This window comes from Clarias gariepinus, chromosome 19 (assembly GCF_024256425.1).
Source record: "Clarias gariepinus isolate MV-2021 ecotype Netherlands chromosome 19, CGAR_prim_01v2, whole genome shotgun sequence".
Taxonomy (NCBI): Eukaryota; Metazoa; Chordata; class Actinopteri; order Siluriformes; family Clariidae; genus Clarias; species Clarias gariepinus.
This window is the reverse complement of record NC_071118.1, coordinates 13,630,019-13,751,914: the sequence shown is the minus strand read 5'-3', so window position 1 is coordinate 13,751,914 and position 121,896 is coordinate 13,630,019. Positions and strand designations below refer to the sequence as shown.

At 37.4% G+C, this 121,896-nt stretch overlaps 5 protein-coding genes across 13 annotated transcripts in view; 3 read left to right on the top strand and 2 right to left on the bottom strand.

Annotated features, from left to right (window-relative positions):
- Nucleotides 1-1,452: 1,452 nt before the first annotated feature.
- On the top strand, nucleotides 1,453-24,332 carry med15 (mediator complex subunit 15). Of its 5 annotated transcripts, XM_053478288.1 has the most exons (19): nucleotides 1,453-1,591; nucleotides 4,118-4,205; nucleotides 4,291-4,342; nucleotides 4,451-4,474; nucleotides 4,612-4,782; nucleotides 4,905-5,053; nucleotides 5,400-5,549; nucleotides 8,919-9,194; nucleotides 10,384-10,503; nucleotides 12,547-12,654; nucleotides 12,999-13,117; nucleotides 14,229-14,362; nucleotides 20,164-20,298; nucleotides 20,389-20,452; nucleotides 20,551-20,617; nucleotides 22,588-22,745; nucleotides 22,919-23,085; nucleotides 23,286-23,384; nucleotides 23,507-24,331. In XM_053478288.1, exons 1-19 carry the CDS (start codon nucleotides 1,524-1,526, stop codon nucleotides 23,641-23,643), a joined length of 2,286 nt encoding a protein of 761 aa, XP_053334263.1. In that variant the 5' UTR covers nucleotides 1,453-1,523; the 3' UTR covers nucleotides 23,644-24,331. The 5 variants fall into 5 exon arrangements, with proteins under 5 accessions (XP_053334263.1, XP_053334258.1, XP_053334262.1 ...); XM_053478283.1 differs by lacking the exons at nucleotides 1,453-1,591; nucleotides 4,118-4,205; nucleotides 4,291-4,342; ... (1 more) ...; nucleotides 4,612-4,782; nucleotides 4,905-5,053 and having other exon boundaries at nucleotides 5,089-5,549; nucleotides 10,387-10,503; nucleotides 23,507-24,332; XM_053478287.1 differs by lacking the exons at nucleotides 1,453-1,591; nucleotides 4,118-4,205; nucleotides 4,291-4,342; ... (2 more) ...; nucleotides 4,905-5,053; nucleotides 10,384-10,503 and having other exon boundaries at nucleotides 5,089-5,549; nucleotides 23,507-24,332.
- A 9,128-nt stretch (nucleotides 24,333-33,460) lies between these two features.
- Nucleotides 33,461-39,885, bottom strand: LOC128507961 (E3 ubiquitin-protein ligase TRIM39-like). Its single transcript, XM_053479144.1, has 7 exons — nucleotides 39,753-39,885; nucleotides 37,672-38,222; nucleotides 36,759-36,854; nucleotides 35,948-36,181; nucleotides 35,685-35,847; nucleotides 35,304-35,339; nucleotides 33,461-34,369 (listed from the first exon to the last, which is right to left on the bottom strand). Exons 1-7 carry the CDS (start codon nucleotides 39,769-39,771, stop codon nucleotides 33,822-33,824), a joined length of 1,647 nt encoding a protein of 548 aa, XP_053335119.1. The 5' UTR covers nucleotides 39,772-39,885; the 3' UTR covers nucleotides 33,461-33,821.
- Nucleotides 39,886-43,390: 3,505 nt separating this feature from the next.
- si:dkey-228b2.6 (uncharacterized protein LOC563918 homolog) lies at nucleotides 43,391-45,092 on the top strand. Its single transcript, XM_053478023.1, has 3 exons — nucleotides 43,391-43,452; nucleotides 43,535-43,706; nucleotides 44,844-45,092. Exons 1-3 carry the CDS (start codon nucleotides 43,397-43,399, stop codon nucleotides 45,090-45,092), a joined length of 477 nt encoding a protein of 158 aa, XP_053333998.1. The 5' UTR covers nucleotides 43,391-43,396.
- Nucleotides 45,093-45,526: 434 nt separating this feature from the next.
- odf2a (outer dense fiber of sperm tails 2a) lies at nucleotides 45,527-60,223 on the bottom strand. The gene is made up of 19 exons (XM_053479223.1): nucleotides 60,124-60,223; nucleotides 58,629-58,748; nucleotides 58,426-58,530; nucleotides 56,523-56,696; nucleotides 55,588-55,775; nucleotides 55,157-55,289; nucleotides 54,921-55,052; nucleotides 54,760-54,834; nucleotides 54,538-54,609; nucleotides 54,327-54,443; nucleotides 52,274-52,459; nucleotides 51,129-51,238; nucleotides 50,898-51,033; nucleotides 49,993-50,103; nucleotides 49,599-49,862; nucleotides 48,981-49,081; nucleotides 48,352-48,514; nucleotides 47,859-47,984; nucleotides 45,527-47,712 (listed from the first exon to the last, which is right to left on the bottom strand). Exons 1-19 carry the CDS (start codon nucleotides 60,124-60,126, stop codon nucleotides 47,539-47,541), a joined length of 2,490 nt encoding a protein of 829 aa, XP_053335198.1. The 5' UTR covers nucleotides 60,127-60,223; the 3' UTR covers nucleotides 45,527-47,538.
- A 12,757-nt stretch (nucleotides 60,224-72,980) lies between these two features.
- rimbp2a (RIMS binding protein 2a) overlaps nucleotides 72,981-121,896 on the top strand; it is a 75,324-nt gene continuing 26,408 nt past the window's right edge. Inside the window, exons 1-6 of one of the 5 annotated variants that reach the window (XM_053479066.1) lie at nucleotides 72,998-73,058; nucleotides 83,104-83,232; nucleotides 102,611-102,694; nucleotides 111,069-111,158; nucleotides 118,829-118,951; nucleotides 121,002-121,106. In XM_053479066.1, coding sequence (XP_053335041.1) covers nucleotides 121,005-121,106 — 102 coding nt within the window. In that variant the 5' untranslated portion in view covers nucleotides 72,998-73,058; nucleotides 83,104-83,232; nucleotides 102,611-102,694; ... (1 more) ...; nucleotides 118,829-118,951; nucleotides 121,002-121,004. Of the gene's footprint in view, nucleotides 73,059-83,103; nucleotides 83,233-96,302; nucleotides 96,380-102,610; nucleotides 102,695-111,068; nucleotides 111,159-118,828; nucleotides 118,952-121,001; nucleotides 121,107-121,896 lie in introns of those variants that run through there. The other 4 variants (XM_053479071.1, XM_053479068.1, XM_053479069.1 and 1 more) reach the window with 4 other exon arrangements.

The following is a 121,896-nucleotide window of genomic DNA, read 5'->3' as shown; positions in this document are numbered from 1 at the left end:
CATATTAAATATGAACATCCTTTAGAAACCCAAGGAATCAGTTCATTACAGTATAACAGTTGATGTTAATATGGAGTCCAGGTAGACACACGGGGCATCCATGTGACGAGATCTTCAACCAGAAATGGGGCACCAGGATGAGTCAGACAGGTCTAGAGGGCAGAGGGTGTCTGGATCAACGGCAGCTCAGGAACGACATGTATAGCGCAACAGAGAGGGGGGAGAGAGAACAGGAGAGGGGAGAGCAGAAGAGGAGAGATGGCAGTTAGGTATGGTCACAGTTAAAAAATTTATAATGTAATTGTATATTTAGTGTAGAGTGCAAGCAGGGACTCCCGCTAACTATAACAACATAACTAAAAGGAAAAGCCAGAAGAAATCACAGACATGAGGGCTCCCTGAGATGTAAAGCAATCAATCACCTCACCGTTAACAAACCTGAGTGATCAATGAGAGTGGGGAAGACAGCATATAAACATACCAGTTCAGACAGAAACTGACAGAGCTACACATGGAGCTGAAAATATTTAACTAAACACAAAGCAAAAAAAAAAAAACCTATTTCCAACTACTTTCTACAATAAGGGAACATGCTTATGTATATGATAATGCTACATAAAACTCTTAAATACGTTTGTTCAGCGTTTGTGCGCCTCTTTTTAGTGGGTCACATTTGATTCATTTTACTGTTAATGTCAGAAGTGAAAAAGCAGATTCCAAGCAAGTGTTTAAGGACTGGGTAATCGATATCACTTACGAAGACAGTAGGGAATAAAGGTTAAACCCGAGTAAAGCATTTCACTGCATATCGTACTGTGTATGACTGTGTACGTGACAAATAAAATTTGAATTTAAATTTGAATTTAATCAATGAGAGTGAGGAAGACAGCATATAAACATACCAGTTCACCATAATACTCTACGTCCTGAGTTTCCCAGAGGTCTGTATGGGTGTTTAGGTCTGTGTGGCGTGGAGTTTGCATGTTCTTGGTATTTTTTTGAGACAATGACCATTGTTAAAAGCGCTATATAAATAAAATTTTATTGAATTGAATTGAAGTGGTAGGGTCTAAAGGGCTCATTGCATTTTCTTGGTGGGTTTCATCCGGGTAATCTGGTTTCCTTCCACAGTTTAAATTTACAGGTAGTGTGTGAATGAGCATGTGTGTGTGCCCTGCTATGGATTGGCACCCTGTCCAGGGTGTAACCCCCGGCTCGTGCCCTAAGTCTCCTGGTATAGGCTCCAGGCCCCCAGCCAACCTGTACACAGGATAAAGCAGTATAGACGATGAGTAAATGAGTGAGTAATATCCAACCATTTTACTTTTATCACCTTGTTTTAACACCTATGGGTTAATACCTTAATTTTAATTTAACTCTATTTAAGTAATATAATTAATTTCTAACCGGTTGTGTCCGTTTCTTATCAAGAAAGAGCCGACTAAAAGAACCGACTCACATGCTGGTCAATTCGCAAACTAATTCAGGCTAGTGTTAAGCGCTGAGAGGGTTACAGTGACGGGATGGATGTTCCAGGACCTGATAATGACTGGAGGAGTCAAGGATTCCGACAAAAAGTAGTCACACAAATGTAAGTTGTGAATAACACGCATTTAAACAGTCCAGGGTGTTAAACTTACTAGAAAATTGTACTAAATCCGTCTGATCTGCGCTGGCTAATCATCATGCTAGTTAGCTTCCGTAGCTTAGCAATAAACCTAATACCTATTGAGCAAAGTTAAACAAAACACGTTTGCTGACAATATTGACAGTAAATTGCAGTGAATTCGCATTAATGTACCAGTGTAAACTGATAAAAGCTAAGTGTTATTTTTCTACCCGAGTTAGCCTTTGTTAGCTTAAAACACAGCCTAGCTGCGGACCAGAAACTGACAGAGATACACATGGAGCTGAAAATATTTAACTAAACACGAAACAATTTTTAAAAAACTATTTCCAACTACTTCAGTCAGGAAACTTGTGTATATGTGCTTATGTATATGATAATGCTACATAACACTCTTAAATACGTTTGTTCAGCGTTTGTGCGCCTCTTTTTAGTGAGTCACATTTGATTCATTTTACTGTTAATGCCAGTCTTCTCAAACGGCTCAGAAGTGAAAAAAAAACAAACAGATTCCAAGCAAATGTTTAAGGAAGGACTGAGGATAAATTCATAAATGTCGCTCGTTTGCTGACTGAGTAATTGACATTATTTACGAAGACAGTAGGGAATAAAGGTGAAACCCGTTTCATTCAAAGTTCACCCTCAAGAGCTGTTTAAAGAGTCGACTCCCTCGCGGGGGATTTCATACATGCGTCAGAAACGATGAATCAGACTCAGGATCAGGTCTTGAGCGGTTCTGCAGTGATCATTTTGAAGTCAAAACTTTGGGTCTGAGGGAGGCACATACTTAAAAAAAAATCGTTTCTTCTTAAAATAATGGGTCCCACGATATTATTTTTGGCAACTGAATGCGATCTAAATTGTGCGTTGTGTTTTTTTTTTTTTTTTCATTTTGTAGAAGATTTAATGAAGACATGGCACCATGGTTCCCAAGAAATTTAGCAAGGACAGTTTCAGTCGATGGTGTATTGAAAGAAAGATTATTTTCTTAACTTTGTTCACTGATTTGTGTCAGGTTTCAATTTCTTTCTGTGCCGCTCAGTACCAAGTCATCCTCAATCCACTGGATGGGGACCATTGATCTAAAGCAGACGGTAAAGCTGTCTCCTTGGCAATCATTGATCTATTATATCTGTCAAGTTCTGACCATAACATTTCATTTATGGAGTGACTGTTTATTTCACCCAAATAATTATTCAAATACTTTACTCATGTTACTGAACTATTCTTCTTGTTCCAGTGACAGATATCACACTCCTTTATGCTTTGCTGACATGCCAATAGCAACAGCTGGGACAGTCCCTTACCATTTATATTGACAGTTTGATGAGTATGACACAGAGTAGCAACTCTATAAATTTAGAAATTAGCCAGATATTACTTGAAAATATTTATGCCAGCACTCCTGTTTTTCATACATTTCTGTACTCTCACTTCCCCATTTATCTTCTTATATCAGTTGCCAAATTTAACATAATTAAACACTGAGTATATCATCACAAAATAGCACTCGTGTGTCTGCACTCAAAATAGATATGTTGCCACTAGAAGCTAATGAAATTAGCATAAGTTTTACACCGATTCTCTGGAACATTGTGACTGTTCCTTACAGTTACTAGGCTAAAGATTTATCCTGCTTTAGCATGCTATACAAGCTCTTGTTAGCAACATTGGACTCACAGCGTGCTTAAATTAAATAAATTGTAATTTGTAACTTAAAAATAACTTTAAAAATAGCAACATTTACAGTTTCAGGATTCACATTTGAATCAAATCACCTTTGAATCAAAAATTCACATTTGACACATATTGCGGTTGAAGACTTATAAGTAACTATCAAATATTTATGTAGACTAAAATAATGGCACTAGAAGTAGTTGCATGGAGGCAACATATATTTATTTTCTTATGTGTTAATCAGTTTCTGAACTCCCTCTTTCTCAACATGGCCATCATGACCTTTGGAGGCATCAAGTCATATTCGGCAGCATTTGTGATTTTCTTGTTGTTCGATATTTTCTTATTCAGCTTGATGCCTGCAAGTGCTTTATATTAGTTATTTATTATTAAGAGTCAAAAAGCCCAGAGTTAGACTTTAGTGATTGCCAAGACTCTAATTTAAAATAAACAATGCACTCATGAAGGGACTTTTGATTGGACAGTTTTAGGATGAGTCTCTGATGAGCGTGGTTTATGTAGAAGTGGTTGAACGAAAAATGCTGTGACTAGCTAAAAAAAAAAATCAGTGATTTGTGTTCTGGCTGATGTAAGCCTTGTTACAAAACATTTCAATTTCGGTTCAGTGATTTATAAAATCCTAAATTCTCTAATGATATCAGAAAAGTTCCACGCCTGACAAGTAATTTCCTGAAAATGAAAAGTTAATTCCCTTTGCCATTACCAGGTATCTTGCACCACTTTTCTAAGGTCTGGTTCATCATGTAAAGAACTTGATCCACACTGTTAAGATACACTCATTATTATTTACAGAGAAGATGCCATGCGGAAAGCTGGAACTGCTCACACCAAATCCAGCACTGACATGGAAAGTCATGTGTTCGCCAAAGCCAAGAGTAGAGTAAGTAATGTCTGTGTGTGTATAAAATAATCAGCGAAATCGATAATACATAGATAATAAGTGAGATCATTTTGATTGTGAACAGGAGGAGTATCTGTCCATGGTTGCCAGGCTGATCATTCATTTTAGAGACATCCGTAAGTCCTTTGTTCATATTGTTTTATAAATTCAACAGTTTCTACTTATAAATACATGTTTTATAACAGGCTTTCTGTTATTTATTTATTTATTTATTTATTTTACAGATAAAAAAGCACAAGGAGGAGCAGGTAATCTGTGTAGATGACGGATAGAAGTAAAATATTATGTTAGAAGTAATATATATATGTTATAGCAGTGCAAAATTTTTGGTTTGTTATATGAACAATATATCTAATTTCTGCTTTTTAATTTTTGCCCATTTTAGATCAGATGAATCCTCTACAGAATCTAACAGGGATAGGTGGTGCTGGAGGCCCTGGCACTATTGGCATGCCCCCCCGTCCTCCTAGTGCCGTCATGGGTACCATGGGAGCCATGAACCAGATGCAGATAGGCCAGCACTCCATGCAGGGAGTTGCAGGAAATCAGCAGGGTGGTACGTTCAGCATTTAGATGCACTGATGCGAAAGGTGTCATTGCTTCTACGCTTTAAATAGCACATCTTTGCAAATGTATTTTCTTTTTGAATCACTGAAGAATTTTCTGTTTGCAACACAGCTGGAGCAGCAGTGCAGTTGCAGATTGCACAACAGCAGCAACAGCAGTCACTCCAGTTTCAGTTCCAGCAGAATGCCATGCAGCAGCAGAATGCCATGCAGCAGCAGAATGCCATGCAGCAGCAAAATGCCATGCAGCAGCAGCAGAATGCCATGCAGCAGCAGCAGCAGCAGCAGCAAATGCCATGCAGCAGCAGAGAATGCCATGCAGCAGCAGCAGAATGCCATGCAGCAGCAGCAGCAGAATGCCATGCAGCAGCAGCAGAATGCCATGCAGCAGCAGCAGCAGAATGCCATGCAGCAGCAGCAGCAGAATGCCATGCAGCAGCAGCAGCAAAATGCCTTGCAGCAGCAGCAGCAGCAAAATGCCTTGCAGCAGCAGCAGCAAAATGCCTTGCAGCAGCAGCAGCAGCAAAATGCCTTGCAGCAGCAGCAAAATGCCATGCAGCAGCAGCAAAATGCTATGCAGCAGCAGCAAAATGCCATGCAGTTCCAGGCACATCAGCAGTTAAAACTGCAACAGCTACAACAACAACAACAGCAGCAGCAGCAGCCACAGCAACAGCAGCAGCATCATCAAAATCAGTCACTGCAACACCAAAACCAGCAACAGCAGGCAGCACAACAACAGCAGCAACAGAACCAGGTCAGTGCAGTAAAAGAAATTTAAATCCGATGGGCAGTTTCCTTTTAAAATCAGAAATAGATGATAAGATTTTTCCTCGTTCCTGTTTTTGATTGGATAGAATTTGTGCATGTACATAAAACAGGGTTTGTCATTTAGACATGAGACCTAAAACTGTGTTTTGCATTATGGTATTAAAATTTTGCAGGAGTTTTGCAGTTCACTCGTGTTGAACTGTGGAAATGGATTTATACGGATCATGGAACAAGTTACATCACTACTTGGAACATGCGTTTTGTTTTAAACAATGACAGTTCGTTCATTGCATTATGGATATGATGAACAGCCTGTTGCTGATGCATCAGTGCTGGGTATTGTTTAAAGTTTTTCGATATTGGTTCCTGAATAATACCTTTTTCTAGACCAAGTTTTACAGAAACAAGAATGCATTGAAGTGTATACCTTTTAGTTGTATTTTTTAGCTCCTTGACATACTTACAGGAAGTTGCATATCATAATAAATATAAATATATATTTTTAAAAAGGATGTTTGTGTGTATATATACAAAATGTGTATGTTATATTTTTCACTTTTTTTGTTTTAACCCTTTAATTGTTCATCTTTAATCTTTCAGCAACTTGGCGTTATACCTTTCACAGCAGTTTTACAACATAAAAAATAAACCCACTTACCACATTTTAGGGTTGTCTTAACATTGTTGTGCAAGTTCTCACTCCATAAGGCCTAGCTTAAAATTCACACATATTAAAATGAACAAGTGGTGGTTTGGTTATATATTCTGTTCACAAACTATTAGCAATATTATAAATGGTATGAATGAAGACTCATGTTTACCACCTTGCCTTTAACCCTAATTACACAAACTTTTTTTTTTTTTTTTTTTTTTTGTTAAAAATGGAACCGTTCAGTTCACTGTTTGCTGGAAAAAAACTGCCTGCAATGAACCGAGCTGTTTTAGAATGTTCAGGCATCAACAGAATCGAAATGTGAATCTTTGTATTACCAGACAGGCTGAACGTGGTGCTGGACATTTTGAAGGAAGTTTTTTAATGCTAACTTGAAGAATGGATAAATGGATAAAAAAAAAAAAGAAAACTCAAACTTGAAGTAAAGGAAGATGGCTTTTTTTTACGCAGTTGAATACAGTGCAACTTTCTGTTCTTAAATTTACTTAACACACATTTATGTGTTTTGTTAATGTCATTGTGCTTTTGATCCGGACAACGATGTTCTTTTTTCGTATACATGGCATCGCGCGCTGATGGTGTGGACTTTATTACACCTATTGTGCGACACTCTTGAAATGGAACATGTTAGCCTCATCTCTGAACACTGTCATCAGCACGCTGCGTGCTTACACGCTTACTGATGTTGACGAGGCATTTTTCTATAATTGATGGTTTCAAAGCAGTTGGGTCAGTGCCAAGGGCAAGTGTCCTATTACATGAATCATCTCTATAGTTTTTTAAATGTATTTTTCAAAATAAGAGTATACATAATAATAATAACAATAATAATGCAATAACGACTCCATACATTCCAATTGCCTTGTAAGTAAATAGTTAAATAACTGAGCAATTGCAAAATATAGATACTTTCCATCAAACAACTATTAAAAAAAAAGACAAAATTTTGTGCTTTCTATAAAAAAATATTCCAATAACCAATAATTGTATTTCTTAGGTTTCTTACTCTATTATGTTGATACTTCTGGTTCAAACTGTGCCCTCTCAGCTAATAAAGTCTTGGAAATATTTTTGCTATTATAATTTGGGTTGAGGGAGAACATGCATTGCAAAAAAAAAAAAAAAATGCTATCTGCTTGCACAAACACTATGTACAGCATCCTGACTTTAACAATCCAGCTGTATTTATATACTCGTATTCAGGTGTCCTCGTTAATTCTGCACAGATCCTCTTCACCCTAATAATATCAGTACCAGAATTCAATCCAAATCTTTAGATCATGCTCTCTTCCCTTCTCCTTTTTCTTGTTTTTTTGCCCCCACTTTGGCATTCTATGCCTAATTACCCAATATTAGAATAAAGGGTACAGAATAACAGCACACCTGCCGATGCCACTAGGGCTATGATACCTTCTGTATCTGAACTGAAAAGGCCTAGAGCAGCCATTCTCAGATTTAACAATGCTGCAGCCCAATTTACATTTTACAATTAGGCGTTAAGCAGACACTTTTATCCAGGACAAGTTACAAAAGTGCTTTGAAGTTTTCATTTTTGGATAGATGCTTACACTGGTTTCTAGGTTACTATGTATGTAGAACTTCAGTCAAACACTGCTGGGAAGGTTTTTTTAAATCTATGAAACACATTGCCAGTGATTCGCCTGTACACAACTCTGATCAACACAATAAACTAAGAAAAATAAAGACTTAATAATGTTGCTTAAATCCTATAGCTTTGTTTTTGTTCTCGTCAGGGTACTGATGTCTCACGGCCCAACTGCAGTACCCTTAAGGGTCTTTAGGGGGCCGAGAACTGTAAACTTGCTGTGCTTACTTACTATGTGTAAAATATCCCTTAAGTAGGTAGCATTATTTTTTTTTCTCTCTTTTGTGCACCCTAGGAACCCCATTCAGCCAAAGTTAATGAAAATGAAAACCCATCCATCTGGTAGCACTGGTGCAGCAAAAAACCCTTTAACTACACAGAATTATGCTGTGTTTGTTAATGAGAGCACTCATGGATTTATATTTTTTAGCATACTTGGCCACCCCATCCTTTACCAAGCAATGTAAAAAAAACTTAATTTATATTAAGAAATAAACAAAAAAAACATCGACATAGAAACCTACAGTCATGGCCAAATGTTTTGAGAATGATGCACATATAAATTTTCACAAAGTCTGCTGCTTCAGATGTCAGATGTTAGGATGGTATTCTGGAGCACTGTATAATTATAAGCATTTCAGAAGTCAAATACTTTTATTGATAATTACATTAAGTTTATGTCAACAGATAATATTGCAGTCTTGACCCTTTTGCAAGACTTACACAATTCCTCCTGGCATACTGTCAGTCAACCTCTGTGCCCATTCTTGCATAATCAATGCTTGTAATTTGTCAGAATTTGTGGGTTTTTGTTTGTCCACCCGCTGTTTCAGGATTGACCACAAGTTCTCAGATCCACCTCATTGTTTTGTCTTATGCCATCAATCAGGATGTGAAACATTCAGTAGTTTGGTTGCTTTGTAGAGTCATTATGTTACATTCCCATTCAGAACGTTTCTCGTGCTGTGCTTAAACAAAACATGAAAAAACAATATATGCATTTAAATTTTTGCAGAATTTATTTGGTTTTGCAAGGGCACTCTATCTGTAATTGATGTGATTGCTTCTCTTTGCAGTTGCATCAGTCTCGACTTCAGCAGCAGCACTTACCAGTACAGTATCAGCAACTCCATCAACAACAAGTTCATGTTCAGGCTCAGTCCATTCAGCATTTGCAACAACAGCAGCCCCAGCAAGGCCAGATGCCCCCACATTCCCAACCTCCCCCGCAGATTCTTGTGCCCCAATCACTGGCTAATCAGATGCCTCCTGGGCAGCACCAGCCCATTAGTAACCTAAGCCAGCAGCAACAGCATCAACTGAAGCTTCAGCAGGCCCAGCATGTTCTCCAGGTAAGGGTTACCAAAAGTCACAACGCAACTTAGAAAGTGTGATTTCATCACTGGTAAGATGTGATTTTATTAGTGTACACTGTACTCATGGCTGTTATTTGGTAACATTTATATAAATATCTGTGAACGCTTACAGTTATCCTGTCACAAGTTATTTAGACAAAAGTCTCTGTGCTGCAAACCATCCAATCACATGTACATCTGTGGTCCCGGGTGTTTTGTCAAAAAAAAAAAAGATTCATTGAAATGTGCCACAAAGCTGTTACGCGAGTGTACAGAATACATTTCTATAAAAAATTAAGAAGCCTAAAGTGTATGTTTTTAAAAAGATTATCACAGGTTTTGAACCTTAGACCCATTTCCTTTCATTGTGCTAGTTTGGTGAAATTTTTTTTAAGTCTGTCGGAAAAAGTGCACACTGAATTAACGGAGCTCTCTGTGGGTCCCTGACGTGGGTGGTTCTGGGTGCCTCCCCAGTCAACACTGGTCACATTTCACATTGTGCCTTGTTAACTGAAGGACCATCTTATAAACATTTCTTATACTAATGGACAAAATCCAGGCCAATTTGTCCCAATAATTATTAATGGGTGAGGCAACGATGTTACATGCTTTGCATTTGTTGGGGCACAGGGAGTTTGAAGCATCATCGATGTCCCATCCGGGGTCCCTTGTAGCACCCTCACAGTCAGGTACTCCAGGTACACATGCAGTGTCGGCTGCTGTACTGTGACCTTTGATTCCTCCAAAAGCTAGACCTTCACAAAGGCTTCGAGATCTGCAAAGAACACCTCTAACCACACATCAACTAACAGCCACACACAGCCTGAATTGGCCTGATATGCCCTGATCTTATGCCAAACTATTTGGGTAGGATTGTATAATGACATTCCCGTGGCAGTGAAAGCACTGCAAAGTATTAAGATTCAGCCAAAGTGATGCCATGTGTTGATCATTTCTCACAGCCATTTTTTAACAAAATAATTATTTGTAATTATTTAGTAGTTAGTAACTTACGCAGTTATTGCAATTTAACAATTATGTAATAACTAAGTATTTGGTGTTACCTCTTTACACAAAAAAATTAAATGTGCAGAATATGTCCTCCAATCCAATAATTTTTTCCTTGTGCATTTCTTGACCTTCCGCTTGCTGGCTTGCGTGTGCTTTTTGTATGTGTGCATCTAAGCAGGCTAGAGTTTTGCAACAGCAACAACAGCAACAGCAGCAGCAACAGCAACACCAGCAGCAGGCAGTTCAACAATCCCAGCAGACAGCAGCAGCTCAGGCCCAGCTTGTTTCTGGCTCGGTAAGAGCTGTGCAAGCTGTACCGGCCACGTGGGAAGTGAATGAATGGGTTGAGCCTGGAGTTGATGCATGCCAACTGAGTGAACATTAATATTAATACTCAATGGATTGTTTTCTTCATTTGTTGACCCACTGAATCCCCACAAAGCCAGCAAAAAATTATTACTGAGCTAAATGTTTAAATTATTGAGATTGATTTACCCTAAAAGGGGCAATAATTCTGTAACACACGTTTGATTGACTCAGAGCAGACTCTGCCCCACTGAGGCATGTGCCATTCATAATTGTATTTTATCTAACTTTTATTCATATTTATTTACCGTTTAGCACAAATTTATTTAAAATAAAATAATATTAACATTTTGGCCACATCTTTTTATATTAAGTGGTTTCAGTTTTGTACACGATGTGGCCTACAGCCATAAAATCATTTACAGTAAAACTGATCATGTTTTAATAAATTGCAATATATTGGGTAACGTTTTCTTGGCACATGTTTATATGCAGTTGCAGGAAGTAAAAAGCTTCCTGAAATTAAAATCAGTTCCTTTAGTAGAAATGCATAGTTAGTTAGTTAATAATTCTTTTGGTGAGGAGGAGGGGGAGCCTTTAGAATATATATATAATAGTAATTCTTTTTATAATATATATAGTAATTCTTCATGTTGACCATATATAGGCCTCCAGTCTGATGCACGCACACACACACCTGATGATGTCAATTATTACACATGAAAAGGTTAAAACATTTCAGTGCTTAGAGCTTGAGAGGGGTCTTTATTTTCTTTTGCCTTGCTATCTGTGGCTAACAGACTGACTGCATGATCTGCTTCTTTTGAGTTACTGCATACTTGTGCTTGTGAGATTACTAACTGTTTGACATAACTCTTATTACAGCTATGCTTATGTCCAAATGTATGTCTTACAAACACTTGGTTTGTTGCTGTTTTAGTAAACCACCCAGTAAATTTTTTTTTCTTTTAACAGCACATCCCAATGTGTTATTCGTGTTATGCCACTTTTTCACAAAAAAAGTGCATTAATGCATTAATGAATGGCATGTTCTATCTTATAATTTGTTTATTGTTACATATGGTGATGTTTAATGCCTGACAAACGAGCACCCGTTATCACCTTATATATGGTACAAAAGCTAACAGTCATTCCTCCATCGGCCCCTTTTTTTCTTTGTCTTAAAGTTAAGTCTGCAGTCTAGTCTGCAGTCTTTTGTCACGTTATTAAGAAACTGCAAATTGGTCCTGAAGACTTTCTCCCTAATTTGAAAAACTTTTTTCCTTTATTTCATCTCGCTATTACATGATTCCCAGAAGCGTGGTTCACCCAAAGCAAAGTAAAATGTGGTTTGGGACACGTATTTTTTTTTACATTTTTTTTTAAACAAATTTCTGAACATAATCTAAATTTCCTGTGAAGCTTACCACTGAAAAAATGTGGTATGCATAACAACATGACAACTTCACTATAGGTTTTGATCCCTCCTGGTTTGAAGCAGGAGTGTATTGGAAAGCTGATGATGATAAAGATCCATGTGAAAAAGTTTATTTAAAAAATAAAATGTTAAGCAGGTGCATGTTACTGTGGTCTTTTATTTATGGTTACAGTTGCATACCTTTTTAGCTTAATCACCTTTTGCCGCTGATTGACTTTGTATAAGGGTGAGGAGGAATCTAGTGTAGCTTTGGGTTGATTTTTAGCGTCAGCTGTTCATGTAGCTTTAGTTTTATTAGACATCGATACATGCACCACATCTCCTTTTATCTTGCATGGTGAAATAGTAGGTAGCATGCTTCCCTTTAGTCCATGAATCGTTATTTCTAACCTGCACGAGAAGGAAGTGACAGATGAGCTTACACTTTATCGGTGATCATACGCATCTCAGAATGTCTCCCCATGTATGTGCCCATAGGCCCTCATCAGACCCGAGTGTGCATGTGTGCATGTGCTTCTTCTCATATCCGCTGATGCACTGCCTTTATTGTTTTTGCTTGTGACATGTCTGTTGTCCCCTCTGTCCTCCTCAAAGATGATGCCCCGTGCTGGGATACAAATGCCACCCCGGTTGCCCCGCGCCATTCCGAACTCAGCCATTCCTCCAAACCCTGCTGCCATGGGAGGACAGCAAATGCCACAGGTATTTACACCAGGGGCAGAGTGCTGGCATTCCAGTAGGTGCCCACGTCAGTGGCTCCCCCTCTACACCCCCCCTCGCAACAGAGAGGCTGTCCAAGAGCAAGCCTTAACATAACAACTGTCCCCCCCCCCCGTCCTCTTTTGTAACCTCATTTAAGCCCAATCCTGAAAAGGGTGGCAGGGTGTTATTGCAAGCTGTACAGGTAGGTGGAACAGTCAACCTCAGAGTGTAATCTGGTGTTTTTATGTGTGTGACAGTGCAGAAGCTTTATTGTCCACTATGTTTGTTCAGTTAGGATAATAACTCTATGCATGTTCCTTTTGGCTCTGTTGTCTTCTTCACAGGGTCAGCAAATGTCCTCACCATCTCCTGTTCAGGTGCAGACACCCCAGCCCCCGATGCCACCACCCCCCCAGCCTCAACCCTCTCCACAGCCGATCTCCTCACAACCCAATTCTGTCAGGTACATTCACTCCTTACAACTCTAAATCCACATTGAATGTTAAAAGACCTTTTTAGTGATTTGTGTAAACTTTAATAGCACCAAAAAAACCTTCTACAAGCTGAGAAATACAGAATAGAGGGAGTTGAATGAGCAGTAACACTGTCTCTGCCACATCATTTATTGCTTTAAAAAAACACTTCATAAAATATTGCTGTTAAATTCTGGCTTTTGATAAATGAGAAGCTGTCAACAAATTTTCTATAGTGAGTAACATCATAACTTTGTGTTTTGCAGATGTTTAAATGGGTTAAAAAGTATAATTTGACATTCTTTAATGAATGGAACATTGTTCTTCTTGTTGATCTGCTGTATTGTAAGATACTAAGCGCAACTCTGCCCGCATGCAGATCCTGAAGCCTGTGTGCTACTATTATTTTAAATGGAGTGTGCAGTCAACTCGCTCTTGTTCCTTGGGCTGCTCTAATGCTTCAGCAGCTTCTACTTCTGGCTGTTGTATGCACCGTCACCATAGAAGCTATAAGCTTGACTCATTTTTGTAACTGTTACATTCTTTTCTTCTTTTTCATGTTTAAGTTACACCAACCTATAAAATGCTTTAACTATGAGCTCGACCTGACGTATTCATTTTTACTAAGGTTACATTGCCTGAATGCCTGTGACGTGCTCAGAATATGACATTAAAGTTGATGTTGCGTACTGTTACGTCACAATATGACACAAAAGTTGATGACACCGACTACTGTTACATTTAGTATGGAGCTCCTGTGACATGCCTGGTCTGAGGTTAACTTTCTCCCGCTCCTCCAGTATTTTAGCAGCCTTTACTTCCTTCTGTAATATTCCGCTGTAGCGACCCCTTGCCAGGAGCAGCTGAAAGACTAACAACAACAACTTCCTTCTGTCATAACCGTGGGTGTAGATGCACCGCAGTTTGATTGAGGTTTCACCATAAACGGCACTGGCTATTGTTATGACACAAGTTCAACATGACACTGTAATGGAATGATACAGTGTAATCAGTGTAATAGAAGCAGCCATAGTGTTAAACTTTAACATATGTTAATGTCAGGACAGCATGTTGATGGAAAGTATTGCTTTGGTTTTCCAGTTCTGGTCCAACTCCATCCCCAGGAGGTTTCCAGCCCAGTCCTTCCCCACAGCCTTCCCAGAGTCCAGCCACAGCACGTACACCACAGAGTTACCCAATGCAAGTGCCGTCTCCTGGACCTCTCAGCACTCCAGGTATGCAGCACACATAACGTTGCAGACCTCATTTTACACATGCCACATTTTGTTTTTTGCAGTGGGTAAACAAAAATTATTCTACAAGCAGTAATATATAGTGATTTCCTAGGCCTGGACAATAATTCACTATCAATATATATATTTTTCAATATCAATATCGATATAATTTATTTCAATAACGGTGATATGATTTTTAAACACATTTCCGATATTTCAATATACATTTGAATATATATACACAGTGGCGGACTGGCTATCTGGAGTACCGGGAGTTTTCTGGTGGACTGGCCAAGTCAGTACGCTAATAAAAAAAAATATATATATAAAAAATTGCGAAAACCATAATATTAATGGATAATCAAATGGATGAGTGTGTCGATCGCACAGACGCCGCAGACAAAGAGCGTGTTGTTGCGGGAGAGAGATGTTATTTTACGACAGCTGTTTACGGGAGTGTAGTCCAGTGTGGAAGATGCATTGTGGGTAATGAGGTCCGGTGTGTGAACGCGAGTGCTAGATGTCAGCTGGGATATAGAGCCTGAGTTTTGTTTTCTTTTCAGTAGTTTTTAGTTGGAAGTGCAGGATCCACCGGACAGTTTGTACTGTAACCTGACAATGCAGCAAATAAAAGAATGGGGGCATCGAGCAGTTTGTCCTTATCATCATTACATAAATTAACGGGCTGTTACGCTGCCGCAAGCAACATTACAAATATAGCGGAGAATCTAACAGTGTGTTTGTTACCGCGCATGCGGATGTTTTGCCCTCCCTCAATATTAGACACCTTCACTTTTAATTTACAGAGGGAGAGATATTGATCTCGACTTTCTCGAATGTGAGAGTGAATTTCTTTGAGCAAATAAATAATAATTTTAATGAATGAAAAGGAGGAAGAAAAAAATGTGGAGCTGAAAGTTTCACGAAAATAAGAAAAAGCTTTAGAGGTAAATGCTGTGAAGTGCTTCAAATGAACAGATTCTGCCTTTGGTGTGAAGGAAAGTTCCAGTTCCGCTTTGATGGCTCTAACATTACAGTCAGGGACAGCGAGGCTGGACCCAGCAGTTCACCACATCCCACATCATAATACACTGGATCATTAAAGTGGAGATTTATTTTTAAAACCGCATACTAGTAAAAAAAAAAAAAAAAAAAAAAACGTAAATAAAAAAGTATCACTGAACATATATTGGTTCATATTTGTAAAACAAAGAAACAAATAAAAGAACAATAAGTTTATCATTTAAAGTTATTCAGATCAGTGTACAGTTAGTATGATTTTGAAAGTGCTACAACTCCACCTGGCACAGTTTCACCCCAGTGGAACAATCTGACTACATGTGCAGTGCCATGGAAAAGTATTTGCCCCTTTCTAGAAACCTCTAGAGCCTGTCATAGGGTCTCATCAACACTCAACTATGTTCCGGCCAGAGCAATGTGTTTTTATTGTTGCTCACTCTTTATTTATTTTATTATTATTTTTTCCTTATCCTGGCTGAAGCAGTTTGTTTGTTGTTTCAATTTATATGAATAATCAGCCTGTTCTAGTTTAAATGGAAATATATTATTATATATATTATATATTTAAAAAAAAAAATATATATAATTTTAATAGGAGGAGCCTGGAGGTATTATGGACTTTGCAAACTCAGTTTGCAGACATCCATTGTGTGTGTCCTCGGCAGTTTTTCCCTGAGGCTGTTTAGTATTGTCCATATCGATATCGAAATTATATCGTATTGACCAAAATTAAGAAATATATCGTGATATAAATTTTTGTCATATTGTCCAGCCCTAGATTCGCCTTTTATAATGTGAATAATGATGTTCTAGCATTACACTCTGCTGTAGGTGAACAGATTTTCCAGGTCTAAATTAAAGTACTGACTTACGGTCATAACTCTGTATGCAGTATACAATGCAATATTCTGTGAAGTATTTTATTAATCATAATGTCAAGGCCACTATATTGTGTGGTGTGAACTCCTATTGAAGGTCTGGAACTGATTTTCTACATAGGAAGCATTATTACTAGCTCTATACTAGTAAATAAATTAATAAAACTTATTTAAGCACCACAGGTAGTTGGTCATACAGGGGAGGAATTAATTATTATTGTTATTATCGATTCTGTAAATATGACGATTTCCATGGCATTCGTTGATAAATCGCAGTGTTTACTTTCAACCATCTGACGTGTGGTAATTCTTTACCAAAACACCTAAGAAATGGTTCTCTGCACACTGTCAAGGTGAAATGACTCACCACAAAACATACACACACACACAACACGAGCATCTCAAATGAAAACACCACGAGTCTCACAGACTTTAAAATAAAGAGACAGAAGCCTCATTATGTATTTAAAGTGAGTTTATTCTGAGTATTCGTAGCCGTCAGGGCCGAGGACTAAAAATTTTCAAGAGCAAATGATAACACCTAGTCTGGCAACACGGCTTTCTAGCACATTGGCGAGGTATAAAAAGTATGTTTATGGTTGTAGATAATAAACTTTTTAAAACTACGTGGTGCAAGTTAAAGTTTGTTAAAGTTTAAAATGATCGCTTCTTATATATTGTTTCTTGTTTAATAAATGAATGTGTGAGCCTTTCTCAAATAAATGCAGTTGATGACATTCAAAGATTTATATAGGAAAATGTCACAAATGTTTTAGTTTTTTTTTGAAGAGGCAAATCTGTATGCAAGTTTTTCATTATTAAGAAAAAAAAAATTTAATATAAAAATGCTGCCACTGTTTGCTCACCTGACGTGGATGCTGGACTTTATTAATTCATGACACTTAATTTTATTTATTTTTTTATGCTTGAATACATGGTTAAAAGATTTAACATCAAAGTTATGGTTATTATTTACTGGCGAGTTAAATAAAAGGATAAATCATCCAACCAGAGAACTATTGCTAGACTATCTGTGAAAAATAATAATTTAAATAATCAATGTAGTAGTAATAATAGTAATAATAATAATAGATTAAGTGAAAAAGGATCATTATGTGCAGCTCTACCAAAATCCCTGATAAAAAAATCTGTGTGTGGTCAGGAGGAGTGGAGTCAGACAATGTTTGCGTGTGTGCACAAACCACTTTGCTAAATGTAGCATGGCTTATGTGGCTATATTTATGCAGCTAGAAGTTTCTTTATCATATTTTGTTTTTGCTTTGTTGGGTTCTCTACCCCTGACTAATAATGCATTGCACCTATTTTGCATATTTCATCTGTGTGCACATTAGTTTATCTGTTCGTGAGAAAGAGAGAGCTTTAAAATGACACCTATAAGCAACACGACTAAAACTTAAATTGGGTAACAGGTTCACAAAAGATAGGCAAACTCAACAAACCTTTAGCTTGAACGACAGGTCAACTGGCTAATTACAGCACAGTTTGAGAATAAGGCCTCGAATAAATGACACATTGCACCCAGTCTGGTGCTGTGTGAGCGAGGACGAGGAAGTTACCGATTCAGTGCCTCAATAACAGGCACATCTTGTTTTGTATAGTTGCTTTTCTTTATAACACAATCACATTCATCTTCTGCTTATGCTGTTCCCTGGGAATATTGTCTAACCACACAATACGAACTTCCTTTTTCCATTCTGTTTTTTACCTTCTGCCCACCAGAAGGATGTAGCGTGTCAACATAATAATTTAATTGCAGACTAACTATTAATCCATATATCTCTGTAACTGGTAAACATTGTAAGAAGACTTTGTTGCTGTATTCATTGCCAACTGAATACAGTGCTGTAAGCTGTGGCTACAGTGCTCAAGCATAAATGAGTACACCCCACTACATTTGTCAGATAACCTTTAGTTTCCTTTCAGAATCAACATTTTCTATGAGATACTATACTACAAAATATTCCCGCAAATGTGGGCCATTGATTGCAAACAAGATTTGTTAATTTGCACACACAAAAAAGTGATTTTCCTAACAAATTCATTCAAAATTCACTCAAAATGAGTACACAATTATAGTCTTAGGAGAAAAGCCACTCTTAAGAATACAAAATTCTAATTAAGAGGCATTTAACCACAGGTGAATCTAATGATTCATTTAAGAGGTGTCCAGCAGACAGGTGACTATAAAAGGGCATTACTTAACAAAGAAAAGCCCTTCCCATTTCATGCTGTCAGCAATGGCTCCACATGGAAGTGAAATGTCACAAAATATGAAAAAGGAAATTAATTTTTTTACACAAAAAAGGTAAGGACTACAAAAAGATCAGCAAAGCTTTACACATCAGTCAAAAAACTGTAGCAAAAGTGATCCAAAAATTTAAGAAGGATGGAAGTGCAACTTACAGAGACGTTCAGGCCGTCCATGAAAGTTAACATCTTGACAGGAGTGTCTTCTGATGAGAAAATCGCCATGCAATTTCATTGCAGTTAGCTAAAGCAGTACAAAGCCAAACTAGGGTGGCCGTTTCCTGTGACACCATACGACGCACACTGCAGAGGAATGGCATGGATGGTTATCGTCCACGAAGGAAGCCTCTCCTAAGCACATGCCTAGAATTTTCTAGGGCCCATGCTGAAAAAGATGAAGACTACTGGGACTCTATACTATGGGGTGATGAGACAAAGATCACGTAAAGGTGAGGATTTCAAAGAAAAATGCATGGTGTCTACAGTGAAACATGGTTGTGGCAGTGTCCTTATGTGGGGTTGCATGAGTGCTGCTGGTGTTGGGGAGCTGCATTTCATTACTGGTATCATGAACTCAACAATGTACTGCTCTATACTGAAGAATAAGATGGTGCCATCACTCTGTGCACTTGGTCGTCGTGCACTTTTCCAACACGACAAGGATCCAAAACATACATCTAAAGCTAATGTTGCATTTCTGAAGAAGAACAGGGTGAAGGTGATTGAATGGCCAAGTATGTCTCCTGATCTGAACCCAATCAGATCGAACACCTGTGTGGAATTCTGAAGCGACAAGTTGAGCATCACTCTCCATCCAGCGTCCAGGCTCTAATAGAGGTTATTCTTGGGAAAAAGATAGATGTTGCAAATATGTCGCCAACTTGTTTATTCCATGCCTAGAAGACTTGTTGCTGTCCTTAAAAATCACGGTGGTCATACAAAATACTAGATGTAGTAGTTTTTGTTGCGGGGTGTATTCATTTTTGTTTCAACCAATTTAAGTAAAACTGAAGATTTTGTGATCTAAGTTATATTATTAACCTTAATTTCATGTTAGGAGATAAAGAATTGTTTAATAAAACTCAGCCTTGTAAAAATTTTGGAAATTGTTCTTTTGTTCATTAAACTACTGATTAAATTTGGATGTTTTAAAGAGGGTGTATTCATTTATGCTGAGCACTGTATAATCATTTATCTAAAGCTTTAGCCAGTGATCCCCAGTGTTAAGAAATTCAAGATTATGAGCATGAGAAAGACAATGGAAAAATTAAAAATTAAAACATACTTATTACGTATTTCATAAGAATATTTTTGAACTATTTTAAACTTTTTTTTAAACTATTAAAAATTTAAAAATTTAAAACTATTTTTAAAAATGTATATAGCTGCAGGTATTAATAGTTTTTAATCTAATGATTCTGATAGTTTTAAGCTATTATTTATGTCAAACTGACACAAGATTGATGTAATTTTTGTTTTACTATAAATTAGTAACACTAATAGTGTGTTCGAGCACCAATAAAAAAAATAAAAAAATAAAAAAAGCTAATAAAAAAAAGAAGAGTAGTTTAAAATCACTACTCTGTGGGTAATCAGTTAGGAAGTGTGGTAAGATTTGCTTGTGCTCGCCTACAGGTAACCCCAGCTCTGTGATGAGTCCAGCGAGTGCATCCCAGTCAGAGGACCAGCTGTACATGGACAAACTCAAACAGCTCTCCAAGTACATTGAACCACTGCGCAGGATGATTAACAAGATTGACAAAAATGAAGGTATTGCTTGTATTTTGTAGCACAGGCCTACTGTTACTGCTTTTTTTTCTGGGTAAATTTATTATTTTTTTTCTCTTTACTCCTTTTCAGAAAGGAAGAAGGATTTGAGCAAGATGAAAAGTCTGCTAAATATTCTCACTGATCCCAACACCAGGTAAACACAAATACACAACCTGCTCATTAAGAGGATGATTAATAGTTTTGGCCTTTTTTTGTTTAGACTCATCAGCTGTCCTTCTCCTCTTATGTTAGATGCCCCCTTAAAACACTACAGAAATGTGAAATAGCCTTGGAGAAGCTCAAGAATGACATGGCAGTGGTAAGTCATACACACCCCCTGCATTACACTCTGCTAAGAAGATTGAGAGTCAATGAAAGCATCATTTTCCTTGATTAGAGGGACAGTCTTTCCTTTGCCCTTGTCAATCACATCCACCATAAAAAAAAGAAAAGTTTAGTAACAAGTTGTACAGGTTTTTTAAAATTTACTCAACATTAAGAGAAATTCTCTGGCAAAACAAAATATTTCAGATTGCTGTTTAGTTGACACATGTACCCAGTTCAAAATCTTAACTTGTCTCTGATACAAATAGTCAAAGTAATTGTAAAAAAGTAGTACTGGTTGTGACCTCAATTAATTATATTTTTCTAGGGTTGATTTTGCCCAACTTTTTATCTTTTCAAAAAGCTAAGTTGTCTTACTTTGTATCCCATTGATGTAGGTTATTCAGAGACCTGACCAAACATCCTAAAACTGCTGCATAGTCTCCCAGGTCCTCAAGGACTACAGTCCCTTCAAACACCACAGCAACTTCAACAACTTGTTCATACTTTTTCTGTTACTCCAAAAGGCCGAACATCACTCCTCTGACAACCCCTTCCCCCAAAAAACCATGAGAATTTTTTAAAGACAAAGATAAATACATTTTAGAATATGATCAAAGCAAAAGATAATGTTATGACTGTATACCAAAAAAGTGAGACCACCAGAGCGTGTCTGTTACTGAAATTCTAATGATGGTCAAACTTGGTATTGTTTTATATTCCATTCAATATCTTGAATGTAATATAAACATTAACGTATTAACGTCTGCATTAAATTAACTGGGTATGTACTTTTTCATACAGATAACTTTTGTTAGTTAAGTGCTCGCATGCCCGTGTGTCCTGGGGTAGAGCAGAATGCTGTTGCTGGGGAAAATTCAGTCCCAGCCTGTGTCTCTCGTGTCCTGCCTTACGTTATATTTCAGACACAGAAATAACCTGCAGATTAACTGTTACCCCAAAAATAAATACATGCTGAATTTTTCTAAAACCAGACAACACTCAGCCAAACTCGGAAAGCCATTTTCAGAATGCACAAACACTCTTCTAATAATAAATACCCCCTGTCCGAGCAGAAAGTTGTATTTTAATTAGTTTCTTGGGTAGTACAGCTTTTATAAAAACAATGCTAATGATAATATTATTTGTGAAGCTTTAGCATCTTTTTGAGGGAAAGAATAGTGACACCTACAGTAAGCTGTAACACAGCACAAGTGGATTCCAGTCAAGGTATAGAAGCATCTTGAGTAGGATGCACCAGAGTGCAATAATCATAACAGAGCATAAATGTAAATCAGATATTTTAGTCTTTTTTTTTTTAAATACTGAAACTACAATTACGATGAATAAAGCACTCATCACTTGTTTTACTATGTCATTGGGGAGTGCTGTGTGTATAGAATAATGATTTGGGGGATTTGAATCCATTTGAAGATGAGTGTGGAATGTTAAACTTAAAAGTCTGAGGTCTGAAAACTTTCCATCAGCACTGTATACAGTTTCCTACATAGTATTTCTATATGCCTGCATACTAGTATGTGCATCTTTTTATTTATTTATTTTTGCGGAATTTTTCAACAGGAGTAATTAATGTTGTTAAGGATGGACTTGTCTTACACAATTGTTCGATCATAAATTATGATGAACAGTCATGATTTTAGCACATTTTCCCCAGAAATTGCAATAGATATACTGTTTGTTCACAGTTTTTTCAGAATGTGTGCCTAAAGTGTGATTGTACATTCATGATCTAATCACTGTCAAGCATGACATCAAGTGTCATGTTATTGTAATGTAGAAATAAAGTCTTAGAGTTGATTCAGAATATCTGCCAGTTATAGCTCAGCACATATCTTGTTCTTATTATGCAATATCTTTTTTAGATATAAAAATATTTGAATCAGCTGCTGCATTCTTGTTCAAATCTCAGGATTATGTTCTAATCCCTTTGCATTCCTTCCTCAGCCCACTCCTCCTCCTCCAACAGTGCCTTCCAAAAAGCAGTACCTGTGCCAGCCACTGCTTGATGCTGTCTTGGCCAACATCCGCTCACCAGTTTTCAACCACTCTCTCTATCGAACGTTTGCACCCGCAATGACGGCCATTCACGGACCGCCCATCACGTGAGTGCCACTTGATGTTAAAGTAATCTCAACAATTGCAGCATTCCAATATTTTAACAATCCTAGACTGTATTTATAGAAAATTATGTATAAGAAACAATAATACATTTATGAAGAATTATGCTTATGAAATACTCTGCTTTATTCCTAAACTTTCTTTACTCGAACTTCAGAGGGCCCATCATTCCAACTCGGAAGAGGAAGTACGAGGACGATGATCGCCAGACTATCCCAAACATCCTGCAGGGGGAGGTTGCACGCCTTGATTCTAAATTCCTTGTCAATTTGGATCCATCTTTTTGCAGCAACAATGGAACTGTGCACCTCATCTGCAAACTGGGTGAGTTTAGATGTAAAAAAAAAAAAAAAAGGCTTGGTCACATGTTTTTTTCTCATACTGTCTGTGTCACACAGAAACATGACCCTGTATGATTTTTTTTTTTAATAGATAAAAAAAAGGCTTTGTTTCAGAAAAACCCTGTTACTAGAAGAAGAGCAGAGCTTGCTTTGTAATTATTTTTTCTCTCTCCATTGTTACAGATGACAAGACTCTTCCAAGTGTTCCTCCTCTCCAACTGAGCATTCCATCAGACTACCCTGAGCAAAGCCCTCAGTGGGACAACGATGATCAACAGTATGGTAAAAAAGCAATCACCTTTTATGGCAAACTAGTGAAATGAGGGGGTGGGGTCAAAATGTTGCATCCTGGGTGGTGAAGGGGGCTTCTAACCTTCTAACCTAGGGCATCTCTTTCTTTGCAGAGGCAAACCCATTCTTGAAGAATGTCCACAGGAACATGACGTCCAAACTGCTGCAGCTTCCCGATAGGCACTCAGTCACAGCTCTGCTCAACACATGGGCACAAAGTGTGAGGCAGGCGTGCCTTTCTGCAGCCTAATCATGGCACCAAGTGTTCCCTTGCAGCATAGAACTCAATATTTCTGTCATATGCGTTTCATAATCAGCTCATATTTGTAAAGGACCGCTTAAACACTGGTGTAGGTAAAGGTGTTTTTAGTAACAGTAATAAATAATGCATTTGCTTCACTGTGTAGTGTACAATAAGGTTTATAAAGCATCTGATATAGTCAAGCTCCCTGCAAACAAAATGTGTTAATCTTGTCCGGACCATACCTTGCTAAAGCCAGTAACCGCGTTCTTTTCTGACTTTCAACGTTGAAGACACAGTCATTTGGAATTGTCTTCATCAGAATCTGTTTAAGAGACAGGACTTGAGCATATTTAAAGGCATTTAATTGGATGCATGAACTTTACTGCAGAAAGAGTCTTATTTATGTGCTGTATTTGACTCTTACACAATTTCAACTGTATTCCTTGCTGAGGCATTATGGGTAATGTTAAACTTAGGAGCAGTAGACAGAGTTTTTTTCTTATCAAATTCATCACTGTTTTTATCATATGCATGTTGTAAGGACACATACATTATGCCAATATCTTATTTTCTAACACCTTGCTGTAAATAAAAAAAGATATTGCTGTGTTCTCATCTGAAACAACAAATATCTTTTTGATTTTTCTTTTTTACAATAAAAAATAAACGTATAGAAATGAATGGAATCAAAAACAGAATCTGGAATCAGTTAATCCATAATGCATAGAAAATGAATACAAATCACAGTTCTCTGTCAATTTTAATGACATTTTGTTAAATCACAGTAAATACAAAAAGGTTTTAACCTTGTTTATTAACCCTCAAGAATCCAAACAACTTGATTAGCATTACAGACATTATATTTATAAATCATTCAAGCCTTTTGTTTTATCTGCATTCATTCTGGTTACACACTTTACTTTTGATTACTTAAAGCACTTAAATATAAATGAAAAAATGTATTTCATAAATGAAATACCTTAAATACTTTAATTCATTGCTTTTTGCTAATAATCATCAGTTTAAGTTATTTTTTTTTCCATAAGCGGCTCCTTTGGACGGCTCGGGTTCTTCTGGTCAGGCTCTGTTTAAGTGAGGGAAGGATCACACACTCTGCAACCTTGCTCTGCCACACCGCTCTGCCACACGGGGAAATGCCCTCAGTGTATTAGTTAAAGTTAGCTTAAAAAGCCAAAAACTAATTTAGTTTAAATTGATCCATCTTTGTATACTCTATGGGATTGACCTTAACTTACTGTGCTTTTGGCAGGACACGAAAAGGAAGCGTTGGAAACATCCCAGGCTCCTCTGCCCTGCTGAAAAGGAAAAAAAATAGACAACTGGCGTTTAAACAAAACATGCATAATATTCCCTTTTTATTCCAAATGCAATCTGAGGTTCAGATTATCAGGCTGCTTTGACACTTGGACAATGTTCAAATTACTATCCTGAAGTCACTCAAATCCAAATTTTTTATGTATCTTTTTTTTACCCTGATACGTGACATATCCTCTATTTTCTAGGGCTGGTTAAATGCATAAATTTGATGTTTTTTTTAGAACAAATCTGAGTCAGTTTTATATGTGGTGCTAGATTAGATACATATCCAGTACATGATTTTGCGACTTAAATGATCATAATTGAGAATATGAGAATTTACTTTGGACTTTCATCCATCTCACTTTCACTGAGGAAGAGGCAACAAATTTAATGAAGGCTACAAATCTTGAATTTTCACACATATTGACTTCTATTTCACACTCATTGTGGTGATGTATGGAGGCAAAGTATCTTTGTTAAAAAATGTATGGACCTGGCTGTGTTTTTATTAAATTACACACTTCACAGTGAGCGGTACCTCTTTACACATGACAAACTTGTATTCTGATTCAATGCTTTGTGCATGAAGGCGTACCTTATTATCGTCCATGTAGAATATTGGAATCTCTAATTGAAATGATTGCAAATGGATTGAGGAAATATTGTCCATATAAACTAAGCTAGAACTGGCTTTGATTTAAGAAAGAAGTTGATAGATATTTAAAAGCTTTCTTGTTGGATTAATTAGAGTTGTAAAGCTCGTTTAAGTCCAAAGTAGGAAACTAAGGATAAGGACCTTTTCTCATCAGCAACATAGGTTTTAGCCATAATGTAGCTCTCTGGCGTGATTTTTCGGTTGAACACGATGTCTCTGAGAACGGCCTTGATGCGCAGAATCTGAGGGAAAACGCATACTGCTCAAACATTTGCATAAAAGAGAGAAAGGATTACTTGGGTCTTGTGAGGATTTGGTGCGCTTACTTCCAAATTCAAAAATTCAAATTCAAATTTTATTTGTCACATACACAAACATACACAGTACGAAATGTAGTGAAATGCATTATACGACTACCATTGACTCTAAAAGAGAGTTAAATTTTACAAATAAGAAATAAATATGAATAAAAGAAATACGATAGAAATTAAATTAAAAAATTAAATTAAACTAGGAAAAATAGAACTAAAAATAAAAATAGAAATGTGCTAGGAAAAAATAGAACTAAAAATAAAAATAGAAATATGATGTACAAAATAGAAATATACTGTGCAAATTGAAATATACTGTACGGTGTGTGCAAATATGCATAGAACAAAGTGTCTTAGTGCAGAGGTTATTAAAGTGTCTTTGTGCACTGGTCCAGGATGTAAACGTAAAACTGTAAAATGTAGTGTAGTTGTGAAGGTAGGTGTGCAAAGTTATTAAAGTGTCTTTGTGCAATGGTCCAGGATGTAACGTACGACATGTAGTGTATATATGAAGGAAGGTGAGCGTGTAATTGTCCATAGTGTTCATGGATGTAAGAAGATTGATAGATTTGACCAATTATGAAAATATTGTGTAGTTCTGCATAGTGGTGTGGTTGTGGTTGAGAGACCTTATCGCCTGCAGGATAAGGTCTAAAGACTGTTGGCATTATACAACTGTCGTATTATGACCTCACACTCCCGCAGAGTTGGGGCTCGAGGTGGTTCAGTCGGGCTGCTGTGAATCCTTAGAGGATTGAGGGAGGTGATGAGACCGCCTGTGGATTCTGGGAGAGACTTGGTCCCGCCTTCTGAAGTATGCGAGGTGTCGTCACTGACTCCTGTCTGTGTGCTGATATGTTGGAACCTCACACTCAAATAAACCTGTACTTTTAGTTGTGCTACAGCGTGTGATAAATGCACTGGGCGTGTTTTTAATTACCACAGATGTGTGTCCTGTGGCAGGCAAGAATCCTCTAACATCTGTTCAAGGTAGAACTCTCTCTCTGATTCAAACGTCTTCACCTCACTCCAAGGCTTCTGTCCCTTGCAACTGCACCCTGAGCAATGATCCGACATGAGCATTAATGCACAGAAACATGTTTTCAATAAGCATGCATCTACATAATGAGTTTTTTTATTGTTACTTTTTAGAGGCCCTCAGAAGTAAATGAATAAAGGCTGTTTCTAAATTATGACAAATAAAAATTAGAAGAAAAAAAATCTATTTAAAAGTTATAGTTGGCCAAAACAAAGTATCAATGCTGATTTAATTTTATTCTTTATTTTATACATGTATACCAAATAAGCTATACTTTTAAAATTCAGGCAACATGGAGGTTCCCTAAAAACTTCAAGTTGCTAACTTCAGTCGTTTTGGAGAGATAATTTTATATGACCCCCAAAATGGCCATTTTCCAGCGTTATACTGTCTCACTTCAAACAATAATAAATTAAAATGCTAATTATTTACATTTTTGGTAAAATCTTAAAAAGCAAAAAATCTGTAGTGTCCGTTACCATTTCAAACTCATGTTGCAATATATTAACAATTTAGCATTTTAGAATAATACGGTTATTTAGAATTATAAGGTTCATCTTAATGATATTTTAATTCAAACAAGTTTCAGACATAAAAAGGCATGAAATTGTATTTAGCAAATGTGTTTTTTGTTTAACCGATAAAAATATAAATGTGTATGCTTATTTACAAAAAACATAAAGCATGGATCAGGGGATAAGAAGCATTAAGTATTATTAAAACAAATTAAATGGTGTTATATGATATTAATTTTTTCACCTACTTGGGGCACTTTTAGCACTAATACCATGTTTTGGTGGAGTACAATGGTTTCTAATCTTGGACTTTATTCGCTGCACTAAGAAGTTTGGGGTTTAAAAACTTGGATCCGTACAAATGAAGCATTCTGTGAAAATATCAGTGCGTGCGTGCGTAAGAGTGCCCTGCTTAGGGTTGACTCTAGTTGGTCTTGTGCTACGGGTTCCTTGAGGCTACAGACCCCCTGTGACATTTCACAGTGGAAGCAGTATGGAAATTAAAATAAATGAATGAACAACAGATGTTATGTTGAGGACACCAGCAAACTGACATCTGAATAAGCAAAAAATCAAGGTGTTGGAATGACCAGGTCAAAATTCAGACTTCAACCTCAATGAGATGCTTTGGCAGGCTCTTAATAGAGCTATGCATGGACAAATGTCCTAAAAAATAAAGAACAGAACTGATATTCTTATCAAAAGAGGGTTAAAGATATAATAACAAAACGAAAGCTCCTAACATAATGTTGCATAAATAAAATAATAAAATTAATACAAGTCTGATGGCTTGAATGGGACTCGAACTTTGGTCACTGCTTTGAGAGCACTGTGTGACCACTAGGAAAAATGCTGATGCTAGTCAATGCACGTTCTTAGTGAGTGCCACAAAAATACCGGACAACAGCAGCTTACTGAAATGATATACTGAAAAAGCAGCCAAAAGTGTAAAAAAACAAAAACATGCTTATCTTCCCAGATGTGTTTTGTGAAACCAGTCTTGATGTGGTTAATCGGATATTAATAAATAAATAAATGCTTAAAATAAAGGTTATAATTTTGTTATTTTAAAAGATATCTTAAAAGATATGCCATGTTGTCAATGTTTTTTTTAAAAACAAAGTACAAATTTACGTATGTTTTAATCACACACAATCTAATAGAGTTGATAGGATAAGGTTGAAAAATGCCAGAGTACAAGTTTATATAACAATATAAACTAATTTGGGAATGAGAAGAAGCGAGGAGTTTTAAGAGTTATACGTGGATGTCTTCACAAATTCATCAAGATTTTTAGAATGTCAAAGAAAACATTCTGCAAGATTCACTAATCTTATAAATGCACACAAAGCACACATGTGAAATGATTAGAAATTCAGATTTGTCAGTTAAAATAACATTTTGATTAAAAAGTCTGATTGTAAGTGATTTTATTTACACATGCTTTACCTTTACGACAGAACCTTGTTGGCTGCATTATGACGTACACCCGGAATTAATAGACTTCAACTGGAGGAGAGAAAAGGTTTATGTAAGGCCCATGGTATTAAGAAGTATGCACCATGACATGTGAGCTTAAGTTCACATTGTTGTTATTTTAGACTTTAATGACTTGATACATAGCACTGTGTGTGTACCAGTGTGATCATGACTTGTCCACACATGGAGATATAAATCTTGACCTTGAACGTATTACAAAATAGCTTTCAGATATTTCAAATTGGGACCTTATAAATAGTACTATGACTTTGTACCTCTAAGGTTGGGGATTTACTTGCCTCTGGTCTATGTGTGGAGTTTGCATGTTCCCCTTATGCTATATGGGTTTCCTCCAGGTACACCAGTTTCCTCCCACAATCCAAAGACATGTAGTTTAGATGTAGGGTAATTGTTTCATTTGGGCATGTGAATCCTGGTGCTTGTGTCCTGCAATTGGTTGGCAACCCATCTTGTGTACCCCTTCTTGTGCCTTAAGTTCCTTAGGTTAGGCTTTAGCCCCCCTGTGACTTTACACAGAATAAGTAGTATAGATAAGGGATGAATGGATATTAAAATGTGTGAGATTTTCTTAAAATTTGTAAGTTAAAAGCAGTGAGTCTAAAAATAGGCTCCAAGAACCCAGACCGTTCCAGTCGATTGGCGTGTTCAACCTATTTTATAAATGGTTTTAGCCTATTTTCTTTATTTGCTGTATTTCTTTGTCTTTGGCCAATCAGGTAAAGCAAAAAGGGAAATGGCCAAAAAGTAAGGACACTACAAAAAGCTGAGAAATGTAATATTTTGGGGAAAAAACAAATCCAAAAAGTACAGATCCAGTTTAATCCCCAAACATATAGCTAACAATATCTTATTGGGGTATATAAACCACAATTTTAATATCCAACCAGTGTCACCATAATATCAGTAACCCCATCTACCCTCCAATGTCTGGGGCTCCAAAAGTGCAAAACTGATTACTTTTAAAGTAACAAGTTAAACTGATTTAAATTATTACTTATTATTAAACTCATTGGACTGAAGGGCAAATAAATAGATAAAAAGATACTGTATATGACACTTTGATTAGTGTGTGAACAAACAAAGAAGATCAACTGGATTTGATTAATAAATCAGATTTGGGCCACTTTCAAGTGCTATGTGAAGGCAGCACAAAACAAAATGTTTTTTTTTTTCTTTAATGCAAATGCTGAGTGTCTGACACCAGGTAACCACAAGTAGTTAGCAAATTTAGCTCAGTTGGTTCCTGAATGGAGTTAACTGCTAATTCTTCCAATGTTCACCTTGCTGTTTATTTAGCATTTTTGATATGCTAATTTCATTTTTCAAAGGAAAGATGTACTGCAATGAGCTGCAAAGTAGTGCTCGATAGACTGAACCATTCACACCTTTCTGAGCAATCGATGTTCCTTACAAATAGGTTCAAATTTCAACCTACCCTATTTATTAGGACACATTACAGTACTTACAGATTTAGGTAAATAGCCTTGTTTAACATTTAAACCACTTCTTTTTATATATTTTTATGTTTATATCCACACCAGTGAAGTGGTGTACATTCCTAACATTGTGCAGTAAAATGATCACACGCTTTGCCCCCAACTGAGGCTACATGACCCTCGCCTCATTCAGATCAGCTGACGAAACAAATCAAATATTAAAGAGCAAAGAAAGATTTACCTCCAGTAGGTTTCCATTAAAATAATTTAATAATTACTTTTAAATATAATTTAGGGATCTATGCACAATTTAAAAACTTTCATAAGTTTAACAATACTTGTTATTACATGGTCAATTACCTACAGTTACTCTGAAATAAACAGCAGATATTAGTAATATACAGTACACACACACACACACACACACACACACACACACACACACACACACATCTACACACATGCACACACCATAAAACAAGATGGTACAGGTCACACTGTTGACAAAATGTTGAAAAGCCCAACCTCTTTTGCTTGCTCTCTCTTAAAGGTTGTCCTTTGATGCTTTTCAGTTCTGCTCACACTGACGCGCTGTACTGTAAACAGGAACACAGATAAGAAACCTGAGAAAACATCACACCAGCTTCCTCACCACACCTACCTGACTCTGCCCCTAATGTAGGGGTGTTTTTTTAGTGACGCTAAATGCTTAATGCAATTATAGGCAATGCAAAAAAATGCAAGTTCTCTCTCAAGATTAAAAATTTAATGGTGCTTTATTGGCATGACAAATATTTACATTACATTTACATTGCTAAAGCTTAGAAATAATCGAATCAAATCGAATCAAAATCTCTGTGCACTGATTTAGGCCTTTTAAGCCTTATTTCCTGATTAGTGATCTGTATCAATGATAAAGAGCTGAAGGAAGGGAAGCAGAAGACAAACCTGGCAGGTTTATACAGTAAGTTTTCCCTTATTTACAATAATCTACACATACACAGATATTATTATTATAATTAGCCCTGGCACCTAAGTGGTGGAATGAACTTCCTCTAGATGTCCGTACAGATGAGTCTCTGGCAATCTTTAAATGACGACTTAAGACATTATTCACTATATAGTTTTTTTTTTTTGAAATTGACATTAATCTTCAGAAACTAAACAGGGTAAAGGGAGGCTACGGTATGTATTAACCCAGGTCACAGATCATAGGTAGCAGGTGAGTGAGGTGACTAGAGGGTCATAGAAGCCTGGATGCTGACATTATTCTACATCATTCTGTAATTCTGCCTGGCTAATAAAAAACAGGTGCCATTTATTAAAGAATCAATAGTAGGAAAAGTATCATCACAAAAGTATATTTCAAAAAAACATTTAATAATAAAATAATTTCCATAAACATTCAATAAAAGCATTTCCACACATATTTAATGAAAGCATTTCCACATATAGTAGTTCAATTTTATTCAATTTTATTTATATAGCGCTTTTAACAATGGTCATTGTCTCAAAGCAGCTTCACAAAAATGAAAAGAAAATTTGAAAAGAAAATTTATTGAAGTGTGTATGTGTGAGAAAAATGTGTCTAGATAATAATGAGATTGTCTCTGATGAGCAAGCCAAGGGTGGCAAAGGCGAGAGTGGCAAGGAAAAACTCCCTGAGATGGCAATAGGAAGAAACCTTGAGAGGAACCAGACTCAACAGTGAACCCATCCTCATCTAGGTGATAACAGATAGAATGTGTGTTATGCAGGTAAAAGTGCAATATAACAGAAGTTCTTTAAATTAACGTGAAGTCCAGTTCAGCACAGGGAGTCAGCAGGTGCAGAGGGCAGATGGGGTCTGGGTCACTGGAAGCACGGGAGCAGCATGCGTAGCTCCAACCTTCATAAAGCAGAATCCAGCTGGAGCTGGTCCTTCTCTGGATGCTTCAGACACCTCGCAGGGTTGGCCTTTGTCTACTGAAGCTGGTACAATCTCTCGATGCTTTGGGATGGGTAGAAAAATACAGAACAGATGGAGAGAATTAGCGTAGTTGCCATTCAGGATAGGTGTACTGGAGTATGAGGTTATGGGATGAGTTACGCGTATGCCAGATTAAAGAGATGCGTCTTGAGTCTACTTTTATTTAAACTGGGAAACCGTGTCTGAGCCCCGAACACTGTCTGGAAGGCTATTCCAAAGATTTGGAGCTAAATATGAAAATGCCCTGCCCCCTTTTGTAGATTTTGATATTCTGGAAACTCCCAGAAGTCCGGAGTTTTGTGATCTTAAGGGACGTGGTGGATTATAGCGTATCAAAAGACTGGTTAGGTACGTGGGAGCTAAACCATTTAAAGCCTTGTATGTAAGTAATACTATTTTGTAATTAATTCTAAACTGAACAGGTAGCCAGTGCAGGGATGATAATATTGGGGTTATGATCATATTTTCTGGATCTAGTGAGAACCCTGACGGCTGCATTTTGGACTAACTGTAGCTTGTTTACTGAGGATGCAGGACAACCACCTAGTAATGCATTACAATAGTCCAGTCTGGAGGTCATGAATGCATGAACTAGCTTTTTTGCATCAGATACGGATAAGATGTTCCTAAGCTTGGCAATATTTCTAAGGTGGAAAAAGGCTAATTTTTGTGATATTGGAGATATGATTTTACTTGTACTGACAAGTTACTGTCTAATATTATGCCCAGGTCTTTTACTGTTGAGCTGGTAGTAACAGTACAGTACAGATGCACATATACATATTTCTCTGATGGCACGGCCATGTTCCAGCACTCAAATTAAAGCATGAAGAATCATTTTCAGGCATGAAATGGCCATTGCATTAATTACATAAACACAATATTAAAAAGTGGGACTCTTTGCGGCCAGGCTGTATATAATTTAGTTATGCGTAGTCTCCTGTACAAGATATCATTGTACTGTTTATTGTACCTGCTGTACATGGTTAAAAGGGCAATAAAAGATACTTAATTAAATATATAAAATAAATTGAATAAATCAGACTTTGTAAATGGAGTAATGTAAATGAAGCCTGCATTGTTATACATGTATTAGTATTTTAATTTATTGGATATGCATAATTACAGTACAGATTTCACATTTCACGTCTGACTATTACAGCAAAAGTTTATGCAATATTATGTAATCACTAAAAAATAACCACCAGAATCATCTGCTGTTAAAAATATTTTTTTTTTAGTTAGGTAGGATTATTTACTGCACATGCATTTAATAAAGAATGATAATCTCTGATACATTGATAATTTTTATATCTCAAATAATATCTCTCAATAGCAGTAAAGCAATAAATGAATACATTTTGTATAGTAGTATTATTATTTGTTTTATTAATGCGTTTTAAAAAACGTGGATATGGGTGGTTTTCATTTCATTTCATTTATTCAGTCCCAGTTACATCAGTAATGATCAGTGGTGCTGAGTTTGTTCCTCCTTCATTGAAGCCAGGACAAAAGAACGGATAAAGTGTCTCTGTGAAAGACTGAGCAGTGAAAGAGTAGATATGTGATCTGGCCTTTACATCATAAAAGGAGACCAGACCCTCCTCATAATCCACAAACACCCCCACTTTCTCCACCTTCTCTTTCAGTGTGAGAAGGACATCAGGATCAGCACAAGCCTTATACTCATTCTCATTCCTTAGCACCAAAGTCCACAGTCCATTCTGAGGAGTCAGTGTAATTGGCCCTTTTCTATTAAAGGACTCTTTGGCCACTCCGATATCCCACTTAGTTTTCCCTCTGACCTCTACCTCATAATAAAATTTCCCTGAGGAGAAACTTTGCTTTCCCAGAACATTGACACATTTATTAAACCTTTCTGGCGTATCTGGGAGATCCTGCCGTTTGTCTCCATCTGTCACTTGCTTTAAATTATGAGACAGGATGAGATAAGGATTTGCTGTATCAGGATCCAGAGTCACAGCGACTAAGAAAAACACACAGTGTATAATGTGAGTATGCAGGTTAAGGGATTAAATTATAACATACCATATTAATCAGCAAAACCAAAGCAATAAATGAATTAATTCAGAGGAAAATAAATGTGTGCCATAATGAGTTATGTACGAAGTGAGTTAAGCAATATTCATGTTGAGCAAGACCTACACATGTGGGTTATGTGAGAAATGACATGTGTCTCAGTTAAGTCTGAAATGAGAGATTATGAACTTCAACTTAAGTGAAACTTAAATTACACTGTATTTCACTGTATTTCACTGTGTTTGATTCAGCTGTTTGCCCCAGCTGAATCTAATGACAGAGCAGAGGTTATAACATTTCTTCATAATTATTTCACCTTTATAGACATACATCTTTATTCACTACACCATGTTGCACAGTTATACTGTACATTACTATATTGCATTACTATATCATGATATATACCCTAACTCTATTACCAAATGCATCTTCGGACTGTAGAACACATTGTTTTGCACACAACACATTTATTGTAATTTGGCCAACTTCTGGTTCGATTCCAACAGCATTTCATTGGCTCTGTACATGTATTCTACACAATGACAATACATTTTAATCTAATCCAATATATAGTGCATTTTCTTGTACAATATCAGCTCAGATGAGGTGCACTATTATATTTAGCAATATTGACAGTTAAGATATCTTTAAAAAATCTGACTTTTTTATAATATCAGTGTAACTGAGCTCATTCTCTTTCATAACCAACAGCCTACATGTACAAATATCCCTCTATTCATTAATATATGTGTTATTTCACTAGGTTCTAAAACCCCAAAATCAATGAGCTTCAACAAGGAAGATAAGAAAAAACTTTAAGCTGGACAATCCTACAAATAAAAATTTTTTAATATTAAAGGAAATCAGAAACCTTGCTGTACCTGCATACTGCTGAATCCTCTTCAGTTCTGTCAAAACTAATTACAACACATCACTGACATTAGATTTTATGTAGTATTCAATTTAGATAAAGCGCTAAGCATGTATTCATGCATACAATGCATCTTAAAAGACGGGACTTTTTAGATTAAAATTAGATTATTGTAAAAAAAGAACATTTAATAACAAAATTTAATTGAAAAAGTGAAACATTCTGATTTATGCACAGGAAGCAATATATTCTACATTCATTACAAGTTAATCAAAATAATTCAAGCTTTTTTTGTTGATTATAGATTACAGGTCACCACAATAAAAAAAAATCTTTATCTCTTTCCATATAATCTTTATCTTTATTCATAGTCAATATAAACATTTCTTACTTGCTTCCTTTGACTTGCCATCAAGTGCATCAGTAAGTTTCTTATTCAGAGTCTGCTGAAGCTGAGACAGAGCTGTCCTCACAGTGTCCCCACTCAAATCAGTGGTAATACTGATCTCAGTCCAGTTCTTGGTTTGTGGAGGGCGGCACACGGAGGAGTAAATCTACAGTTTATCCGGAGAGAGAGGAGAGATCCATCAGCATGATGAGTGTTGATCCGTGATGTGCTGTATTCTCAGTAAGATGAGATAGAAAAGCACTCACCTGTAGGAGGTGGAGATGCTCCTCAGTGTGTGAGAGCTTCTCCAGCTCAGTGTCTCTTGTCTGTAGCACAGTGATTTCCTTCTCCAGCTGATTAATCAGTTCTTCAGCATGCATCTCTTCTGTTTTCTGCTTCTCCTCCATCACCTTGAGCAGCTTAGCCTGACTTCTCTCAATAGATTGAATCAAAGCAGTGAAAAGTTCAGCACTGTCTGCTTTCTCCTTCTCTGTGCTTCTCTAAAGTGGGAAGACATTTTCAATTTCAGCAAATAACACTGAATAGCAGAGGTCGAATTTACTTCATCACTGTACTTAAGTACAAACAATATTTAACATATCTGTACTTTACTAGAATAGTTTTATTAGAGGATACATTTTACTTTTACTCCACCAACATTACATTTCAGCATGGCATTGCACTACATAACCACAGTGGTGAAGTGACTATTATGCATAATTCTGTGATTTGCCTGCCTTTACGAATTTGAAATCAAAAGAGTAAATGGTTACAGAGAGAATGTTTTCTGTAAACATAGATTTTTTTATTTGATACTTAAGTAAAAGTAAAGGTGAGTACTTTTGTACCTTCACTCAAGTAGAAATGTAAATAGAGGGCTTGTACTTTTACAGAAATAATATTTTCCCGGGGTATCTCTACGTTTACTGAAATTTCAGATTTGTGTACTTTGCACACCACTGCTGAATACTGAACTAATAGTTAATGTGAGTTTGTTCATTTCTAACAAACTAGTTTGAGTAGTTAGAGTTAAAAGCTAATTAAAAGCAAAAAACACACAAAATAAAATCCACACACTTTGCCAAGGTCTACTGAGTGTCTGATCTCTTGAATCTTCTTCAGTCGGTCCTGAATCATTCGCTGCACATCTGTCTGTGTTTGCCCCAGCTGAATCTAATGACAGAGCAGAGGTTATAACATTTCTTCATAATTATTTCATTTGATTAGAATTATTTAGTTTCACTTATTCAGTTATTTTAGTTGTTTTAGCAAAGACCCACCCCGAGTGAGAAGAAGCTGTCGGCCATTGTTTTTCGCTGCTGGAGCAAAATGTCGCCTAACCGAGTGCGGTGTACAGTTGTTGGGTGTAATAGTGAACACAGCAGTCATCTGAGCCGCTGAGGACGCAGTGGCTGAATTTTGTTTTTGAAACTAATGTTTCCGCCGATCTACCTAAATGCGTTCATGTTTGCGCTAATCATTTTTCACCAGACTGCTTTATAAACACGGGCTTTATAAATGCAATATAAAGCAGGTTTTGCTACGAAGCTGCTCCTGAAAAATGGATCTGTACTAACTTTATGTTCCTGCTTCATCTTCACCAGGCTTAGTTAACAGCTCGTTAATTCATGCCCATGCAGTGATGAGAAAGACAAATCGAGTCGATGCATGTCCATTCTTTTAATTTCTGCGTTGTCAGGCGATATTAGTTAATAGTAGTGTTTTTTTTAAACAACCATTGAAAATTTTTGATTAAATATATTACAAATTTTTCATTAGGAACCTAAAGATCATATTAACATTTAATGAAAAATGGGTTTGGATGACCCCTTTAATGCCAGTCCGGGACCCTATCCTCCCTCTGCCCCTCCTGAACCATTTCTGTGGACTTCAGTTCCTGAACAGAAAGTCAAGTTAATCTATCTAATTTAATCAATCTGAATTCTTTCCTCTGCCCCTACCAGCCACAGTGTCGATCAGTGTTTCTCACCTTCCTCTCTCCACTCTCCTTCTCTATAGGAACAGTGTTGTGATTCTTGTGGTCTGTCTCAGTGCAGAATAGACACACACATGTCTGATCATCTTTACAGAACACCTCCAAAGGTCTTTTGTGTTTCTGGCATATGTAGTCATTCAGGTTCTCCACAGGATTTATTAGTTTGTGTTTCTTAAACGTTGGAATATTATTGTGAGGCTCTAGATGAGTTTTACACAATGTTGCACAACAATCCAGACAGGATTTCAGTGCCTTTTGCTTCTCTTCGCTGCACGCATCACAAAGAACCGCTGATTTGTCATGACCATTTTTTTTCTTGAAATGATCTGCAACCTCTCTCAGTGTTGTATTAATCTTCAGTTCAGGTCTCTTTGTGAATTTCTCTTTACATATTGGACAGTTATAAGTCTTCTCCCAGCACAGTGTAAGGCAGCTTTTGCAGAAGTTGTGTCCACATGGAGTGGTTACTGGGTCAGTGAACACATCCAGACAGATTGAACAAAGAAGCTGCTCCTCAGACAGTAGATTGCTGGAGTCACGAGAAACTAGATTTTAAAGAAATTAAAATTATATATATAGTAATGTATTAAGAAGCATATCATACAAACATACTGCAGGATAATAGTTGGTTAAAAAAAACAATTGCAGTATTTTTACTTGGTTAATCTACATACAGTAGATTGTAGCTTCATTTAATCAACATTATGTATTTCTTTATCTTTCATTAGCACAAACCATCACAAACACTTGTATTTAACATTCTTTGTAAGAAACTCAACTGTATCAAAAGGTTGAGGTTTGAGCCCCAACACCTCCAAGCACCCCAGCACCCCTGCGCTCTGACCCCAGTTTTCTAATCGATATATATATATATATATATATATATATATATATATATATATATATATATATATATATATATATATATATATATTAGTGCTGTCAATCGATTAAAAAAAATTAACTAATTAATCGCACAATTTTTTCCAATTAATCGCGATTAATCATAATTAAAAGACTGAAACTTTTTGGATATGTAAATGTAAATAATTAATGTAAACTCAAGACAATGAAACTATTTAAATTCAAATATGATTGTTTATTGGAATTTTTGTTTAACTTGTAACACAGATTTTCTCATGTAAACAACATACCTGCAATAAACCATCAATATTCTCCAAATTAACTGTTGGCTTGAAAGCCATATTTATTACAGAAATAAAAACACAGGTATGTGCCATTTGTGTCATTTGAATTTCAAAACAATCAATGCAATTTACATTGGCGAGGCCCTGTAGAGATTGTTTCGGTGGGGTGTTTTGCTTTTAAGTGATATGTCAAAGACGAATTACTTCTGTGGTATTTAAATTCGGCTTTGCAAAATGTACAGATTACTTTTGTTTTATCCACAGAACCATCCGGCAGAGTTTTATACTGAAACTTTCCGTCTAAAAGTCCTTCCTTGGTCTTATCCATACTTCTTTGCACGTTGAACACACGTCGGCCACAACAGGAAATAAAAAAAACTGCAACGCGTTAATTGCGTTAAATTTTTTTAATGCGTTAAATATTTCAAATTAATCGCATGCGTTAACGCACTAATTTTGACAGCACTAATATATATATATATATATATATATATATATATATATATATGGAAATCACAGTCCTTTGGGATTAATAAAGTACTCTATTATTCTGATGATGATGATGATTATAATTATTATTATCCTCAACTAAATTTTCCCTTTTTCCTTTTTTCTATTAGCAATCAGCACAACTGATGGCTAGTCATATGACTTCATGAAAGTGGTCAGTGCTCTAAGGGGAAGAGCACTGATACATTATACATTATGGAATACAATCTGGAAAGACCAGCATTAGCCAACATGCATTTTCTTGAACTCTAGCATAAACCAGAGTAGGAATATACAAGGCCATACACACAGACCTGAGGCGTGATTCAAACCCCCGACCGTGAAGGGTGAGATGATAGTGATCACTAAGCTAATGTGTTTTACTGACTGCCTTTAGATACAATTCAGTGACATTCACACATACATTATATTACTTACAATAATCTGGTCTCTCCATGCTTCTCCTTATGCCTTTGTTTTGGTTGTGGTGTCGAAGATTCTTGCTCCTGATAAACAGTTTAATCAAGAGAAAAATTGTGCACAGACTTACAAGTGTGTCCGCTAGATAAGCTGTCTGACATTTGTTTTCACTTTCACTTTGCAGTGTGACGTTACTACCCTGTTCACTATGTAGTGAAGTAGATCAACATGAGGACCATCCCATATTTTCGCAAAACTGATTTGATTTGATTCAACTTTATTGTCATTGCACATAGTTACAAGGCAACGAAATGCAGTTAGCATCTAACCAGAAATGCAAGTTAGCAGTGCAATATAAACATATTTACAGATCTATAAAACTATATATACATGATTCTAAATTAGTAGCACCTGTTTGAGGTTGTTAGCTGTCATGAAGACACCTGTGCACCCCACAATCAGCCTTAAGTCTGAGTAGATACATGGGGTATTAATGATACTAAGAATGGTGAAGAATCAGCCCAGAAATACACGGGAAGAGCTGGTCAATGCCGTGAAGAGAGATGGGACCATCGTTTCCAAGGCTACTATCAATAATACACGGAGACGTCATGGTCTTTGTTTGAAACAGTAATTCACAAATAAATTGTTAAAAAATCATACAATGTCTCTCACAGTGGAAATGCACCTATGCTGATAATTGTTCCTGATATATATATATATATATATAATCACTGTCCAGGGTATGCTCTAAGCCTCCTGAGGTAGGCTCCAGATCCCTGAATATAGGATAAAGAGGTATAGAAGATGAGTGAGTGAGTGTCCCACAGTTAAATTGCACAAAATTATTTTTTTTCCCTTTTTAAAAAGTTAATTAAAGTTGCTTTGATTATCACTGCTTATAGCTCATACCTGACTCAGTTACACCAGTCAGAAAGAAGGAGCTAAAATTTCAGCATCTTATTGTAAGAAGCTTGTAAAAGGCTACCTAAAACATTTTTTACAATATTACCAAATAATAACTAAGCGTATGTAAACTTCTCACCCACTGGGAATATCATGAGAGAAATAAAAGAATAAATAAATTTATATAAAATATATATTTTAAATATTTATAAATTTATATTTATAAATATATATATCAAATATAAAATGAATATTTCTCTTTACCATTATTCTAACGGTTTTTATTCTTAAAATAAAGTAATGATCCTAACTGACCTAAGACAGGAAATAATTACTAGGATTGAATATGAACAGTGTGTAAATGTATCTGGCTAAGGAGTATTTAAACCTCCAACTTCAACTGTATGTTTATTTATATTAATCAATACTTTCTGTTTTTTTGTTTGATCTCGGGAAATATTCTAATATTTTGAGACAATGGATTTTCATGGGCTGTAAGCCATAATCATCAAAAATAAAATAAAATGCAATGTATATAGACCGCTGTTCAGAACACACACACACACACACACACACACACACACATTGGACAGGCTACCTCCCCCTTCCCACTCTGCAGGCCTTGTTATCATGTACAGTAGATACTTGTACACAAAGCCATTGCAGCAGCCCCTGTTTACAGCAAAATGTCTGAAATCTTTAAACATTTGGTGGCATCCACCTCCAAACTTGTATGCTTTTTTCAAACAGTTTTTCCTACTTTTTCTCCATCAGGGATGAAGATGATAGGAAGGGTGGCATAAAAATAACAGAATTGGTATTTTTCTCCGTGGTTCCTCTATGGCCTCACTATAAAAAAACCTTTTTTTTCGGTTAGTCTATTTATTGTTCTATATTTTCTTAAAAGGCCACACAGGCAACGCAAACACATCATCTATGGTGACATCTGGTGGCTACAAGTGAAATTACACATAGCGGCTGCATCTCACCCCAATATTATTATTACTATATGAGAAGGGGCGTGGATATACTGTATATTGGAATGGTTGCCACCTCACAGCTCCAAAGTTGCTGGTTTCGGTCCTGAGTTTGACTGTTTCTGCTTCAGTTCTCTCTTGTCCTCCTACGTGCAGGTGGGCACATTGTCTAGAAAAATTGCCCCAGAGTGTGTGAATGAATGTGAGAATGTGGCTCGAATTGTTCTGGAGTTATATCCTGGTTGTTATCTCACGCCTCATTTCCAGGACAGTGAAGAGGAATGAATAAGAATGCCCGATTATGAAAATAAATATAAATGAATTAACAATATATTGTTGTAATCCGGCTTCTTATTAATCAAAATCATGCTATATATAAAATCATGTTAAATACGGCCATTTTTTCATGATGCTTAATGCTTATCGCCCAATCTATGATTTGTTTGTTGTAAATATGCATACACATTTATATATTTTTATATTTATATCAGATAAAAAGATTTGCTAAATACAATTTCATGCCCTTTTATGTAGTGTCTGTAACTTTCTTTAATGCAAATAATTTAATACTGTAATTTAGATGAAAGCCAATTTAGATTTCACATGAAAAGACATAATCCTAAAAAAAAAAGTGTATTATTCTAAAATACAAACTTGTTAAGATATTACGACATGAATTTAACACGGTTACAGACACTACAGATTGGGGGGGGGGGATTCATACTTTTGCACTCAATGCTTTCATTTAAGCAAGTTTTACTAGTTATATGCTTCTAGAAGCTTACAACAATTTCAGTATCAACACTTATAAATAAATATGAATACTTTTAATGCTCTCGAAAATAGCTGAAGTTAGCAACGACTCTGTTTCTTCAATACTTCTTCAACCACCTAAAAACACACATATAAATGAATAAAAATAAATAAATAAATGAATGAAAAACCCTACCCAACACAGTTTGACTGATGGTACATAAGTTAGTAACCCAGTGTAAAGATCTATACAATAATGGAAACTTCAGAGCACTTTGAAGTCCTACTGGATAAGAGCGTCTGCTTAAATGTAAATGTGAACTTTAATTTATTTTATTAGTCACTTCCATGTTACGCGAACCTCAGGTCTCAGCTTGTGGGTACACAGTTTTGTATTGCATGTGTAACAAAAAATCAGCACCAATACAGTGTTTTGGCTGATAAAATACAGCCGCATATTAATTCAAGACTTTAAATTTGCTACATATTAACCTAGAGCTCTCTGAACAATACAACTTGTGATGGACTTGTATACAGATTTTCATATTGTGAAAAGTCACCTCATTGTTTTGTGTCTAATCAGAAAAAATGGAAATGTGCAGCATAGGGATAGTTAGGATAAACCTGCTGAACATGATTTAATATTAAAAAGCATATAGTATTGGTATTGTAAAGATGTTGCCAATGATTTTTAACGGAAGTTTGTATTCAGAAAAGTAATGTGATCTATGGTACTTGTAAATGTAAATCTTAAACCTGTAACTATTTCTGTTCTTCAATAAGCGCATTCCTTCTAAAGAGACCCATAAATAAAGAGGGTGGAGTACATTTACATGTAAATCAGCTCAGACGTTTAAACAGCTGCACGGAGGTTAACGGGCCATTAAGGACACTTTCTGCACATTAACACCTGGGGGCCAGTCAGGAGCGAGTGTGTGTGTGTGTGTGTGTGTGAACTTTCCCGCTATAAACCCCTCTGTCTCTGCGCGTCTCGTCATCCCAGTGAGTTTGTAGCGCGGGTGCAGGATGAGTGCATGTGAAGCCTGCGGGAAAACCCAGAGATCCGGTGTGACGCTGCACAGGTAGACCTACACGAGAAACACTATTCACTCATAGTCACATCATTTAGATGTGTGTGCATGACAGCACTGTTCCCTTCTGCAGGCTCCCTCAGGAAGAAGAGAAGCGCCAGCACTGGATCTCCAGCATGCAGAAAGCTGCAGGATGGAGCCCCTCGGAGTCTGCGCAGTTGTGTTCAGATCATTTCACCTCAGACTGCTTCCAGTCTCCAGGACAGCTACACTCCCATGCTGTCCCTTCTGTCTTTCAGCCAACGGTACGAAAATATTTATCCTTTTTTTTTTTTTTTTAATGTTTCAGTTATGAAACATTGCATAAAGAGGGAGCATTTTTATTGCCTTAATTATGTCTATGTGTTGTGATTTTCATTATTTTAACAACACAAACTACTGTCCCCTAATCCCAAATTACAGACCCCTATTTGTAAACCGTTTTTTAAAAACTTTCCTTTGATTAGAACGTAGCAACGAAGTTATGGACAGGAATGAGTTTTTAACAAGAGCACAAACAATATATTCTGAAAAAAAATCTCCCTTGTGGTTGTGTTGGTTTTCTTAATCACAAGCCTTATGTATAATAAAAAATGCACCCCTAATGAAGCATTAAAGCTGTACTCCAATGCACCTTAAATCATTTTTATATGTGCACATTCCACATGAACTGCCCGGCCATTTGGATTTGAATAAACACTTTGATTATATAATTATTTAACCCTAACTGGCGCAGAATAAGATTAGCACTGTTGCCTTGCACCTCCAGGGTCCGGGTTCGATTCCCACATTTGGTCTGTTGGCATGTACTTCATGTGCATGGTGGGTTTTATTCAGGTGCTCCGGTTTCTTTGCACACAACAAAAACATGCAGATTAGACTAATTGGCATTCCCAAATTAGGCTGTAGTGTGTGAATGAGCGTGTGAGTGTGTGGATTAACACTCTGTCTAGGGTGTATTCTGCCTCATGCCCTAAATCTCCTGAGAAAGACAACACCCAACATCCACCCTGTGACCCTGTATATTGGCTAAAGGGGTATACTGTGAGTGAAGATTGTTACTGTTTCAGAAGGGTAAAATTTTTGGCCTGCTGTAAGCAACGAATTAACATGATTTGGGAAAAATATGTAACCTTTATGAGTTCTGTCAGATGCACAGATAAAGGACACCCAAGTTTTCTAAAATATTTTCCTAATATATCTAATGTGTTGTCAGGTTCTGGGTTTCGATTTAAGTGACATTTCTTCCTCAAATTATCTAACTAGCTAAAAATTATTATTATTATTTTTTTTTAATTAACCAGCTATATCAAAACAGCAGCTAACATTCTCACTATATAAATAAATATAAGTAAAAACAACCCAATTTCTTGTGACATTATTCATGTTTTCATTAATTATAGGAAGAAACATCGGATGCATACCCAGACACCTCAGAACACAGGTTTTGTGAGCGCTGTGAAAAACAACTACACCTGATTAAGAAGTCGTACAAACTAAAGCTACTTTCGGCCCAACTAAAGGTGAAGAAATACGAAAAGGAGCTGAGTGAGCAGTCCCGCAAGATGACTAAGCTACAGAGAAAAGTGATCGTTTTACAGACTGCAATGAAAGTCATGAGCATGAGAAAGATGTCATCTACACCAAAATGATCAGGATCTTCATTGACTTGACCCAGCTTGATGCAAATCTGAACACAGAAGTTGTATATGACTGTTGTGACCAAGCTATGATGTGTAGCATCTAACAAGTAACAACTGCATGGTGTCAGGACACATGGTATAATACAGCTCTACATAAGGTAGGGAGGTATGGTTTAAAGTTTGAAGGTTGGGCTGCACGATATATTAGATGCTAAACAATTAAATAATTCTTTACTGACAGTAAACCATTGCTTGGTAAACACACCAGCTAAAACACACTCCTTTTAAAATCAAACTTTGTTCAATTCTATTGAGTAAAAATAATTGTGATCAGAGCAAATCAGACCATGTTTACTATAGACATACAAGTCTAACATTTGTTATGTAAAGCATTACACATTTCAACTGTTTTAAAAAAAAGTTTTACTTTGATATCAGATGAATCAATAAAAATGTAAACATTTCATATGTATGGAAAATACGCATCCATTAATGTAATCTGATATAATGACAGATAAATAATTACTTTTTATAGCAACAAAAGTGCACAAGGAACTCCACACACAGTGTAATATAAAATTGGTAGCACCGATTGATGAGATCTTTTGTCTAAACCCTACAGAACCACTGTAGTTAATTAAAGGCAAACTCTGCTATGAAACACATTGAGTATGTTTATATTAAAATATCTGTAACGTGTTTAGTGAATGGGTTGGATTGGTTTGTTGGTATTTTGGTTGTTGGTAAAATTAAAACAATTTTATTTCCTCCCTAACTTGCTTATTTACCAGTTCTTAATCCCCAGTCAACTCCCCCCTTTTTACATAACAGCTACATACAGTTTATCAACCTGCTGCTCATTCTACATCACAGAGAAACCAGATACATCAACACTACTTGCCATCTTCCATATAAAAGAGTTCACAGACAGGTTAACTAGTGTTTAGTGACAGTGGAAAAAGAAATGCAATCCCTTTTACCAAAAATGTGCCAGGTCAATTTTCCTTTCTTGTCATGGATGGCTGTGCTATTGAACTTAGAATTTCATGATTAAGCTTTTTCTGTTGCGATATCAGCCATCTGCCATGCTTATGGGAAAAGTCCATAAGTGCTTCTTTTCTGGTTAACCATTTTCAAGTCACAATCAGACTAATGAAAAATCCATCATATAAGTAGCAGAGACAGCTACAACACACTGCACCCGTACAACACAGTCATGCAGCTTTATGTCAGAGCCACAGATCAGCTAGTTTGAGATTAACAGTGTGATTTCACTGACAACAGCAACTTTGAAATCTGATCGGTTTGAGCAAAATGTACAGATGAAGTGGAAGAGCTGGATACACTAAAGAACTGCTGCATTAATCACTTTAGGTAGTCATAAAGCAGAGGCTAAACCCCTGTACCATACTATGGTACTGTGGGTAATAGAGATAACTGGTACTTAAAATCAAAATAGACCAACATCTCAATGAATGTTGGAAGTTTAAAAATTTTATTACAAAACAGTTTAGATGTTGGTTTGTTTATATGTAAGTCATTCAGGGTAGACATTACTTCTTAAGCCCTTTCAGACATGGGATAGATATCATCTGTCTATTGAAGGCTTTCTGTCATTTAGACATAGGTCACTTATGTTAAAACTCCTCATGGCTTTATTCAGAGTGTTTAGATTAATTCAGTCAGTTTAGCTAACACTGGGCCATAAACAGTTATTCATGATTAAATCTCAGTGTCAGTGTAATATTAGTTTTACACATACTTTAAAGTTATTTTTAATCATAATCGTTGGTTCTACATCAGGACAGCATGGTTATACTATCATTAAACTTCTTGTGACTTTTGGCAGTTCAAACAATGATCTGTAAATGTTACTAGTTACTAGTAAATGTTACGTGTAAGATTTTTTTGAATGGAAAATTGACTATGATCCTCATACAGACGAGGCCGATGTATACAGATGTTGTCAGATTATTGACAAGGATTGCATGTCAGAAAGGGGTTATAGTTTTGGCAGAGGCTGAAGGTGACCACAAGGCAACAGAATAAAGACTAGTCCGGTCAGCTTGGGGTTTTAAATAAGGATAGTCAAATTATTGCATATATGAATTTACAGTACAGGATAATAGAACAATAGGTTCACCACCCGACAAATCAGATGTTTTAAATATGCTTAAAACTTAAATCAGTTATGTTTGGGAAATTTATTTCTTAAGCACTGCTGCTACACCCAGTAGTGAACACGGTCACTCATTTAATGCTCTAATATGGAGATCTATAAAAAAATATAATTAGAAATAATTATAAGTATCATAAGAGCCGAGTCTTACTTTGGTTCTTACCCACATCAAAATACGATGATGAACGTAAACTCATCACACTATGCTGTGGAAAATATACACTGGTATATGTGTGTTCCGCATCAACTCAGCCCTGGGGTGAAGTGTACAGGGTGTCAGATGGCTGAGTGCGTTCGGAGTGAAGTGCTGCTTAGAGTCGTGTCCCCGAACACGCTAGCATAGGATGCTTTGAGGAATTGAACATAATTCTGCAGGCTGCGATTGGTGCTGTCCGACTGTTCAAGCCGGTCCTTCATGTCCTGCACACGGCTCTGGTACCTCTTCTCCGCCTGAAAATTCAGTAACAATGCACCCGGAAGAAGTGAGAAAATGCAATAAAAAGGACTGATGAAGGACAGTTTATTTCAGTAACTAAAGTTTGCAGGCTGGCTGAATCACACACGGTCAGCTCTTTTCTTCACATTATAAAACTCACCTCATCTTTCGCTCGTCGCAACTGATTGAGCTCTGAAGTGGTTCGGCTCAGTTGGGTCTCCAGCTCAATCACTTTTGATTGAGAGGCTCGCTCCTTGGATGCAGCTCGCTCTCTCGTATTGGACACCTGTAGATCATACCAAAGGATAGATGAACGAAAACATCAGGAACGTATACCAAAATCAAGTCTTAGAGGTTTCTTATTGATATATTGGTAAGCCATTAAGACAATACTAGCTATTAAACTAGCACAAAAGCAACTGCACCCCATAAAGGCTGAAACATTTGTGTCCATGGTAGCTGGCATGCTGCAATGGTTAAGCTACATTATAGGGAAATATAATGTAATGTAATATAATAGAATTATATTTATTATTATAGGGAATATAATTATAGGGAAATATAATATAATTAATGGTTAAAAATGCATTTTCATAGCTAAACATAGCTAGACTGCAGTTCTGCCATATGCAGTCACTAATAAATGTACAGACCTGCCGTCTGGCGTCCTCGAGTGCCTCTTCTAGCTGCCGGTTCAGAGTGTTGCACTCGCGGGACTTCTCTTCCAAACGAACCTGGTTGTGAAGGATGGTCTCCTCTCGCTTTGCTATCATTTGCAGAAGATCTCCGTTCTGAGAGCTAGCCTCCTCCAACTTCCTGTTTTTATTACCAATATGGATAAAATGGTTTTACGTGTAATGTTTGCATAAAAATATTATTGAAGCTGAATTAAAATTCCTCACTAATATGTACAAACGCACAAAGGAATGTAGCTCAGCCACTATAGCATAAGCATACATTCTTCTTCCTTTCATGAAGACTTGTTTCTTTTGTCCAAAAGAAATATCTACTCTTCTTGGTACTAACTTATTATTTCTTTGTTTTTTTGTTTTTCTTTGTTTTGTTTTAAGTCATTAATATGAAACAATCCAGTTTCATAAAATGTTAATTCAATGTATATAAGTAACTAACTAAACTAAATGTATTTTTCATGAATACCAAATTTCTAATGTAAATTATTTACAGATCATTTCATTTGTATTGAAATGAGAAATGGCTTCATGCTATTTATACACACCATAATTTCACTTGTTGTTAAGCACTGGTTGCCGTAGTGACTGACCTGTCAAGGGACTCCAATTTATGCTTGAGCTGGTTGTTCTCCTCCATAAGCCCGGTGTTCCTCTGCTGCGCTTTCTCCATCTGAACACTCTGCTGTTCCACCTGCTCGAATAGTTTAACACATCACACCCATTAATAAGCAAAACATATTACAAATGAACTGTACAAATAAAATTTGCTAAACAAAAATGGAAATCTCATCTTTATTTCCATCCTTATTACTCTTATCATTCATTCATGTTATATGCGATTTAACTCATGTGAGCTTGGGCTAGATGCTACCATTTTCGCTTATAGCTGTGTGCAGTCCAGTGTTTCTTCAATTCTTTTAACAAATGTTTAGATAGTTTCTAAATTAGGCCAGTTAAACACAAATTAAATAAGACATTAATTCATGTGAAAATGTGTCTTATAAAAGTCATTTCAGTTAAATATATACACATACTTATACACAAATAATGCTTGATAGTGTGAACACAGGGTTAGCCAATACCAATTGGTTAGGACCGGCACAAAAACTTTTCAGCTAGCACTTCTACTGCAAAAAGTTGTTAAAGCAGTCTTATTTTAAATGTTTCTGTAAATGTTTAATTTTCTTACTTTTCTTTATTGCACACACCTTAACACGTAGCTCAGCAAGGCTTGCTGTGAGCTCATTATTCCTCCTCTCTTGCACACGCTCTTTCTCATGTGCTTCCTGCAGTTGGAACTCAGTGCGGCGCAGGGTATCAGGTAGTGGCTCCAGCTCGTTTAGACGGCCCATGAGCTGCTTCCGGGCCTGATCTAGCTCCTGATCCAGCTCCTCCCTTAGAGTCCGCGCCTCCCGCTCTGCCTGCTGCGCATGCAAACTGTACTCATCTGCCTCGGCACGTGTCTTCTGCAGCTAAACACACAACCACACACAGGATGAAGTCATGAAGCAACTTGGGCTTCATAATGAAGCTCTGTGATTCAGCACCAACCCCATTGTGTATGTAAATGTGTGTGAATATGGAGTAATGTGATGTACTGACCTGAATCTTGTAGCTGTCCACTAAGCTTTCATACTGCTTTACTGAGGCTTTGACCTGCTCCACCTCAGATCGGGACAGAGACAGTTTTTCCTCCAGTGCCGACAGAGTTGCCTGCAAAAACACCAGAATAAAGCCAATATGCTGAAAATCACAAACTGATAATACAACCCATATGTCAACATTTTGGGGCCACTATTTAAAAATGAATAAATAATGATATTAATCTGTAAAATTGATACTATGACAAAATGGTACAACGTTTAATTGTAAAAAAGTATAAAATATAGTGTTACAGAATATGCACCAGGGTTCAATTGAGTTCCGGTCATTTAGGAATTATATTAATTCCATTCTCATTGTCTCTTGATAATCCGCATCTGCTCTTTGAATGGTATCTAGGTATAACCAAATTTAAGATTGCCTTAAACTTGAGCATTACCTGCAATTTCTCCGTGCATTTAAGTTCAAATTTTTGTACATAGTTTTAGTTTCAAGTTTTAGTTGACTATACCCATAGATCTTAAGCAACAGAAGGATTCAAACTTTTCCCCATAAGCCAATATTTCTATATACTGTATATGTTTTTCTATATACTGTATAAGTTGTGTAAGGGAAAATAAATAAATAAATATTATATATGGGAAAGCGTGGAAAAGCTGGCATTACAATCATCCTGTGAACAATAATGACATACAAAAGATCATTAAAAAAAAAGACTGTGTGTCTTGGAGAAAGCACCTGTTGGCCTTCATCATTCCAGTTAGAGTAGCTGTGATAGGTCTTGGCAAGATCAAATAATACATTTACCTTAAGGATGGAGGAGTTAATAGAACAATTTGAATCTTTAACATTCTTTAAAAAGTATATGCTTGTAAAATAGCTCACACATCAGGGTGTGGTCTGACCTTTAGGCTCTGGTTTTCCAGTCTAACTGTCGTGCTCTCTGTGGTCATACTGTGCAGTCGATCCAGAAGTCCGTCTCTCTCTGCTCTGGTTTTCTCCTCAAGCACATGCAGCTGTTCTGTCAGATCCGTGACCCGGCTGAAAGGAACCGAATGTATGATTTAATTAGAGGGTCTAAACACATTCCAATCTGAATTTTGTACAAAATGAAACTTTTATAAACACTTAGAAACCTGTTCAACAATGTGATCTCCACCTCCAGCTGGCCTTTCTCCTTCAGCTCTTTTGCGTGCCGACTGCTCCAGTTTTCAGCGGTTGAAATAGCATCTGCCAGCCGGGCTTCCTATGATTCACACATAAGAGAACAATAAAAGCGTGTCAGTCCATTTGTGCATCACTTGTGCATGCAAAATTCCTGATCATTCAGTTTAAGAGATTATTCATATGTTTATTCATCTTCACTTATCCTATACAGTATATACACACAGTAAAGGCAATTTGGGAGTCTTTCAAAAATTGAGTGAGCACAAGTTTGCACAAACAAACAAAATCAGTTTAAAGCGATTTGAAACAACACTGCACGGCTATATATATAAATATGTATTATATATATATAAATATATACAGTGGAACCTCGGATTACGAGTAACGTGGTTTACGAGTGTTTTGCAAGACGAGCAACAATTTTAAATAATTTTTTACTTGAAAAACGAGCATTGTCTTAGTTTACGAGCACCGAGTATCATGTTTCATGCATGCGCTTCTTGTTTTAACAACGAGCGTTATGTCATTACAAGTGAGCCAACGGTTTTTCTCTCTCTTGCAGCAGAATTGTAGGTAATCGTCTCTCCTGCTGGGTGAATACACACACGCACACACATTAACGGAGAGACCGTTTTTAAAACCGTTTAAAAATTAGCAAGGAACATCGCTAGTCACACTCGCGTGAGTGCATACTAACGGGATTACTACTGTAAAGTAAAACAACAACAACAACAAAAATTAAACAGCTCCTCACCTTTGAAAACAGTCGCGACAGAGAGAAGTTTGTGTGTTTATTTGGCAACCTGAGAGAAGGGGAGCTGTAAAGCCGAGACCCATTGTCTCCCCTGCTGGGTCTTAGTGCCTGCAGTGTTTTTGAGTGTGCGTGTTTGTGTCTGTGTAAGGCAGAGAATTTGTGTGTTTGTTTGGCAACCTGAGAGAAAGGGGCCGTAATCGCGAGCGAGCCCCCCTTCAGCCCCCCTCCTCTCAGGTTGCCAAATAAACGCAATAAAATTGCAATTAATTTTGACTTTCATTCAATGGTGTCACACACTGGTTAATATAATAAGTAGGACAAAAGTAGGACATGCCAACCAGGGTCTCTCACTGTTCTTACCAATTCAGTCAGCTGAGCACTGAGCTGTCCTGCAGTGTCCTCACTGCGCTCTGCTCTCTGTTTTAGTGCCCGTGTGGCCTTCTTCAGCGCCTCTTTATCCACCTCAGCTCGCTGCTTCAGCTCACGCATCTGAGCCTGCACATGCTCCAGCTCTCCCTGCTGTTGACCAGCTGCTCGCTCTAGGTTCTGACCCAATCAGAGAATAGGAATACAAAAGGATTGTAAAGAATCTGGCACATTGCCATTTAATATTTTGACATACTAAATAATTATGAGTAATAATTATATTTTGACTTATTTTCATTATTAGTATTTCATATACAGGTATGAACATTTCGTAGATGTGAACAAATCGCGAAAGTAGCTAACTTGTATTGTACAAAAATAGACACTGCAGTGTAGCAGATACCAACATTTACAATTATAAGCACAGACAATATTTTCAGTGTGTAAGTAAATATATAAAATGTGTAAAGTTTATAATATATTGTATATTGTATGTGTGCATGTATGGGTGTGGGGGAGAAATTTCCAAACATAAAAGTTGTAGCACTAATGGTTGCCAAGATATCTGACCAATAAGTAGTGTGGTCACTTATCAGTTTTGGGGGGGGTTTAACATTCTCAGTGTTAGTCAGCAATGCAGCAGATACCGCTGCCAAGACAAATGGGCCAAACCATGCCCTGTTCACTTACACACACTCATACAGAAACCCTACAGCCAACAATGAAGCTATTTTTAGGGTTTTGCACAGGAATATCGATGTATCTTGTAGCCTTTTTCCATCTTCTATTGCCAAACTTAGGAGCATCCTATTCGTATCTGATGCAGAAAAGCTAGTCCATGCATTCATGACCTCCAGACTGGACTATTGTAATGCATTACTAGGTGGTTGTCCTGCATCCTCAATAAACAAGCTTCAGTTAGTCCAAAATGCAGCCGCCAGGGTTCTCACTAGATCCAGAAAATATGATCATATAACCCCAATATTATCATCCCTGCACTGGCTACCTGTTCAGTTTAGAATTAATTACAAAATAGTACTACTTACATACAAGGATTTAAATGGTCTTCTAATACGCTACAATCCACTACGTTCCTTAAGATCACAAAACTCTGGACTTCTGGTAGTTCCCACAATTTTTAAATCTACAAAAGGAGGCAGGGCATTTTCATATTTAGCTCCAAAGCTTTGGAATAGCCTTCCAGACAGTGTTCGGGGCTCAGACACGGTTTCCCAATTCAAAAGTAGACTCAGGACGCATCTCTTTAATCTGGCATACACGTAACTCATCCCATAACCTCATACTCCAGTACACCTATCCTAAATGGCAACTACGCTAATTCTCTCCATCTGTTCTGTATTTTTCTACCCATCCCGAGGCATCGGGAGATTGTGCCAGCTTCAGTGCACAAAGGCCAACCCTGCGAGGTGTCTGAAGCATCCAGAGAAGGACCAGCTCGAGCTGGATTCTGCTTTATGAAGGTTGGAGCTACGCATGCTGCTCCCGTGCTTCCAGTGACCCAGACCCCATCTGCCCTCTGCACCTACTGACTCCCTGTGCTGAACTGGACTTCACGTTTATCTACACAACTTCTGTTATATTGAACTTTCACCTGCACAACACGCATGATGTTATTTCTATCTGTTATCACCCAAATGAGGATGGGTTCCGCTTTGAGTCTGGTTCCTCTCAAGGTTTCTTCCTATTGCCATCTCAGGGAGTTTTTCCTTGCCACCGTTGCCGTCACCCTTGGCTTGCTCATCAGAGACATTTCATTCATCATTCATTCATCTCATTATTATCTAGACACATTTTTCTCACACATACACACTTCCAAATATTTTCTTTTCTAAAAAAAATCTTTCATTTTTGTGAAGCTGCTTTGAGACAATGACCATTGTTAAAAGCGCTATATAAATTAAATTTAATTGAATTGAATATCTGTAACTATGTACCATACTTCATACTTCATTTCTCCAGGACTTGTCTCTAGTTTTAAATATTGTTTAAAGGAACAAGGCATATACTAAAAAATAAAACAACTTACCTTGATCTGAACTGAAAGGCGGTTATTTTCGGCTTCCTTGTTGCGTAGTTGGCCCTGCAGATGAGCTCGGTTTGATTCCAGAGACTTGGACAGCTCGCTTGTGGTCTTCACATGTTCCTGTCACGGTGAGTATGATAATGTTATAAGCTACACAGTAGGCATATTGTAAACATTTATTGTAAATGTTTAGATGTGGATTTGGTTAGAGCACCTTCTCATTTTCTAAAAGGCAGACGAGGTCAGCGACTTCTTTTGCTTTATCCTGCAGCTTCACCTGAAGATGCTACACAGAAGAATCAAGCTTAATGTTAATCTCTAAGCAACAACATGCACTAACTAGATCATGTACATACTGCTGATTATTAATAAGTGAAGGAATAAAGTAATTAATTTTTAATTTTATGGTTATTATCCCATGGAAAAAAAAACAGACCGAGTTTTCTGCCTCAACTTCAGTGAGCTTCTTCAGAAGAGAGTCTTTCTGCTCCAGGACTTGAAGCGAATCCATCTGTCATGAAAAAAACTGAAATTAGCATGAAAGGGCCCCACAGTACCAGCTTATCTCTGCTCCCTCTGCCGAAACAAAGAAAGCACCTCGCGCTCGTGCTGCTCCCTCAGGAGGCGCCGCAGTGTTCGGTTTGTTCTCTCAAAAGTTTCCAACTTCTGCAGGAGGAGATCCTTTTGCCGGGCAAGCAACGAAGAGTCAGAGCCCATCATCCGCTTCTCCTTTGAGACAAAACAATTATATAACAAACTGTGTTTATTTATACTTAGCTATGGATCTGTTGTCTAGGTAACAATCAAAAGTGAGTAACCACTAACACACTCACAGCTCTTGACATGTGGCTCACTGTGTCTCGAAGTGCCAGGACCTGCTTGGCGGCTGCCGTGCTGTCAAATTCTGCTTCAACCAGCTTCCTAAGAAGCACATCCTTTTCCTGTTGCAAGTTCTCCCTCTCTAACCTGAATAAGAGCACACGGAAACAAGCAGGAGAAATACTCGTCACCATACCACTGAACCAGACCAAGAGTTGCTACATGTACTATTGGCTATTTGTTTGAGTCAATGTCCCTGTATTAAATAGGATACATCTAATTATTTCCGGGAATGCCAGGAAACTTACAGGTATTAATTATGACCTTCGTAAATGTTGAACAAATAATAAATATAAAAACTCCTAACATAGCGTTTACTCAGTTTAAGAATGAGTGTTTTACTTTTTGCCATTTTACTTATTACTTTGAACTCTGAGTGTCAGACCTGCCATAGTTGTTTTCCTCCAGTATTTTCTCCATGGACTCCCGGAGGAGCGTGTTCTCTCTCTCTGTAATTTCAAGCTCCTTGGCAACCTCCGCCAGCTCCTCTTCCTGCTCAGCGATGACACGCTGCGAGGCGCTTAGCCTCTCAGACTGACGCTCTAGCTGCTGCTCCTTCTTACACAGCTGCACCTGCAAAACCCACTTTCATCAATCAAACTTTGTTTTCTGTAACCCAGCTAGAACAACTACATACGTACATGCAGATGAGCTCAAACCTGCTGGTTTCTTTTTTTGATCTTAGATGATAAACAGGGTGCACATATTTTAAACAGTGTTTTTAAAATACGTTTTATTTAAAAGACGCATGGTTTCAGTTAACCATTTTCATAAGGCTAAAAAAACAAAAAAACAAAAAACACATCTTAGCTAAAAGAATCCCAGCCTTTATTCCGATTTCATCCACCCAGATTTTAATGGATTGTGATTTATACTAGTTGACTTGTTGTAGTTGTATAGTTGAGATAAACTAGCAAAGTTAAAAACAGTTGGTTTTGGCAAAAGTAGAATCATTAAATAATCATATGTGAGTAGGTAAGCAATGCTCAGTGCTAACATCAAAAAATCCATAATTTATAAGTTGTGACGTCTTGCTTTGAACACCCCTGGGTTCTTTTCCTTCCCAGCCGTTGGAAGCAGTGCCAGTCCCAAGCCTGGATAAAAATGGCAGGATTGTGTCAGGAAGGGCATCCGACGTAAAAACCTGTTTCAAGTTCTGTAAAGACTGGATGGTCCACTATGGGGACCACTTAATGGGAGCAGCCGAAAGACAAACAACATGCTAGGCATGTACTCAAACTGTTTAAGATGTCATGGGGCCAGTTTAATAGGTACAGAAACAAATCAGTGAAGTGCTTTGTGTGGTTCTCTAGCACTCACCTCATTCTTTAATGAGCTGACCTCAGTCATCAGGCTATCTATCTTCCTCTCATATTGGTTGATGCGTCCATGCCGAGCTTCCTCCTCATCTGTGGAGAGGTCTTCCAGACGGAGAGCAGAGCGTGAAGGCTCGGGCTCAGGTAGGGGGTTTATTTCCAAGCAATGGCTTGGACCCTAAACAAAAAATGATAATTTTTTTTTATTTCTTTTCATACAAAAGACAAAAACCTGGTTTGTTGCTAAATGTTTAAATAAACTGTATGTGAGATCCACTACTCAGCCCTTTTTTTTTTTTGCCTTTTTTTTATTTGTTGAATTTTTCTCCCCTTATATAGCTTGTTTTCTTTTCTCTATTCTATCACAAAAAGGATAAGGTTAAAGTGGATCTGGATTATGAATATTAACATAAACACAATCTTTTTTTCAAGTGGTAGCAAACTGCATTGAGGAAACTGTCACTGTCATTTCTTATGGCCAAGTTATTTGTCTTACTAACTTTACAGCACTTTGAGAAGTTTTTAACATTATAAACTTCCATTAAACTCAATGTCAAAAGTGCTGACAAGAGTGCCTTAGCTAACAAGTGTAGGGTTTCCTGTTACTTATTTAAATGCCTGTCATATTAGGGGGCCAATGATAGATTTAATCTATAATACGATTCAACTAATTTCATATGGATACATAATTTTAGTATGAAAAAAATTACAGCTGCAGAAATGTTTTACTTCTAAATGATAAAGAGTGCAATGTGTTTTTTCCTGTTTTTATATTCTTAAATTTATCTAAATTTACTACGAACAGTAGTGAAACAAAATGTACTGCAGGGTGACCTTATCTTAAATATAAATCATAAATAAATATATAAATAAATAAATTATTTAATAAAAAGCACCAAAGTCAACTGAAACACTTTAGTTCCATAACTCCTCTCTCCGTGGATATTAGAAGTGTAGTCTTTGGAATAAAGGTTCTCTGATCGATTGGCCACTGATTGTAATTGGCCGATAATTACTTAATTTTTACGGATTGGTTGTCTCTCAAACAACCAATCACATAAACTGATACTATTGTGATGACGCAAAATACCCAGTTTCCAGCTCTGGCCGAGACAGCCCAGGTTCACCTTACCGCTCCATGCAGACGTGCTGACAATTTCAACACAACACAAAAGCACTGATCGGAGCACCTCTACTTTTAAAAGCCAATAACAGCTGCTAACAATCTTTTTAACAGTTATTACAAAGATGTAATTATAAGTTACATATATAACATATAAACATATTACACATATATAACATGTGTAATATGATGTGAATATAATCTATAATATATATCTGCCTGAACTGATTGTTTGGTAACTCTGCCCTTCCAAAAGTGCAATTGTATTAGATGTATAGTCTGCTGGGATGCATAGGCTGCATTAGATCCTGTTTGGAATCTTTGATTATGAGCATAATTCGTTCCGAAAGTGGGCTCGTATTTCAAAACACTCATATGAAATTTTGGAAATTCACATTATTCGTTCCACAGTAAACAGTACACGCGTGCAAGGATGTTGATTATACCATACCAGTAAGAGACGTGCACTAAGACCCAGCACTGGAGACGATTACCCACAATTCCGCAACGCAAGAGAGAGAAAAACCGTTGGCTCAGTTGTGATCACGTGACGCTCTGCGTCAAGACAAGAAGCGCATGCGTGATACATGATACTCGGTACTCGTAAACCAAGACTTGTTCGTTTCCAAGTCAAAATTTATTAAAAATCACTGTACTGTTGAGACAGACAGACAAAAATAATGTCTGAACATAAACAAGTTCCGACACCATACGTTAGTTGGCTTCTGCAGAGATTAAATGAATTGTCAAACTGTTTCTTTATTAATAAAAACAGCCTTCTAACCTCCCACTTGTACGATGTTTCGCGCGTTGAAGCTTTGCCTGGAGGAATCCATGGGACTCTTGTCTTAACTTTAGCAGTGGGACGTAAGCAGCTTTTTGCCTTAACCTGCAACGAGAGCAAACAGATGTTTGAATGAAACTTTACACTAAATACCAGTATTGGTTTGCATTCAAACAATTTCTACAAACAGAAAAATAACTGACCTGGGCGGGTTTATTAGGGCTGTTCTTCATGGTCTTCTTTACATGCACATGTACAGGCGTACTTTCATTCACATGCACGTGCAGCGGCGGTGAAGAGGAGCTGGTTCTCATCGCGTTTTTCTGCAAGAAACAAAAAAAAAGTACACATAAGTTAGCATTTTTTAAGTACACATAAGTTAGCATTTCTTTCTAGCATTTTTAAATATTTTTTAAGGTGAGCTTGGTTGTGTTGAGAAGGAAAATGCACACACATGAATTGCATATACTTTACAAGGGGTGTTCAAATCAAAACAGGACTTTGGCTTACGCAGAATAACAGAACACAGTCATGAGAGTAAAAACTACTTTTATTTGATTACACTAATGCACTTTTCTTAGCGTTTCACAAGTGCTTGGATACCACCAAGCAAGAAAGTTGTCCCAGTATGCCGGAGCCATGATTGGACAGCCTGCTTTATAAACTGTGGGCTTTCCACAGTTTACCCAGCTCATCTAGGAACCTCTGTGGTCCAATTAGGTATTGTAGAGGCAAATAATGACCAATGCATTTACTCCCATTTTACTCCCTAAAGGCAATTTGAAAACGCAGAGTTAGTCTAATCTGCATGTCTTTGGACTGTGGGAGGAATCTGGAATACCCACTGAGCACTGGGAGAACATGCAAACTTAATGAATTTCCACAGTTATATTTATTTATAATTCAAATTTTACCTGCCAATCTGACAGTCTATTTTAATATCCATTGCTAAATATATTACAATAAATCATGCTTTATCTTCCACCGGATGAGAGTAAAATATGTCCAGATGACACACACGAGCATATAATAAGCATACACGCTCCTATGACAGTACAATATAATTAAGATATTTAAAATGTTAAAGAGTTCATTTAAATTATATACAATTTATTACATGTACTAATCTAATGTGTAATGCAGGTATTATTTGATATAATACTTCATTAATTATTCATTAAAGATTTGAATTTATGTATGTTGTTTAAAATATGAATATTATTGTTATAAAAGCATAACATTATTACATACAGAATATGAAAACGCTGTATATAATAATATATTTATAATAATACAAGAACTATATTGTAGAACATAATTTAAAAATTCTATAAATGTACTAATTTAATTGATTATTTTAACACAATTCCGAATTAGCCAAAAAAAAAACAGTTTTGCACAGTTTTGCCCTCCATACTGCTGCAGTTTTCTTATGAACACAAACATAATAATAATAACGTGCGCGTAATACATGATGTACTGTCTATATGACGGTTTCTAAAGTATAAGTTAAATGAAGACTGCCTGTATTTTAGTCGCTCTAGTCTATACATCACTACAAAATCCTCTAGCGGCTCAGCAGATAGCTGATGTAAACACTCGTACTAGAAAACAGTTCGGAGGTTGGCACACGCACACACAATAGCCTCGTAATGCTGTAACGAACACTATAACCACCACAACAAATAACTTACTTACCATCCGAAAAGAGGAAACATTTATACTTTCCGGTATATCGTACGAGAATAATCTGTGTATTAGCTACCAGGCTAATAATTTCTCTTATCACTAAAAGCTTTCTTTCCTTCCGGTAGACCCGAGCTCTCTTTCGATCGGATTGGTTGATTCAAAGTCTTACTGTGCTCTGATTGGTGCATTGCGTCACGTCCGTTCATACGTTGCCGGTAGTTACTGTAGCCATAGAAACCAAACCTAACACTGGACCCAAGCCGCAGGTTGACAAGGACACTAAAGTGGCGTGTTAGGACTTATCTCCAAAACCATTCGTGTCGCTTTGCCCACACTTAAAACACAAAACAGTACAATCAATTACAAACGGTTGCCATTGTTTCCATTGCCTTTTGTTTATGGACCTTACGTATGAACTATGTGTCTTGTATGGCCAAAACGATATTGGCACATGGCGGTTACATCCATATGGGTCTTCCCCAAATTGTTGACACAAATTTGGTAGTAAACAATTGTCTAGAATATCTCAAGAGACCTACAGCAAACCTGATATTTTCCCAGTGCAAAAAGTGAGATTTAGGCACCCTTTCCTTCTTTTTTTAAGTTTGATATTACCAAAAAAAAAAGATAGAAAAAGAAAATTCCATTATAGATACAATGTTTTCAATAATAGCATTTTTCTGCATTTTTATAGGTCACAATTTCCACCTGTGTGGTATTATAATATGATGAAAAGGTTTCTATGCCCCTAAAACAAAATCCTAATTGCGCATTATGACTGCTTATAGGATAACAATTCCTATAGCCTGTATCCGGACAAATATACATCCAAACAACTTGTGTTCTGCTGGCAACCCTTTTGTTTAACCAGAAAATGCAAATATGTTTTCTATTCTCTATCTGCCTCCAGGTCTCTGTATGACTTACATGTTAATGACTGGTTCTTTTGATGTACTAGATTTATGTGAATTTGCACATACAGTATTAGCATTTGAAATTGTACTTTAAAAAGTCAAGCTAACAAGATGAGCTGGCCAACTTTTGAAAAACTTCAAATTTAAACCTTAAACAAATTCATCCATGAAAAATACTGTAAGGATTTATAATAAGCTATGAATAATACGTATCGGTATTATACGTGACAAAGGGCACCTGGCCAAAATACTAAATATGTCCTCTTTGCTGATAATAAACAGCTTTATTATTGCTGATAAAACTTCTCAACAAGAAAAAAATCAACAAATTACTTAGTGAATCAACCAACTTAATCAATCCACCACTTTCCACAGCCTTGTTTGATTTCTTTTCATACTCTTTTTATTTCTCTTTTTGACTTCTTTATGATACTCCCTAAAAAGCGGATCTTTATGGTCCTGTAAAACGTGGTCTGTGTGCATAGAGTGTGCATGTTCTCCACATGCAAGTTTCCTTTTAGTTTTCAGTTTCCAAATTGTCTATCATGTTTGAGGGAGATGAGTGTGTTTGCGATGGACTGCCATTCCAGCTAGGATGTATCCTGCCTTGTCCCCCAAGGCTCTGGGATAGGTTCCAGGCCCACCGTGACCATGTACATGATAAACGGTTAAGAGAATCAGTGAATGAGAGAGTGAGTAAATTCTATTTATTTTATTTTTGTAATAAATTTATTTTTAAACACTCATGTCATGTGACATGGAACAAGTGGGATGCACTTAATGTCATTTGACCTGTGTTTGCAAAAGGATTTATTACGAAACAGTGGGAAGCAAAAAGGAATTTAATTCAACACAAAGTAGAATGCTGGTTATTTATTAATATACACGTCCTGGCCAGAGAAAGCAACATCTGGCTTTAACTAAGCATACATTTAAGAGCTGTCTACAGGATAATTACTGCAGTGATTAATAGTTTCAGTTTCAGTAATAGTTTCACTAACAATTTATGTAACCCTAACTGATGCAGTGAGTAGCGTCTCATGTCTCAACTAACAGTGAATATTTGAAAAGAGTTCATAGGAAATGAAAGCAGTGTGATATAGTATCAATAATTTCATTGGGAACAGACGTGCAATTATTTATGAAAGACAAACCCCTTGTGTAAGTCTGGATGTGATATAGTACGATCAGAAACTGATTTGATGCACTGTATTGTTTGGCTTTATGATGACCATGTCACTATTGTCTTCCTTTATTGTATGTACAGGTAAAACTCGAAAAATTTGAATATTGTGCAAAAGTTCATTTATTTCAGTAATGCAACTTAAAAGGTGAACCTAATATATGAGATACAGAAGCAAGATAGTTCAAGCTGTGATTTGTCATAATTGAGACGATTATGGCTTACAGCTCATAAAAAAACATCATGTCTCTTATCTTTTTCTTGGCAATGCCAAAATCTCCTGGTAGACACCTGCGTTGACCCTGGACTTGAAGTACAGTGAAGAACAGTGGACCAACACCAGCAGATGATGGTCTTTGTAAAATGTGACATAACTTGAGCAGATCTGTCAAAAAATAGGCAAATTTTTTTTTTTACAAATTACTCATACTGACAAAAACATAGAATACTTACAGCTATAACTGCAGCCTAAGGTGATCCTAAAGAGTATTGACTCAGGCCAGGGTGTTGAATACCTCTTTATTCAATTCCTGTATCATCATTGTATACATCACTAGCATTAGTAATGATCGTTCATGGGAAAAAGGTTAAAGCTAAAAATAAGCTGATCAGTGACATTTCTATTTATCTATTTAATTAGTGATAGTATTATTTTTAAATTGGCGCCCATGTGCATGTCTACCTGTGTGTCAGTACTATTATTAATACAAAGGAAAAAAATTGTAAGTTTGAGTATCTTGTGACATACCTGGGTCATAACTGCGCATGACACTGGGCTCTCAGTTTGGGTATTTTATACGCCCTCACGCCCTTGGACTGCTGAGGATATGTTTGCTCTAACGACCCGTGTTTTATCTCATAGTGGTGTCTCTACATTACTGCTTGTTATTGGAACCACGATTTTGTAATATATAAGAAAAACTGGTTTTAAACATCCCACAGGAAGAATAAACCTACACTGACCTATGTTGATTGGCTCTGTTGAGTGACACATGTAGCCACACCCACCTTGCAGTGGCACTATATTTGTCCAAAAAAGCGCTGAATGCAGTGATGTAATCTGGCAGATAGCTGATCATAACTTCACTTTTACTCAACATTTTGATTTATGCCACATATTTAACTTCGGTCAAATATCTAACTACTGCCAAAGTTACATTAAATTCTGTCATCATACATATAGACAACAGCCATACAGATAGACATACAGTATGAAATGTAAAGATTTTATTAAAAGATTAAGTTCTGACCAATGTACAGACAAAACCTTACTGTTATTTATATAGATTGGTAACTGCTTTTCCACGGCTGTGATGGGTCCACAGTCTATCCCAGGAACGCTGCTAAAAGGGAAGAGAGTACACAGCAAGGAAATGCACCCTGGATGGGACAGTCCATAGTAGTACACAGTGCACACCTACACTTAAACAGGGAAAAAATTAGTGTCGCCATTCCACCTACAGTGCATGTTTTGGGCGAATATTTTTTGCAAGCCACTGTATGCTTAGGCAGATTCCCTTACTCAGCACTCATGCTTGTGTTCCATAAATAAGTAAAGAATATTAATAGTCATAAACTATTCTGTGGAAACAATCCACGCGTGAAGGAAGCAGCATGGAGAGTCTGCTCTAAAATTAGACCTGATTCACAGCAGACTTACAGGCAGATTTCTACCATTTCCCAAAATACACTTTTAAAAAAGAGATCAAAGCTTTGTTTGACATTTTTGAGACTTCTACAAGAAATATACATGATAGATATATTATTCTTTATGTTATTCATGCTTTTCATGCCGTTCTCACTTTATTTGTATCTTATCTCTGTGTGAATCTTTCATTCCACTCTAACATATGGCCACTCAGCAAGAGAGAGAGAGAGAGAGAGAGAGAGAGAGATGTACCTCCAAACAGTCCTTAAAAAAAAAAAACTAAATAAATAAATGAATAAATAAATAAATAAACCACACCAAGCAGGGAGAGAAGAGCTCCTGATGCTCTGTTCATCTTCTCTTTACCATGTTACACTTTAAGGTAAGAATCTCAGTAATGGTCAGTACCTGCACCTCTGTAAGCACCTGATTCTCTTCTTTAAGGCTGAAGAAGGCGTAGGGCTGAAAAGTCACCCTGAGAAAAGGAGCTTAAGGAAAGGAGCGGCACATCTATCATTCAGGTATGCGCTAATTTCACCTTGACTGGCAAGTGTTAAGTGAAAGGGTTTATAATGAAAATTTCTCATACATTGTCTTAATTCCTGTTTATATGCTGTGTTTTTCAGATGAAGCTATGTGGAAAATAACTGGTCATAAAATTAATTATTCTTAAGAATTTGATGATAAATTATTCAGATTTAAAGCTGAAGCACTGCCATACTGGTTTTATGGTCCAAGAGTCCATATACATAAAAATAATGTAGCATAAATGTAGCAATCATATAGCTGTTTCTTAGTAAACTTTTACAGTGCGTTCAATGTTAAGTGTTAGTTCCGATGAATTATTATTATTGACAGAATTCACAATTCACTATTCCCATAGATATGGTGAAGTGTACTGTAAGGAGACTCTCATTAAACATTTATAGAAGAAGTCTCTTGTGACACGTAGAAGTAAATTTTAATCTGTAATTTTCTGATACTTTATAGGCTTCAGGACAGAAGTATATTATACTCCATAAAATACCTTTTTGTTAATAACTTGTAGAGAGTGACGGAAAGATAGGCTAGTAAAGGAACAACTGTACATAGTGCGTATAATGTACAGTCTATACATGATAATTAAGTTTATGTTTTACTTTTGAAATCATTTTCCTGTAAAGCATTGTTTGACATGTCCCTTAATGATGATGCTAACTCTACCGGAAAAAAACTTTTAAATTTAGAATGTTTTTTTTTTTTTTTTTTGCGATTAAATGACACATAGTGAGATACCACAGTGTTGTTATAGGAAATACAAGCACTCTTGAAATGGAGTTCAAACAGCCAGCTGTTGTATAACAGGAACTAACTTGCCTTACAGTGATTCCATAGGATTCATGTTAATTATAATTGGATAAAAGATAATTAATTTCATTCTATATAAAAAATCATACAATATACATATAATACAATATAAATATAATATTGCTGCAATTAATTAATTATTTTACAATAAGGATTTAAATTTTATTTGGGTAGTAGATTTTATTTCCATTTTTAAATTGAGTTGGAAATGTTGAAGTTAAAGAAACAAATCGAGGAGAGACTAAGTGAAGTTCTTAAAGATTATCTGACCTCACTTTTGCGCACATGATGTTTGCTAAACAAACAGAAGCAACCTCAGATCTGCCCCAACAGGCTTGTACAGTGGGCATGATGGGTGCATCATTTCATCTCTTCTTACCCAGATGCACCCATCACTCTAGAACAGTAAATCGTAAATCGTAAAGATCGAGTAAATCGGGACTCATCAGACCACATGATCTCTCTCTCTTTTTTTTTTAAAGACCCTTTTTAATAGTCCACAGTCCATTCCTTATGCTTTCTAGAAGAATTAAAGCCTTTTTCCAATTAGCCAAATTATAAATGGTTTCCTCAAAGCTCCATAGCTGTTTAGTCCCAACTCCTTGAGTTCTCTTCGCACTGTGCACATGAAAATGCTCTTACTTTCACTATTAAACATAGCTGTTAAGCTGTTCTACCAAGCGTTTAGGTGATTTCCAATCATTTCCAAAAAGTAAGAGCCGATCACGATGATTAAAAAAAATGTGATCACATTTGTTTTAAAAATATGATGGTACACAACTATACTTCCAGGTTTTAATAATGCATTTTACTTTTCTTAACCTTATTTTATTTTATTTGTTTCAGCAATCTTTTTATTTGTTTTTTGCAGTTAGTTCTTCTTTTCTTTTTAATTCAATTCAATTTAATTCAATTTAATTTATATAGCGCTTTTAACAATAGTCATTGTCTCAAAGCAAATTCACAAAATTAAAAGAAGATTATGGAAATGTGTAGGAGCGACGATGGCAAGTAAAAACTCCCTGAGATGGCAATAGGAAGAAACCTTGAGAGGAACCAGACTCAACAGGGAACCCATCCTCATCTGGGTCATAACAGATAGGAGGAGTTTTTTTGTCGACATACTGTGTTACTAGAACCTCTTTGCCACAAATAAAGGATATGTCTTCTGATGGCTTTTTAAAAAATGAGAAGCTACTTACTGCATCAGTTAGGGTTAAATGACTTATTGCCAGGTGAACCATATTAATTGCTGCAGTAATTATTCAGTGAAGGGGTTAAATCCAGTATTTGGTATTTTTATTTTTTTATTTTATTTTTTTGGCCAGACAGCATAGATGAAATGGAGTATTTTTAAATTTTATTTTAGGTGGCACCCAGATCAGGAAATCAGATTTATACAAATATATATAGTAAAAATGCATTATTAAAACCTGGAAGGATAGTGGTGTACCATCATATTTTTAAAATGAATGTGATCAGATTATTTTTTAATGATTGTGATCTATCATCACTTTTTGGACATGATTGAAAATCACCTAAATGTTTGGTGAAATCAAAGCATAAAAAACAACAGCTATGTTTAATAGTGAAAGTAAGAGAATTTTTATGTGCACAGTGCGAAAAGAATTCAAGGAGTTGGGACTAAACAGCTATGTATACATGTTTTAAACTCATCTTTTGTGTGTTTGCCTGTGAAGAGTAGAAGATGCGAGGACAAAAACCTGATGTAGAGGAGCTGTTGAGGCAGTCTCAGACTGAGCTGCTGTGGATCCGGAGGCAGCTGTCAATCATTGCAGCTCGGAACGCTAGTCACAACCGGGCAAGAGAGAAGGTCAGTCACATTTTTTTTTGGTCTTTTTATAATTTCCTATTGTTTAACCTCTTAAATGTAAAATGGAACAAATTCCCCTTAAACATGTTTGGTGTTCAAAGTAGCATGAGCTTTCAGTCTCAAGATTAACAGATTAATATGGCTTAAAATGTTTTTTTCTTTTCTCATTCGGCTTTGTGAAGCTGTTCAGCATCTCGTACTGACTTGCTAATGGGGTTTCTGATGCTAAATGATGTGACACTGAAACAAGCATCATGACCCAAATTTGAAGATAAAGCTGTATATTACTGTAGAAGTGTTCCAGGTTGGAATATTCTGTATTCATCTTGTAGAAACTATTGATGTACGTACTGTATGATGTAAATTGTATTTGATTTTATAAGTTAGAAGCTTGTCCTCTACATTAGCCTCTCAATTCTGAGATGAGACATTATATACATTTAAAGGTCCCATATTTTACTATATCTTTAACAAGTTAACGTATGTCTAAATGGTCCATCAAAATGTATTTGTTAATGCTTCTGCTGAAATAACCATCAGGCAAAGCTTTAAATAACCCTCATAATAGTGCTGTTTTAGTGTCTATGAATGAGCTATTTACAAGCCCCACCTCCAGAGAACAGCAGAGCTACACGAAGCTGATCAACAAGCTGGGGGTGGGGTCTTCTTATATGAGGTCACATTAGGGAAAAAAATCTAATTGGCTAGTTTAAGCCTTAGCCTCGGAATGTTTTTTTCCTCACATGTTTTTGATTGCATACACACACTGAAGACCCATCCGAATGTCTAAAAAAAAAGACAAAAAAATATTTTTGCTTAACAGGTTTTGCCTTTAAGTTTTGACTGAGCTAAAAGATTCAGTGGAGGTACACAGTACTGGAAATACTGGAGAGCACCGTCATGCCAAATCCCACATTCAAACCTAGTCACTGTAAATCTTAGAATAAGTTGTGATGGAATTTTGTATAAACTATGTTATTGAGCATACGTGTCCTTCTTTACTTTCAAAACATAGTGACTATGAAAGAACTGTTTGGTTTATTTTTCTGGAATGAAATTTAGGTTTTAAATGAACTTTTAAAATCCTTTTTTTCAATGAGGCATAAAGCTGACAAGAAGTAAACAATATGCCGCGATAAAGGCTGAGGTGGTATTACCGGCAAGAATAAAAAAATATTTTTATGCCTGGGTAGGTAAAAGATGGCACATCCTTCCAATAAAATTGGTTGCTCAATCAGTATATCACTTACTGGCACAAGGTGGTGCCAGTGTGCGTAATACTATGAAGTGTGCAGCGAGAACCTAGGACCTGGGTTGATGAGACATGAGTAACGACTCTGTCCAATTAAAAAACCTTGTGTTCTATGAGGTACAGCAGGTGTGGTTGCAGTGTGCCATCCAATCACGACTCTCCTCTGTATGATTTATATTAAGTCACCACGGAGACTTAAGATGGCACTTTAAACGGATGTGTTTGAACTGTGTGTGTGTGTGTGTGTGTGTGTGTGTGAGAGAAAGAGTGAGTGTATGTGATGGTGAGATTGAGGGTGGGGGCACTATCATGGTTGCCAGGCAACAGAAAGAAGAAGACTACAGATGAGAAGATCCCTGTAGAATCTGTTCCTTTTCAGCATTAAAGAGACACTAATGGCATCGGTACCTGCTGCTGTGTCTCAAGAATTCCTCTTAATGTCACTCAAATCTTTGATGTGAAATGAGATAAACATCATCAGCTCTCATATCCATTTCCAAGTCCTTTCTTTTAACTTCTCTTTAACTTAGCAAAAAAGCAGACTGTATGATATGACTTTGTATGTCAAGAGATAATCACGGACTAAAATTAAAGAAAAGAGGAAATAGGCACGGGACAAATATTGAATATGTAAATTCTGTTATTTTAATCAAGACTATTAGAGTGTATGTGTGTTGAAAGTTGAAATATCACTTGAACACGTCAAGGATTTTTAATATGTTTTTAATGTGCAAAAAGCACACGTCTGGACTTTATTCTTATACAAAAAAGGGGATCTATGAATAATACAAATGAATATACAAATGAGATTCTTTATATATGCCACCTTTTCCTTCTGGCATTCATTTCATCACTAACATTAGCACACTGCTAGTAAACATCACAGATGAGAGACAAATGGAAACAAATTGTATTTTAATATCACTATCTAATTATCATCACACTTATCAAAACACAGGGTAAAGTGTTAACTTCAACACTTCATTGTAGGCCTACAATGTTGCCTGTTTTTGGCTGAAAACTGGAATTTCCTTCCTACCTAGTGCAGTGAAAATGATTCATGTTTACTAATGTGAAATGGAGGCAACGGGGCAGGGCTTTCAGCTCAGACCTGTCAATCATTCCTTGGAAAAGAAAAAAGCTTTTTTCTGCAGCGTTAAAACATAGCTATTCTATAAGAACTGTCTAAACGGCTGTGTAAGACCTTTGATACGGACATGAGGCGAGGTCTTACAGGTAGTTATATTAGGAAAAATGGGAAAAGAAAGGGATTTGGAAGAGGGAGGAAGGAAAGAAACAAAGTGAGGGTGTGCACATGCGGGTCAAGAGGCAGTGGGCACTCGGCTGGCAAGTGATGGCAAGTCTCCTCAACACGGCTCTGGCAGTCGTGGCCAATTGTCGAATTGCAAAAGTTTGTTTTTGAGCAAAGTGAAATGCAACAGGAGGCAGCTCAGGCAATCCTTTAGCGGCTGTCTTTGCAGCGATCAAACAGCGGTACTCAGTCCACTCGCCTTTGAAGTCTCAGGGCACATGGCATTGCCCCTCTCGCATGCCACTCTCAAGTTTAATGTCCACCATGCATTCTACTTGCTCCCAAATCGCCAAACCGTGAGCTTAGCTACACACCTCACTTTTATAGTCCAGAGAAATCCTGAAATCCATTAAAATCTATCTTCTGCCAGCCTTACCCGATTTAGCAGCCCCGCACCTTCATACACCTGCTGAAGGGGAGGCCACATACCAAGTGAGCCCTTAGGAGTGAGCAAGGGGTGAAAAAAGATCTAGATGCACGCCCGCCACTGATCCATCTGTCACAGGTTGCAATTCAGCAAATTGATGTAAAAAAATCCTTATTGTCTCATTATCTATAAGCTTTATTCTGTATACAGGGTTGCGGGGGGACTGAATATATAGCACCTGTCAAAATACCTTTGCAACCAAAACTACATTGTTTCATAATGAAACTGCAGTGTAGATATTTTTTTCCATCCTGCATTTGCTTTTGTTTGTTTGGAGCTGTGCGGCATGGTGGTGTAGTGGTTAGCACTGTCGCCTTGCACCTCCAAGTTTCCGGTTTGATTCCTAGCGAAGCTTGATTCCTGTCTCCTCTGGGTACTCTGGTCTCCACAGTTCAAAGAGTTGAAGGTTAGGCTAATTGGCATTCCAAATTGCTCAAAGTGTGTGAATTAGTGTGTGAGTGAGTACATGTGTGTGCCCTGCGATGGATACCCTGCCTCGTGCTCTAAGTCTCCTGCGATAGGCTCCAGGTATAGACAATGAGTGAGTGAGTATTTGTAGCTGATTGCAAGTCAGTTAAATAGAGGTGTTTCTTATGGAATCGGTATTTAGTGTTAGGTAAGAGGGTGTAAGACAGTCACAGACTTCTGAGATGGTGATAGTCAGGGGAGATTGTAAGACCATGATACTGCTGAGACAGTGAGTGAGAGCTAAGATAGTGAGAGACTGGTGAGACAGAGCCAGTGAGATGTTGCCGAGACAGTGTAACATGGCTGTTGTACTCCCGATGTTTTATCTCTATTTGTCATGAAATTACAAGCAAACAGGCCACACCTGGCTATGAAACTGCTTATCAGCCATTTTTTTCTTTTGAGTCTGTGAAAATATACAGACTTTGTAAAAAATATCTGTAATTCCTAAACAGTACAATATCTTTGTTAAATCCATTGAATCATAGCTGAATCTTCAGTTTAATTGCATCATTTCAAATTCATAATGGTGGTGCACAGAGGCAGAATTCTAAAAACTGCATCTCTTTACAAAGACTTGCTGTTGTGTTAAAATCATATCTCCTACATCTGTTTCTGTATTAATAAAGCAACTGTTGGCAAGAAATCTCCATCCGGCATGAATAAAGTGTAATCGTATCATGCCTTATCTTATGTTAAGCTGAGAAACTGATGAATTGGTGATAGACTGGCAGGATGTTGAGAGACTGCCCAGATGGAGGAGCACTGCATCCAATCTCTGTTTTATTTGAAAACAACAACAACAACAACAACATATGACTATGTGCTGTTTACTCCTCTACCCATTGGTTTGCAAATAATTATTTGTTAATTTTCCATGTCACTTATCCTGTGGGCTAGAGACAAGGTGGGAGACAGACTAGATCATTAGACCCAAGCAATCACAGGACACATGCACACATCCACTAGGAGCAATCTGGAAACACCAATACAGCAAAACACATGTCTGTGGTGATATGCAAATTCCAAACTCCACATACACAAAAATTGACCACAAATGATCCAAAAAGTGAGTTTTGCATAATAGTCCCCCTTTAATGTTAGTAAGCTATTCAGCTTAGCCACCGTTGCTTAGCAACCTTACTTTATACTGAGTAAAGCAGAACATATAGAATACTGTGAAAATGTCTTGAGCCACCCCTCATTTCTTCATTCATTCATTCATACCGCTTATCCCATACAGGCTCTCATGGGGGCCGAAATCTATCCCAGGAGACTTTGGGCACAAGGCAGAGTACACTCTGGACACAGTGCTAATCTATCGCAGGGAACACACACACACTATGGCCAATTTTTGAAAATGTGTGGGAAGAAACCAGAGTACTCACAGGAAACCCACCAAGCACAGAGAGAGCATGCAAACTCTATGCACACAGAACCGAGGCAGAAATCGAACCCTCAACCGCAGAGATGCGAGGCCACGGTACTAACCACTAAGCCACCGTGCCGCCTTATTTCTTCATATGAATAATATGGAATTAAATGAAATTATGTAGATATAATTTAGACATAAGACATTTTACTGCATCAGGGTTCAATGTGCCTAAAGGTCTAAATAAAAAAAAAAAAGGTTGTTTATGTAACAACCTCAGCAGCAACCTCATTTCCCTGTTTATCTCAGTATACTAATCACCGGCCAGAACGACCGTCATCTGCACCTTTTTCTCACTGCACCATGCCTTTAGTTTTATATATAAAGATTCATAGGGCACTTTATGGCTTAATAAACAAAAACATTCATCCAAAACTGGTCAGGTACAGGGAGTGGACTGGAAACGAAAGCCGAAAATGTCCTTCAGGAAGTCTGGAGAACTATTCCTCGAAACAATATTAGAAACACAAGAAAGTCTGATTCTTTAGAAGCAAAATTTAAGGAAATGCGGCGTAGCTCCTGCCTGTTGCACAATACTGTATATCAGATGTTAATTGCTTTACTGAAAACCATTTGCGAAATGCATTTATCTCACTGATTAAAGTTAACTTTTCATTAAATTACCATTTACAATCTTCCCTCCATTTCTTCCCCTCTTTATACTTCATTAGATAAAAGTATTTACAGTAAATGCAGAAGAGAAAAACAATCTTGCTGTGTTTTTTTTAACCACTGGAAATGTTGTTCGTGCCAGCACTATACAGTACACAGGATCTAAATCAGTACCGATACAGTGTGCGTGTGAGAGTGTGAAGGCAGGAGGTGAGTGAGTGAGCGAGAGAGTGTGTGTGTGTGTGTGTGAGAAGGCAGGAGGTGTGTGAGTACGAGCATGCGCATATCTTAGTGTGTGTTTGTGAGCGGCTGGAGAGAGTGAGAGAAAGCGTGAGTAATTCCATGCTTTGGCTCTCTGGGAGCCTGGAGATGCTCTCACACAGCAGTGGTCTGGACACACACACACACACACACACAGATCGTAGACATGTCGTCATTGCCATGGTGCCGCAACGCCTGCAGCTGATGATGATGTGAGAGGACTGAAAAAAAGGGGGGAAGCTACAACCTTGGAGGTACTGCACGGCACACACACACACACACACTAACGCACATGGATACACTGTTAAAATGTGGAGGCGGTAAGCATGTGCTCGATTGTGCATGAGGTGCTAGCTAGCTGTTGCACTGCTAATATATGTGTGTGTGTGTGTGTGTGTGTGTGTGAGAGAAAGAGAGAGAGAGATGCTGAGCTGTTAACGATGATGCGCCTGCCCCTCCTTACCCTCTGGCACGCACACACTTGTTCACACTCACTCACTCACTCACGCGGGCGGGCGCGCGCGCGCCTGTGCGCGTGTGTGAGGGATTTAGCAGCAGGGGTGCTGTCATCATTGGACTGGGTTAATTTTTCTCCAACGACTCGTTACTCATGATCTAAAAATAACAAGGCAAAAGGAAAAATCATGATTAACAGAGTTGCTTAAAAGCCTAACAGTTATGTTAACAAGCTGATTAGATTTCCTTTCATTTTCCACCCGGTTTTTCTTCTTCTCACACCTTCCTCAGTTCTCTCCTGCTCCCATCATTAGGAGACAGGCCCCACCCACTCATCCTCCTCCTCCTCCTAACTAAATGCACACGTATGATGACTGCTGCTGCTAGAGCTGTCTGGTCAATTTGAACAGCCTCCGTGTGAGGACATTTTTTATGACTGGTTGTGATTATTACCAGGCTGGCTATTAAAAATATCCGTATTAAAAATGCATTAAGACACCACAGCGGGTGCAGCTGGTAGTGTTGATGTCGTCCCACGGTTCCAGGGTCCCTGGTTCAATCCTGAGCTTTGGATTTCTTGGTGTTTCTCACATGTCTGTATGAGTCTCCTCAACCTCTCTTTTTGGCCACCCTGACCAGGATAACCTTAGTAAATGAAGGCTTCATCCACAATAAAGTGTTTATATAAAACAGAAAATTCATGTTGTGTAAATGAAAAAGAGAGAGAAAGCGAGAGCGAGAGCACTTATCCAGGTAATATTTATAACTAGTTGAATTCACACCTGTTGTACAGGTGGTATTATATAGACTGGCATTTTGCGTAGTGTGTGTGTGTGTGGAATGTAGCCATGTTTCACAGTTACTGCAGTCTGTTCTCATGATGGCTCTCCACCAATGCGAGTGAGGAGTCTGATCTCAGTCCATTTACAAATATTTGCCTGTAATTAAGCGTATTTCCAGGAATATAAGACACGGTTTTTCCTTTCTAGCATCTGCTATGACTTATACAGCAAGGAAAAGCATACAGTAAAAAAAGTAAATCCTATATTACATTAAATGAGTTAGCTTACAATGGGCTAAAAAAAAGTGATAAAATCCTTAAAAAATATTATGTCATATTATATTTATATGCTGGATTAATTATAAACTCCATTGTGTTTTTTGATTTATTGATTAGTTAATTAATTGGGGCTGATATTTTGTATTCAGTTGGTCAATATTGAAAATTAAATATGCAACATTACACAACAGTTAGATCTGCCAGAGTAATCTAATTGGACAAGAGACTTTCCATGAGTAGTGATAATGGATGGTAAAAGCACTGGAATGTTAAACTATATGTATATGTAATTACACTAACTGTTTGTCACCGGCATGGATGAAAGTAGGCTGGTGGGGTCCACCATACTGCGATAGATGCCTGTTACTGGGCTTCAATTAGATTCAATTCAATTTTATTTATATAGCGCTTTTAACAATGGTCATTGTCCCAAAGCAGCTTCACAAAAAAAAAAAATTTAAAGATTTTTTTTTTTTTTTTTTTTTTTTTAGAAAAGAAAAGAAAATATTTGGAAGTGTGTATGTGTGAGAAAAATGTGTCTAGATAATAATGAAATGAATGAATGATGAATGAAATGTCTCTGATGAGCAAGCCAAGGGTGACGGCGACAGTGGCAAGGAAAAACTCCCCGAGATGGCAATAGGAAGAAACCTTGAGAGGAACCAGACTCAACAGGGAACCCATCCTCATCTGGGTGATAACAGATAGAAATAACTGAAAAACGACTGTTTTATAGAAGCTGCATACCCAAACCCACATTCAAAACCAGTCAAGGACATGATTTTAGGAAGAAAACTCATCCTTAAGCAGCCTTAAGCAACACTTTTTTACTTAATTGCTCTCAAGTCGTTACAAATTGCTTCTCTGTTGTTTTACAAGGCTACCTAGCTTCTAACACAAGGCTGAATCCTAAATCCCTCTCTAACCCTTAATCAAAGGCACTACTTGGGTGTGTGTGTGTGTTGGTGGTGTTGGTGTGATTGTACACCTCTGGTGCACTAGCTTTCTGTTTAGTTTTACTTGGGATTGAACCCCAGAACCCGGAAGTTAACGAACCTGATATTTTAAAGAAGAATAAGTGGAAATATAAGTTTGCAAATGGTTATAATGTCATCTTCAAACTTGGCACTTTTGATGTGTGACACAAAGAACACCAAGGATGCCTTCACCAAAGTGTGTAATGTGTTTGCTCTGCTAAAAAGAAAAAAGAAAAAAACATTTTACATTAAGCACACTTTTACAGCTGAGTAGCTACTTGTACTCTTGTCGTAAAGTAACTTGTTGCCTAAAGAGTATGACATCTATGGCTGGGAATTTTTGATACGAGTACTGTAAATAACCATGTACAGGTTGCTCAAATTTTTCTTTGCTAAACCTTACCTGCTAAAATCCCAGTCACTGCTCCATTCTCATGATATTCAGTGGTGGAGATTTGGATAGAAGTTTGTTTTAAATTTTATAATGTAAATAATGAGAGGATGATGGCTATGGTTTGTTTCTCTTGCAGTCAAACACAGAGCGGCTTTATCGTTTTCAAGTTTATTCCATACACATTCAGGTGTTTCAATAATTTCGTCATGTTGTTGGGCTTGACAGCGATGTTCTACAGTATGTACTGTATTGCATCATGTACTAATAACATTTTTAGAGACAATAAAATGGAGTTATAATTTTGCAATTTCTACACTTACTATGCAATGTACTCTGTAATCAAACCTCTCAAACTACAATGCACGTGAGCCCCGTCTCTCAGCCCTGTAATAACCACGCTGCATACTGTATACTGGCTCACTGACGCTGATGAGATTTACTACTTTTTACAAAATTTGATACCAAATGCCAAGAAATCTTTGGATACTTAATATCAGAGGTGTAGGCAAGGTAGGAAACCAGGAAACCACTAATTTACTTATTTTATTATTTTATTCTAATTGTTTACTTCACCTTTATTTATGCTGGTAATATCCAAGGCAGCATTAGCGTAAGCAGCAGCATTAGCATTAGCAACTGATGATGACCCGCCATCCTTTTCAGACAATGCAGATGATCGGCTGCTTTCTTCATTGCTTTGATCTCTATCCAAGCTTTGGCTGATGTTGCCGTTATCCCTCTGTATTTACTTTTTCAGTCACAATTTTTTTTTTCTAAATCCATCCATATGTACATTAGTATTATGTTGTATTGTAATATTTTAAATATTTCAGGGATGGTTTATACTCCAAATCCACCTCTATATCTTTGCTTGATAGTATTTAAGCAATTTAGTCCGTGCAATAAAAATATCAAAGTTCAGTATGTAGCTATAACAGGAACAACACCAGACCATAGTGAGTAGCTTAGCAACAAGCTCTAAAGATCTGAAGCCAATACTGCTGTAAAAGAAGAGAGACTTTACAATATTTACAGTGTGTGTGACCGTGTTGATGTGATGTCGCTCCATAAATGGCGAAGGAACTGGTAATTGAGAAGACTGGTACAGATGGGAAAAGAACTTGTAGTTGAGACCATTTTTGGTATTTTTTTTAGTGGTCGTTGCTGGGTTGAACAAATACATCTACTGCTTTCATATATTTGACTTTTTTGGTTTATTACTTTGATGATAAGATCTAAGCCAGCAACACAGCATTGGCCAATGACTGATTAAAAGGAAAACTGCTTATAGATCAACTGGTTTGTGTTCATGGGGAGGCTTCAGACATCAATCTGTGCATTTGCGTTTTCATATATCATATATCTACATATCAGGTAGAACCAAAGATTCCAGAATATAAAAATAATGTTGCAAAAATGTAGAACTCAACAAATGCTCATATTATTATTGTTTATGGTCATATTTTTTGGCTTAATTGAAATTGAAATCACCATATTGCCTAAGTTATGCTAAAACAGGGATGCTACTCTATATTGCACATTTTTCTTTCTTTCTACGTTGTAAAACAATGCTAAAGGCATCCAAACATGCAGTAATCTTCTTTGAACAGGTGATATTGAGGTGTGTCTGTATAGCCTTCATATCAGCTGTAATCTCATAATGGCTCTAATCTGATTTCTGAGACTGGTAGCTCTATATAAACCTCTCCTCTGCAGCAGAGATACTGTAAGTTTTGCGGCTTGATTTCCTGGGATGGTCTTCATAAGAGCTAGTTTCTTTCAATCATGGTGCTTAATGGGTTTTGCAAATGCAAATATGTATTATTTTGTAGTTTTGAAATCTCCAGTATTGTATAGAATGTAGGAAATAAATCGCAAAAAAAACCCAGTTAATATGTGGTTGTGTTATTTTGTTTATTTATTAGCGTAAGTATCCAAAAAGAGTTTGTAAAAGTAGTTAAAAGGTTAAAGCTAAAAATAAGCTGACAAACTTTAATGTAATCCCTGATATTATTTTAGGTTGAAGCCCACACACATCTTGCCTGTCTTTCTTAGACTGGTTTTGGGTCCTCCGATATCTTACTCACTTACTCATCATCTATACCGCTTTATCCTGGATACCAGATAACGGGAGGCCTAGAGCCTATCCCAGTAGAGCACAAGGCGGGGTACACCCTGGAAGTGGTGCCAATCCATCTTAGGTTGTCCAATGTACGAAACGCAAAGATATCATTGAGAGAGCAAGTTCTGACCAATTTACCGGAACAGACAAAATCTTTCTTTTATTTATATAGATTTTGCCATTGTGTAGGTGCATTAGGCTTGCTTCTGTGTCTTCCACATATTCTGTATTTACACAGTAAACTATCGTGTTGATTGGCTCTGCTGAGTGATGCTTATAGCCCCAACCACCTTGAGGGAAAAAGCACTGAATGACTAAAAAAAAAAAAAAAAAGGCTAGATGCGTTTGACATCCTTTCATGACATCTTTTTCACTCAATATTTTGATTTGATGTATGGTGCATATTTAACTTCAGGCTAATACAGAAGGATTGGCAAAGTTTCATTGAATTCTGTTCAGCAAGTTTTGCGTGATGTTGTGACAAAATTGGCTGGACAGACATACAGACCTACAGACGTGGTTTCTGGTCCTCCAATGTTCGAAATGTAAAGATATCATTGAAAAATTAAGTTCTGACCAATGTACAGACAAAATGTTTCTATTATTTATTAAATGTTTACTTACATCTTGCAGACACCCTTATCCAGAGTGACTTACATTTTTAACTCATTATATAATATGAATAGTTGACGGTTAAGAGCCTTGCTCAAGGCCCAATAGGGATAACTTGGTGGTCATGGGGTTTGAACCTGGGACCTTCCTAACAATAGGCTAATGCCTTAACCACTGTTCTACCCTTGACTGTTTGCTTGTTGTTATATAAGGTGGTGTTTCACAGCCTTTTGTAAATGTCCCTTAGTGATATAAACAGCAGTTACAAAATACACAAAAGGAGGATTGGAGATTTTACAGTTTTTCACTTCTGGGAAAATGATCAAAAATTTTGTTGACTCATCTTGTGTTAGTTTTGTGTTTGTCCAACTTGAATGTATGTGCCCCGCTCCCAGGGGGCATGTAGCAGTTTGTTAGCAGTAAACATGGTTTGTAGGTGTATTTTTGGCTGTGTAAATTCCCCCATACTGTTCCCGTTTCCAATCCTCTCCGGGTTGAGGAAAAAATGGTAGGAATTTATTCATGTGGTGTCTGTGTGAGTTGGCAGTTTTTCAGCAACATTTCAGAGGAATGTTTTTCCAACAAGGTACTGTACAAAGTAGGAATGTTACTACCTGTGAAGGAGAAAGCAATTATGTTTTGCATTCCGCCAGGACTTCTACATTAGTAGAGTATGTAATACTGTCTACCACTGAGGTGTTTCTTGATAATGACCATCAGAAAAGAAAATTACATTACATTACATTACAATACATAACAATTTAATGCAAAAAATGTTTCTTATTTGTTCTAACCTGCTAAAACCTAGGTGGGAGTTTAACCCTTAGGCATGATGTGTAGGAGCAGTTGTGGCTCCGGAGGTTGAGGTTCTGAGTTGCTGATTGGAGGGTCTGGGTTTCAAGCCCCACTGTTGCCGGTTTACCACTGTTGGTTTGTGGGCAAGGCTCTTGACTGGATAGCACATTTCAAGGGGAAGTTGGAGCAAGCATTGTAAAAGGATGATCCATGGGAATGAATAGGAGTGAATGGTGAAAGGGAGGACCATCGGGATTCCTGGATGAACCATGACTTACCCTCACTTGATGATGAAGACCTCACAAAAACATATTGTTTTAAAAATCTTCTTAATTTCTCTTTTGATTAAACTTTAAATTGTTAAATGTGTAATTGGCTGTGTGTTAGATGAGCTAGCTTCACTGGCTTGTTCTTGGGCTCCATGCTGGTGTGAGAGGTGATTTGGAGTTTACAATGGCCAACTGGAAAACCGACAGCCTCCAGACTTGTGAGTGTTTATAGCATGGTGTAGGAGTTTGCCTGGGATTATGTGGGATAAACACACATACACCAAAACATTGGAACAAATCTGTCTGATCTTTTGTCTCTTCTGTTAAGGGGTTCTGACATAGCAAAATAGTTTGGGTCCAGTGTGGTGCATTACGTTGCTGCCATGGTGAAACAGATTAAATTTCATCCCTTAAGCAATATTCGGTGCTTAAGAAGTGAACAGAGCAACCCGAGGGCGGAATCTTTCAGCGCAGTGCAGAATAACAATACAAAATGAGTGTCCAGTTCCGCTGAATAACAATCGCAGACAGGGATCACTAGTAAGCTGGATATCAGAGCTACTTCCCTTGAGCTTTTTTGGAGACTTAAACAGAGTAACTGTTGAGTGTGGTACCCTCGTAGAATATTCTGTGCTGACATTTGTTTTTGTTTCTGATAAAGCTTAAAAAAGAAAATGAATCCTTTTGTAATCCCTTTGATAGCAAAGACTAAGAAGATGTGAGGAAGATGCTCTGTCTGTGAACTCATTATGTTCAGTTATTAAGGTCCTAGTAGTATGATTATGTTATTATTATTATTATTATTATTATTTATACAGCAGATTGCGACAGAGTAATCTGATTGGATAAGAGGCAATTCATGAGTAGTGATGGTAGAGGGTAAAAGCAATCTGCCATACTGACAAGATAGCAGCTACATACCAAAACCCACATTCAAAAGCAAGGAAACACTTTTGAAATAATGTTATGTCATCTTAAACAACACTTTGTCTATTTCATAATTGATTGTTTATTGCTTGTTTTTTTTTTTCACCTATGAAACTATTTCTCTGTATCCCCTAATCAAGGGCCCTACTTTGTGTGTTTAACAAGTGGATTGTGCACCATAGGACACTAGATTTCCATTTAACACTATTTGACATTTACCTCTGAAACCTGGAATAAATGGAAATATAGACCTTTACAGGATTTACAGGACTATCCACCACCACCATGTTTTATTCTGCTCACCTGTTGTATAAAAACAATAAAAAACACCTGATGCTGGTGTGCTGGATATCAGCACAGCTGTGATGCCTTTAGCACTTGGGCTGTACCCTTGCATCACAGCTGTTCAGTTAACCAGAACAATGTCACTCCATCTCATGTGGTATTGCTTAATTATACTGCAGCACTTTTTTACTTCTATAACTACATGTAGTTGTTTATTCTGAAGAAGTTTTTGATTAGATTTCTGCAACACTTAGCTCTTGCTATAGTGCAACCATACACGCTCTCATTCAAATAGTTACTGTATCTATATAAGTTCATTAGCATGTTCTTGTATGATTGACCCTTTACACTAACTGATTCATTTTTAATTAACATAGAAAAAAATTACCTTCATGAGAGAAAAAAGCAGCTGTCAAGCAACCAAATGCTTATAGCTAAATACTGAAATGTTGTAGATATATGCGGATAAAAAGTATGATGTGTCATTATTTAATAAATACAATAAAAAATGTACTAAAAAATATAAATACAAACTATTTCAAATATAGTTAAAATTTACCGACTGTTACAACCTAGGACTTCTTCCATCTACTAAAAAAAAAAAAAAAAAAAAAAAAAAAAATATATATATATATATATATATATATATATATATATATATATATATATATATAAACAAATATTTAAGAGCTCTCCACTAATAATTATTGCAGTGATTAATATTGTCAGCTGATGCAGTGGAAATAGCTTCTAATCTTTTAAACAACCCTGTCAGAAGACATATTCTGTGGTTGTTACAAAGATGTTACTCTGTTTTAGAAGGGTCAAATTATTGCCCTGCATTAAGCAAAGTAAACAATTAAGGAGATTCCTGAAAATTGCGTTCACTGTAAAATGCATTATTAAAACCTGGAAGGATAGTGGTGTACCATCATCTTCAAAGAAACAAATGTGGTCAAAAAAACATCCTGAATGGGCCTGGGAAATCACTTAAACGTTTAGTGGAATCAAATCATAAAAAACAACAGTAGATCTTATGGCCATATTTTGCATTTCCACACGCACAGAGTGAAGCTGTGTTGCCATGAGAAAACCTCTTATCAATGAAGCTAATTGGAAAAAAGACTCTTATTTGCTGGGGAGCATAAAGAATGGACTGTGGAGCATCGGAGCATTAGTACTCTAATAAGTCCAGATTTACCCTGTTCGGCTGTTTGGCCACCACAGAGTCCAGACCTTAACCCTATTGAGAATCTTTGGGATGTGCTTGAGAGAACTTTATGCATGAGTATGACTCTCCCATCAGCAATACAAGCTCTTGAAGAGAAATTAATGCAAATCTGGACAGCAATAAATTTTGTGACATTGCAAAACGATACAGCAGAAGGCGTTTAGTAAGGTATTAGGGTGTGTGACTCTTTTGTCTGGGCAGAGTAAAATTCATTTTGTTCTCTACTTGCTGTACTTATTAGCAGCTTAGTAGGCCACAAATGTATTTTCAAGTTTGTTGTATCATCCCCTTTGATCTTTTGATGAATCTTTTGTGTATACCATTTTTTAAGCCGCTAATTACACTAATACACAATTCATTCATTTTGACTATTTCTAACGATAACTCCTATAATAGTTTTTATAAAACTAGACATTAACCCATTAGGCTTTACTTTATTTAAAGTTACATTTTTGGACTGTTATAATTTTATAACATTAGCAAAAACAATTAGAATTCAGTCGGAAGAGGACGTTCGTGCTCTATAGGGCCTTGGTTTCTCTCAAGGTTCCTTTCTTGCTGCATCAGAGGGAGTTTCTTCATCCACTTTCACCCTCATTTAGTCATTGAGTCTGTATGTTTTTTAAAAAGCTCTATTTTTAAATTCTGTTTTCTTGTTTTGCTTCATTCCCTGTGTTCCCTCTGAAGCAGAAAGCGTGAGCGCTTTGTTCCTGAAGGCCTCCTGGCAGCGTTTTGACACAGCCGAATAATAGTCATGAATAAATGATCAGTAATGGACATGGGTGGAAAATCGAGTGGATGCAGCATTCCCAAAGCAGAGTTACAGCACGCCCACACTTTTATTTCAGGCAGCAGCACAGCGTTTTAGTGTCAGTGAGTCGGTAAGCAGCTTCGAAAATGCTCGGACATGACTGCGCACATGGCACGCCTCAGTAACATCTAATCCATCCCAACGACTTTTCCTGTGAACATTGATTTTGTCTGATTGCTGTTGTTTGGTTTTATGAACAATCTCCCATCTGAGCCTCAGGCACTGGAGTGGATCTGTAGCTCCTTCTGCTTCCTACAGGCGCCTGCTCATTTAGCTCTTATTGAAACACGCCTGCTTGACAACCTCTGTAATTATTAAAATGCATTTTTCCCATACAGTCTGTTACATATTTTCCTGCAGCTGAAACACGAGGTCTCGTCTGTCCATCTGACTAATGTCAACCGATTTCGCCTTCTGGAGGAGACGAATCGAACCCTGAAGCTTGAGGTGGCCACACTGAGGCAGCAGAAGCAGCTCTTTAAATCACTAGTAAGTTTGAAGATCTTTGCACTGGTGCATATTTCACAATTGTTTAGATTACAATCATTATCTTTAACTTTAAGAAATCACTCTTACCACACCTTTCCTATTTTTCGTTTTCTTCAGATTTCTTGCTTGTTCCGCCCTTCATTTAAGCATTATGCATTCGTTTAATCAAACTCATGTAAGCTACAGATTGTGATTGAAACCCTTTTAAGGTTTTATATGATATTTTTGAGGCTTGGACTTTTGAGGACTCAGTCATTTTGAGGGTTGTTTATTGTCATGTCTGCTTTATTTGTTCTATAGCTACACCTGTTTGTGCTAAAGGGGAATTTAAACAAAAATGGCAGCAGGGGAAACAGTTAAAGGCCTTTCCAAGGTCACAAGTGACAAGTTGTAAGATGTAGGGAGCCATCGTTTCCCTGGCAACTGTCCCACTCTCAGGACAGTTCAGACTGGTCATGGGAAACCAGCTGACCACAATGATGTATGCGATGGAAGAGTGATGCGATGTTGTAACGTGACACTGTCTCTGTGTCTTACTTCATACATAACATGAGGTCAGATGGAGAAAATGACCATTGTTTCACTTATTTTAAAAAAATCTCCTTATACAGTATGTTGAGACACAAGCAAAATTAACAATTGCATCTTCATTATATGACATTCATTAATAAATGAAATTAGACACAAACATCCACTAATGTACTAATGTCATAAATAGATAAGATAATATTAAATCTGATCATATACTGTGAATAAATACTGATACCCTTGTACTTACTCTTTCTATATTTGAATCCTAACTTGTTCTTGGGGCAGTGGAAGAGTGTTGGGTGTCGGGCTAGCAACCTGGCCCTCCATAAAAAACATCACTGCTATAGAGATGATGGAACCCATTGGCTGATGTGCTCAACAGCAGGGGAGGAATAAAAAAGGATGAAAACAAAGAAAGAGAAAACGTGTTCTTGGCCACATTACAAGCTGATTTAAATAGCACATAAGAGTAATTTATGTAGACAAAAATTTGAAAATTTAACACTGTATCTAAGAAGACACTGGCCAAACAATTATTATTTTTTTTATCGTTTAAGCATTCACAATTTAATTGGAAACGTAGAATTCTGGTTAAGGAAGTTGGTGGGAGTTTAAAATTTAGAAATCCTTAGTCTGAAACAGAAACGATGGAAAACAAGGAGCATCTGAAGGCTGGGTTACATCCAGATTTGCTGTTATTCATAAGATGCAGTAACAATTCACTTCTGCATCAGATGTTATATCTGCATTCTTCCGGCTGGTTGCCAGGCAACCTGCCATGACACACATTATGGACAGAGTCACTCACTGCTGAAGAATGACCTTGTGCCTCTTCCAATCCTTTCTGTTGTCTTGGTGATACCATCACCGAGCGAACGGTGGGGCGCGGTTGAAGCCTCGTTGGAGTAATTGGATGAAGGATAATAACAGTCATGAGTATAATGACAGTAGCTAATAATTAATAGAGACTAATAATGGTGGCGAGAAAGGAGCAGTCTAGTTAATTAGTAAAGCTAAACAAACGCTTTAGTCGAGGACTTCGGGATAGTGCGAGGCGTAGACATGAATGCGCACATGAGACATAAGGGGCTAAAAGCATGTTTTGAGCTCCAGGCTTCTTTTTCCTGATAGAATTAGACTCTGAATTAGACTATGTGTTCTTCCAGCAGGCCCAGATTGCTCCTGTAACCTTATTATCCTCTCCATCGCATTGACTGGAGGAGACATTTAATGCAGCTCTGTTCATGCTCTTCGGCCATCTCGGCTCTGACCCCCTGCCTCTCTGATCGATCCATTTCTTCATGACTGAACTTAGAAGAAACAACAATTAGAAACTGCATTTATTCACAGAAGTTTGTGATACACTGACTTCTACAGACATATTTAACATCAAAATTTAAAATGCATCCTTCAACAACCGGTTTAATTAAAACACATACACACAGTTTTTATTAACCAGATTTCACAAGTAAGAAATAGAACAGCCAGTGTCTAACTATTATATAAAAATACTGAAAGACTAGGTGGTATTGTATGTTGGATCTCCAAGTCAATTATTTTCCTATAGAACCAGGTCACCATGTTTTATTTCTCTTATACCATAGCAAGCTGCCAACAATGACATTTTTATTCAATTAAAAAAATAAAGTGTATTTATTAAAGAATGACATGCCATATATGTTATTGAATTAAAAGTTACATTTAATGCAGTGGAATGGCGCAAAGGAAATGAGTTCTTGTTATCACTTAGGGTATAGCAGCTATCCGTCCTCCAGAAAGGCAATTTGTCATGTTTTTGAAAGACTGCAATGCATAAATCTCTCTCTCTTAAGACAAAAAAGTTACAACTTTGCAACTTGTTGTAAAGTTACAACAATACCTCTGATTTTTACAAAGTGCAGCGCTTCAGATTGCAACTAAAATGCCTAGCAAATTGCGTTTGCCTGCCTAGCACAAGATTATGGGAGTACGCGTGATAATACAGCAGGGCTGCGTTCATTAAAGAGAGGGCCTGCAAACATAAAGCAGTTTATCATGCCGTACAACTGTCAGACGCTCGTGTACAAGCGCTCTGGTTATTAAATGCAGTCCTGTTGTATTATCATGCGCGCTCTTGTATTCTCATGCTCTTGTGCAATAAGCAGTTGATAAAGTGAACTGCAAAACAACAGATGAGATCACTTTAACACTCAATTTGGTAGTATTTTATTTTAATGATATTGATAATTTTATTTTATTTTTTATTTTTTATTCTGGTTATGTTTTTTAAAGCCCCTCCAGTACCATGCTACTTAGAAAGTGTGATGTAATTTAGCTGGCTACTGTAGCTAGCCAAAGTTGGCTACATCAAGGGCATTGTCAACTGACAAAAATAAAAACTTCATGGCCAAATAAAACAATCTCTGAATTTCCTCACTCACTGCCTGTTGGGTTACTACAGCCTGTACTTCAGATGCCACCGATACAGAGACTGAGTTGAAAGTTCTCAGATAAATTGACCTCAATATTCCATTGAGTCATCATTATTAGATAATTCTAGCAAAGCACAGCTAACTAACAAGTAAGGAACAAATCACAGCTAACAGTTACGAGTTCGGCAGGTAAAGTTAGGTATATTGGGTTTTTTGGTCTTTCGGCTGCTCCCGGCAAGGGGTCGCCACAGCGGAATATCCAGAATATAATATTATCCGTAATATTTTACGCCTCCTGACGCAACCCTCCCATTTTATCCGGGCTTGGGACCGGCACTGCATCCAGTGGCTTGGGTTTGGGCACTGGCTGGGAATCGAAACCCGGGCCTTCCGCATGGCAGGCGAAACACCTACCACTGAGCCACCAGTGCCCTTTAAGGTTGCTAAATAATTATATTTATCTCGAGCCTTGATTATAGAGTATTACCATAAAAGTAGTTTATATATATATATATATATATATATATATATATATATATATACATACTACTTTTATGGTAATATTCTATAGTCAGGGCTCCAGATAAATATAATTATTTAGCAACCTTAATCTATATATATATATATATATAAAATAAAAACACTGTTTTATCAGAAACTTAAACAAGAAATCTTTCTAATGACACTTGATTGAGCGGCACACTAACGGAATAACTGCTGTAAAGTAAAAATAAAACAAATTAACCTGCACTTTAGCTTTGAAAAGAATCGCGACAGAGCAGTGTTTCTGTGTAGAGCAAAGAAAAAGATTGTGTGTGTGTCTGTGAAGGCAAAATAGGAGTCTGTGTGTGTGTGTGTGTGTGTGTGTGTGTGGCACGGTGTCCAATGACGCGTGCGCACAGACACGAAAAGCAGGCTGAGCCTTGAGCAAAGAGAGAAAATGGATCTTTAATCTCTCTAATGAGACTTTCTTTTGCTAAACACGCACGCTGTACACACACGCATACAGACACAAAATAAAATATGTTTTACGCGTACACAAGTGGTCACAGTGTTATAGTGAACAGTACATGCGTGCACAGATGTTGATTATACCAGTGAGAGACGAGCACTAAGACCCAGCAGGGGAGAAGAATTACCCACAATTCTGCGGCGCAAGAGAGAGAAAAACCCTTGGTTCAGTTGTGATCACGTGACGCTCTGCGTCATAACAAAAAGCGCATGTGTGATACATGATACTCGGTACTTGTAAACCAAGACTTGTTCGTTTTCCAAGTCAAAATGTATTAAAAATCTTTGCTCGTCCTGCGGAGCACTCGCAAACCGTTACTCACAATCCGAGGTTTCACTGTGTATATATATTTAAAAATGTGATGTTACTTAACATATAGCTACTAATGTGTTAAGGTTTTTCATTTCGTGACTTTCAGGAAACGGTCACATTACCACCGTTAAGTGTTTTTTTTTTTTTTTTTTACCCTAATGTGACACAAATCTAATTTTTTTGGGCTCTCTGACCACACAAATGTAATGTTTTTAGGAGTGTATCTGAGACACTTTTATATGTGGTCCTAGATCAGATACATATCTGATACACAGCCACGGAACTTTAATGAGAACGGTCAAATCAGAAATCATACGACTTTTTGCCTCTACGGGTGCGCAGGGCTCTGATGTCATTAATCAGCACGGGCAGCATAGGGATTTCATAGCTGTGCTACTAAAACTACTAAAACAGCTAAAATGCTAGTAGATACAGCTGACTAAATTCTGGACATCCTTGCATCCTACGTAACAGTTCTCTGTGAGAGTGGTTTTAATTCCTGGCAATAAGATGGAATAAAAATAATCAATTTGCAAATTATTGCAGATCAATAAATATTTTTTTTTTAATATTGCGAACCATGAAAGCAGCATGTAGTGATACGGTCAGCGTATGCTATTTTTACACTGCTTTCTAAGGTGTTTTTGAAGCACATGTCTCAAGGGTAATATGTACACTTCCCATGACAGCACATATATTTAAGAGCCTGAATGGCCTCTGGAATTCTGTAGTGACCTCGGTTACTCGGGGAAGCCATTTCCCCAATTAATTCCTGGCTGCTTTTTGCTAAATGGGAATGAATTAGTTGAATTTATTTTACCAATCACTTGACAGCATAAGAAGGAATTTTGGGCATATAATCATGAAAGCAGAAATAAGTATGGCTTGTTTATTAACCCTCATATTTTTACTATTATATAGGATCAGAAACAATTATCAGGTCTTTTCTTGTCTGATAGTTTTCTGATTCAGAGCCAGTATTTTTGTCCATTGTGCTCAATGTTATTTTAAACTAACTTCAAGTGAAACTTTGCTAGGCAACAAGCTAATCTACTTAACTTGGTATTTGTTACTGTTTGTTTACTAAAGCATTTTTTTTTATTTGTCCAAGTGTGTGTGTGTGTGCGTGCATAAAGCATTTTTATTTGTCCAAGTGTGTGTGTGTGTGTGCGTGCATAAAGCATTTTTTACATTTTGTGTTCAAGTGTAGTGACTGTTCTTAAGTAACTGTAAAAGGCTGTAGCAGTGCAGGAGATGAATCTGTTTAGAGGAGAGATTCCGGTAGTGTTTCTGTGTGTGTGTGTGTGTGTGTGTGCATGAGTGTTTAAATGTCATCTTACACAGTAGCCGCCCTGCTCCTGCTTCTGCTCTTGATTCTCACGATTCTTTTCAAAGGTAAATTTGTTTTATTTTTACTTCATATTTTGTATTAATTCTTTTTATATGAAGATTTTAGGCTGTGGAACAAATTATCAGAGTTTCCATTATTTCTGATGAAGTATTTTGATATACAAGCACGCTTTTAGAACAAATTATGCTCGCAATCCAAGGTTAACTGTTTTTTATTGTATTTATGTGGTAGCCAACATGCTTCAGTAGGTGAACTGCCTAACTGGAGGATTTACTGTAGGTGCTGTCAGATCAGAAAGGTTGAGATTGATGCAGATGCATATTTAGCATTTTTTAATAAAGGCATTGCAGACAGTCAGTTTCAAAATGTGGGGCAGAATCAGAATCCGAAGCAGACAAAAAGGTCAATTGATGAACAAACAGGGTGTCAAAGGCACTCAGTTTAAAGCACTCAAGAACCAAAAGACAAAGCACAGTCAATACCAAGGGATCTGATCAAATCACAAAACAGACTTGATGTTCAGTTTGCACTTTTGCAGTTTAGAGGACATTGGTGGTGCAGCAGTAGACCAGGCAGTGGCATGATGCGTAATGCTATCGAAAACCAGTCAATATTTACCATGATGGTAGTGTTATCCTGTGACCCAGGAAGGTCTGTGATAAAATAGCAAAGCGCAACCAGGGGCACTGGTTCATGGGACCTTGGTTTGGGCACAGAAGATACAAGATGAAACAAATCATGTCAAGCCACCAATACACAGACTTGAAGAAATGCTACGTAAGCTATAACATCCTGATTACCATTTTCCTACTGATAAAGTACAATACTCAGATGCCTTTCAGAAGCAGGATTGGTAGGCTGAAGTCTGGGTATGCCAGAACTATAGAATTTGTAAGCATATCAGTGAGTTTCTACAGTATTCCCTAGTGCTCACTGTGTTTCAGGACAGTTGATGACCCTTTGGCTTTAGGCAGTAAGGCTGTACTGGTGATATCCCAGGTTTTAGTTAAAGCTTATATAACAGTTTGCTTTGCATAAGAGGTCCTGGATGTAGCTACAGTAGTAACTGAGAATATCATCCACCTCATCCACCAACAGTCTGAACGGGAAGGGGTTTAACCGTTTGTGAATGCACAGCCTGTAAGTTCCTTAGGTCAGTGTGTCCACCTTTTGCAGATACAAGGCAAATTTAAAGGTAATTTAAACAGGGAATACAACATATATCTTTGGGTGAGTTCAACATCTTTTTTAAACTACTTTTGAAGGTGGTGGTAGCATTTAAGTGGCCAAATAAGCTTCTTACTCACTAATATAATTCCCTGCGTGTTATAAATGCCATGAGATGTCCCCAGCATTCCATCATGAACCCTTGATGATGAAACACTTTCTCTTCACCAAGGATTCTAAACCAAGAGAATCCCTCAGAGTGTCAGTCACTTTCTGTTTTTATCGTTGTGGATGTCTGTCAAGGATTTAAAAAAAAAAAATTTATTAGTAACCAGAAATCATAGGCGTAATGAGATATTATGTTTTGTGGAAACAGTCAGCCATCCATTTGGCAGAAGCTCTTGGATGTTCTCTACCTCTACTGACAATGTTTTCAGAATAGAAGAACAGGCTTTCTGAACAGGTATGCTGTGTTTGAGCTTAACCCACTAAAAAAATCAAGCCTTCTCACAGCATTTTATTGACATTTAATCTCCTGCTGCTCCTTATTAAGTTGAGTTGCATCACCAGGTGGCTGTCACCATCATAGCACGCCATTTGATTCAGCTTGAGAAGCAGTGACTCATGCCATGTTTATTAGTTAAGTCAGGTTCCGATATTTATGAGAGGCTGAATGCTACCAGCTGAGGATTTCTTAGGCAGGGTGATGTCATGTTTAGTTTGGTTTTCTATAGGCGCAGCTTCTCATTCTATATTTTGAGTAAACCCCCACCTATTACAAGTTGCTGTAACTGAATACAGCTCTCCTCAGGTTCAAGCAGCACTAAACATTTAGATTGATCAAGCGGAAGTGGCATTTTCCAACCAGGTTACTGTTCGCACTTGTATTACTTTATCTTTCTGTCATGAGGTCTACCAGTTTTGTTAGTCAGTACAAAATGGACAATAGTCAGTGCCGTGTCATTGGGGATACACAGAGTACCACCTTAAACTTGGACTAAAGTGGGTGCTAACCTATGTGGTTTTCCCTGAAACACAACCTTCGTCACAGTAAAGCTGATCAGTAGGATTTCCATGAGTAATGAACGAACAAAGAAGGGTAGATTAATTGATAGACTCAGATCTTCGTTCCATGGTAAGTTTACAGTAATAAGGACCCAACCATCAAAGACAATAAGATATTTATTCATAGCACACACACACCTCATTCTGGATCTCTATGAGCCCTACGAGTTCAGAAAAGGTCTAGGACCAGGACCTCTCTATTAGGCTGGCTTGGATTGTGTAAATGGCTTCCCTGGGGATGTAGCTTTTTTTCTTTAGGTATATTTCGGACAACTTACTTTATGAACTTACCTTGGTACCCCTCTACTGGTAAAGCAGTGTCTGCAGTCCAGTTTCGGTTTTCTGTTTTCACAGCCTTTGTGATTGTGCCTATGGGTATGGTTGACTGTTTTGCATTTTCTTCTTAGTGCGCCATGTAAAGCTGTGTGTCCTGGGCATTGTGTTAAAGCCAATCCCCGAATCATTTACTCTCATCACTGGTGATTTTTATGACCTCTTTGAGGATTGTTTCATCTCTGTGTTATATGAAAGAAAGTGTTTCAACTCCCTGCAAATGTTTGTGCTTTTGTTGTATACCTTTATATACTCTCGGCTGGAATACACCTTGGACTGTAGGTTATACCTGGTTCCATATTTAAATTGCTTTGATGAAACCAGGGATCTTTGCTACAGCCAAATATCATGATGGAGGAATTGCTAAGGGGACTATTGCTCTTTCTGGCTTGTGCACATTAGCTATTGAAATCATTCTCTGCTTCTTTTCCCTATGTATGACTGCAGAAATCCCTTAAGCTTACAGTAATTACTGTCGCATCTTTGATAAACATGATCTTAAAATGTCCTGGTTTAATGATCGTTAGCACACATCTCACAATCTCAGAATTAGTGAAATTGGTATTTATCCCTGTTTCTATCCACATACACGGGCTGTTATAACTTATGTAAGACGAGTGATCCCCAGATTTGGCCTTTTTGAACAGTACATACCTGTTGAGGGGCGCAGCTTGTGGGAGCTTCTGGCTGTGCTCCAATGTGGTGAGGCACCGTGCTATGAAGCAGGCTTTAATCTTCCTTATTTGGCAAAACATTAAGATTAATATCATAATTAAAGGTAACTGTTTCTGTGGCTAGCTGGGTGTGTATTGTGGTATCCACAGCAACAATTACTACAAAAGAAAGTGACACATGTGGTTGTGACTTGTTGCGCCAATTCAACTGGTGACAGGTACAATCAGTGACTTTGTTCACGTTTGGCTTGTGTAACGCCCCAGTAGTACTGATGAAATATCTAAAGCAACATTTTTTGAGCAAAAAGAGTTTGCTATAACACTGTGGGCAGATTTTAAAAGTTTCTTCCTGTACATGAAGGAACTTTGAACTGCACTTATCAGTCTCTTCCTTTCACTGTCAGCAATGGGGATGTCCTTCATGCTCTTGTACAACATGATACTTGGTTGCAGTATCAGCCACATCTCTACTGTCACAGGGTCACACTTCTCATGGAGCACAGCGATCTCTCACCTTCAGGCACCAGCGCCAGGCATTTCGCCTACGGCTCTCTGTCGTAGGTTTCAGGATAAGCTTGTGGTCAGTCTAAAGACCTGATCCCTGACACTTCCCCGAGAACCTGTAATAGGTCTGTGGTCAGATGTATAATAATGCATGTAAACTCCAGTAAAATCATGCAACATTTTACAGTGGTCTGGTTTCTGTCTCTCACTTTACTGTCACAAACCAAATTCGACCATGTACACCTCTTACAGCTACGTATACGACTATACAAAAACAATGTAAATATTTTACCAAATCCATTAGCTGGTGAGCTGGTGAGTTTGTTCAATGCTATTGATTGAATAAGAAATCCCTCTGAGCAAAATCAAAGATGATATTGGTCTGGTTTCCTTGCTTTGGCCAGACTTTGCCAGCTGTATTTCAGCAGTATTCATGATTGTAAGAAGATTGATCAGCAGGTGAGAACTTGTCCACACGATGTAACTTTGTAAGGTTTGTCACCATATCTTTGTAAAAACATGGCTCCCACTCCAGAGTTTGAAGTGTCTATCTCACTCACTTACGCATTGTCTATACTGCTTTATCCTGTATGCAGGGGACCTGGAGCCTATCCCAGGAGGCTTAGGGCATGAGAGTCCATAACAGGGCACACACATATACACTACAGGCAATATGGGAATTAGCCTAATCTGCAGGTCTTGGGACTGTGGGAGGAAACCCACCAAGCACGGGGAGAACATGCAAACTCCATGCACACAGAGATGAGAATTAAGCCTGGCTGGGAATTGAACCCGGACCCTGGAGGTGCAAGGCAACAGTGCTAACCTACGAATCTGCTGTAAGAACAGACAAACTTAAGAAATAATTTTAGCTATTTCAATAGGGTTGGAACAGGCCTTTCATACACTTTGGAAACTTTTTTCTTATAGTCCATAAATACCCTCTGCAAACTGATAATGTTGTCAAGGACTGAGATAGTTATACATACAATTCACATTTCTCCAACTTGACATAGAGCTGGCTTACCAGCTGTGTCAACATGACACCGACTTAATGTGATTAACACAAGTGTTAAAGGAGGGAGAGTAGATCAAGATACTATTAATGTAGGCTATTATAAATTTTCCAAGCATGTCACTGAAAACAATATTAATGAGACACTGGAAAACACAGGGGGTGCCAGAGAGCCAGAGGCCTGATTCCTCATCTAGAAGTGATTATAAGACAATAGTCCAGATGGCTGTGTCCAAGCAGAGAGCAATTCTTGTGAGCTAATTTAAAAACAGGGCTATTTTACGTTCTTTAGAGAACCCATCATGATAAGCAAAGTTAAGGAAGTATTGTAGTAGGAAGTGCTTGCCAAGCAATCTATTTCAAATCCTTAACAATGCTGGAGATGCATTCCCTGGATGTGCCAGTCGAGGCTTTAGCAGATTGCAAGGAGATGACTACATGCATAGGAGTATAGTCAAATGTTTGCATTATTGAAATTTTGCAGCCATAACAGCTTCCACTCTTCTTGGAAGGCTGTCCACAAGGTTTTGGAGTGGTTCTGTTGCAATTCTTTTCCATTCATTTTCTAGAGCATTTATGAAGTCAGAACTGATGTTGGACAAGAAGGCCTGGCTTACCATTTCCATTCATCTCAGAGGTGCTTGATGGGTTTGAAGTCACGGTGCCAGTCAACTTCTCATCACACCATGTCTTTATAGTTCCTGCTTTGTTCAAGGGCCTTAGTTAAACGTTACCACTTTAGCAGATTCACCACGATGGTAGTTGGAAGGATGGCATTGTCCAAGATGTCTTGGTATGCTGAAGCAATAAGATTGCTCTTCACTGTGGATTGAAACACCCAAATTTAATAATCAACAGGTTTGGCATAATTTGCCAAAATTTCTTTAACTTTTTTTCTTCTTTTTAATGAAAGCTTCAAGGCTGATTGGTGCGCAAACAGCATCAAAAAGAGATTTAAATCACTCAACAATGAGAAGACAAACCATTGTCAATATCAGGATATCAGATCTCACAAAACAGGTTTGATAGGTTCAGGTAGTGAATACTGAGTGTTTATTCACAGTGAGCACGAGTCTATGGACTATTCATAAAGCCAGGGAGAATAAGAGAAAACAGGTGTGCATGATTAATATGGATTCCTGTACGAGTGAGAATAAATGAATGATTATTAAATATGTCTTATTATGAATAAGACTATTAAAATATTATGGTGATAGGATAATTAAAGCGATTGTTTAAGATCTAACACTCATCGCTCTCACTCATCTTCTATACCGCTTTATCCTGTATTTAGGGTCGCGGAAACCTGGAGCCTATCCCAGGAGGCTTAGGGCATGAGGCAGGGTACACCCCACACACACATACACACACATACACACACTACGCGCAATTTGGGAACGCCAATTAGCCTAACCTGCATGTCTTTGGACTGTGGGAGGGAACCGGAGTACATGGAGGGAACCCAAAAAACATGGGGAGATCATGCGAACTCCATGCACACAGAGAGGGGAATCGAGCCTGGCCGGGAATCGAACCAAAATTTTACACAACTTCTGATCATTAATAATGGGCATCATTAACCTATTTATGCATAAATCCTTAGTATAAACATTTACAAGAGAAAACTCCATAAATTTGGAAATTTCCTTATTTCCTGAGTGTGTATAAATTTTAACATATGAAGACAGATTAGCAGATGTGCTTATTCACAGCACCTTATAATATAAAATAAGTGCCCTGGATTAATGTACACAAAAAGTTACTCACTATTCTACTGAATCATTAATAAATCATTTTACTTAATGTTGGTAAAATTGCAAAATTTTTGTTTTCACGGTCAGTTTAACATTATCTCAGTGTTAGCTGTAAAAAGTATAACATTAAAAAATATATATTTAAGTTATAATGTTATTTCAGTCAGTTTTGAAAACACTGTAACGGGAGCCGTATTAGATCATCGATTTTGAACATCACATGAACCACTCGGTATACCTGTAGTGTAGTTGCAATCCTCTTGACACCTGTCACATGCGTTACTGAACAGTCTGATGAACATCCCCTTTAGCAGAACGCAAATATGCAAATAATTTTTATAATGCAATCCTATGGTAGAAAATAATTTCAGCTTTTTATGGCTATCAAATGTTGAATCTTCTATACTCAAAGGCTGAATAGTTTTCAACCGTACTTCGGTTGTGCACGCTGCAGCTGGACCAGATCCGTGTATGGCATCGTTTTACACCTCGTCATGCAGAGCAGACTGCAGACTTTGTGGGATTTCCCTCTCGCACAGATGCTTCAAGAGAGAAAGCGAGAGCTTTTCCTTCTCTCTCGTTTTCTTTTTTTAGCACTGCACACAGCGAGTGAGTGTGTGAGAGACATTAATCGGACTAATTAGGCACCCTAGTTAGCTGTGGTGGCTTTTGGCACAGGAGGAGAAGGGCCATGACTTCACCACCTCCTGAGAAAGCTCGTTTTTTTTATCACCTCTCTCTCTTTCTCCTTCTCTCATTCTCTTTTTATCTTTCACACAAACACACACACACACACACTGGGGGAGGTGGGAGGAGGATGCAGGGGCAGCCATAATGCACGGTGGGGGGAGCTCTGCAGAGAGAGCAGGAGAGAGAGAGAGGGAGAGAGACAGAGATACGCAGGCCCAGTACACACTGACATTAACACACCCAGAGGAAGCAGCAGAACGAACGACAGGAGAGGAAAGGAATATCCTTATCTTTCAGACAAGATGCTGTGGAGAATAAACTGACACAGGTAGACATTTCTTTCTCCCCATTTTTCTCCCACCTAGATTTTATTTTCTTTATTTTCTTTATCGTCCTTTTCAGCATATGTTCCTGCAGCATGTGAGCAGCTCTGGATGAGAACAAAAATGCATGAAGTTGATCTACCCTTATGTATAATTTAATATAAAGACATTTGTATAATTATATGTCATTTCCACTTTAGTAAACACTCCACTGTGGCTCGTGTTGTCTTGCGTTTCGTGTTTTGTCTCACGCCTGATCGATCGGCACAGAGGATCAATTCTTGGACCCTTGTAACCTGAAACGTTTCACAGCATCTGTTTGGTTGCCATGGTTACAGAGGTAACCACCATGAAAGAGTCTCGTATTCTGTGTCCTTCGGTACTCTGTCAGCTCAAAATTTAAAAAAAAGGATCACGGTATTGTTTTTTTTTTGCAGCCTGTTCTGTGAGAAAACTTTTCTTTATATTTGGCTGCAAATTAAATGCAACACGGACCCTAAGCTGTATCGTCGGTTCAGCCAACATGGAATGCAGTGTTTCTTGGTGAGCCGGGAACTTCTTTGAAGTTTTCTTTATTATAGTCTTTAGCGGGACACACGTGCCTCACAGAGCGTTTGAATTTTAAATTCTGAATTCTGATTGGTTTGAAAGTGTTGATTGATTAGTGCTGCTGCAAAGCAAAGGTTTATATTAGTACACTTATTTTAATCAAGGGGTCTTGTATTGCAGACACTCCACATAAATGGATTAAAGAAAAAGATTCACACTTTTTTTACATGTTCAAGCTTTCTTTAAGGAAACATTTACGTCACATTAATAGAAGGTCAGTGCTTTCTAATAATCAGATGTAAATTTTGTGTAAAATTGCTGTGTGGTAGAAGAGAAATAATACACATCAGGGTGTGCTGCTACAGTAAAACAATCAACTATAGAGCGGTAACAGTTTATCTCCATTGTCAGTCAACCCAGTCACTCAGTATTATTTCACCGTAACAGCACCGCAGGCTGGTTTATTTCTTACATATTATCATATAGATCACTACAGACCGTAAGCCATGCCCCTCCCTGTGCCAAGTTCACCCAAGGAAGAACTCAGCCTAAGACTTTTTCTCTCTGACACTTTGTTTAAAGAATAAATGTTTTGTTTAAAGACTGATCTTTTAATACAAAATAATGTATTTTGGAATTAATCGTTTTATTTCATACAATACTGTTATCTAGAAGGGTGGCAGCACTGTGGTTTAGTTGTTAGTACTATCGCCTTGCACCTCCAGGGTTCGATTCCCACCTCACTTGTGTGTGCCGGGAGTTTGCATGTTCACTCCGTGCTTGGTGGGGTTCCCTCGGGTACTTTGGTTTCCCCCTACAGTTCAAAGACATGTAAATTAGGCTAATCGGTGTTCCCAAATAGACTTTAGTGTAGATGTGTGTGCCCTGCGATGGATGGGCACCCCATCCAGGGTGTACCCTGGTCTCCTGTGGTAGACTCCAGGCCGTCTGTGACCTTGCATACTGTTTAAAGTGGTATACACAATGAGTAAGTGAGTAAGTTTGATTTAGAAGGATATTAATAAGTCTAAAACTGACTGGTTGAAATTAGTAATCAACTTGATTATTGTATTAGGCTAATTAAGTGGCTTTAAACCTTTAATAAGCTTTCAGCTTAAAAACAAAATAAATGTTTGATATCAAACATATCCCAGATGATCGACTACATTTTGGTTGCATGTGTTTAGGTTTTACCTAAATTTGTTACTTAATGCTCTTTTCTTTCTAGTAATAATTATCTGTATTATAACAATAATAATAATAATAATATTTTTTAAGAGGCTTACAACTTATGATTTTTTTTATAGATAGACTACACTGATGTCTTAATTGTTAACAGGTTCCTGCCTCTTGAGACAGCTATAATTTTGCAGCAACAGGAGCAGAGAGAAAAAGAGAAGATTTACAGACAGGAAGCAGATGGATAGAGAAGAGGTCATGCAGAGTCACACACTGTCATGAAAGTCTGAGATTAAAGGAATAGTTCGACATTTTCTATCATAAAATCTCAGCATTGTATGTGTAATATGTGTGATCACTACAGACTCCCTGCTCTACAGACAGAAACGACCTGTTTACTTATAATTGCCGAGTTTTCTATTGCTAGATATTCATTTTAAATGAAATTGTAATGCGTTTATTTATAGATGATTCAGTCCTTAACTAATTAGAATTTGAAGTTGTCTGAATTACGATGGTATATGGATAACACCGAAGCATTAAAGAAGTGGAAAGTAAAAAAAAAAAAAAGGGCGGGGGGGGTTATTTTTGTCCCCTGACTGATTCTGAATGTGTGCGGTAGGTTTCAGACGAGGTTGTTTGTAGGAGGCGCTGATGGTCACAGCGAGCCACAGGTTTGGCACCGGGAGGCATGTGTAATATCTGAGTGGTGGATAAAACAATGTCACTCTTACTGATGGAAAAGCTCTGGTGGTGTAAAAATACAACATCACCTAAAGTAATGGACAACCCCAAACTGAGAAAAACCACTTCTGAAAAGTCAAGCATTTTTCTCTACAACCAAAATCGTTCCAGCAAACCATGCTTACTGTTAAGAAGCTGCTACTCGTAGAGCAAGACACACCCTCAGAGCAGGACATGCAGTACTGCAGTGACAGAAATAAAGCAAAATTACAGAGCAGACTGGACATAAGGACTAACACTTCGGCTGCCATTGTTCATAATCACTCCTAGATGGAAAACAAGCTCAGGGCTCAGATCATTCTGTATTATAAAATGAAAATAAATTTTAAATAAAAAATTATTTTCGCATTGAAAATAAAAAAAGACGAAAGTTTTACAAAGTTACTGGAAGAAATCATATTCTCCAGCACACTCAGTAAACCTTACAGCTGTTTTACTTACAGTACTGTGCAAATAGACAAAATATGAAAGTTCTTCTGGTAGCTTTAGGATCGTACAGCACTTTGGTCAACTAAGTTGTGTTACATATCCTAAATCTTCCACAAAATGGAAGCTAAAAAAAAAAAAACACAAAAAAGTGATAACACTTCTAAACTCGCTGGGCTTGGCCAATTTGGAAAATTCATAAGGCAGTGCATTAGTATGCTGTACATGGATCTTTGTCTGTATTTGCATTTAATGTGGAAGTGGTCATGCTCTAAACCAAAACCTTTTTTGACCCCCAAATCAGTCAAAATTACTAAAAATTATTTGAGTAGCATTTTAAGGTTAAAACTCAAAGTTAACATGTGAGTTAAACCGCCTTGGAGCAATTTGGAAAGGGTGTGTCAAAAATCCAGACTTGTAGAGAGACATTGCTTTCTTTTTTGTGCCTCATGTGGGCGTGATGTTTCAGACAGTAGCGGAGGCAGCCGGCGCTGATGGCAGCTCTTTTCTGGATCTCCCTCATCCTCATTTTCACCCTCCTCCTCTATCCTCCTCCTCTCCTGTTGCGCTAGTCCTCGCTCGGCAGAGCTCAGATGGTGCTGCTGAGAAAGGAAGACATGCGGCATGTCTATTTCCAAATCCCACGCCGTCTCCGTGTAGAGTCTCGCCTCGCTCTCCAGAGACTCGCGCTAAAGTACAGCGCTAATGCAGACGACACACTTCAGAGAGCTCGTAATGCCAGCGCCGCTTCCTGAGCAAAAATCTCACCACTTAATGGTTTAAATACAACCACCAACCATATTAACAAACATGCACATACAGTACATTCAATTCTAGATGGATTGGCACATCTTATAAAATATAAAAAAAAAAAAAGTTGAAAAAAGTCGGTACATTGATTCCAATTTTCCAGACAAGTTATGCAAGAAACTATTTAAATTGCATATAATATTTATTAAGCATGGCTGTCTCTCATCTCCAGGGCTAGGGGTTCGGATCATGCTTCTGGTCTGTTTTTGTGGTGTTTTGTTGGTCTTCTTTGGATACCCTAGTTTGGTTGCCTGTATATCAAAGACATTCGTTGTAGGCAGATTGATGTTTTCAAATCGATGCTCTCAATTTCTGATTGATGTTTTCAAGAGTGTTTGTGTCCTGGTTCCCTGAGATAGATTGGCACCCTCTCCAGGGTGTCTTTTGCCTTGTGCCCTGAGCTGCCTGGGATAGGCTCCCAACCTCTTGACCCTACACAGAAAATGGAAAACTGATAAAAGTAATGAATGCTTTCTTTTAATTGTATAAGAATTATAATGATGCATTTTCAGTATTATACTATTTATTGATCATTTCTGGATTAACATATTTGAACATATCACCTGACTGAATCTATTTAAGATAGTATGTTTGGATCAGTATTCTACACAGTCCTGATCATGCTTGAGTAAATGTGCATGATTTCAGCCTACAGCCATAAGCTAGAAAAGCTGTAAGTAAACATCAGCCCAGCTGTTTGCTCTCATGGCTATTGTTTCCACCTGAAGATGTTTCTATAGCAACAGCACAACCCCCTCAACCACACACACACACACACACACACACACACACACACACACACACACACACACACACACACACACAAAGACTGCAGATATACATGGACATCAGGTGCTGTAAATCTTTCTAGGGGCACTAAAGACTGTATCCAGTATATAACCCGTGCAGTTATAGTTTTGCCTGTAGATTTTTTTTTGTGTTTTCTCAATTGCAAAGGGAATAAACCTAGATATACAGTAAAAAGGGAAACCAAAAGCCATTAAAAAATGAAATATTTATGAAGTGTGGATGATTCTGGAGCAAATGTACTGGTTTGCGCTGTATTCTGTTATTCTGGTGGAAGTTAATGATTGTATGCCATGCTGATGTTACATGGAAACGATAAAGTTGCTCATAGCGTTTTTTAAAGGGACAAATAATTTTAACTTTAAAATAATAATAATTTTATATCTATATATAATTTTTCAGCATTGTTCAATGTCTTACTAATGAGAAATTAAGTATAGATGTAGTGGAGACAACAAACATTGGACTTAAAGTCTCAGAGTGCAATGCACCTGTGCAGTAAAGTTACAGCAGATACTCATCGGAGCTATTTAGCATTATTAGCATGAAATGTGAAGCTTTAGAACCTGTCTTTGAGCAGAGTGGATAGATAAGGACATGAGAGAGATGGACAGGCTAGATGTCTAACACGCTGCTGCATTGATCTCTTTAGGTGCAGATGAATTGACCATAAGAAGACAGTTCAATGGTTATGTAGTAGTTGGAAATCTTCTTAGATTATTATTTCTTAATTTATTCCTTCAGCTTTATTATTTCTTATTCCTTCATTCAATTAAAGGAATAACAGTGATGATATGGAAATAAAATATCCATGTTGTCTTCCTTTACTTCCTTTACCTAAAAACATCTTTTTAGGAACTTGTATTTCCTACCACAAGTAAAATTTTGTATGTGTGCAGACTACTTAATTTAATACTTTAAAGTATTGACAGGAACTTTAAAGTCATTTAGTTCATCACGTTCTTCAGTCACTCACTCATTTATCTTCTATACCGCTTTATCCTGTATTCAGGGTCGCGGGGGACCTGGATCCTATCCCAGGAGGCTTAGGGCACGAGGCGAGGTACACCCTGAACAGGGTGCCAAACCCATTTCGTTCTTTTGTTCAGAAAATAATTTTTTATATTTTTAATAAACAGACCCCCTACACGTCTACATACACAAATTTAAGCTATAGTTTCAGTAATGGTAATATTATAATGCAGCTAAGAACATATCATGATAAACCGAATGAGCAGCTCACCTCTCATATCCTCTGGTCCGAATCATTTGTTCTTTAGTCACGTGACTCTCAAAGACGCCATGCAGTGCATTACACAGGAAATGGAATCGAGCTCATCTCAGATCATCTGGTTCTTCTCATGAGTCTTCTCACAAGTCCTATATCACTGCATAGCGTCTAGAGAGTCACGTGACAAAGAATGAACAACTCAGACTAAAAGACACATAAAAAGATTTCTGTGTAATTCACTACATATCATCTATGGAAGTCACGTGACAAAAGAAGACTCAAAGGTAACTACTCGTTTCTGTTTCCTGTATATAACCGACAGAGGTTTTGCGATGCCTTGCGTATGCGCCCCCAGTAGAAAATGAACGAATTACTCTGAGTCACGACCCATCACCATTTTTAAAAGCTTATATATTGTCATAGGGCAAGTGTACAGAAGTTGAATTGAAAAGTTGAATTTAAAATTTTGTTGTCTGTTTTTTCTCCGCAGGAAACGGAAGTGAGTGAGAGGAGAAAGAGGTGTCAGTTTCTTGAGCGGGAAGTGAAGAACAAGATCTTGGCATGCCAGAGTTTGGTAAGTTTATCAGCTCACCTGTATTGCACATCACTTTCAATTTTCCTCTTAAATGTCAGTGTGCAGTTGTGAACTCTAACAGACAGAGTAGAGCAGAAAAAGGTCTTCTCCTTGTTTTTTCCTTTTCTTCTTCTTTTCGGCATCCAAGAGTAAAGTTGCTTCTTTAGGAACTCATACTATTGTAGATTATAAATATTTAAAAAAAAAAAAAAAAAAAAAAGAGACTGAATCAATTGCTCTTGATTCATGTTCCGCAGGCAGCTGCTAGTTTCTCAGAAGCCATTGGTCCAGTTAAGGTGAAATTTGATGTATAGAGTAAATAGATTAATGAACAGCCATGGCCACTACAAGCCAGTCAGCTTGTCTTTACTAAAAGTAAATGTTGTACTGAAGTCTCTTTGGTGTTCTTGATCAGACCTGAGAAAATGCACTTTTTACAAATTATGCAAGATTAGAGATCAACACAACGCAGCTAGAAACTTCTAACTGTGGAAGAAATATGAATGCTAAGCTCGTGTAGCTATCTATCTAACTGTCTAGCTAAGGATGATGGATAACAGCGGTTGCCATGGTATGAAATATTACATTCTGGCACGTCTCTTTGCCTTTAAATAAATCAGAGTACTTTAAGATGATGATACTAAAATGCGCACTTACATCCAGTAAGTAATTTGCTAGCGGTGGATGAGCCGTTATGTGCTAAATTAACAACAATAAATAGTTTGTTGCGATATATTAAGAATTTATTAAGCTAAAAATCAGTTACTTTTCAGCAGTCACAAACATACACATTGTAATGTCCTAAATATCCAGAAGCCAGATTTGCTGTTGTAATTTTATTTAATCCCCTTCATGAATCAGAGGTGGCTTAGAAGCGGACATGGACAGGACAGCAGCAAGGATTAAAGATGACACGCTGGATATCAGGGGTTGTCAAGGCAGAGAGGACTCTGGGAATTTATTGTTATGTAATTGGAACTGGCCTTTGTGGACAGAGCGTCCTCACGTCAACTTTTGGTTATTTATACCAAACACCTTGCAGGGGAGTGGAGTAACGGCCAGCAGCAGGGTTGCTAGAGGCTACAGTTTCAACAAGGAGAATTGATCTAATATACAGTATATTATTATGGGATTATGCTAACCTAAATATAGGTTTATTAAGCCTATTTCTAGAGCCTTTTAATTATTTCAAGCTTAAAAATGTTTTCGACTGGCAGATAATTTGCCGCATTATATTTTTATTATACTTTTTTTTTTTACATAAATGGTTTGACTGCAAAATATATTTCTCTAAAACTATTCATGAATCAGCTGATGCAAATTTAAACCCCTGATATCCAGTGTGTCATCTTTAATCCATCCTGTTGTCCTGTTTATGTCTGCATTTGATCTAAATAAGGCCTAATCCTGGGAGTAAAATTTCTGGTTACAAGTTTATTCACTGTCTGCAGCCATCTACTCTTCTGATTTTCAAACACCTGGCATGTGACTGGGTATGTCAGGGTGGAAAGGCAAATGACCTTATACCATTGATTAGGTATAACAGTCTGCATGTGGCAGGTTAGGTTTATTTACAAAAAAAAAGTGAAAATTGTCCTTTGATTTTATTATTATAATAATAATAATAATAATAATAATAATAATAATTATTATTATTATTATTATATATTTTTGAGTGAGTTATATTGGCAGAAAATTGCCCTACCAACAACTGGGCAACATTTAAAACATTATGAAAAGTCCAATTTACAATGCAGCCACCTCCTCTACCAGTTGCAGTAGTTGGTGACTGCACCTCATCATAATGACAGTTATGACATAATGACCATGACAGTTGGGGAAACTGCAATGGCTCCAAAATCCATCACTTGCATTTAAGCTTCGGCAGTTGCTATTTTGCTCAGACAGTAGCTTAGATTTATTGAATGCATAACAGAAAGAAGCACTGCCATTAGCTCTTAATAATGAGTTGGATTTTGTAATGCACGATGTAATGTGGTTGTTCGCTGACAAATTTAGTTATAAATGTCTTAACAAGAGATGTATAGCGTTAGATATATTTAAATGTAAAGGTTTTGCTATAGACAACCTTGCGTGAGAAAAACTAGTTGGCAAAATGAGTAAAAGTTCAAAGATTACCTTCAGTTATAGCATTTTGCAATCAAACCATTCATTTTCAGGAATATGGATTAACATGCTAATATGATGCAAGTTAATATCGCTGCATTAACATATTACATTTATTCAGTATAAATGAGCACTTGAGTCTGGTGGCCGTTATTTAAGCAGCAAATTCTCAGGAGGAAAATAATTAAGTCGCTAAAGAAGTAAAGTATACAGTACATTTTACAACTTTTTAAAGGTGAGTGAAAATGTAGCAGTGTTCCAAGGCCAAGATTGACCCTAATCCCTAATATCTAATGTTGTTTGAGTGACTGAGCTGTATATACTGTATACGCAACATGCAGTAGTTTATTTTCGGGTTCTGTGTTGGTGGTACAATGCAAACTTGCAGAAATATGATGTTCGGCCTCCTGTATGATGCACAAATGTCAGCTGGAGAAATAATGAGGCAGTGATTTACTGTGCTGAGAGGCCAACCATGCAGCTGCTCACTCGAGTCTGAGAGTTTACAGTCTCTGTTTGAGGTTATTTAAGGTTGTATATGTTTGTAACCCAGTGTTGCTATTTTTTCACCTGCTATTCAGTTACTTTTTACACAACGCTACTGATGCGTCATTCATACTAGTCAGCTCTTTGATGTGAATGTTGAGTGTAGAGTAATATTTTGTAGGTGTAGTCTTAATCAAAATTGTTCACAGAAGCCTATTTTTCCAAGTCAATATTGTTTCTAAGCATAAAATAATTTATTTAAATCCAGCTCTAGGTCATATTGATATTTGATGTTACTTTCATGGATTACATGCACAGTACGGAAAATAATGTTCTCCTGGTCCATGTCCAAAGTTAGATAGTAATGTACGTTAGCCATAATTCAATTCAATTCAATTCAATTTTATTTATATCGCGCTGTTAACATAAGGCATTTTCAGGAAAGAGCTCTACTGAATTATTTAATTATTATGGAAATAAGTTTAAAAGATGTAATGGAAGATGTATGAATTATAATTATTAGTTAGTCCCTGATGAACAACGATGGCAAAGAAGAAACTTCCTTAGATGACTATAGGAACAATTCTTGAGAGGAACCAGACTCAACAGGGAACCCATCCTCATTTGGGTGATATCGGATAGCAGGGATCGATTTGTGGTCATACTCTGTGTCATAAGAGCCGGTCGTCAGGTCGAAATAATTATATATAGTAGAAGCTGCTTCACTACATAAAGTAACAGCTCCTGGCACACTAGCTTCCATCACTGTTTTAGGTACTGTTTGATTTAGGACGATGCACGATGGATGGATGGATGGATGAATGGATGGATGGATGGATGGATGAATGGATGAATGAATGAATGGATGGATGGATGGATGGATGGATGGATAGTTAGAGTTGATTGAGGCTGGACTGAAGATAGCTAATAATTATCTTTATACTGTTTTGTGTTACACTGAAATGTCAGCTGTGACTGAATCAGCTGGAACTAATTGACTTAAATGATTAGTTTGAGAGAAGAACGAAACCCTGTATACATACTTGTATCTGAATATCACCTTCATCTCTGGTTAAGACTTGTTTTCAGTGATCCTCCAAGTGCTCTCCCAACTCTTCATTTATTATAAGTAAACTGATTTTATAAACTCTCCTCTATTTGTGGAGAACGTTTTTAGCAGGCTAATAAATATTAATGAAGTTAGCCTTATATATTAATCACTAGTGGATGACTTAAGAAGGTAAAAAAAAAATGTTTCCAACAGAGACAAGAAGTATGAGGTAGGTATAATCAGGAATAATTCGGTGTAATCAGGTGACATTTAAAGCTCTTTCTGATGCTCTTTTTCTCAGTTTGCCCCTTGGTTCCTGTACCCTTTTAATTGTAACCCTGTACCCTGAACCCCGACTGTGCCCTGCCATAGTATAGTTGAGCTGAGCTTTTCTTAGAATCTGCAGGAACAAGTGCCACACTTGGAGCTAAAGTTCAGGTCACATTGTCAGTCTTAATTTCTCTCTCTCACTCTCTCTCTCTCTCTCTCTCTATTTGGTAAAAAGTCAGAATGACCATCAGTGACTTTGACTGTGCCATGGTTGTTAGTGCCATGGGCTGGATCTTAGAAACCGTATCTCATGGGCTTTCCACTCAAGCACCAGTCTGTTGAGATTGCGCAGAACTAAATGGATCGTTGCTTGGAATGTCATCGCCTACTCTTTTTCCAATCTCCAGTTGTCCATTTTCTGTAAGTCTGTGGTCACTATAGCTTCAAATGCCCCTTCTTGACTGAGAGGAGTGGAACCTGATGTGGTTTCCTGCTGTTGTGGTTTACCAACTCAAGGTTCGATGTGCTGTGCATTCAGGAATGCTTTTCTCCTGACCATGGTTTTAAAAAACAATTAAACAGTGGTTTATTTCCATGACTGTTAAGTGATAGAATTGCAAAACATTTGTAAAAGACAAACTCTCTTTTCATGTCAGTAAAGTCATGCACTACTACTGTGAAATAATTTTTAATTCTCGTCTACAACATAATTTTTTTCCTTAAAGATAGATTTGAAATCCCTTTAAATTTGAGAGGCGCGGCTTAGCGAACAGGACATGGGACGCAGTCAAAGTAGTGATTCTGAATGTTCCCTATGGCCCTGGTTTAATTACTGTAAGTGTTTAGTTTAATGTATGTTTGTTTTAGAACCTAATGTGTGTTCTCAAAAAAGATGACAGCCTTCCATTAGCTTTATAACATAGTTCCAGTGTAAAAGTAAATAAGTAAATTTCAGACAACAAGCGTACACTGCCTGACTCCCCATAAAAATCACACACTTTAATATTTAGTTTGCCTGCCTTTAGCTTTGATAATAGTATATTATGGCGGCCAATTCATTTTGTAAAATGATTCTTCATGCCTTTTACGCAAAGAAAATATATATTTTTTTATATATTAACTGTCAGTATATTAAATGATTTAGTGTTTTTGCTACACCAACTGATACTACTGTAACTAATAATTAACAGAAAAAAAGATATTCATAAAAAAATATATTCACAATAAAAGAATAATATATTGTATTAATATATTATAATATATTGAAAATATATTAAAAGACATTTAAACATATATACTGTATTTATGTGTGTAATTTTATATTCAACGATATACTTCATAATATGTTGAATTTGATTGAATATATCTATTTCTGTATTATTATTTTTTTTACAATATGCTTATATGTTAATGTAGTAACAGTCGAACAAAATGGACTTTATGGGCATTAATCAGAGCACACTGACAAAGTAAAAGTGTGTGTACAGTATAATTCATAAACATGTACAAAGTTTCAATAATGTTTCAATAAAACAATTATAAGTATAAATATAATGGTTTTTGTCTTCATTGCTATATATATATATATATATATATATATATATATATATATATATATATATATATACACTACCGTTCAAAAGTTTTAAAACACTCTCTAACTCCATGATGGTTCCTGATTTTTATTTCTTTCTACATTGTAAAGGAATGCTGAAGGCGTCTAAAAAATGCATTAATCTCCTTTGAACAGTTAATGGTGAGATGTTTCTGTTACTTATGCTCTGTAAAGACTTCATAACGCCTCTAATCTGAGGTGCACAAGCATTTAAGTGATCTTTGATCACGGTAATTCATAATTTTTTTTTGACCTTTGTACTTTTTTCCACAAAGTTGACTGTTCAGTAATATCTCAGGTTTTAATAACACAAGGGTTGGTTTGTAACCTGATTCCATTAATGTCAGCAGTCTTTTTTTTTTCCCCCTTTTTTTGATGCATGCATTTATGAAGCAGATTTTTTGTTTTATCTTGACAGACAAAACCCATTTGGACTAAGTTGTAGATCTGAGTATGTTTGATTTTTATTTCTGAGCTGGTCTGATAAGATGGAACATGATGTCATGAATGTTCCCTGATGAATCTTCAGAAATAAATGTCCTCGCAGGAGATGTGTGCCAGGCCATGTTGTGTTCAATGTCCCAGTTTACAGAAGCTGTCATGTCTATGCTGATACTCCATGTGACACACAGAGTCTGGTTCAGTCTGATGATCATGAGGACGCCAGACAGAAACAGGGCAACTGATGCACTTTGGCATATGAGGGAATCAGAAGGAGATGGAACGCTTAGTCAGAGCCAGACGAAAGTGGGTGGCTTTAAAGGTCCACTACTAAACCACAAGTTCCCTAAAAACTCCTGTTTTGCTTTTCAGCAAAAGAATACTTCATTAACAGCAAAGTCTGTCAGGAAAGTTACTTATATATACTTCGAATTGTCTATACTGCTGTATCCTGTATAGAGGGTCGCAAGGGGCCCAGGTGTAGGGCTGTAGGGCACAAGGCAAGGTACACCCTGGTCAGGGCACACACTCACGCACCACGGGCAATTTGGGAACGTGCAAGGCGACAGTGCTAACCATTAAGTTACCGTGCTGTCTATACTTTGTATCCTTTTTTTTAATGCAGTCTTTATTGTTTATTAGTTTTAATAGTTTTTTTAATTAGTTTTAAGTGTTCTAAGTACTTAAATAACATACAAAAAGTATTACCTCTGCCTGTGAGACAATGCTCAATCGGTACACTGTATATTAAATGACCACAATTTACTTTAACAGGTGCTGTATTCACCTGACCATAACAATGACTGGATGCTGCTGATTGGTTTCTCCATCTTTTTATGATTCCTCTGTTATTTTTGGGCAGTGTGCGAAGTGCATGATGGCAGACGGAGGGTGCATTGCTTTTAATAGCTTTTTCACTCTCTTGGCACATTAAATGAAGGGTGACAAAGTTGAGATCATTTGTAGTTTGTGCAGGCTAAAGGGATTTGTGCCCTGGAGGAAATGTTATATTTACTCAGCTTATAAGTCTGCTGCTGCTGTATTACAGTTTGGCCTGTTAAGAGTTATTAAGACAATAACAACATGGTGAGCACTACAATAACCAGTACAATTCGCTATGCCTGTTTTAAAATATGTTGTATTGTTAGTGATTATCCTCTGTTTGAATTGGGACAGATCTTTAGGTATGACAGCACTCCTAATTATAACTAGACTTACATTACGGTATATGTTCAGCTGTATGTGGAAACTTGACCATCACAAGCAGATGAAAATCCCTTTCCTTTCCATGGCTGTTAGGATATGCTTATTCAGCCACAAGAGTATTACTGAGACTAGGAACCGACGCTGAACAAGGAGAACTGGTGTGCAGGCAACTCATCCAAAAGGAGTTCTTTTTTACTAGCATTCCAATATTTGGAAACCTTGTCCTCATGGACCGCACTTAGTCATAGTACTTTGCAGGCTGATTTTATCCAGAGCAACTTACATTTTTATCTCATTACACATCTGAGCAGTTGAGGGTTAAGGGCCTTGCTCAAGGGCCCAACAGGGACAACTTGGGGGTTGTGGGATTTGAACTTGAGACCTTTTGAACTGTAGCCCAATGCCTAGTCCAAGTAAATAACGTTTATAACGTTAAGTCTCATAACCTTTTCATTAAGGTTAATTAGAAAACTAACCCAAGGTGGGATGTAGAGCATTGTGTCATAGTCAAAGGCTCAATCATAAAAGTGGTATGTGTATTTTCTTTGGCCCTTAAGTAATGTGAATGTCATTCAGTTTTTTCTGCTTGGAAGATTACGAATCCCTGACACTAGAATGACAGAGTTATGTAAACGGTATCTGTCCTGTAGGCTGCTGTCAAGTAGTGTTTCATTTTTGATGTCTCCTATAATTTCAGTCAATCACATGAACGTAAACTTGAAGGGATGATGTATTGTGACTACATTGCGTTACACTTGCATGGAGTGAATATGTACACGACACATCACTGACTACGATATATTTAATTATAGGCTAATGAACATATGCTAATGTTTATTGATATGCATGTTCATTTCATTGGTATACACTGGTGGTTCATTCTGTCTGGTGGGCACACTGCGCAGATGTAACACAATGATCAGCTTCAATCATACCTTCAAATTTACATTCATTTACATTCATCTGAGTTATGCAAATGGTGTCTGTCCAGTAGGACATTGTCGAGTAGGGTTTTATTTTACTATTTAACATTTTTTCTGAAAACTTTTAACAGTGTAATACTGATAATACCATACTGACAAATTTCTCGGCCTATAAATTTGCATGCTAAATTCTTCACCCTATGCTTTACTGCATTGCACAAAGATAATCAGTTGCTTTTTGTTTCTATCTGACAGAAGCATGAGCTCCAACGGGCAAAACAGGAACGGAAACGCCTCAATCTGCAGCTGTTCAGTCACAGCCTGAAGGCGGAGCAGTACGAGGAGGTAAGGGTTAATCGACAGATCGTATGTCTGGTTCTTACTTTGCTCTTAAAAAGTTTCGTGTGGCTTTCACTGCTTCCATCTAGCACAATCGGACACCATGATCTGATCAATAACCGCTAATAACCTCGGTCTGATGTGAGCTCAACTAGTAATTCGAAGAAAACTGTCCTCAAGTGTTTTCTGTGAAATGAAGCATGATTAAATAAGTAAATAAATAAAGTAATTAAATAAAAAAATCCCACAGCTAAATTTTAGGCAAACCTCCACAAAAGAATGGCGTCAGATCTAGTACATAATCCCACAAATAAATATAATTGTGATGTAAAACATTAAAAATGTATTGGAATGATTATGAAATGATTATGCCTATTTATAGACTGATGAATCTACAAACATTTGGTGTGGACCTTTTAGACCCTGATGTAATTTGCTTCATAAATTTTATTCACATTTTAAAATAGTCAAATGGCTATTTCTATAGCCCGTCTGATGTCTCCTTCAATTTTAGCCAATCACATGAACGTAAATCTAAGGATATGACTAAAAGTGACTACAATGCATTACAGCACATCTGCACAGTGTGCATGTGTACATGACACATCACTCACCATGCTATAAATAACTATAGATCATAGTAATGTTTCAAAATCTGTTCATTTCATTGATATGTACCAGTGCTTCATTCTGTCTGAGTGGCACATGGCACAGATGTAACGCAATGTGATCAGCTTCAGTCCTACCCTCTAATTTACATTCATGTGATGGTTAAAATTGTAGGAGACAATTTGATCTGATAGCCTGCCAGGAATACCAATGCATTCATGAATCGAACCACAACAGGAAAGTCTCAGAAATACACACAAATGCAGGAATGTTCACAAAGGGTGAGTGGTGTGTAAATGCACCATCATCAGTCTGAAAATAAATGTAATTATGAAATATGTACATTTGTGACGTTTATTACTAAATACATACTTCCTGAATATGTGAAATAAGGAGTCACATCACATCAAGTCTTTCCTCTGTTATTGCATCCATTCAGTGTGAGAAAAATGATGGGCACCGTGTTACACTGAATAAATTTAACTATTAATGAGGTATGGCCCTATACAGTTCAGAATTCATCATATTAGCCGCCACATCATGTCTTTGACTTCTGCTTGAGGGACGTATTAATGGTATGCATGTAACGGCTATTTTCAGGAAAGTGTTCTTGTTCTGAGTAATTGTTGTGAGTTTTCCAACATTAGGAAAATAAGTTTTCTGTCATTCCCCACAGTTGTTTTCCATGATCTTCTCGGCTTTTTAGCTTTTGGGAACTCAACAGTAGATTTGTTTGCTCTTAAGAATGTGCAAAATATGAAGTTGTTTAGAAATGAGATGACACTATTGACAAGAGCAATGTGCACTGATTGATGATGAAGTATAAAGAAATGAAAACCAGCATTGAAGACAAACCATGCAATGGGGAACCAACTGTGTGTCAATGGGGAACCAATTCGGGTAAAGGAGATTTTCAAAGAGGATTCAAAAATTGGGTTTAACAAATGCATTGCATGTGGTGGAGACTATGTTGAAGCGTACCTTTGTATGGAAGAAGTGTTACTCCAACGATCTGTGCAATTATTTAAACATCCAGATTATTATTATATTAATATTTCAGATAAAAAAAATCTTTTCCCTTTTTACTTTTGCATTACTTTCAGCACACCCGTGTTTCCTACATCGGTTATCCAAAAGTCTGCACTTTCACCTTGAATATCACTCTTACTCACTCATCTTCTATACCGCTTTATTCTGTATTCAGGGTCGCGGGGACCTGAAGCCTATCCCAGGAGGCTTAGGGTACAATTTAACTTCAGACCCATACTGCACAACTGTTGTATTTGTTAAAATGATCATTTAAATATTTTTTTGTCATCAATATACACTACTCACAGTAAGTTAAGGGTATTGTTATTTACATGAGTGCTTTTCCAATTTGCTCTGAATTTGAATTAAATAAGTAAAGGTTCCCTTTGATATTACTAATAATGTGTGAGAAGAAACACCATTTTCATGAGTGTAAAAATTTAGACAATAACAGGGATAGTCCCAAATAACAAAAATGTACAATAGCGGGTGTTTCGACCATTTGTCGCAATGACAGCTTGACAACCACGTCTCATGCTCCTCACTAGCCTCATGATGTTGTTCTGAGGCAATGCGTTCCACTCTTCCACAAGTGCTACACGCAGTTCTGCCAGGTCACGTGGGGGTGGGGTACAATCATCCAGTCTCTGCTTTAACTGGTCCCAGACGTGCTCTATTGGGTTCAGGTCACGGGACATTGATGGCCCTTCTATATGATGCACTCCAGCTTCCTGAAGTCGAGCTTTGACAATTCTGCCACGAGGTGGTGGAGCAACGCTGACGACAGTCATTTCTGTGCAAGGTGACCCGACACTCATCAGTGAACAGGACAGTAGACCACTTTTGCATTGTCCAGGTCACATGATCTTGTGCCCACTGAAAGCGTTCACGGTGGTGTCTTGGTGTCAGTGGAGTCACCTGCAACGGTCGTCTGGAATTCAAGCCAAAGCAGTGGTTTGTCTAGAAACCCTAGTACCCCTTACATCTCGTAAACAGGCCTGCAGCTGTGTGGCAGTTACAGTGTCTGAGTGCTTAGGTCCTTAGGTTCTGGTCATCGTTGCAGTCTGTCACTCGTGAGGCTACACTCCTCGGTCTGTTATGAACTCTGCCAGTAGTTCTGTATTTTGATGCAAGCCTGCTGATGACACTCTGATGAGACACACCAAGTTCACGAGCAACATCTGACTGCCTGCCATCGACCCGGAGGCGCGCCATGGCCAGGTGGCGCTGCTCATCCGTTAAGTGACGACGTGTGTTCATGGCTGTTTGAATGATGAACTTGGAATGATTTACTGAAAATACCTGTTTTTCATACCCACGGAATGTTGAAATTGATGCCACATTGAAAAAGGTTGTCTTTTGGCATTGGCCCCAATATAACGTACACTTACACCTGTACACAATAAGACCATTACACGGAAAACACAAAATCACAATCAACATCTATCACCCCAATACAATTGCCTCCCTATTCCAAAAATGTCTGAAGTGAAACAAACACTATATGTATGACATCTACTAACTCTCTCACAATATCCCTAACTTGTGAGTAGTTTAGTTGTTAGTGCATATTTTTAAACAGTAATCTTTCACCACATTTTAATCCCTTGGTCGCTACTGAGGGGTTGCTAGGACAGAACACTGCGCACGCTGTTTATATTGTGCATACAGTAGATGTAATCAGAAACACATCTCATTTCTCCTCTTTCACTTGCATGAGTTTCCTGTGAATGCATATGCATGAGGATGAGAAGTCCAATTTGTGCATTTTGCCATGTGCACGATGTGGCTGACTTGCGCTCTTTGGGCTGAAACAGCTTAAATCAGACTTTCAATCTGGTTATTCCTGTATTTGGGTAATATTATCTTTCTTGAGCATCTTCCTTCAGTACCTTACTGTGAGGCTTACAGGGTGCACATTTACATTCCACATCTAGCTGTTACTCGGAGGAGTTCCGGTGGCATTGAGACGAAAAACCAGTGTCTTCTTACCACAGATAATGGATAATACTCTGAGAGGAGCAGATTGGGGCTCTGGCCACTAATGGTGTTGTTATCGATGGTGCTCTTTGCCAAGTGTCCTGGCCACGGCATGACTCCCTCAGCGTACTTCTCAACATGTTCTTCTTCTCTCACGACCAAGTGAAAAGCAACCATCTGTTCGAACTCCAGAGCAGTGCAGATAAAATGCCTGATGCTCAATCAGATAGTGACTCTCACCCGCTGTCCCCCACCCACTCTGTGATCAAGGACTTGTTTGGCATATGGGTGAGATGTTAACGATCTTGGGTAGAGAGATTTAATACAGCCAGGATATATGCACTCTGACATCAGGGCAGACATTTTCTCGACTGCCATGCTTGGATCGATACGAGATACAAATTGACTCGTTTCTTCAGTCTTGCTTCGGTGATGTATATCCTGATGAATGAGACGGAGCATGTGTCTGGCCCCTGCATGATTCTACTCCAGAGACAATACAGATTACAGAGCTTGATTGCAATCATAGCGCCACGACATATCAGTCTGAAGTCTAAGAACCAGTTCTAACAGGGTACAAATTTTGCACTTCAATTCAATTCAATTTTATTTGTATAGCGCTTTTAGCAATTTTCATTGCCGCAAAGCAGCTTTACATAGTCAAAAGAATTATTTAAGTTTGTATGAAATGTGAATTTGTATGAATCAAAATGGTCAGTTTGTCCCTGGTGCAGAGAAACAGTTGCCAACACCAGTCAAGGCCAGAACCATTTTCTAGGTGGAGAGAATCATTCCCAGACACCAGACGCATCCCAGAGAGACACACGGGGCATCCATGTGACGAGATCTTCAGCCAGAAGCGGGGCACCAGGATGGGTCAGACAGGTCCGGAGGGCAGAGGGAGTCTGGATCACTGGCAGCTCAGGAACGACATGTGTAGCTCGACAGAGAGAGAGAGAAAGAGTGAAAGGGGGGGACAGGAGGAGAGAGGAAAAAGAAAGAGGGGGGGGAAAGAGAAGAAGAGGAGAGATGGCAGTTAGGTATGGTCACAGTCACACAATGTATAATGTGAATGTATATTAACTGTAGAGTGCAAGCAGAGACTCCGGCAGGACTAACTATGACAGCATAACTAAAAGGGAGAGCCAGAAGGAAACACAAACATGAGGGCTTCCTGACATGTAAAGCAAACAATCACCTCACCGTCAGCAAACCTGAGTGATCAATGAGAGTGAGGAAGACAGCATCCAAACATACCAGTTCACCATAATACTCTACGTCCATGAGTCCCCCAGATCTGCTCCTTTACCTATGGCAAATCTATTTATAAAAATGCTTGGCTAAATAAATAGGTTTTTAGCCTGGACTTAAACACTGAGACTGTGTCTGAGTCCCGAACACTATTTGGAAGACTATTCCATAACTTTGGGGCTTTATAAGAAAAAGCTCTGCCCCCAGATGTATTTTTCATAATACGCGGTACTGACAAGCAGCCTGCATCCTTTGATCGAAGTAGGCGTGGCGGATCGTAAGACACTAGCATTTCGCTCAGGTACTGCGGCGCGAGACCTTTTAATGCTTTATATGTCAAGAGTAGTATTTTAAAATCAATGCGAAATTTCACAGGGAGCCAATGGAGTGAAGATAAGATAGGGGTGATGTGCTCATATCTTCTGGTTCTGGTGAGGACTCTCGCTGCTGCATTCTGGACTAGCTGAAGCTTATTTATGCATCTAGCTGAACAACCAGACAGTAAGGCATTACAATAGTCCAACCTAGAGGTGATAAAAGCATGAACTAGTTTTTCTGCGTCGTTTGGCGACAATAAATTTCTTATTCTGGCAATATTTCTGAGGTGAAAGAATGCTATCCTGGTAATATTATCTACATGTGCTTCAAATGAAAGGCTGGAATCAATAATCACACCAAGGTCTTTCACTGTTGCATTTGATGGAACAGAAAGGCCATCTAAAGTTACGGTGTGATCTAAAATTTTACTCCTAGCTGTATGCGGTCCTATGACTAGAACTTCTGTCTTATCCGGATTTAGCAGAAGGAAGTTAATTAGCATCCAATTTCTTATGTCCTGCACACATTGCTCAATTTTAGTAAGCTGTTTTTTCTCATCAGGTTTTGCTGAGACATATAACTGTGTATCGTCAGCATAACAATGAAAACTAATACCATGCTTACGGATTATGTTGCCCAGAGGAAGCATGTAAAGGGAAAAAAGCAGTGGACCTAAAACTGAACCCTGCGGAACGCCAAACTCCACTAGAGAACATGCAGAATAATCACCATTTAAGTCTACATACTGATAACGATGGGTCAGATAGGATCTGAGCCAGGAGAGGGCTGTACCCTTAATTCCCACTACATTTTCTAATCTGTGAAGAAGAATAGCGTGATCAACAGTGTCAAAAGCTGCACTGAGGTCAAGTAATACAAGCATAGTTACACAACCCTGATCAGAGGCCAATAGAATGTCATTTACTACTTTAACGAGCGCTGTCTCTGTACTGTGATGAGGCCTAAATCCTGACTGATACAGTTCATGTATGCCATTTCTATGTATATATGAGCATAGCTGCTCCGCTACTATCTTTTCCAGGATCTTAGAGATAAAGGGGAGGTTTGATATTGGTCTGTAACTGGACAGCTGACAGGGGTCGAGGTCAGGTTTCTTAATTATTGATACACTTAATACACTTGAATGGACAACAGCTGACAGTCAAACACACAGATAGTCTGCGCTTGCACCTTTTACAAACCAGCAGGTGGTAATAGTCTGCATTCATATTCAGGAAATGAATAACTGAAATTAGTAAACAAAAAGCTAAAAACCAAATTAGATGGAGAAGTGAAGTGAATTGAATAGTGACACTGATGCAGAAAGTGATTTGGCTTCACGATGGACTTTTTCCATCTCCTGGTGTGGAGAAGGTGCAATTACAGACGTCAGTTTGGCTGCGCGCTGTCATCTCTCCAGTGGGTGCAAGTGCACATTTTTGGACTTGATCAAGCGCTGATGGATCTGCTTTAATGACTGAATTCACCACATATGCTTAAACAAAAGTCAGTTTTGATGCATACAAATTGACAAAAAATATATAAAATGCACATCTTTTACCATTAAAAACTTTTATTTAAAAAAAAAAACATAATGGTAAAAGGATTACAAGTACTATGAGTTGTATGAGAAAGCATGGTGATTTTTATATTTTTGTTATTTAATTGCATTAAATAGTTGAAAATTCCAAATTATAAATCTTAGTGTACATGAACAAATGCTTTTACTTCTATATTTTCATATTCATAATTTTATGTTGGTTAACCAGGATAGTCAATAAAAATAAAAAAAGCCCTACCTGAGTGTTGGATGCAGATACAGATTATGTAGCAACACTCAACAGACATAGTTAGGTTTAAACATGTACTATAGAAGTGACTTGGATTATAATCAGATTAGTTGAAATTTGATAAACTTACTTGTTTAGTACATATTAGAATTAGATAAAACTTATATGTAAAAGGGTAAACTGATGGTCGTATGTTTTTAAAACTTATTTGTTGCATGCTAGATAGAGCCAGTATAAAACTAAAGAATTAATAGCACAATTGATGCCTTTGCTGACTGACAACATTCTGTGTTAAATTCCAGTTTATTAAATAAGTAATAATAGGAATAAGAATAAAATGCTGGTATGTGGGATTCATTTTCCAGGCTTGTTTTTTTTGCGTACTGACAATGTGCAATTCCTTCTAAATTAATATGTCATGAAGATTAATGATGCTAGGAAAACACAGTGCTTACTGTATGTCTCAGGGTGTGTGAACAACAACAATGTTATTTTTTTTTATATGATATGAAGATTCTGTGCTGCTGATTTAGTTTTTGTGGATATTTTCTCACCATAGATTTTATTTAACTGCTCGGTTCTCTCATTCATCACTACACAAGGCAGGATCCACAATGCATCTAAGCACACTACAGTCTGTCTAAGAGTTTTATAAATGCTCTTTCTCACTTCTCCTCCCTGTCGCTGTGTCATGTGAAGGTGAAGTCGGACTATGAACAGCTCAGAGAGACATTGGCGAGTGTAAAAGAGCAGAGGGACTTGGCAAGACGGGAAAAAAATGAGCTCCAAGGCAAACTGGAGAATCTTGAACAGGACCTAAAGGTGAGGAATGTTCACTGTCACATTAGTTATACAGTAATAACAAGTTGGTAGAACTTTATTTAAAGGGATTTTATAATTGATTTATGAATATGTAACCTGTTAAATCTTCTTTAATAATAATAATAATAATAATAATAATAATAATAATAATGGGTGACTTTAATTTTCATCAAGAATGACTGAAAAACATTTACTAATTTGGCTCAGTGTGTCAGTGTGTCATTCAGGTCTTTACTTTCATTCTTAAATCGACCTGTTTCTGTCTTTAATAAGAGTAATCTCAATAACAGGATGCAAATCACATTATGTAAAAACAAATTCATCAACATCTTGTAGTATTACTTGTAGAAAATCTTTTCTAAATTTTAGTGTGAATATACAGTATGAGGAAGAAATCACAAGTAGATAATAGAGATGGGAATCAACAGGGACCTCCAGATATGAGATTATTACAATACCTAGGTGCAGATTTGATTTGTTTTCTGACTATTTTAATAATCAGGACTTATCCTGATTTGATATTTAAAAAAACACAGATTTTGTTAGAATTCTAAATTAAGTTAGCAAATAATTTGCTCCTACTACACATGATGCTTTACTTTGTAAATAGTTTAGAGGGCACCACCTGCAGGATTAGATGTTAGATAAATAGATGCAAATACTGCATGATCTTGGGTTATTTTGATGTGTTTCTTTATTATGTGTGATTCCTTTAAATATCCACTCTAAATAACAATAGCTATATTTTGAATTTAGGAAAAGTACTGTCAGCAGTTCACAAAAAAATGAAACAAAACTGTTCATCTCACCAATGCATGCACCTGTAAGGAAAAAAAACATATTATTTTGCAGTCGGAACTGAACCCTGGGCCTTCTGCATAGTGGACGAGAAAAAAAAAAAATCTGTGTCGGTATAAGTGTGGGGTACATAAATTTCCACACAAAAGAATCACGATATGTAAATTATTTTCCCCATCTCTAGTAGATACCCACCACTAAGTCTAAAGATTAAAACTAATGTAAACATATTATCCCAGTCTACTTTACTCCTGTTTTGTTTATACAAAGAAGAATTAAATCCTGTCACTTTTCCTCTATACACTTTTTATGCGTGAAGTACTATACAGTAATGAATTACTGAAGTGCAGCTTTTACCTCTAAAAAGTTCAAAATATGACTAATAAATTACTAAAAGCGATATTAAAGGTGCAGGAGCAGGCTGACTGCATTTTAGTCTGGTCTAGAAGTATTTTTTTTACTTTTTTATACACTGAATGAAACAAAATGCCTCATAACACCCACGGAAAAAGTATTTATCCTGTCCACCCGAGTCGTTATTGATTTGTATTAAATAAATGAAAAAATGAGGGATAATGAAAAAGGATAGGGTAATGATTGAGAGAAAAAAAACAAGTTATTTATTTTGTTTAATGGATTATTTGTCTTTTTCTCAGTGCTACATTTTAGAAAGCTTTTTTTTCAGCTTGGGAATTCAGGAAATTTGTTTTCTTAACTGTTTTCTCATTAATTATGGAAAATAAATAAAATAATGATTAGAAAATGTATACATTTTAATATGCGTTTTATTACTGTGGAGTCATATGTTCACTATGCTGAATTGCACTTGATTTATGCAAAGTTAAAATGCAAGCTTTAAGTCTCGAGTCAGAGCTTTTATGCTGCTTTATGTTTCTAAGCCTTACAACTAATCTCACAGACTGTTCTGACATTGCCGCATGCCTTGAGATGAACCTTTAAAATGTTGAGGGTCGAAGTAGTGTGATGAGGAGGAGTTATTAGCCCTAGGGTGATTATTGTTCTATTACAGCATGTGTTTTATTACTGTTATACCACAGGAATTTTTGAGCAGTTGATTAAAGACCATAAGACCATAAAAGGTCATATTGAGGAACATCCACAAAACAAATTAGTTTAAGATATTATCATCACTTAATAACATTGTGGAACAGTTTCGTCAAGAATTAATGCATTGATGTGTGTGTGTGTGTGTGTGTGTGTGTGTGTGTGTGTGTGTGTGAATGTTTGTCAGTGTATGTGTGAGGCTGCAGAAGCAAGGCAGCAGCTGGAGGCAGAGCATGAACAGGCCCTGGAGATCCTCAGCTCCACACAGCAGGAGATCCAGCTTCTGCGAAAGGCAAAGAACTGAGCAAGACACACACACACACACACACACACACACACACACACACAGAGCAAGCAGCAATCCATAACACAAAACCCACTGACAGGTAAAGTGAACAACATTAATAATCATTTACAGTGTCACCTTTAGGCAGAAGTTTTTGTATTTGTAGCATAAAAAATGGGCAAGCGTAAGGATCTTTGACATGCACCAAATTGTGATGGCTAGACAGCTTTATCAGAATCTCCAAAACAACAGGTCTTTTGGGGTTTTGTTGGTATGCAGTTGTTAGTGCTTACCCAAAAGTGTCCATGAAAGGACAACCAGTGAACTAGCAACAGAGTCATCGCTCCGTCCATCACCAAAGGCATCTGCAATGGGCATGTGAGTATCAGAACTGATGAATCTCATTTTTACATTATCTTTTATATTATTTTGATGGCCAGATACATATGCTGGGATACATGCCAGATACATTACCTGGGGAAGAGATGGTGCCAGGATACACTATGGGAAGAAGCAAGCCTAAAGATTATTCATAGACCAAGTATACCCTAACTTCCCTAATGGCAGTGCCCTGTTTTGGCAGGATAATGCACCTTGCCACATTGCAAAAAGCTGTCCAGGAATGGTTTGAGGAAAATGACAAAGAGTCCAAGGTCTTGACTTGGCCTCCACATGGCTCAGATAATCCAGTTGAGCATTTGCTAATAGGCTGGACGCTTTTTGGCTTGAACCTGTTTTTATGCATTCTTAAAGAAAAAAAGAAAAACAATGGAGCAGAGTAACACACACACACACA

Coding starts and splice junctions, on each gene's coding strand:
- med15 (XM_053478288.1), top strand. CDS start 1,524: ATGGATGTTCCAGGACCTGATAATGACTGGAGGAGTCAAGGATTCCGA. Junction 4,783..4,904: donor TGCAGGAAATCAGCAGGGTG/GTACGTTCAGCA, acceptor TTTGCAACACAG/CTGGAGCAGCAGTGCAGTTG. Junction 20,618..22,587: donor TCAAGAATGACATGGCAGTG/GTAAGTCATACA, acceptor TTCCTTCCTCAG/CCCACTCCTCCTCCTCCAAC.
- LOC128507961 (XM_053479144.1), bottom strand. Junction 35,848..35,947: donor AGCATCTCCACCTCCTACAG/GTGAGTGCTTTT, acceptor GATAAACTGTAG/ATTTACTCCTCCGTGTGCCG. Junction 34,370..35,303: donor GAGGATTCAGCAGTATGCAG/GTACAGCAAGGT, acceptor TGTTTTTCTTAG/TCGCTGTGACTCTGGATCCT.
- si:dkey-228b2.6 (XM_053478023.1), top strand. CDS start 43,397: ATGAGTGCATGTGAAGCCTGCGGGAAAACCCAGAGATCCGGTGTGACG. Junction 43,453..43,534: donor TCCGGTGTGACGCTGCACAG/GTAGACCTACAC, acceptor TCCCTTCTGCAG/GCTCCCTCAGGAAGAAGAGA. Junction 43,707..44,843: donor CTTCTGTCTTTCAGCCAACG/GTACGAAAATAT, acceptor CATTAATTATAG/GAAGAAACATCGGATGCATA.
- odf2a (XM_053479223.1), bottom strand. Junction 56,697..58,425: donor AAACATCGTACAAGTGGGAG/GTTAGAAGGCTG, acceptor TTTTTTGTTTAG/GGTCCAAGCCATTGCTTGGA. Junction 49,082..49,598: donor TTGCTGAGCTACGTGTTAAG/GTGTGTGCAATA, acceptor CTATTCGAGCAG/GTGGAACAGCAGAGTGTTCA.